This window comes from Cheilinus undulatus, linkage group 19 (assembly GCF_018320785.1).
Source record: "Cheilinus undulatus linkage group 19, ASM1832078v1, whole genome shotgun sequence".
NCBI classification, from domain to species: Eukaryota; Metazoa; Chordata; class Actinopteri; order Labriformes; family Labridae; genus Cheilinus; species Cheilinus undulatus.
In genome coordinates this window covers 5,916,538-6,060,716 of record NC_054883.1, presented here as the reverse complement: position 1 = coordinate 6,060,716, position 144,179 = coordinate 5,916,538, and the positions used below count along the sequence as shown (strand labels likewise).

The following is a 144,179-nucleotide window of genomic DNA, read 5'->3' as shown; positions in this document are numbered from 1 at the left end:
CAGTAGCAGCTTGATCTCTGACACCTGGATTCATTTCATCCAAACTAATTACAATTGATTTTGATTCAGCCATGTGTTTTACAGTTGGACGGATAGAAGCCTGTGGTTGGTTGTTGCACAAACCCTGCAACTCTCAGTGACTTCATGGCTCTCCATTACATTAGGAGCAATGGCCAGAGCGGCTAACAGACTACCCAAACCCACCACTTCAGCCTAAATCACATTTCAAAGCATGCAGGAGTCTATTACAGGAAATTAGAAAGTCCTCAGATCTCAACAAGCTCATCCTTCAATTTTATCGAGTCTTCTCAGTAGCCCTCGGTGGATTGTGTATACCTGTCAATAGCGATTCGTCTACATGTGTTGTGTTGACAAACGGCTACGGGCCGTGCATGTGCAGCTCAAAAACATGAGCGTGTGTGTTAATGTGGATGTGCACTGGTGAGATGTGTCTGCCTGATCGTACCCTGGGGAACAGTTGCAGACAAACGTACAGTATGAAGGTTTAAGTCTGTGCTGTTTAGAGGAAAATTCACTTTGAATGGTTTTTACACTTCAACTCTATGTATTCTGAAGTCATCATTCAAAATGTGGTTTAAAAATATAAAATAAAGAGTGAAGTTAAGCCAGGAAAGCTGGCTGGTAAAAGCATGGGGGTTTTAAAGATGTTCTGGTTAAATTTATCTTGACTGATTACACTCAAGTCAGCAGGATTGGAAGTGTTGTCTAGGGCAGGGGTTCCCAACCTTTTCAGCCCGCGATCCCCAAAATAAAGGTGCCAGAGACCGGGGACCCCCACTGTGCCTGAAGGTAACCTTGCAAAGTAGATGGATACGCCCATTTCCTTGTTTCTCACTGGCGAATCCATCTTACAAAGCTCCCATCTGAATTGTTTGAGCCCGGTTAGAAAGTGACAGGACCAATCAGCGACGAGGGGCAGTACTTTCAGACACAGCAGAGTCGTGACGTTAAGCAGCAGCAAGAGCTGGTGCAGTTATGGAGGAGGAGATTAGCATGGATGCTGCTAAAGCACCAGTTTTATCAGAACTTGATGACATTTTTTCGTTAAAAGAAGAACAAAGAACAGCAGTGAGTTGTTTTCTTTTCAAAAATGACAAAAGTTGAGTACTTACATGTCTATAGTCGCCATGTTTCGCGTTATTCCTCAGTAGCTGCGCAGCAGTTTTTTTTACAAAGTTTTTTCAAATCCTCTGTCTTTTCTCAAACATTTCCTATTGAAGCTTTCCCAGATGGATGTGTGAAACCAATCCATTTGGCGTGTCAGGTTAACCTGACGGTGGTTGAAAACAGCCATGCACATTCAGGAATAGTCATGTGCAGACAAGGCTGTCCATAAGGGGGGATAAAGGGGGAAGTTTCTGGGACCCAGCCAAACTGGGGGCCCATGAAGGTCAGCAACCTGAATAATAACCACTCTTATCAACAAACATTTATCTTTATTCATTTAGGCTTCTTTAAATGCAATAATTTTTGTTAAAAACATATTTAAAATGGGTTAAAAATTCCTAAAATTGGTTAGTAATTGCAAAAATGGTGGAAGAGGTGGTGAAACTGGATTTTTAAAGAAATTAAATTGGTTAAAAGTGGCAAAAATTAGATAAAAGTGGCAAAAATTAGATAAAAGTGGCAAAAACAGGCACAAAAAGTGATAAAAGGGGATTACAAAAGGGCTGAAATGGTGTTAAAGTGTAAAACAATGGTTGAATTAGGTGGAATGATATGGAAATTTGATATAAACCGGCAAAAAAAAGGGTTAACTGTGGTTAAAATGGGCAAAAAGTGGTGTAAAAGTGGTTGACAGAGGCAATAATGGGTCAACAGAGGCATCAATATACAGAAAGTGGCAAGAATTATTTGGGGGGGGGGGGGGGGGGGTGGTGGAAAGGGTTTGAATGGACAAAAAAAGGTTTTAAGAGACAAAATATGTGCTAAAATTCCCAAAAGTGGTCTTAAAAAGCGATGAAAAATTGTTAACATTTGGTAAAATTGGTGTAAAGGGGCAACAGTGTTATTTAAAAAATATTTCTAATTTTTTTTAAGGTATCTGGTGACCCCCTCTCAGTGTCTCGCGACCCCCAAGGTTGAGAACCACTGGTCTAGGGTTGTGGGCAGCAAAGTAACTCATGATTCATGATAAATTCACATACAGCAATCCTAAACTAAATTATATATTACAAGTAAGGCTGTCAGCATTAATGCATTAATCATGATGTGATCAGGGTCTGTAATTAGTGCATAAATGATTTAACCACAGTGAGCCTGGTTTATGCTTCTGCATCGAGTCAACACTGTAGCTACACCGTCCTTCATTGCTGTTGTGCCAGTTCCTGATGCTGCCAGCACACTTCCTGGTTGTTTGTATTCAGGAAGCTGACTATATCAGGAAGCTGTAGCTGATAATTACTGAGCAGCAGCTGATTCTACTACAGTTATAAAGAAGTAAAAGGAGCATGACTGTGAATCAGCTGAGACTCTTTGAGAGGAATGTTTCTTACTTATTCGGCCAATTAGAGAGACATGGATGAGAAAATGCATGTCTGATACTCTGCAGCCGTAACACACAACATGCCTGAAATCACAGAGCCAGCAGTCACTCTGTGGTAACCCAGCAGACCAATCACAGGGCTTGTGGTCTGCATTGTTTTGAAGCATAGTTACGTTTTAAGGAGGCCTCTGCATACGGTTCAGGGTCATGTGCAGAGATGGGCAAGATCCAATGGGCAACCAGAGCAGTTGGCAACAAGAAAGACGCACTCTGAAGCTATATCTTGGACTTGTAGAGTTATGTCACAATGAAGTTGACAACATATGTTGAAACCTGTGAAAACAAAGAAGATGGATGGTCGAGGACACCTTTGAGAGAAAGAATGGGAAATTTCCATCAAGAAAAACCCCAAAAAAGGTGTAAGAAGACCTCAGTCTCAACTATAACTCCTGGCTAGCTTAAAAGCTAACAACAACTGCCAGTAACTGCCACAGGAGACTACTGAATGCTGCCTATTGAGATAGCGTGCGCAGCGCGTACGAACACAGTGGCCCAGTGCTCCATCACTGGCAGCAAAACAAAACCCTACACTCATACCAGAACTGACAGCGTGCTCACGGAGTTTACATCTTTCCTGATGGAGATTATCCAGGGGACGGGGCGCTCGGAGACTGAAAGGAGGAGGATGTGGAGCAGCAAAACACTTACAGCCAGTGGGGAGGAGACAGTGGGGGAGCTGTGGTTAAACTTACAAATAACAACACCACAAACAATAAGAATATTAATTATGACTTTTAGAAAAATACCTGATTTTATATCGGGTATTGCTACTGATGTATCAGAATCAGGACTGAAGAAAAAAGTAGAATGCCCATCTCTAGTTACAAAACCCTACAGTCGAGGCTACAGCAAGGTTTCAATGCAGAAACATAACCTGGCTCTGATCACATACTTTATTTTCCCTTTCAGTGCACTTCTGTTAAAAGCCACTGCAGCAACTCCCTGCAGCCACAGTGAGGTAAAATAAGGCTTTCAGTTAGAAAAACACACAATTCTAGCTCACTGGACACGTCTAAAGTAATCTGTACATCATCATATCAAATATGTATCGTTTTTTACCGTTCACTTATTTCCTTTATCGACCCGTAACAAGTTTCCCTTTCTGTTGTGAAGTTCATGTAACTTTTGATCTAGCAGAAGTTCCTTCTTTTATTTCAAAATATAAGCATTAAAAAAAAACACCAAAATGGTTTAAGAGAGCTGCTTCATGTATGTATGGATGTCAAAAACAGGCTCTTATGTCCCGAGGAAACACCAAGAAACAAAAATGAGGAGAGGTCAGACTTACGGTAAATTCAAATTCAACAACTTTAATAATCCATAGGGGTGTGTGTTGACAAGAATCTGGCGATACGATACATATCGCGAAACAGGGGTGCCAATATATTGCAATACTATGAGCAAGACGATATATTGTAATATTTTTGTAATTTTTAAATGTGTGTATATATATATATATATATGTATATATGTGTCTGTGTGTGTGTATGTATATATAAATGTGTATGTAAATGTGGGTGTGTACATATATATGTTTATCTATAGAAATAAATGACTATATAATGTTAAGTTAATACGGAATATAACAGAACAAAATTAAGCTATTAATAAAAATTTATTAAAATTATATGTATAGTATGTAAATTAAAAATTATATGGTGTATTATAAAATATCTGGTCCTGCATCATCTGGAGTTTTTACCCTTTTGTTCAATTTCAAGATGAGGATTTTTGCCATTTGTTGTCATGAATTAAAATGCTGTCAGGATTTCTAAAAGAAAAGTGGAAAAATAAATGAGTACAGAGTGAATGTACTAAAATCTTTTATATTTCATGGTACATCAGCTTGTATGTCTTAATGTAAAGACAAGGTTCTTGAGGAGGAGGACTGATCCTCAGCTTTAAGGACTGATGGACTGTGTCGTGAGGAGGGCATGACGTGACGGGCCAGTGTTTTTTCATCGTATCACGGAAGCTGTCATTTTTAACAACACTACGACGGCACAGGTCCTACCAAAAAAACAAAGTATTTACACCATTATTTGCACTAATTGTCGCCTATGTATATAGTTCTCTTTTGCACTGTGTTTTGCACACACAGAGTCCTAGGCTCAAAAAATGACTGGTGATTGTTCTAAACATGTATAGGTTCACATTTCAAATGTCAAATCAAAACTTCATGAGCAATAACAACATTTCTTCTCATAAGAGCCATGAAAAACAAATCAGTTTTGTGTTTTTCTTCTTTTAAATTGCTGACAATTCCATATAATGTGCAATAATCATTAATCAGATGTTGAAAAGTCAAGTTCAAGTACTCCTGGGAAAAGGGACCAAAGCTCTCAGACTTAGGGCATTTCCTGACTATTTTACAGCCAGAATAACAAAATATGTTCAAATCCCCATTTTTAGACTCAGTAGGTAAAGGGTTAAAAAAAAAAAAAAAAACATAAGACCCAAAGGAGCATATAATAATCAGATTGCACACTGAATAAATGGTTTTAAATGGCAGTTAGTTTTACCAACAGGTAAAACATAACGACATGCTGACGGTAATAGAGGAAATTCACAAAGAAGTACATGATCAGGAGAAACCAGAATACGAAGGATCTGTTCCTTACAAAAGGAATTTAAATCTCTCTGTTTAACAGCAATAATTTTATAACAGACTTCAACAATATTGCTCAGACTGTTTCTGTAAAAAGTCACAACCAGGAAAAAATAAAGGCACACTGTTTTGCAAAAATTAGAAAGCCTTTAATAGTTGGGCTAGAGTGTTCAAACTTACAAAGTCTTCATCAGGGCGCTTAGAAACAAGTTCTAGACCGAGTCAAAGGCTCATCTCAGGTGCAGACAGAAAGAAACACAATCAGCAGTATCAGAACATTTTTAACCATCACCATAAGGAAAATGACAAAAAACTACAACAATAATGAAAAAGGTAAAAAAAAAAAAAAATCATTTAAAACATTTTTTTTCCAGAGAGCTACGAATGCTTTACTAAAAGCTGGTGTTTCTCAAAGAGGAGGTACTTCGCCCTTAGCTAATGACAGAACAAAAACGCACAATTAAGGTACAACATAAACAGTTTTTTCAAATACAGAACAAAAAAAAATCTGAGATTAGTCATGATTAAGAAAACTATTCGTTTGACAGTCTTAATTTAGACAATACAAAGGTGAATGATTTAATGCATCTATGAACTACAACTGGTGTCAGTATCACCTCTAACACACTTCATCCTCAAACATTTTTCACAACATTATCCTGTTGTTACCCTCATTCATTGGGTACAACCATGAGACGTTACATGGTGGTGACACTGAGCCAAATTACCACAGAAATCTGTTTACATTTGGAACCAGAGATCTGATGATTCTACGGCATGAATCAGAGAAGAAAACACTGCAGTTGTCCCACCTATATAGGTAAATCTTTGCTGGAGATGTTATTATTTATCTTTACTTTTAAGCTGGGTAGATATGCAACAACAACAGCATCAATAAAGCGGCTTATGTGCAAAAGTTGGTCTGGAGATTTATCCGAAGGTTTCATTTGCCTTTAAAAGCTGAGATTGTGCTGCAAAATTTTTTTATTTCTCATTATTTGTTCATTTCCAACCAAATATTCAGCAAACAAAAACTCTTGCACTGTTTTTCTGAGGATATCCAGACAAAGATATCTCCCTCCACTTATTCTCTCTGTTCCTATTCCAGTGTATCAGCTTCAGAGCTGCTCAGACATCCATCCTTCCCTCATCCACACTCCGGCTGTCTGCAGCGAGCTTCTGCTCACAATCTGTGTGCATCGTGTCAGATAATTTTGTGGTGGCAAATCAATAATGCAACCTCAAATTTCATTTAAATAAACATTAGTGGCCTACTTAATTAATGAAAGCTCATCTGTAATTTGTCAGTGTCAGGAGTGCTCAGCCCTTTGATGTTGGTATGAATATTCCTTTTCAGAAAATGAGGCGCTTGCTCGATTAGTGCTTATTGTGGCGTTAGCCTCTTCCTGCCTCCTGCGCTGCTGCCTGAATCTGTGCAGAGCTTATCAAGAGTCCACAGCAGCAGCAGATTAAAATCATTTACTTTGCAGGGAGGACAATGAGAGGCCGTTAAAATGAATGCCGGGAAACATCATGAAAAATAGCAGGGGGGAATATCTAATGGATCTAATCTACATACAAGCAACCTGATCAAATGCTTGAGCAATTTCAGAGGCCATATATCAAACAGTACATGACATTAACATCGAATCAATATCTGGGAGGTCCACACCCATAAGCAATAACGCTGAGTGTTAATAACTGGCCAGGATATGAGCGATAAATAATCAGGAAATATAAAACAACACACTATCATGTGGTGAGATGAGCAGCTGACCTGTCCTTGTCAGCGTACGGAGAACAGCTGCTCATGACCCACTTTTACACGGATACATAATTCAGAGGAGCGCTGTACGACTTCACACCACTGTAAAAATATTCATCAAAACGACGAAGAGCCTATCGGCTTACGCTCGCTTACAATCCAACATTACAACCGCTTCATTAGGTGGGAGAACACTCTTAAAGGCGTCGCTGACCTCAATAAGTCAAGCTGATCAACATGTTGCCCAAGCTGATAAGTTTTAAAAGATTCAAGACTTGACTCATTAACTAGGAAACTTAAATCAGACTGACAGCCCTTCAGCTGATAAAGAAAATATTAACCCAGAAGACTCATGACACTTTAAATGTGTGAGGAAGGGACTTTCACTTTCAACAAATCAACCCAAAAATCAGCGGATAGAAAAAAATAAATAAATAAATGTGATCTCCTTCAGCAAGTAAAGCAGAGGCTGATGGAAAAATCTTCTATTTAAATCACTTTTTTCCTTTTAATTTTAAACTAAATTCAGACTGCGCTGAAGTTGCATTTCTTGTGTTGCACTCATTAAGTGTGGAAATGGAATGGTAGCTCATGAAACAATGTGATACATGGCCCACAAAGCAAAACACAGCAAGTCTGCAATAAAAGGTCTATTTCAAGACACCCATAGTGATGCCAGCCTCCCCTCTAATCAAGTTTCTTCTCTTTTCTCAGCTTTCTGACATAATGCTGAGGTTTTTATCCTCTTCTTGAGGAATCATGATGCAGCAGTGACAAAGTGAGTCAATTTAGCAGTGAAATCTTTTAAGTTTGCCTTTTAAACATTACATTTTTTGATTTTAATCCACCAGTATGACAGAGGTATCACCCATCACCAATCATATGTGCAGGGCTGCTCAAAAGGGGGACAAGGGGAGAGATTTTGGGACCCAGCCCAGAGATAAGCCATGATGTGCACAAATTTCAGGATGCCAGAAAATAAAGAAGAAGAAACTAAGACAACATAAATGAGAAAATGTTAAATAATTGCAATAAAAAGGCAAAAACAGGCAGAAAAGCAGCAAAATGAGGCAAAAAATGGGATACAACTTGCAAAAATGGCACAAATTGGTCAAAAGAAGCAAAAATGGACATACAAATGGGTGAAATGGAGTCAGAAGTAGCAAAAACAGGCAGCTAAAGTGAATACATGGTTTAAAAAATAGCCAACATTGGTCAGAGGAGGCCAAAATGGTTGAACTCACTGGTAAAAAGGAGTTAAAAATTGCAAAAACGGGGAGGAAAAGTGATCAAGTAGGTATAAAAATTTGTTTACAAGAGGATGGATTTTCAAGAAAGTGGCAAAAATGGGATACAAGATGCACAAATGGGATTTTTAAAAAGTGGGACAAATTGGTTGAAAGAGGCAAAACTGACCATACAAATAGGTGAAAATGAGGGAAAAGTGGCAAAAATGGCCAGAAAAAGTAAAAAAAAAAAAAAAAAAGGATTTTAAAAGGGGCAAGAATGGGCCAAAAAGGCAAAAGGGGATACAAGATGCAAAAATGTGCAAAAAGTGGTAAATATTGGTCAAAAGGGGCAAAAACTGGTGTACAAATTGGTGAAAAGGAATTTAAAAAATGGCAAAAACGAGGGAGAAAAAGTCATAAAATAGGTATAAAAATTGGTTTACAAGTGGATAGATTTTCAAGAAAGTGGCAAATATTGGTCAAAAGAGGCAAAATGGGTGTAAAAATGGGTGTAAAGGAGTTAAAAATGGCAAAAACAAGGGAGAGTCAGTGATAAAAAAAGGTATAAAATTTGTTTACAAGTGGATGGTTTTTCAAGAAAGTGGCAAAAATGGGATACAAGGTGCACAAATAGGATTTTTAAAAAGTGGCACAAATTGGTCAAAAGAGGCAAAACTGGCAAAACAAATTGGTAAAAAGGAGTTAAAAGTGGCAAAAACAGGCAGAAAAGGTACAAATATGGTTTACAGGTGGAAAAAATGGGGATATAAGGTGGTGACACAGCAAATATAGAATACAAGATGCAAAAATGGCCAAAAAGTGGCAATAAAGTGGTGAAAGGAGGCAAAAATTGATTCACAAAGTGGTGAAATGGAGTTAAAATTGTCAAAAATGGCCAGAAAAAGCAGGAAAAAAACTGTTTTAAAATGTGTCAAAAACTGTGTAGAACTGGAAAAATGGGGAGAAAAGATGGTGAAATGGGATTTTTAAAAATTGGCAATAAATGGGCCAAAGATGGCCAACGTTGTTTTAGAGTTCCAAAAAATGGGCGGGGAAAAATGTGATGAAAAGGGATTAAAATGTGGTAAAAACTGGTGAAAAGAGACAGAAATGGACAAGAAGCACCAAAACTGGGTTTAAAAAAACAGTAAATAATAGCGGCCAAAAACTGGAGGAAACGGGTTAAAAAGAGGCACAAATAATAATTCCAACATCAGAACCCAATAAAATCTCGACACAATTTTCACCAATGCTACTGGTCCTACACACATGCATTCAAATCATCAATAAACTACACCTGGGGACGGCCCATTCACTGGGCTAGTCAGGGGCCCTGCCAAATCTGTGTGTGTGCCTGCACGTGTATGTTTTACATGTCAGTACTGACGTAACAAGGTTTGGTCCTAAAAAAGTCAAATAAACTGCAATGAAATATTAAAGCAACAGGACAGAAACCGGTGGTAGATTGTTTGAAGGGTCATCAGGCTGAAAAGGACAAATGGACTTTTCTGTAAACATTTAAAGAACTTAACTCAATGTTTTGGGAATTCTTTCATTTTGTCATTAACAGCTTGCACAGAAAGTTGTCACAATATCCAAACTTAGACTAGTAGACTAGTAGACATCAAACAATTTCAATGCCTGTTTCAGTTCTTTGGTAACAATAACAGAAGTCCTCGGCCCCAGTGCTGGGTAAATTATAGTTTATAGTTTTAAATGAAAGGTAAACTCCTGCCACAAATCTAATTGCACAAATACATCAGTAATGTTTTGTAGAGTCTAGACCAGTGGCCTACGGGCCAAATCAGACCCCCAAAGCTCCCCATCTAGCTCCCAAAAGATGATTAGAGAAAAAGATGTAGTTTTAGGGTATCTTTTGTCTTTAAATGCTTGCAGTTATCAAATCAACCTCAAAACGATCAAGGTTGCTACAGTTACATCAGGAATGACTTCATGTTGATTCATTTTTTTACAGAAATTCAGCAGTCAGCTATTCTAAGTAAATATGACTCATGATGACCATGTACTTATCAGTTCAGTCCTGATCAAATCTGCAGTTTTCGGTCAATTTTTCACGTCATGCTCTGGGAGAGTGTGATTCTCCTGCCTGAAAATCAAAATAAAAGAACTGTTTCCTCTATTTATTTTCCACCAATCAGGACACAGCATATTAGCATCAAATGTATTAAAGGACAGCACTGCAGTCCTAGAAATATGTTGCTGAAATATTTTGATTCCCTATTTGAGGCGATAGGGATTGTTAAAGCTTGAAAATTACTTACATTTTGAAAAAATACTAAAACGATAATATGTTATATGGACCAAAGCATTTATTTTATTTTAGTTAATTTGAAAGTCTGGACCCCAAAGCTGTCGAGAAAAAATCTGGCCCTTGAACAAATGTAGCAGATGACCTCGGGGCTAGACAGTACTACTTTTGGCAAATTCAGACAAAATCTGATTGAAGATGTGTCGTTTTTTCAAATCTTTGCTACCTCTCTAAACTGCTGACCATAGAAATAATCGAGATTGTATTATTTTAAAACTCAAGGTTATGAAAAGTATCACAGCTCAAAGGTTTGGCCGACCGTAGCAGCACGATATTCATGTGCTCTCAATCACAACAAAGAAGTTTGCAGGCAATCATACAAACACAATACATCTGCTCCTCAGAAGCAGCCGAACCCAGTTCATTCATTTTTCAGCAAAAACCAGGCTACAGTCCTGAGCCAAAAACTGATTAAAGCTTAAGGTAAGAAGGAGGTGGAAGATGGAGAGCGGAATCTCCCCCATCCCTTATTTGGGACACCTGAAATAGGCCAGAGGCTGTTTTCCTCCTATCAGAGGAGCCCTGGGAAGCCTGAGAGACTGGAGGGAGAAGAAGAGAGGGAGGAGGGGGAGGAGGAGGGGGGATTCAGCAGGGCCTTAAGTGTGCTATCATAGGCGTCTCTTGTGCCTGCCTGCTTTATTTGCAGTAGTCAGGTTAATGAGTCCACCAGCCCACTTGATGTTGAGAGGCCTGCCACAAAGAGTTGCCTCATTAGAGCTAGCCTGGCACACTGCTCTGAGACAAAGGGACATTCACGCCACTGAATGCCTTTACGCTCCTCAATGCTGCCAGCCTGCGAGGGCCAACGCCATGGCAGAGCCCCCTGCACACGTCCTGGCGCTTGGCCAGACACACGGCGACCCTCAGCCAGAGCTGGGTGGACTGGCAAGCTACTGCAGTGTTTTAGGGAGAGTGTTTGTTTTAAGGAGGGCGGGGAGTGTGCAGGAGGCCAGCTGAGGAGCTACATTACCAATAGCTGGGATTGGTTCTCAGGATGTGCGTGACTGAGCTCTTCCGTTTCTTTTCTTTAGAATTAAAGCACATATTCTGCTCTGACCGCAATAATCAAATTAGTATGACGCAGAGTGTGAGGTGCAACAATGCGAGGTGGATTCCTGTCTGAGATGCACGTCGCTTTATCATCAGAGGTGCAGGTCTGACCTATTTAAGAGCCCCAGTAAGGTATCCAAATATCACTGCTCTGTTATTTTTATGCTCCACAACTAGAGGCTACAGTGTGTGTTCCTGCAAGAAAACAAGATTGTCACCATGAAGAAAATCATTCCAAGCTTCCTTGACAAAAAAGTCACTGTGGACAGTCTTTAATGCATATTTCAATGCTGCAAAACTTCTTAAAAACCTGCACAGTGAAAACAGCGGCACCTAAAATCTTCAGTTTTTATACACCTCATGTTCAGCCCAGTTACAGCTAAAAAAAGTCAATGCATTGTTAATATAAATGCATCCTTCACGGTTCCCATCCCTCTGTTTCAAAGCTTAGTCACTGCTCATAAATTCAGCACAGAGCATGAGATAATACATCACACTTTTACAAAATACTGTGCAGCCACTTAGGATTTCAACCATAAGGCGAGCATGAACAAACACCCATATTTCATGATTGATGCACTGGCAAAGATCCAGTTCACCACTTCTGTGTGAGAGGAAAAAAAATCTATTTCTCTCAAGGCTCGGGGTCAGGAGTTAAATATTTTCTGCATAGGCAAGCCGCTCTTTCCGCCACACTATTTATAGCGCAGGCAGAAACAGCTGAGCTGACTGCAGTGATGTCACTCGCGCTGATGGAATGCTTTGTTCCACGGCGTGTGCGCATGCCACCTGGGTCTGCGCGAGCTACGGGGGGAAAGCTCGATGCAGGAGCCAAGATGGCTGACAGTTGCCCCATTTTTCAGGAGTATAGGGAGAAAAAGCATCATTATCTCGTTGGAGCAGGCTGTCCACGGCTCCAAACACAGAGCATAACCTCATAGAGGCATTCATCCCCCCGTCACGCCGCTGTGTGTTAATGTCATGAGAGGTATCAGTGTTTGTGGCGGCTGTTTGGAGCACTGTGCTCGGGCTAAAGTAGGGTAACATCAGGGAAACACACACTGCAGCCTGAGAAGGAGAAGCTAACACGCACAGTCTTAATGCATTTAACTGTTTGTCACTGTGTGCATACGGCGCATACGGCTGAGGCGTGGAAGAAGTACTATATCCATATATATTTTTAGTAAGCCTTTGGGCTTCTTTCAGTGTCCCTAAAAGAGCATGGTTGCCTGGCAACCGTTATTGTTGCCATGGAGATTCATGTGTTGGCAGCTGCTGCAATCAGCATTAACTCAAGGCACATATCCTCATTCCGACAGTCGGGCGATGGGAAGGCAACTAGGACACACAGTCAGAGAGGGATAGTAATCAGTGTGAAACATATGCTCATCCATTACTCGCTGCATTAATACAATTATATCAAAGGAAATTTATGGCCCTGCTTTGGTGCAATGATCACATTGCAGGCAGAGGCATAAAATTCCACCTCATAACATATCCCACTTTCATTTAATAAATGGCAGCAGGGCTGGAGCACAATGGAAAACAATGCCTCTGACAGAAAGCTATCAGTTTGAAATGCCTCTATTTAGTGTCACATTAGAGTCATACATTGTTTCCCATTTTCTTTGAAAGCATCAAGGTAAATGTGCTTTGGGAAATGTTAATAATAAGACAATAAGACTTCCCCTGCTTTTATAATGGCCTTTTTTTATAATATTGTTCCCACATTTCAGGAGGAGCCTCACTGCACAGTGAACTGTACCCACTCTGACAGACAGCGAGGGCTGTGCTTACTGATAAATTTCAGCCTTAACTCAATATTTTCAGCAGCTCCGTGTTTCCTTCCAGCCTGTTGTTGGATAAGTGATATCCACCTCTCTCCCTTCTTCATAAGGGTACGCGCTCGTGCCCACTGGAACAATTGCAGCCCTGTTGAGAGTCAACACACACAGATCGTAATAGCAGTTATTTCCTCTCTGGGTTTCTTTTTTTCTCTCTCTGTCACTTCACTGTTGACATCACAGAGCTATGTGGGGATAAAGAGGCAGAGAAAAAACAATAACAGACCCATTGACCCCCATTTCACAAACCTTGGGGGTATGGGAGAAATCCACTTACAAGCAGGGAACAGTGCAGCTGATTGGGCCTCAACAGGCTTTCTATTAGAGAAGAGAGGAAGGTCCTGACTGCTGCCATCTCTTCTCCTCTGACTGATAGTGCAGATTTACATCTCCCCTCTCACGCACCTGGGTGGAGACGCCAACGCCGGACTCTATCTCCAATCAAAGGGACAATTGGATAAGAGTGCAACACAGTTATTCAGCTTCATATTAATCTGAAATGTGCCTTGTAAAATCAGCGATCTGATCATATCTCTCCAGCTGCATCTATTTTAATAAAACATAACTGTGGACGAGCAGTGTGAGGCTGCCGCCACGCTGGAATACAAACTATTAGAGCAAAATGATTTCCAGAAGCACCTGTGGTCAGAATGTATTAGTTTAATTCAGCATTTTTTCAGAGTATGTTTCAAGAGATTAAGAGCTTTAAATATGTAACAAATCATCTTAAATTGATATTAAAGCCAGGGGTTTTCCACCTCCCTCACTAAAAAGAAAACCTCACGTCCCTGATTCTGTAAATTCCACCTTCTCGTACGGCTTTAATTGCCTGACAAAAGAGAAACATGGCTCTGGGAGTCAGCAGTGATCATCTCCTGGCGTAAGCATCAGAATGGAGGCTCACCTCGCTTTCTGTGGATGTTGCTGGTTGACATTTAACATCACAGAGAGAGGGGAGGTGCAGAGCCAGGTGCCCTACATGCACATCTGACCCCCCCTGCTAATGTCAGAGGGGGGAAGGTCCCACGCACTCGGCCTCGCTTCAGACACACTACAAGGCTGCACAGTGCCAAGTATCAGTCCCAGTGATTACAGATTACTGTTTCCTACCTGCATCTAAAAGGAGGAGCAGGAGGAGGTTAGAGCACATCCATCCTTTTCTTGGACTAGAATTAAAGCCAACGTAAAAAATCATCTCATATGATAGTAGGAAGCATAAGGCTGCAGGTATGTTTTAAATCACAAGCGCCCTGCAAAAAATTTCATCCCAGGCAGCTAGACTCTTGCATAACACTTCCTTTACATAGAAGCAGGTTTAGCTGAATTTAAAGGCGATTAAGAAAAACAACATGAATGAATGTCTGTACGCAAACAGACACACTTTGGAGAAGACTAGAGAAGCAGCCAGCAGGCCTGTAACCCAGTGCAGATGACCTGGTTCTGCTTGCACGCAACCATGAAATAACAACTGCTGTTTGGTGTTTGATGTTAGCTCGGGGAGCGTGCTGTCTCCGCTCGGGCGAGGCAGGCGCAAGGTACAGTCAAGATTTGTTTGGGGTGAAAAGAAAAAGAAAGAGGGGAAATGGAATCAGGTCAGGAGCTGAAACAAAGAGGGATCCTCTGGATTTTTGACAATATGTTTGGTGGCGTATATTTACTGTCAGGAGCGACAGAACAAATGTTAAACCATTTTAACAGATGTTGATATAACAGAAGAAGTCCTATAATAATTATTATCGGTAATGTTTGTCTTTAAACCTTCTTATGCATTTGTTGTGAAAAAGGCAAAATGCTCATCTATATGTGTTAATGCTACTGGAGTAAAATACAGTCTTCATACTTCTGAACGCCATCGTTTTAATCGATTCATCACTGTATTGGTTGATGAAACTGTGTATTGGTGCCATTTTTGGTCAGGTCTCCCTTAAAAAGAGATCTCTGATGTCAGTGGGGCTAAAGATTAAATAAAGGTAAAGTAAAAAATTACCATATACTTTGTTACATGTGAAACCGTATACTTCTACAAGAAGAAACCCATTATACTGAGCTTTAATGTAGATATTTCTTTTACACAGCTCTTTTACTTTACTGGTGGCAAAACTCAAATACAATTTAAATGCCTGCATCATGATTACGAATCAATTTAATTACATTTACTAAATATGATTACAAGCTTTTGGTTCATACATGGAAACAGTCCTCAAAAATCTGATTTTTCTGCATCCTACTTAACGGGAAAAAAATCACAACATTTGAGCAATGTCTCTCCAAATCTTCCACTTTTAAACGTTTTATTATTCCCACTAAAATATACGGCATGCCCCCTCTTTCTTGTGTGGTACTGCAGCTATGTTTACTTGTCCATTTTCCTTATGTAACATTAAAAATGTAAAGTACATTTTTCTGCTTTTGCAGCATGAATAGTCACAAAATGACTTCCTGCTTTGCATGTAAATAACTGAGTGTAGCTGAAGAGAAGTTAAAAGAAAATGCATTAGAATTTGTGAGAAACTTAAAGATTTGCATCAACCAGAAAGCAAGTGTACTCCTTCGAATTAGATGTTTGTGTGTCTTCATTTAAATGAAATTATAGTTAAAAGAAAAATATGTATATATGGTAAAAATATAAGCAGTCAAATAATGATGGTACAAATTCAAACCAGTATTTTGCAAGCAAGAATTCTGTGTAATTTCTACTTTGTAAAAAGAAAAAATAAGGAGGAATTTCTCCAGCTATAGCAGCCTTTCTGTACATTTCAGGGAGAACATAACAGCACAAAGAGCAGCCTCGTTAGGCTCAGTGTTTGGGTGGGGGAGGCCTGATGTATGATGCAAAAAATAAGGGGGGCTGACAGAAAGAAAGGCTGCGGTTATTAAAGCATCTCGCTGCTAAAACTGATGCAACTACAGCGTTGACTGCTGCAGAGCCCTGAGCCTGCAGCATGCTCCCTCTCTCTTATGGACACGTATACATTTTCATTCGTTACACTGCTGCACGAAAAGACCAACGCCGAGGCTTTCATGCTCACTGTTACGTCCAGATGGACGTTCAAACGCAGCGTGCGTGCAGTTATTTCAACGTCTGTACAATTAAGTTTCTATTTTTGTTCCTCAAATTCTACAAGTGTGAGGCCTGCTTTAGGATCGTATGCCATCAACAAATAGGTGAATGTCTTAGCTTTAAAATGCACGTGGAAACAAACAGTATTTCACTTTAGTTCACGTGGACACCGTGAGAAGAAATGAGTGCACGTGAAGGGCGTTCCGATCCTGCAGCCTCGGTGTGTTTTGGTGCAAACTAACGCTGCTGACTGTGATAAGGCGCTGCCACTCACTGCATTATTTTATGCTATTTCGTCACATCGCTTCCGCTCCGTGCAGACTTAGACCCTCTTTTGTCCTTTGAGTCCTCAGGTGTGGAAAACAACGTGTCACCGCGCGACAGAAATCCCATCCCAGAGATGTGGAAGGCAAATCCAGCAGCCGAGAGAAACAGAAGGATGAGGTGCAGTTTGATAATAAAAAAAAGTCCAAATCCAGTTTGTGGTGTGTATCCATGAGCTCCAACTTCAACTTTTCAAACTTCCACCTCTGTCCAAATGATGGAATTTGCATCTGCAGCCACCAGTTAATACTTTCTTTCCCCCTCACTTCTTCTTTTCTCCCCCTCTCACTCCCCCGTTTTTCTAAAAGCAGGGGGCCCAGAGGCTGCCTCTTGATTTATAAATGTTTATGTGTTTTGAAGTGCGGGACAAAAGGAGGGTGGCCCTGTGACCCCTAGGAGCCCCGACCTTGTGCAGGTTCATTGTGAGGCTCTGGGAAAGGGGGCTTTAGGGGACGGAGACCCCGGGCCACTGACCCACACATCTCAGTGCCTTGCCATTCATGTGCGCACCGCTGCATGTCGCCCCGCAGCTTCCATTGTTTCAGAGGGAACAATAGCTTCACCCCCCCCTCCTCCTCCTCCTCCTCCTCCAGCTCTCTGCAGCTTTCAAACTTCCCTCCACATGAAGCCTGATGCAAGCCCCCGCAGACTTTCCCCTCTAACCCTTTAATAAAGAATCAAACATGTTGACAAAACGTTAAAGCTGTAAATGGTATCTTCACCCGGGTTGCATCACGCGCAAATGTTGCATCATTGCGCAGAGTGGGATCTTGCAGCCGTCAAAAAGGCCAACACTGTAACAGAGTGAAACAATAAAGCAGCTAAAAGAGAGAAAGTGTGAAAGGAGAGGATGACAGGAGGAGAACAACACCTACAGGGTATTTGTGATGCAGGAATCAGGCTTGTATTAATAGGTTGGAGGTATAAGGAGGCATTAGCAGGCCTGTGTGTTCCAGGGTGAGCGAGGTTACTCAAGTGACATCATGCATGGGGCCCTGCTTTCGATTGGATCTTTGCCTGGGAGTCAATCACGACAGGAAGTGAAGGGGATACAAACGAGCAGTGCAGGACTGCCACTTGCTTTAATCAATTACCACCTCTGTGCAGCCAAGACTTCCTCTCCCTCTCTGAGTTTGGATCTGTGGACTAGAATGACTCTTAAACATTCTCCTGCCTGTACAAAACACTAAACAGTCATTTTCAATTCTTGCTGCTGAATTCCCTGAGTTTGTCTTGTCAGGCACAATGTCAAATTGGACTACTACAGCGTATAGATATTGCGTTTCAGTCCAGAGGCCTGGTGCGTAAAACTGCAACGCACTAATGGACCTTTCAAGACAAACGGCATTAAAGGTGATTAATTGCACACCCTCCTACAGTGGAGCCTCAATGGAAGGTTGCTGAAACTGCAGCGAGCCTATAGAGAAGTGCTGCAAAAGATCACATGCATTTAAATAAAACAGTTAAATATGGGAAAGCAGGGAATATAGGATTGGATACATGTGCGTGTCAGTGTGAGCGCGCGCATTCGTATGCATAAAGCGTGTGCATGTGAGGAGAGAGAGAGAGAGAGAGAGAGAGAGAGGGAAGAGAGAGAGAGATTTTATTGTAATGCACAGAACGACCTGCCCTCTTTTGAAAAAAAGGCGAGAAAGCGCAGCCATGCTTTGCGGAGGGCTCCAGCATCGCTCTCATTGGTAGCAGCAGCTTCTCTCCGGACGGACTCTAGCGCTTCACACCGACAGGAAAAAACCGGGAATACAAGGCAGCCGTGATGTAAAGCTCTGCAGAGAGGTGATAAGGCTTACATGGAGAGATGAAAACAGCAGAGAGAGGATAAATGTTAGCAGAGTGCTGGGATCCACCATATGGCGTGGAGCTGATCCTGGTGAGTATCTGCGGCTTACGTTTGCTCTCCTGCTCGATTCTTTACTGATTATTGATCAGATTCAATCAAAGCCAACTCGAAACGTGAACGCAGCGTGATTTTAACAGATTTGATGTGAATGTTGATCATTTTGAGAGATGTTGGTCCGCGTCTCACACGCTGCACTTGCCATTGTTATTGCGGGCTTTACAGCATTTAAAGAGGAGCTGGAATTAAACAGCACTGAAAAATATCACGCTATGTGCACGCGGAGCGTTTATGTCGACGGTTGCATAATCAATAAGAGGCAGAGAGGGGACGGTGCATGTCCGAGCCTCTTCGTTTGTTCGTTGCGCGGTGCTTGAGGACAATAGGGGTCGTGTTCCGGTCCGTGCTACAACACAGAGCAGAAATCTGAAGATGAGGGGATGATGAAGCTCCAAAATACACACGATAGGAGAGAGTCGAGCGGTTTTCCTGGAGGATGGGGGCGATCCGTGTAAAATAAAATGGCGATCCCCCCTTTGTTTCTGCATCCCTCTCCTCTGTAAGTGTGTGGGGAATGCTGATATCCACGAGCCTGCGCCTCTTTCTCTCACAGCTTTATGCTGAATGGCAGTGGAGTCAGAGATTTGATGGTAAAAGACGAGCTGTCAGACCGGATGGAGAGGCGGTGTGCTGTAAGGGGGGCTCAGAGGGTCTGTCAGGACCAGACCTGAGACCAGGTGAGCTGCCTTCCATTGGATTTCAGCAGGTTTATCCCACATTAGTCTGAGGGTGTGTGTGTGTGTGTGTGTGTGTGTGTGTAGCTGCTGCTGCATTGATGTCTCTGTGCCATGTCTCACCAGTGTAAAAGAAACACATTTTCATCTTACTTCAGTGACAGCTGAGTTTTTAGAGCAACCATCCACATCAAACAGCGTCTCTCCATCATCCTTGTGTATGTGAAAGAGTGCATGTGCGCATGCCCAAGACTAAGAGTGTGAGCGTGAGAGTGTGCGAGTGTACACGTGTGTTCTCTCTTTTTTTTTTTTTTTTGACTAGTGCAATGTTGCATAACCGTTCACAGCCATTGCCAGATTTAGGGATTCACAATTTTGCGGGGCCATTGTTGGCATTTCCTCTGCACGCACACTCGCGCGCCAAAACTAGAACTGTTAGCACACGGCGTCGATAAACGTTAATAATACTCCGAATGGGAAGTCGTCAATTCCCCTCCTAGTTTTCAAGGACACAGGGCAGTCATGAGGAGGACGCTGGGTAATATAGAGGAACATCTGTTTGCCCGGTGACGTCAGCACCCCCCCCTCTCTCCACCCCCCCTCATCCCAATCCTCTTGTGCTGAAGGCAGATGCCTCATTTGTTTGGCTGGAGCTCCATTAATCCCAAAGTCAGAGGAAAAGACCGGACGGAGAGAGATCAGTCCCATTTAGGCGGTGTCGGTGCTGCGCTCGCGCTGCTGCTGCAGCTCGGGCTCGTGGTGTTCCGGTAGGAGCGCGTGCAGGGACGCGTTAACGCTGTGTTTAGGACAACCCGCAGTTACCAAGGCTCTTGCCCCGTCTGTGTTTGCGGCAGTTTTTTTTTTTTCCAGTGTGACCCGCAAGTATAGAGAGGCTGCAGGCTCGAGAGAGAGAAAAGAGCGTGACAAGGAAAAATCAATAACTCGGACATGGACTTCTTTTTCCTTTTTTTTTAAAGGATATTTTTTAATCCAAGCAGGTCACTGAGGAATATGAAATTCTGACTTATGCCTTTCTGTTTATGACGCATTTTGTCTTCTCTGTGTTTGTTTTAGGAGCATTCTGGGATATTAAGAGGACTTTGTGCAGTTTTGGACGGAGCTGTCATTGATGAACATCACACGGAGTCCTTTTTTTTCCACTGGGACGTATAACCATTTAAACTAGCCTACATTCTGCTCAGTCTGCGTAAAACATAGTGTAGCACCGTCCTCTCCATGTTCAGTGTGTTTCTGTACATTAAAGCTAGGCCTGCACACCAACCGGGACAGGATTTGGTCTCTTTGGACACGAGCGGGAATCTTGGGATTCTTTTGTATTTATTATTTTCATTGCCATTATTGACATCTTTAAATTTTTTCAGTTTAAGGCCTTAAATCTGAGATAAAGTCAGACTGCAGTAAAAGGTATGATGTGTGTGTCTGTTTCCCACAGTATGAGTGGGTTGTGTCTCTCCGTGTTCACAGCGGACCTTGATTTAATGTCTTACAATTAAGGCACGCGGTGAATGCCAAGAGATGATCCTCCTTACCTCGGATGTCTTCAGCAGTCTTTGCTCAGTCTCATTCTGCAGGTTTCTTCTGTCTTTTCAAACTGTAACGCATTTTTTTCATCTCCTTCAACAATAAAAGAAATACACACAACCACTTACAGCTCTCTTCTCTCTGTTCACACTCCTGGGATGGTGACGGTGTGTGTTTGGTAAAGTGTGTGTCAGTGGGAGCTGTCCATCCACTCACACACTCTCACAGAGGCTTGTCGCTGTCCACCTTCTGTGGTGCTGAAATCTGCGCAGCACCGAGCTGCCTTTTGTTTCTCTCTGCTGCCGCTGAGTGAACGGAAACGGCCTCTGCTGGGCTACAGGAGTGCAGGAATGTATCCACAGAATATACGCAGAAAAAACGAGGATATTCACAAATAGAAAACGTCATTATTTCTGTTTTAATTACGTACATACATAACAGTGGAATGGAAATAGAGCAGGGCGTATCGGTGGTGTAAAAGTCCCCTGCAGTACTGTGTGTTAAACCTGAAACGTGCTGTCACACTCGTGAAACCTTCACCAAATTTCCTGCCGTGTATTTCGGTAAAGTGTGAGCTCAAACCTGCACGTGAACATCTTGTTCCAGCCGCATATTTTCTCCCTCGCGCTCTGAGGAGCATTACTTGTAAAAACGGTCATTTTCGCGGTAAAGCAGGTCCATTTTCTCCATCCTGTAATAACCTAACAGGCCTCGCATGGCAGGGACGTTAACCCGTGATTTATTTGATGTGCATATTAATTTTCATCGGCACGGCGTTAGCGTGAATGTAAATGAGGAGGTGGGCTCAGCAGCTCTGCAGTTACCAACTAAAATGTCCGATTAAATCGCCATAAAGAGGTTTGGAAACAAAACATCTGACACACCGAATGAATAAAAAGTCCAGCAGCAGAGACTCTTGTGGTGTTTGCCGGATCAACGTTCTCATGTGTTAGTCTGCCATCTAGTGGCGGTCAGAGAAACTGCAGCTCCTGTGATACTGGAGAGTCAGGTCTGCCAGAGATTCTGAAGATGGAAACCAGAAATGGTGATGAGATGTGAGCAAATAAACCACACACCATGGGTCATCAAGTACATCTGCACCAGGGCCAGATTTAGTCTCGACAGAAACTCTGAGGGCCGGACTTTCAAGTACACAAAAATTTAATAAACATTTTGGTCTGATTGAAATATTATTGTAGTAGTATTTTTATTTTCTTTCAAAATGAGGACATTTTTAGTCATTACCAGTGAGATCTATCCTTATTATCTATAATGCAGCAGACAGGCCTGACAACAGAATCGACCGGGCCCCTGAAAATCCAAGAGAATGGGCCCTCCACAAATGTGATTTAGTACTTGTATTTACTATTTTTTTTTTTTACACTTTTAACCCCCCCTTTGTGCCTCTTTAGCCCAGTTTTGCAAGATTTTAACCCCCTTTGAACCACTTTTCCTGCATGTTTTATCCTCTTTGAGCCACTCTTTTATCTATTTTTGCCACTTTTTAACCCCTTTTCATTACTTTTTTGCACCCTTTTTTGTCATTTGTAACCTATTTTTGATAGTTTTTGCCCTTTTTGCCAGATTTTAACCTCTTTTCACAACTTTTCTGCCAATTTTTGTCCCTTTTTGCCACTCCACAACCCATTTCACCACTTAACACCCATTTTTGCTACTCTCTAACCCCTTTCACCACTTTATCTGATCATTTTTGCAGCACTTCTGCCAACCTTAACCCTTTATTAAACTCTACTAATTATGACTAAGTTTCTGTAAAAACAGATCAAATACAAAGTCATTATAAAACTATTTTGATATCGATTTTTTTTCTGTGGGATGGATTTATCAGCTGCACACATTTAAAGCCAAAGGATACTCTTAAACCACAACATCTTCTTTTCCTCCTTTTCTGAATTTAATGATCTGTCGGGGCCAGACAGGAAGCTTTGGGGGACCTGATATGGCCCCAGCGGCCAGTTGATGATCAGTGCTATGCACTATGTATACCAGTACTGGGTACCAATCTTTTCCTACTACAGATCTCCTATGATGGTAACAGAGGAACAAGAGCTACCCACCTAAAAATTACAGGGAAAATTAACTTGTTTTATTCTTGTCAAGTGCTTTTTATTCTTTTCTTCTTCTTCTTTTTTTTTTTTTTAAATTTTAAACACATTTAATCTGACAGATTTATACAGTCTTTGGTCTATCAAAGTGGAAAAAAGTGTAAGGAATAAAACATATAGGATTTAAATCCTTTGAATCCTACTCTTATCAAAAGTTTGAATCTACATTTTGGTGCAAACTGAAGTTCTGAATGTAATTAATGAACTGACTTTACTTTTTAGATGTTAAGAGCAAAATTTGAATTTAAAACTTATATAGCCTAATTCAAACAAAATTTATGAAAATATCTGACTCAGTGTTAATTTCGTCAACTTAACCTATGACTAAAAATGTTTGTTGACAGCCTTTTTTTCAATGACAAAAACTAGAATAAGACTAATAAAAATAGATCTGTGATGACTAAAACTGACAAAAACTACATTTAGTTTTTGTCAAAATGACTAAAACTAGACTAAATGTAATGTAGTTTTCGTCAGACATTCAAAATTGGTGATATTTCTCCACTGTGGGTAAATCTGACAAAAAACAATGCAGCTGTATCTACTCTGCCTCTCAGCTGTAGAAAGCAGGGACCCCAGGTTTACCAGGGTGTAGAGAACACACTACCATGATCTGGTACCAGGATTAGGCAAGAGAATAAATGCTTGGACTAAAAGTAAAGACTAAAATAAGGGACTAAAACTAGACTAAAATGTTTTGCGTCTTTGTTGATTAAAACCAGACTAAAACTAAAAACGATAGAAATGACTAAAGTGTGACTAAAACTTAAGTGCATTTCATTGAAAGACTAAAACTAAGACTAAAATTAAAAACAGCTGCCAAAATCAACACTGATCTGACTTTTTTAGGGAATTAAACACCATCAGAAGACAGCATGAAAAGCAGACCTACTGCATGTATGAAGTGTAAAAGATCTACTTGAAATGTCTCAAAGATTTACCAGTGGATCGTGATCTACAGGTTGGTGACCCCGATCTGTGCCATTGGTTCCTAACCTGAGGTCTGGGCCCCTTGACGGGTCGCCACACAAGATCTTGGGTGGGGGGTAAGAACTGCACTAGTTAACTTGTAACAACACCCACTCGCTTATTCACTGAAGGTTTTTGTCATTATTCTTTACATAAATTTATCTTAAAATACGGCTTGTGCTGCATTTTTATGGGCAACTAGAAAAGAAAATGCCAATTCCATTTTCCAAATTTAGTAGGACATAATCAGATCTTTATTTATGACACTCGATGAGTGCTTGTGTATGGGGGTACCTTATTCCTTTAACTACTCCTCCTCCATTTCCTTAGGTAACCTGAAGAAGAATTACATTTTTACCTGACCTAATTATCACTACAGCTCAGTCAGGCTGAGGAAAATGCATGAATTCAGATATAATGTAGAAGAACAATGTAGTGTTTGTTAAATCCCTAAAAGGAGGGAATAAAGTCAAGAACAAGCCCTGGGTCACAATCACCTTCTACAGCAGCTGTAAAGAGAGAATCAAAGAGGAAGGGCTGACACAAATTAAAACAGCACCTTGGTTTCCTATTAAATAAACTGCGCTGCCTACATGCCGTGTCATGAATACGGCACTTTGGTGGGTTGGATGTCGAGCAACACATGACAGAATTTAATTTTCATATCAGCTCTGTACAGCCTGAGAGTCTGGCCTCTGCTGATAACCAAAAATCTTCAAAGTTGAATGAAATCCACCGGGACACCGTAAAGCATGTTCATCATGCTCCTGTTTCCTATCAGCACCTTTGGCAGGAAGTGGCTCTGCCATTATAAGGCACTGACTGCCCTCTAGTGGGAGAAAAGTGAATAACCATTAACTAGAAAAAGTTGATCTCACTGTCTAAACTTCCTGTGAGGATGTTTGTACTGTGTCAGTATGTTCCACAGCCCATGAATGGAGGCTGTTTTCCTCTGCGCTGGAAGCCAGGGTTTCAAATCACCCTCACTCCCCAGATTTCTGGTGATTTCTGGGGCAATAAATGTATTAAAGCTTAAAGTAAATCTTGAAAAGAAGTCATGTTTCGCTGGTGGTCTGGCTTGCAGTGTTTGAAAAAAAAAAAAACAGAGAGATCGGTGTTAATTTTAGCGCACATCTGTCTCATAATCAAAAAGAGCTGTGGCGCAGGTGGCCGAGTGGTTAAGGCACACCCCACGAATGCAGACGGCCCGGGTTCGAATCCGGCCTGAGGCCCTTCACCACATGTCTCTCCCCCGCTCTCATCCCTGTTTCCAACTCTGTCCACTATCCTCTTCTATCAAATAAAGGTACAAAATAAAACTTAAAAAAAGAAAAAAAAAGAGTTATAATATCCAGAATCTACTGTCCAACTTTAGATATTTGTTTTGATTTAGATATCTGACACATCTTATACATCACTAGATAAATATTTAATCAGAAACATTCTTCTTAACTCTCAGGAGGGGTAAGCAAAGAACAGAACTCCCCGCATAAGAAGTGAATCAGATTTCTGATGTTTTTTGTCGTCGAGGATTAATCAGTATGAAAATACTTGAGCTCAGAGAAAGAGGACACATAAATGAGTCTGATATATGGTTGAGTATGTTCAGAACACCGTCTATGTCTAAACTTGTCTTTTGTTGCAGTCTAAATGGACGCCTGCTCTCTTTTCATACAGTTTAGCCTTCAGTGGCCTCTTCATTACCAAAGTGCTGACAGACTGTGCCTGTAATGGCCGTGGCAGCGTCCTGGCCCATCTTGTCTCATTAGCTGGACCTGATTGGCCATGAAGGTGTTCTCTTGCTGTCTCAGGATAAAGCGACTGTCTCTGCCACCCGTTAGATCATAACTCCTTAACTGCTGTGCCCCCGATGGCCTCTCATGGAGCCTGAACTGGGAGAGCAAACGGAGGCTAATTGAAATACGCTGGAAAAAGGGAAAAAACCCTGACCTTGGGTGTGCTGACCTAATGTGTTTGTGAAGCAGCAGCAAAAGTCTGCAATTATACCAACAGTCACAATGAGTTAAAATATATTTGTTACTTAGCCAGAAAAAATCTGTATTTAGAAACTGCAAATGAAGTAAAAAACAGCCCCACTATTCTGCATTTTAGTCCCCTTTAGTGCTTTTATGGCAATAACAATAAAGGTGAGCTTTGAGTCACATGCTAAGCATTTTTATATAACTTTTTGTTTTACTTAAAGGAGTTTAATTATCAAAGTTTTATACACTGTGTGCTTTATAAAGGTAGTATCAATTAATGTAACTAGACCTACTGTCTGGAAGTTATACTTTACTGTGTAGTTTAAAGAAGGGCTGAGGGGATTATTGTGATGGATTTATAGACATCTTAAAGGCAGGGGATGAACATAATGCTCAATGACTTGAGCCCTAGACCAGCAACATCTTATAAACATATCCTTAATTCAGAGTAGACATAAGTGCAAATTTAGAGAAAATCCCACATGGAATATTTGAGATATCACTCTCACAAGCAAGGGGTAAACAACAGGCTGACGACCTCCAAAGCCTGATCAGTCACCCTTGACTCAGAGTGGACTTTTGTGCAAATTTAGAGGAAGAATACCTCAAGGCAACCTTGAGATACTGCATTCGCAACCTTAAGCCCAGTATCAGTTTATCCTTGAGTCAGGGTGGACATTTTTGCAAAGTTTGAAGAAAATTCTCCAATGCATTCTTCAGATACTGCATTCAAGGGATGAACATGAAGCTCAGTGACCTCTGATCTTAGGTCTACAAAGTTCAGCCCTGAGTCAGAGTCAGAAAATCCCTTTAGAGCGTTTTGAGGGATCACATGACCCCAAAACATGATGCCTTCGACCTTGGCTGTCATCAGCATGGAGGTATAAAAAAGCACCTCATGTGATCAAGAATTGAATCATTTCATTGCTAGAAACACGCCTATCTAAGAGCTGGGAGTTCCATTCAAAAATGAATATAATATAATATTATATATATATATATATATATATATATATATATATTATATATATATATATATATATTATATATATATAATATATATAATATTTCTAATATTTTACTGATATTTCGATTAGCAGCCAGTATGTAAGCATCACTGCATAACAAGCCCTTCTCTAATCAACCAGATCTTTGTTCAAATTCTTATTATACTGTACAGGAAAACAGGCCATGATCAAATACAGAAACCCCACCAGAGGGATGCAGGTGGCTGCCCTGATAGGTGACATTTCTGAGCTTCTTTGTGAGGTTTGTGATGATGGTCTCTCTGATGAGAGCTGTGTCTGCAGCAAACATTTGTTATATAAAACAGTGGTCTGATATTCAGACACAGCTGACCAGCTATGCTATACTGCTGTAGTAGAATCAAGAATTCAGGACGGCTGCAGGGATGGTGATTCAAAGGCAGTTCCACCTTTTTCAAAGTTTAAAAATGAATCATGTTTGAGCTTTTTGAAACTGCTATTGTCTTGTGGGTCCCATAAGTCATGTCATGTTTTTTAATTTAAATCACTGGTGCACTCCCATCTTAGTAGAGAGCTTTATTTGTAAGGGAACATCACATTTTTAGGTGAGCAAAAGTACAGAACAGAAAGACTTAAAACAGACTAACATGAATAAGAATTAATATTTAGTTGCAAATCCTTTTCTTGCAGTAGCTGCATCAAGTCTGTGACCCACTGACATCACCAAAGTTTTAGGTTCTTCTTCTGTGACGCTTTTCCAGACTTTCACTGCAGCCTTTCAGTTGTTGTTTGTTTTGAGGGTTTCTCCCTTCAGGCTCCTCTTTAGCAGGTAAAATGCTCTGTGGGGTTTAGGTCTGGAGATGGACTTGGCCAGTCTAAAACCTTCCACTTCCTGCCCCTGATGAACTCCTTTGTTGTGTTGGCAGTGTGTTTTGGGTCATTATCTTGCTGCATGATGAAGGATCTCCCGATCAGTTTGGTTGCATCTTTCCTTAAATTAGCAGACAAAATGTTTCTGTAGACTTCTGAGTTCATTTCTGCTGCCATCATGTGTTACATCATCAGTGAAGATTAATGAGCCTGTACAAGAAGAAGCCATGCTAGCCCAAGCCGTGACATTACCTCCACTGTGTTTCACAGATGAGCTTGTATGTTTGAGATCATGAGCAGATCCTTTCTATCTCTAAACTTTAGCCTTTCCACCATTTTAGTAAAGGTTCATCTTTATTTCATCAGTCCATTAAACCTTTTTAGGCTCGTCTCTGTATTTTTTGGTAACTTCCCGCCTGGCCTTCCTGTTCTTCTTGCTAACAAGTGGTTTGCATCTTCTGGTGTAGCCTCTGTACTTTTGTTCATGAAGTCTTCTGTGAACAGTAGATGGTGATACCTTCACTCCTGTCCTCTGGAGGTTGTTGCTGATATCACTAACAGTTGTTTTGGGTCTTTCTTTACAGCTCTCACAATGTTTGTCGTCAACTGCTGCTATTTTCCTTTATCTACCTGTTCTACATCTGTTACTGAGTACACCAGTGGTTTCTTTCTTCTTTAGTACATTCCTAATGGTTGAGCAGGCTATGGCCAATGTTTGTGCAGTGGCTTTGATTGATTTTCCATCTTCTCTCAGCGTCACAGTTGCTTGTTTTTCACCCACAGACAGCCCTCTGGTTTTCATGTTGGTTACAGCTTTAACTATAAATGCAGTCTCCAAAGGTAAAACCCAAATCTGAAACTGAGCATAGACATTCAGTGCTATTTACTGTGCGAATAATCAATGTACCAGGACACACCTGGGCAACAAAAACACACCTGTCAGCCACCTGTTCCAATACTGTTGCTCACATAAAAAATGGGTGGGTTCAAACAAAAGGTGCTATCTTCTAAGTTGTGTATCGGATCCAGATGTAAACACCTGGAAATAAAGCTGAAACGTTAATCTTGTTTCTCAAATGTTTACAGTTTACAGCAAAAATAAAGGAATTGGCCTCACTGTTTCAATACTTTTGGATGAGAGTGTGCATTTCAGCCACCAAGCACATCAGGACTGTGCATAATAAAAAAAAAATGCAGCACCTTCAACTGTGTTTGGGTTGGAAGGACTAGACTCCAGCTGCTGCCGCTACAAGTAGCATGCAGAGACATAATACTGTTGCAGTATGGGAAAGTTTAAATTTGATATGCAATTATTTCTGAAGTTCCTCATCTTGTGTTACTTCCAACAGATAACTTGTTGTGCTGATCTTGACTCGTACTGAAAATTAGATATGAATTCTTGTATTGAAGGGAGGGGTTATTTTTATATCATTTTCATATTCAACAAGAAAAATCTACAAAAATTAAGCAAGTATGATTTTTTTGCAGACCAGTCTAAAAAAATGTCACTTGAATGATTGCATGATATGTAATGTTCAACATCTCAGCTCCAAAAAAAAAAAGAGTTGTAAACTGGTATTTTGGCACAAATTTCAGGTTAAAGAGATACTGCACCCTCTGCAATTTGAAAATTGCAGCAGATCATATTGCGATTTAATCTAACTTGCGATTAATTGCCCAGCCCTTAAAAAAATGACACTTGGATGTTTTTATGACATTTAAAGTACAACATTTTTGCTGCAAAAAAGTATTACACAGTTGAAAATTGCAGCAAGACTTGCTGCGATTTAATTTAACTTTCATTTAATTGTCCAGCTCAATATGATTCATGAATTATCATCACCTATACTCAAATTAAGAGAAAGAAAGCCTTTGCACGGTGCCAGATCCACCTAGCTTCTTCCATGGCCACGTCTGGCTGCATGTTCTTTACAGTTGTTTTAAAATTACACACATATACACAGAACAAACCGAGTCGGAGGTTGGGGGTGGAATCATTGTTCATAGGGCTGAACGATTAGGGAAAATAATCTAAAAGCGATTATTTTTCCAAACATTGCAACTGATATTTGATATGCGATTATTTCTGAAGTCCCTTATTTATTTTCCAACACACACAAGCAATAAATCATTCTACATTATAATCAACACAATATTAGATAAAACAAGGGCTAAACCATTTTGAATAAATATCTAGCTATGATGATTTTTTAATTCCTGTATTGAAGGGAGTGATAATTTTGATGCCATTCTCATATTCAATAAGAAAAACCTACAAAACTGAAGAAAGCAGGATTTTTTCGGAGACTGTTCCTAAAAATGGCATTTAAATGATTGCACGATATGTAATGCATAACATCTCTGCTGCAAAAAAAGGTTTTAAACTGGTATTTTGGCGCAAATTTCAGGTCAAAGAAATATTGCATCTTCTGCGATTTAAAAATTGCAGTGGCCCATATTGAGATTTAATCTAATTTGCAACTAATTGCCCAGCCTACTTGTTTATTAATCTTAATCGAGGTAAAAAGTTCAATTAATCTTGATTTTTGCCATAATCACCCAGCCCTACTTTTAAGTGTTGTCAAAGCAGCAAAAAGCTGTCTAATCCTGAGCAGACATTCTGGTTATAACCTGCAAAAACCTCCTAATATTATCACAAAGTTTTTTGTGTTTCATTTGCTGCAATAAACAAAGAAAACACACCAGGTAATTTCTGTGTATTTTGTGCTCTGTTATCGTTAAGGGTGTAGTCTTTTTGCATAGCAGAGCTGCAAAAATCTCTAACATTCATCTGGTGTAAGTGCAGATTGATTCTTTTATCCTGATGGTTCTCTTCCTATCCTCTTAATTCACACCTTTTTTTGACCATGTGACGTTTTCACCTGTGATCAAGTAAAAGCAATGTCAAATAGATCGATCTTCTTTCACGCAAAGCCGCTGTAGTAATTCACCCAAACTTTATTGTAAATCTCACTGGTAACAAAAAAAGTTAATCTAATATTAAAATCCATTTGAAACTGGCAGGATTAGCTAGTTAGCTCACTAAACAAGATAGTGTAAAATTTCAATATGATGTGTTCAAGGCTGGGCCAGTAAAAGGACAATCAAGCAAAGGTTAAAAAAATGTCATTAAGATGTGTTCAAATGTAACGCCTTTCTATTTTCTTTACAAGAAACCTGAACTATACATTTGTTGTCATCATTTCACCTGCAATATAAAAAAAAGATGTGGGTGATATAAAACACTGTTGCCTTGTCTTTCAACCAGCTCACAGAAAAGCATGATTGGTTGTAACAATAAAGACCCAGATGGGGTCTTGATATAAATATCAGCTAACATTAACATACTTCATACTTAGACAGTAAAAAGTTTATTTTTATAATCACTAAAAGAAAAGCTTCCTAGACAAAGATAAAGCTGAGAAACTTTAAATATCACACTTCTCCGTTTTATTCTCTTTATCTTTGGCTTATCTAATTATGCACATGGCTTCTTTAACTCTTCTTCTCTTTTCCTTGGCAAACATTATTGTCCTCAGTGTGTGACATACTGGAGGAGGCAGAGCAGACTTCTCTTTACAGCTCTGATCTAACAACACAATATGTAGCTGCCAGGGTGAAAAAAAAATCACACTGTGGGTTTTAAGATACGGGGGGTCATTGGTAATCACAGCTAAAGGTAGCTTTAATGTGGGCAGCACACATGCCATGGTAACTAGCCATGGAAACTTGGAGGAAGGAGGTTGTTTTGTCCTTAATGCTTTGAAACTCATATCTACAAATGGCTTCTAGGGGGACAGTCATTACTGAAAATACCTTTGCTTGAGTCTGAGGGGAAGAAGAATGTTTCCCCTGTGCAAGAGTGAATCATTTTTACCTTTAGGTTCCCTTGGCTACAGTGAAGACAGCTGTGAAGTTTAGAAGTGACCTGCTTGGAATGGAAAAGGGCAAACAAGTAACAGACACAGACACCCTGAGGTAGCAGCTAACACATTCTTTGATTCCTCTAAAGCATTGGTTGCCAACCCAGGGTCCGGGACCCCCAGGGGGGACGCTAAATGTCTCAGGGGGGCACGAGGCTTTGTCTGTTCTGAGGCTGCCAAAATTAGATTTGCAAAAATGAACTAAAACCATAAAATATCAGTTATTAAGTAGTTTATACAAACGCCATTAGATAAGAAAAGCATGTATAGATGTATAGACCTTTTTAGGGTTTTATCCATGAAACTATTAAAATCTTTGTTGTTTTTTGTTGGCAGTGTGTCCCTTTTTCTCTCTCTTTGGTCCTGAGGGGCTCCGCTTTTCTTAGGTACATGTTGGGGGGGGGGGATCTATGAATCTGATTTCACATTCTGCTTTCTGAACATAGAGGGTCTGCAAATAATTATTTTCAAAACAGGTGTGAAGAAATAAAAATATTATTATTATATAACCGAAGAATTTTCAGCAATAAAAAAAGCTACATTTATTAAACTAAGTTTCAAATTCAGGAATATTGAAGCAGAAATCTGTGATCTGGGATGCTGTGAGTGTTAACACTTAAAGTGCTGAAATTACTGCCACGTAATCAACCAACTGTCTGTTTCGATCACTATTTTATCTTTCCACAAGCATGGGAACATGATTATTATGAAAATATTACTACACCACATGTTTTTTTCACCAAAGCGTTCATCAAGTGTTTGTGTGATGTTTTGGCCATGAAAGTAAATCTTTTTGTTTGTTCATTTTTATTGTAAATAATCATTTTAGATATGTTTTCCACTCATTTATGTTCATTATTTGCTCTTTTTTTAAGTGATGAGTGCTCTAAGAGTGTAATGAATGCATGTAATGTAGCTGTTGTAAAATCAATGCATAGTTACGTTTATTAATTATAATCTCAATATCTATCAAAAATATTCTGATTATGATTTCTGCCATAATCGAGCAGCCCTAGCTGAAACCAAACCCTCGCTAAAATGTCAGAAACATCCAGCAAATTCTGGCCTCAAGGAAGGAAGAAAGTTAAAGCAGCCCTTTCTTCTGAGTTAAAGCACTTTCTATCAGCCAAATTGTGGCATAGTTGTCAGTTTTTCCACATATTTACCTCTACAACATTTATATATTGTGTCAAAAGACAGATTTCTTAAGTTTGTTTAAAGCTGGCTGTAATGCAACCCAATAATGAATATGACGTTTTAAACTTTGTCTAGCATAAAGTTTTAACAATGTTTGAATTTCCCTTTGATAAAAGCTTGCTGATGTTACATGTGATATCACTGATTATCAGAGTAAAAGAGCAGAAGTTGAGCAGTAAATGGCATGACTTTGTTATCAATTCAGAACATTATCTGTATGCATATTTATTCAAAGTTTCTCATTGTTTGTTCATGTGGTTTGACTATTTCCCGCTTATATATCAAACTGTTACTTTGTTCGGAGAAACTTAATAAAGTTTGGTATTGCTAAGATATTTGTTTAGAGTGAGAACTGACTGATGCTTTTATTTTGAGGGACTCAGTAGTTTAGGCACCAGGTGAGGTCTATTTTATGGACAGGTAAGACAGGATGGGCAGGCATCAGGTAAGGTGAATATTTTTTTAACCAGGAAGGCATGAGCCAGAAGAAATTTAAATAATTGTGAGAATCTTTAGTGAATAAACTCTAAAGAAACTAAACTTCCGTTTACATGGACACTGACATGTGTCCACCCTGTGTAAGATCCACTATCTCCGTGCCACGAACCAGAGGTTGGTTTGATTTTAGGTTTGGAGTGTGATTGTTGACAAGAACAAATCGGCGCTACACTTCCTGTGTCCTTTAACAGTGTTTATGCAGCGTGCTGCTAATCGCCTGATTGATACCTATCCAACCACAGAAGTCTAGACAAATAAAAAATAATCAGTCTTTGCTTTGATGGTCTTGTTAACTTCCGTAACTCACTTCAGTCTGTTTTTAAAGGAAACTTAATACTTACCTTTACAGACTAACTTTAAACTACATTTACAGCATCATCTCTGTCTTTTTATACATTTGTGTTTATCTAAAATTTCAGGATTATATAAGAAGATTATTCTCTTATTCTTTCATATTTTACTGAGTTCTCTTCATGCGTTTTATTTTCTTTACTGAGTTATCTGTTGGCCTCTTTAGCTGAGGACCTCCAGCATCTCCTGTTGTGCAGTGAGTCTTTGCACCAAGTGAAGGAGTTAAAGTTTCTGGTGTTTAACAGACTGGAGCAGCATCACCAGTATTACAGATGTTGTCTGGGACTGTTGTGATAAAGAGGGAGCGCAGCCAGAAGGCAAAGCTCTCAATTTACTGCTCAATCTTCGTTCCAACCCTCAACCATGGTCATCAGCTTGGGTATTGACGGACAGAATGAGACAGCAATGTGAAAGCAGTTGAAATTGAGTTTCCTCAAGAGGGTGGCTGGCCTCAGCTGTGGAGGGTGAGGAGCTCAAAGTAAAGCCACTGCTCTTTCAACTCTGAGCAGGTTGAGGTGGTTCTGATTAGGATGCCCCCGATCTCATTCTAGCACTTCAAACAGAGCCATCTTTTTTATTATGTTTTTTTTAGGGCTGTTAACATTACCGCATTAACACTTGTGATTAATCTTGAAACCTTAATGGGTTATAAAAATAATAACAGTTTAATAGTATGACTAAGTTTAACCACACCTTGCTCCCGTAGTCCTTCAGCGTGGATGTTTACGTGCCTGGGGGTGAAGGGGTGAGAGGGTCAGACACAGCCAGCAGTGATGAGTGTGGAGACGGACCCAGGGCTGCTTAACGGCAGTTTTCTTTTTCAAAAGCTGGAGAATGTTAGTTCAGATAAAACCAAAACTGTGGGTACATGCTGCAGTGATAAACTGTGTTTACACGAAGCACTACGAGTCTTAAGTTACACCTTCAGGCAAAGCACATCTTTGCTAATGTTAGCAAAGGCGCTAACAACAAGACAGGATCAAGCCATGGTCATACCACTCTGTTCAGCTGCTACAGGACAGTTTTCTTCTTCAGCTGCTCAGATAACTAAAGGTGTGCCCCAAGGTTCCATTGTGGCTCCTATCTTATTCTCTATTTTTATAAATGATGTAGGTAAAGACATTCAAGCTAAACTGCATTTATATGTCAATGATACAATCGTCTATACATCTGCTCCCTCTGCAGCACAGCCGATTGAACAACTACAGACTGCATTTCAGCTATTACAAAGCACTTTGGAGGGTCTAAAATTGGCTTTAAATGGATACTTCAACATTTTGGCAAATTTGCCCATTGCCATAATTCCTATAGTCTTAGTAATAGGTTCATTTTCTTTAGTTGTTGGTGCAAGCTGTTTTTAGATCTTGGGGGACTGATATACCAGCTGCACAGCCACGCTATGGAAGCAGACGGTATTTTTTGCCTTTTCTCATCATCCAACAACTCCAAAACACTCACGTGGACAAGTTGTGACCTGCACATTCACCACATTATGAAATAATCATGGAACATTAAAAAGGCAGAGATGTTTAAAGTTAAATGCAAAGCCGGAACTACACTCCAGACACGGTTGCTGCACTGTGTCACTCCACCCAGTGATTTACTCAAGAAATAGTTCAGAGTATTTGCTTCATGTGTCGTAATGTTACATAATTATACTTGAGTAACAGCACTATTTTTTTTTAATCTTATTTTGATCATACTTTATGGTATTTTAACACTTTAACCTCCTCTGTTTCCTCATTATGAACTCAAAATATTGATTCTTCAGTTCATTATGTAGGGTGGGGCTGAGGGATGCTGCAGGGTGAGGTCATGTTTTCCTTTGTTTTTCTACATTTTCTTGAATGAAAAGTCCTACATGAATAAAGTTTGTTGATTGATCATCAGCTTAAACCCCTAACAGGAGCTTTAATACAAGAAAAATGTACATGTCCTCTTTTCTGTGGCACTAATGAAACTATTCTAAGTAAATAATCACTAGAATAAAAAACATTTTATTTATCAAACATGACCAAAAGTGTCCATGTGATTAAAGCGAGCAGCTGTGTTGATTTTGGCAACTATTTTTAATTATAGTCTTAGTTTTAGTCTTTAAATGAAATGTGTTTTAGTTTTAGTCACATTTAGTCATTTCTATCCTTTTTAGTTTCAGCCCATAAAAAGTCCTCACATTTTAGTCTTTACTTTTAGTCCAAGCATTTATTCTCTGGCCTAAATCTGGTACCAAATCATGGTAGTGTGTTCTCTGCACCCTGGTAAACCTGGGGTCCCTGCTTTCTACAGCTGAGAGACAGAATAGATACAGATGCATTGTTTTTTTTGACAGATTTACCCACAGTGAAGAGATATCACGGGTTTTGAATGTCAGATGAAACCTACATCACATTTTAGTCTAGTTTTAGTCCTCTTGATGAAAAATAAACTTAATTTTAGTCATTACAGGTCTGTTTTTGTAAGTTTTAGTCTAGTTTTTGTCATGGAAAAAAAGGCTGTTGACGCACATTTTTAGTCATAGTTAGTTGATGAAATTAACGCTGGTGAACTGGACACATCTTTGTTTCTGATCCTGATGACAGCCATTAGGGTGTGCTACCCTACACAGCCCAGTAGATGGCAGTGTGAGCACAAGGAAATGTTTGAAGGGGTCCTCTGTGAGAGGAAACCTGATGTTCAGCTCGAATCAGAGCAATCAAATTAAAAATTTAAGTTCAAGTTTAAGGGCATTTAATCCAGAACTTTAAAGTAAACGTGTGTTTAAATGTAGGGGAGAATAAAGGAAAGGTGTTTTTCTGGTTGAGGTTTGAAAAAAAAACTCAAGTCTGTGGTGTCTTTTGTCAAGTTTTTAGGATTTTCCTTTTGAAATCAAAGATGAACTGGCCTCAGACTGAAGAAGCAAACAGACAAGAAAAGGTTATCAGACAGAGAAACCCCATTAAACACATGAAACCTCCATGACTGTTAAAGGCTGACAAAAATCACATCTACAGACGCTGAATGAGAGGATCTGATGGAAACCACCACCTGTGTTTGTAGTTTCCCCCTCAGAACTAACACGTGAATGTCACGCAGGGAAATCTCTGCGTTTCTCTCAATGCTGTGATAAAGAGGCTTTCACACACACTCAGAGGGAGAGACAGCGCGCACGCGGTACTGTTTGTCATCGTTTAAGTGCCATTAATTAAAACGTTAACCTGATTGGGTGGAGAGTGAGGGGGGGGAGAGGGTGTCTCCATCCCAATAGGCGAATCCCTTTTAATAACCCGCCTCGAGATAATGATGTAAAAAGACTCGGGCGTCTCGTGCGTAACGAGGATGATCGTGGAGATCCGGTGAAGGTGAATCAGAGACACTGAAAGAAAGAAAGAGAGAGAGAGGGAGGGAGAGAGAGAGGCAGGAGAGAGCAGCACTTATTACACGAGTCTCCTCCTCGTCTCCACACCTCAGCTGACAAGTCAGGCCAGCCTGCAACTTCAGACTGACACACAACTCCACTCCACGGATAAACACGGGGAGAGAAGTCCCAGAGACGTGTCAAGAGTTTCCAGGAGCGGAATCCACGCGGTTATGGACAGAAGGATGAACTTGAACGGCGGCGCGGCGGACATTTTTCACAAAACTCTGAGCGCGGTGTCAACTAAAAAGATGGACCCTTTCAGGTCGTCGGCCGGACTCGAACTCCCATCCAGAGACCGCCAGTCGCCCATCAGCTGCTTTGACCAGACTGATCCGGACCCGATCCAGCCGGGAGGACTGGCAGGAGGTAGAGGGGGGCCGCTGGGTCTGCCAACCGGATCTTTGTGCGTCAAGTACGGCGAGAGCGCCAACAGGACCTCGGTGGCGGAGAGCAGCGGAGGGGAGCAGAGTCCTGATGATGACAGTGACGGCAGGTGCGACATGGTGCTTCTGGCCGATGGACGGACGGTGCCGGCGGGAAAAGGCGAAGGAGGTAAGAAAACCAAAGAGCAGAAATTACTGAGGCTAAACATCAATGCCAGAGAGAGACGGCGGATGCACGATCTGAACGACGCGCTGGATGAACTCAGAGCCGTCATCCCTTACGCGCACAGCCCCTCGGTGCGGAAACTCTCCAAAATCGCCACGTTGCTGCTCGCGAAAAACTACATCCTGATGCAGGCGCAGGCGCTGGAAGAAATGAGGAGGCTGGTGGCGTACCTGAACCAGGGCCAGGCCATCTCTGCTGCCTCCATACCCGCCACCACTGCGCTCGCAGCTCCCGGCTTGGGCGCGTACGAACAGCCGCCCGGATATCCCCCCTTCCCCACCGGGGTGTCCGCGTCCTCCTGTCCCGATAAATGTGCCCTGTTCAACAACGCCACGTCCAGCCTCTGCAAACAGTGCACCGACAAGCCTTAACTGCGGCTCACACGGACTCACAGAAGCGCAGGAGGGAGAGACGCCACTTTTAAGGACACTTTTTGGAGAGGAGGCTGCTGTTGTCCCAGTCAGTAGGCTAGAGACGAAGTCATGCCGATGAATACTTTTATAATATTTACTAAATGCATTCTAAACGCGCTTTTCTGTTCAGACAATACTTGATTGTGTACATAAATCATCCTTCAAGTGCTGGTATGAGTGACAGAAGACCAAACACAAGTAGGCCAATGAGTGAGAGTGAGCTGTTGATCACTTGCTCTGTTTTGGACCCTTTGGAAGATTTTGGAGACCTGACAACCTGCGGCTGTCCCACCTTCCACTCTGCTGCTTCCTTTTCTTTGATTTTGTTGCGCTTTCTGTTGGTTTTCCTCCCATGAGAGACATTCTGCTCTGCTTACTGGTTGAAGGCCTGTTCACTGAACTTTCCTCCTGAGCACGTGGAATGTCAGGACAGAGAAAAAGGCGTTAATCCACTCAGACGTGTGTGCGCAAAACAGACACTTCTCCAGAATTACGCACGACAATTTAAATTCCTTTGGAGGCACTGTGATATAAAAATGCAGACAGTTTTAAAGATCATAAAGCAGTGCTTATCAGCTGTTTGGGTGTGATTTTGTAACTCAATTATTTGAATATTTATATAAGATATTTGGCTTTCATTGCACATTTTTCGTTGCGTTTTTTTTTCCATGATCGAGGTGTTCATCGCGCTGTCAGGTCAAACTGTGGGTTATCTGTAGATACTTTAGTTATTATATGAGCAAAGAGGGCCATTTGTATGTATTTCAGTGTTGAAAAAGCTTTATTAAAATATTTTGAACAACAGTAAACCGGGTTTGGGTTTTATATCTGCTGTGACGTGAAGTGGAATCAAAGTAAAGTGCCTTATAATTTCATTTTAATGGAGTTTGTTTTATTTTGCTTTAACTCTAAAATGATTCGGTCTTTGTTTTCTGCTTTCTGGAGGATTTATCTCGGATTCGTCACAACCGGTAACTTTTCTCTCCTGGAGGCGCAGACTGGATGTTTGTGAAAAGACAAACTGTGAGCTCCATTATTTTGATTATTAAAACAATAAGCATGCCTCGGTGTAATAATATGTTAATTCAAAAACAAGTGTGCATGAAAAGTGTCCACTGTAATACCTGGCTCCACCTAATGAAACACATCGTTAAGGCAATTAGAGCTCCAGAATGTGATTAAGGAATGTAATTACGACGCTCATCATTGCCGTAATTTGGTGTCTTTAATCACAACGCAGTCATCAGCTATCCACGCGCTCTTTGTCCTCCTGTCCACGTCTAAACACTCAGCAAGAGAAAAGAGCAACAGTCTGAAATACAAGGCAACATTTCAAAATAAAAGCACAAACTCACCCTTTAAGAAATGAGACATTTAAGCCGAGACGGAAGCTCTAAAAGGCCAAACTAGTTGAACAAACAGAGCTGCCCTTATCCATGATGTGAACGCTTTTATTTGACACCTAAATCAGGATTAACATTGGAGAGGAAGCTGGAAAAACTGCCTCAGAAAGAAGTGAAGACGAGGACTTCAGCACCATGGACAGAGCCAGAGGATTTTTAAAACGTGAACAGGTGCCAAAAATGAAGTTAACTCATTTTCTAATTTATATAATCTAACATGAAAGTATTTCCTCCAACAGTTAAAGCTCTCATAATAAATTTGAAGTTTTGTGGCTAAAAAATAAATCTCTATTCAGCACAGTCAGGATTATTCTAAGCATGCAAAAGGCCAATAAAGTCTATGTAGGAAACACATGAAACATTAATTTCACAACAACTTACAGTTCAAATTTTAAAAAGTTTGAGCCAATAATAAGTGGATCAGTACGATTTTTTAAAATTTACCCAAATCATTGTTAATTTTGGCAGCTATTTTTAATTTTAGTTTTAGTCTTTAAATTAAATGCATTTTAGTTTTCGTCACATTTTAGTCATTTCTCTCCTTTTTAGCTTTAGTCCATAAAAAGTCCTCACATTTAAGTCTTTACTTCTGGTCCAAGCATTTGTTTTTTTTGCCTAAATCTGGTACCAGATCATGGTAGTGTGTTCTCTGCATCCTGGTAAACCTGGGGTCCCTGCTTTCTACAGCTGAGAGGCAGAAGAGAAACAGATGCGTTGTTTTTTGACAGATTTGCCCACAGTGGAGAAATGTCACAGATTTTGAATGTCCGACGAAAACTACGTTACATTTTAGTTCAGTTTTAGTCATCTTGACAAAACTAAACTTAGTTTTTGTCTTTTTTAGTCATCACAGATCTATTTTTGTTAGTCTTAGTCTAGTTTTTGTCATGGAAAAAAGGCTGTCGATGAGCATTTTTAGTCATAGTTTTAGTTGATGAAATTAACACTGATTTAAATAAATTCAACTCTTAACATGTAAAAAAAAATCTTTAAAAACAGAGATGAACATCTGATTTTTCCATTTCCTCACAAACACAAAGAGCAGCATTGTTCTCAGCAGAGCACTTTTATGCTTTTTGCTCTGTCTGTATGATGAGCCTTTTCGACAACAGGGTCATTACAGTGTCCTCTTTAATCCCATCACGCTCCTGAATGCCTCGAATATTCACAGAACAGCTCCTGATCAAGATCTGAAATAATCAGAGACATCAGAGCAGCTCTGCCATGAAAACCTTCTCAGCAGTTCCTCGTATGGTTTATCCTAAGCTTTACCAGTTCCCTTTTCACCTATGTTTGGTAACCAAGTCTTTACAATAAGCATTAATTATGCAATATGCATTAATGCATAAACGACTGGAGCATTTAACCCATACTAATATTCACATTAGCCCAGAAGAGGAGATTCCCCAGGGGAGAGGCAGAGCCATATGCGTGTGGAAAACAGAACACAGCATCCAAGGAAGCAGGGGAAAATCTGTTTAAAGGCAAAGACATATTTACATCCAGTAAGAGGATGAGTAGCTGAAGCAACAAAGGCGTCACAAGCAGGAGTCCCTAAAACGTTTTGTAGGAGGGTCAGACTGGACTGGAGAGTTTCCCTTAGTGTCCACCAAACACAGGCAGCAGTCATACCAGACACAAGGCTCTTATTCATGAGTCTAATAAAGCTGAATCTGTCTTAAAGGCGTTTACAGCCACACTCAGGGCTCATGAATAAAAGTGGAAGATAAAAAACAGCCCCTTTTCATAAACCATAAAATGTCCAATTTACCATATCAAGGGCCGGCAGGGCGTCTATTCATAACACGGATGTGATGTATGCTAAGGATGATAAACATGAAAGTCAAAATATACATAAGAGCGCTGAATTGAAATGCCCTCTTCATATCAGTAAGAGGCCAAACTGTGGCGATGGATCCCTGCGTGCTGTGTCACACACTGAGGGTGGAGATATATGTGCTGCACCGGCTGAGGCTCCAAATCAACTGCTGGCTGGTAATTCACTTTTGTCATTGGACTGATAGCAGTGCATAATGTTGTCTCTGGTGTGCACACAAAACGCAGCCTAATAAAGCTGTAAATACAGGACTCAATCTGGTTTAGTATATTCACAGCACTTACAAAGACTCTTATCAGAAGTTACAGAGTGGGAGTGTTTAAAGATGGAATTTGAGCAACAACTTCTGCAATAGTAAATTAAAGTATGGGGTTGTTTTGCAGAACAAGCAAAGGTCCTCTACTGTATTTAGGACCAACTGTCCTTCAAGTCGTATTCCTCATTTATTTTTGAACAGATTTAAGGAAAACAGAAGCCAAAGCAGCTTCTGGTTGTACTGGAGAGTCAGACTGTTTAAAAATTTAATTCTTTATAGTGACATTTCTAAGTGTCTTGACTATCAAAGTGCAGATTGGTCCACACTGATTTCGCCTTGACTTTTAAGTTTCAGACATTTTTAAAGGTCTGAAGTTGTTTTAGTCAGAGATTCAAGCAGACTCTTAACTGAGGCAAAAGAATCTGCCAACTTTGTACCTCTTCTTGGTTCATTTTGATGCACTGGAGAAAAGCACAACCCCCAAGAGAGAAAAAAGCTTTCAACTAAAAAAGCTGGGGCTCAGACTGCCAAACTTTTTTGAAATGACTGAATGTAATATTTACTTTAGATAAATCTGTATTAATTCAATTTTAAAAATCTCAGTCGAATCAGCTCAAGGCCAACTGGGATGTCAATCAGAGAGCTCTAGCTGTGAGGGACATTTGTAACCACCACTCATATCACTACTATTATACATTAAATATACAGGTATGTAAGGTGACTCATTAATTTTACCCTTATCATTTTTTTTATGAAAAACTTCTCATTAGCGGAGATGTCAAACAGAAAAGGATTTATCACCACTTCTAGACAAACTGAACATCAGTAATTAATAAAGTTGGCCAAACCAACATTTTTTTACAGTGTATAATAAAGCAAAGTGGCACAGCAATTAGTAAAATAGAAATCAAGAAAAAAATGCTCCTTTTTAACTAAAGCATATACTTTTTTATTCTAAGGTAATCTTTAAATCCTGATCTTTAAATCGTGAAACTGATTTTTAAAGGGACAAGCCCATCACACCTCATATATTTGCTTTTGTTGCTCCTGCTTGTTTTGTAACGTCTGTTTAAAATCTAAAAACTCTTCAGCTTTAAGTGCTTTTTTTTCCAAGTTTCGGAGACGTAGCATATAAAAATCTGACATTATGACCTGAACGGTCACAGTCAATTTTTTCAAGTTTATAGCCTTCATTTTCACAATTCAATAAGAAAACAACTTAATACTGTCCATTTTTAACTGCACGTTTCTCTGCTTGCCTAATGAGCTCCTAATTCATTATAGTGGATTGTTTTGTTGTTTTTTTTTTTCCTGAGGCAGCCTGGAGGTCAGGTAAACATATGGTGGCATGTTTAGCTCTGAAAGCTCTAACAGGGTACAATAAATGACGTAGTTACGTGTGATTATTCTCTCATCTGGAATACAATTGTTGGGTAACATCTCTAATATTCCAACTGCCTCCATATTAATCAGATTACAGTCCCAATCCCCTAATCCCTGTTTACCGATGGCTCCATCTTTGGGGCCGTAATCTGATGTTCTTTTATTCTTCTGGGATTGAAACGTGTCGTGGCAGAGCGCAGTAATTTGTCATGTTGTTTTGGACGGAGTTGACTGTCGCTGTACAGCTTTTTTTCATTGGTTTGGAGCAAACAAACACAGGTGCACGGGAGTAAAGTGATTTCAACGTGCAAATATTTAAACAGAATACAGCACATTTTGAACGCTGAAGGAAGAATGATCATTTCATCACCTGATGTTTCATGGCGTTGCTTTAAAAAGCTTCAACAATAAATGCATTTAAACTGAACTTTAGCACTTCAGGCTAAAATGTCACTCAGTCTGATGGCAGTAGATAAAATAACAATGGGGGAAAATCAAGCAGAAAATCTTAATTTAAGCAACACAAAAATAACTTTCAAGTCTTTTTCCAGACTGCTTTTCACTTTCCTTTCCTGTGACTTTTTCTTTTAAATGAAGCAGCACTGTTTGACTGGAGAGCTGTCAGTGAAAAAGCAGCACTAACAGATTCTGAACTTCACTCACACTGAACTTAAAGAGAGAAACATGTGAATTTGGATATTCAACACCAGGCTTGATGGATCTGTGTATACAGTGTAGGTCTGCATTAGGGATCACAAGTCCTGATCAACATGCAGATCCCGACTCTCTCAAGGTTCATTAAAGCCAAAGTGTGCCGGATTTCATCTGCACTCTCTGAAATTCATTAACTCTGCCTTCCAGATTGAAATAAAGACATGAGATGACACAATAACAGCATGAATCACTCACTGCTCACTTCATAGACCCACACAATCTCTCTTTGTTTCCCTCAGAGATCCCAAAGACAAATAAAAGACCGGACCAAGAGAGAGAGCTGTTGTTAAAGCCATAAAGAGTGACTGTCTGATGCAGTTTGAATTGTGCGTCACTGTTATCGACTGCTACTTGTTTACATGTTTATCAAACAACTATTCATTACCTGATTGCTGGAAAAATGTCTGATTAGACTCTAATCTGAAGATTAGGATGCACCACATACAAGGTTAACTACATAGTAAACAAAGGCTCAAAAACAATGAAAACACTGGCTGCTTTCCAGTTCATTCACAGAACAGCGTACTATCTAGGAATAAGGATTATAAAAGTGGATTTTGATATACAATGAGGAGAGAAAAAACAGGCGATGTGCTCCCCTCTGTTGAAAATCTGTCATGTTAGTAGAGCATGAAAGCGCGGCCGTTACTCTAACACTTGCTTGGCTGATCTTCCTGATGTGCTGAGTGCTACTCCAGGCTTCAGTGTATCTGTCTGAGCAGAGGTCTTTAACAGCCATGAATGCCAAGCATGGGGGAGGCAGGCCAGGCCAAGCGTAACCACGGCAGCCCAATGTCCTTGGCTCCACGGCGGCCTTCACCTCACACTCCCTGCACAGTGAATTTTATGGCTAATTTCCGGCAATTTATCCTGGCACTTTCAGAAGAGACATTCCTGCGGGAATAATGTGCATAATTTGCATAAATCATCCTGATAGAATGCATATCAGTATGTAACCCCCTCCCCTCCACCCTGTCTGATGCTACAGCGTTTACTTTGTAATCAAAACTGACTCTTTTCCACCAGCGGATGCACAACAGCCATGAGAAGGGAGTCTGAGTTTAGGCGAGTAATTACACAGGAATGAAACCCACACAGGCTCATGGACATAAACAACAAAAATGGCACAATTTTTAAAATAAACAAAATCAGAGCTGTATGGATTGTCCTGATGCATCAGCAGAAACATTTTAAAGAATAAGGAATAAATCTTTATTTTTAATAGTAATGTAAAAGGACCGCTTCTAAATGCTGCTTTTTTTGTACAAAGTAAAAACAATGTAAATAATTTTCACTTAAACTCACAGCCATTTAATACAAGCCTTCTTTGTCCTGTTTGTAGTGAGCCAATGGCCACAGTTTGGTCCACAGGCCTGTTTTCAAAAGCACCGGCTGTCTGAGGAGAAGAGACGGGGGTCAGCATGCGGCACACCCCCCCTCCCCTTGCTGTGATCTAATTTGACGTACAGTGAGAACATGCATATTCTCTTGGACTGCCTTCGTTACTATAATCAGCCGTGGTCAGATCGACTGTTGGCCAAAGGAGTGTGAGATGAAAGAGGGGAAACAAGAGGACTGTAGTAAGATGAGATTTGGGATTTCAATGCATTTGGAGACGTGCGGCCTGATGGAAATACTCTACAACACGCAGGCTGCAGAAGAGCTAGTGGCTTAACTAATCCGAGCGGACACACAGACAAAACATGGCTGCACTGGGAAAGAGCTGTGCACTCGTTACATGCATTAGATTTTGTGACTGACGGGAAAGAAGCTGAAGCGTGTTTGCGTGCGCATTTAGGAGAAGCTCATCAGAGTGAGCAGTTTTGTGTTGCTTCACTACCAGGTTCTTCCACTGCTGGCCTTCATCCCGGAGTCTCCAGATCAGATGGTATCACTGGTGACAACAGGACAGTCGTCCGCCGGGTGGACGTTAATCACAATAATACAGGGCAGGCTAATCACGACTCACTGATCAAGCGCTAAATGACATGCCTGCCGTACCCACTGTAACCAGCCCGCTGCAGAGGGACTCATACACCGAGACTGGCCCTATTTCAGGGGGGAGGCTGGAGGAGGCGGACAGTGGTTAAGAGGCTGGTGCACAGCCATCCAGACAATAATTACTCGATGACTGTGGTCACATTAGGGATCAGTCAAAGCAGATTAATTTCGACTGATAGCATGGGTCCCTCCTAAATGCAGATTTTCTTAATAAGAGTGAAATTGTGTTGCTGAGAGGGTTGGGGACTGCTGTATGGGGTCCTCAAATTATGTGGGGAGACAATGTCTTCTTATTTACATGAATCAAACTGTACTTCTGAATGTCAGTGCAAAAATTAGCACGCAAATGTGTTTTTCAAGTGGCCCGGTCTGATGTGTAGACCGTATGCTCTGACATAAATGGGCCTGTGTGTGTTTGTGTGTGAGCGTGTGGTGCGGTAGGCCTTTCACTAAATACCCAGAGACCCTGAGAATTACCCAGAGCAGAGAGGACAGCATCTGTTTGTGTGCTTGTGCCGAGCAAACAAGGCAATTTAGAGAACACCAAGGGAGCAGCTAATAAACACAACCTTATTCCCCCTTCCTCCTACACCTGGCTCTGAATAATGCAGCGCTACAGTAAGAAAGTCATCTGTTTTTGCTGTGATTGTGTTTGTATTCCTACTTCAAAATCTGTTGACCTAACCAGGAGGGTTTCCTGTAAGTTAGCGTGCCTATGAAGACTGTGCATCTGTGTCATATTAGAGCAGGAGCAAATGTGTGTCATAAGCATGTGAGCATTCATCATCGTACAGTGAGGGGCATGCCAGTGCTGCTGGGAAATGGCAGGTCTGTGTCCCATCACACCCTGGTGTCTTAGTCAGTCCTGCCAAAGCTGAACCAAAATGTCTGCCCTGGATACCTGGCATGGAAAAAGCGCTTCACTGTACACAAAAGGTGTATGAATACCAGGCTGGCAGGGACTGCTTTCTCTGTCACTGATGCTGGTCACATGGGCCTGAAAAGATGTTCCCTTTCACATCATAACAGGCAGGAAAAAATAAGCTTCCAAGATATTTCACGTCACAGGAGCACTTTGATTTAACAATATAAAAATAGTCTGCTCAACTGTTGCCATAAACATGCTTTAATGAGACCTGCAGCTTCGCTCGCCGCCACCACCGTGGACTCTGATATGTAGCCAAAGTGACACCCAGTGAAACCGTGCATCAGACCAGACACAAAATGGCCGTCCAGTGCCAAACCCCGCCTTGGCTTTCACTTCATATCACACCACAAGGCCTGGCTGAGGACTGAAGGCTTCACAAAGCATTCAGAGGATAAACTCAGCCCTCTGTCTGTGCTTGTCACTAACAGGTATATGAAGCTCTTCATGTTCTTTCATAGCACTACTTCCTTTTAAGTGTACACATGCTGAAAAGAACGGCTATTTCATCACTCTGTGTTTTTAGATATTTGATCACAGACTGCTCTATGATCCTGTCTGCCCTTCAACTATGAGCACTTCAAGGTCCCCTCACCTCTGAAGTCGCATACCTGGCAGCCTCGGAGCACAGGCCACGTTCCATCAGCCTCTGAGCCTCGGAGCCAAGAACATCCTGGAATAAAAAGAGTGGGAGAAAATAAGTGCAAAAGGGGAGATTATTCTGAGTTATTACAATGATTAGATTTCCAGGATGCTAATTAAAAGATGTTAGGACATGGGCCCAGCCAAGGATCAGTGGGCGCTAATGAGGACCAATAGGCCCTCTGTAATCTGTGCTGTAATGAGAGCGGTTTAAATGTTAAGTTTGCAGGGAGGAGAGCAGGGAGGTGGATAGACGGATGGAGCGGCAATCCAGAAAAACCAATCCCAGACTATCATTATGAGCGGTAATGGTGATGTTTCACAGCCTCAGCAAAAAAAAAGACAGAAATAAAAAGGAGATGAGTAAAATTCAATTATACTAAAGGGTTTTAGAACAATAAAAACATTTTATTATTAGACGATTAACACAACGGTTTAATGGCTGAAGGTCACATACCCCCTTGTCTTGTATTACGATGAGTTCTTTTTAAAGTTACAGGGCAGTATCTTTTAATGGGGAGTCAGTTACCCCACCCTGCTCCTGGCTCTTCTTTCTTACTTAATTTCAACACTTCCCATGTTCTGCACAAAAATCTTTGGTGTACAGTTTGTTGTTTATATGGACATTTTTCTGCCTTTACAGACCAATCATTTAAGGCTCACTAAAAACATCTGAAGAGACAACCTAAGCATTAAAAATATGTAACTTCTGACACTGATCAGGCTGCAACTAGAGCTTTTTATTGTCAATTCATCAAACAATCTAGAACAGTGGTTCTCAACTGGTCCAGCCTCAGGACCCACTGATCTCACAATAGATCGTGACCCAGATTCCAAAAAATTTCAACAACACATGTTTAGTTAATTTTATATGTTGCAGTTTGGAGCATGATTGAACCAAAACACCTGATATAAAAAAAAAGAAAAGGGACAAAACTAACAAATTTATTCCCTCTTTCCCATCATTAAGTGTCAATTTTTCAAGAGAACTTGTGAAATTACTTCATTATGATGGGAAAAGTAGCCGTTTAATGCAAGAGGAGATAAATTAGTTGAAATATTGATCAAACATTAATTAAACAGTAAAACAGGGTTAAAAAAGGTGCTAATGCATGTCCAATAAGGACTTCAGGACTTATGCCACCATTTATTTTTTATAGTTGTGACCCACTGAAAACTTCTCCGCAACCCACTTTTGAGTCCCGACCCACCAGTTGAGATCCACTGATCCAGAAAATGTAGGGAAAAGCAAAAATCTGATAAAAAGTAAAAATCAGTTAAAGGTTCCTTAAGCCTAACATACATCCTGGCCCCCAGTCCAGAAATACTGAATTAATCTCCTTTAATGGAAAAAACCTTTGCATCTCAGTCAAGAAAAGTTTGGCCTGCCAATGGCAAAAAGTATGATAAAAGTTGCTGATTAATTTTGAAAATTCTGTTAAACAGCAAACTAAAACCAGAAAAAGAGACAAAAACAACAGGAGAATCAATCTGAAGCTGAAAGAAATGGCAGACTCATGCAAGACAGACGGTAAAGAAGTCAACTGGAATTAGAAAGGTCGTTACTTATTCAGCGGATAGTCGTTATCAGTGAATGAGTCTTAATGACAGGTGCACCCCGCTCATTTACAAATTAGAGCATATCGCTATAATCAGCTGCCTTATTTATCACAAATAATGAGCTGGTTGAAAACAAGCTGGTAAATATTCAGCCTAATGGGTCTCACCGTTTATGGCTTCTGATGTGAATGCAGAATGAGTTCAAAACAACTCTGACTTAGTTTAGTTTACATCACACAGTTGTGGATGGATTCGTTGACATTAGAACCTGTTACCTAGAACCTGTACCTGCAGTATACACAGCATGAATGGCTTAGATCAATGCTTAATACTCACAGATAACATCGCTAACAAGCTAATATTAGCAGCTGAAAAATTAAGTTTATGTATCTGGATGTTAGTGCAAACTACCAGGTGCCCGCTTCTGTTAAAGACCGTCTAAAACAGGGGCATCCAAACTATGGCCCAGGGGCCAAATGTGGCCCATGGTCCAGTTTGGATTGGCCTGCAGCCAATTCAAAAAATAAAATGAAATATGGCCCACATTTGAACATGAAGCTGATTGTATTATACTTCATAGTAGGGAGTGCTACCATGATATATGTGACCAAAGTTGGTAAAAACTCCGGCAAGTCGTCCAAGGTCATTTTTGAGTTTTTTACACATTGTGAAAGCTTTCTAATGGTGTATCATACACCTTAATCTGAGCATATTTTACAAAGATATGCTCATTTGAATGTTAACTTCTAGTTCCTGCTTCTTCTGAGAAAACCAGGCTCAAAGTTTAAGGACTTTTCCTACCTTCGGGCAGGCAGGGTGATGGGCGTTAACAACAGGGACGAATTTACATAAAGTCCACCCAAACCAAGCTTCTGAATCGGACTGGTGACACTCATCAGAATATTCCCATAGGAAATCCGCCTTCATCAAACTTCCACTGTTGAGTGATCTTGAAGTTGTCCGAAGTCTGTTGATGATTCTTGCTGCTTCTTCATGTCTCTTCTACTTTTCTTCGCTGCAGGGGGCATCTTGAGGCTTGTTGTTAAAGGTGATAACTAGAAACAGCTGTATACGTGCCGATGGGGGTGGCGTTTGAGCCATGCGGTGTTTTTTATTGTCCATCTCAATGGGTGAAACTGGGAACAATGGCAGACTGAGTGGCCAATTATCACCCCGCAGTTTCGCTTTTCCCTCCCCTCAATATCCTTGCAGCAACTGCAAGAATAGGGCATTTTTAAACACAAAATTAGCTCTTTTAAATATCACATTTGTGTTACTTTTTTCATCAAATGAGTAGTTTAAATGTCAGACTTGCATAAAATGAGAAAAAACGAAAAATGATCATTTTGAAGAAAACGACTTTGTATCCATTTTTCTCAACCACCGGAATGCCGACTTGCAGGAACTTTATCTGGCTTCGGTCACAATTCTGTAAACAAACATGTTGAGAAGAATTTACTGATGTGCTTTTTGTCACTAAATTGAGACAACACTGTGCATCCTAAACATATTGGCAACCAAAATAATAAAATATCTTGTTTTCTAACTCCCTGATGGGTTACGACAGCAGATGGCAGAACCAACAATATTCCAGGGGTCGAGCTAGTGGTAGCTAGGGCCAGAATTTGAATCAGCTGATCTCACACAAGCACCCATCAGCTGATGGCCAGCTTATTTGCTCTAAGCACACCACTGGCTTTCATGCTGCCTTACATGCCTGGCCACGCTCTGCTGCTCTCTCTCTCTTGCAACCCTCCTCCACCCCAGCTCCTCCTTCATTCTGCTTCTGACCTACTTACTGGCATTCAGTCGTCATCGATGCCTGTGCCACTGATGCTGCTTCTCTCCTGCCTTATGCATTCCTTCTTGTCATAAGAATATGACCTTTACCCATGTTATATTGGTTTTTACAAACGTTCCCATACCTCAGCTTGTGGATATTAAAGCAGCTCCAACACCCTTATATTATTCTGTAAGTGGCCCTCAGTGGAAAAGGTTCGGACACCGCTGGTCTAAAACATGAACGTAGTGTTGTTACCCATGGGTGTTCTGAGGAGGCACCATGACACCAAATGATGGTACTCAACATACTGGAAATGCTGACCCGCTAGCTTTCAATCAATCTAGGAATAGGGGAATATGTGGAGTTGGGGTAAAGATGAGCCGTCTGACAAGCAGCTTCAGCCCATCCACCTTTTAGCCCAGCAGTCACAGTCCTAATTATGGGAATTAGTGCACAACTGTTGTAGTAAACTTCAGTAGATAAATGTTTTTATGTAGCACTTTTCACAGACAACGGTCACAAAGTGCTTTACATCAACAAAGCACGACAACAACACCGGTTAAGCTGATTCCTGATTTTTCAGCATATTTATCACACTTTAATGTTTCGAATCATCAAACCAATTTTAATACCTCACAAAGACAACCCAAGTAAATAAAAAATGCAGTTTCTAAATGATGATTTTATTTATCAAGGGGGGAAAAACCCAAACCTATCTGCCCCCCTTGTTAAATCAGGAGTTAACTGTGATTAATCACAGTTCGTGGAAAGCTGAAATCAATTTCTCTGGCCAAACCCAGGCCTGATTACCTCCAGATTTGTTGAATGAAGAAATCACTTAAATAGAAGCTGTCAGACAAAGTGAAGTAGGCTACAAGATCTTAGAAAGAAACGCATCATGCCACGATCCAAAGAAATTCAAGAACACATGGGAAACAGAGTGATTGAAATCTATCAGTCTAGAAAAGGTTACAAAGCCATTTCAAGGCTTTGGTACTCCAGTGAACCACAGTCAGAGCCATTATCCACAAATGGAGAAAACTGGGAACCGTGGTGAACCTTCCCAGGAGTGGTCAGCCAACCAAAATGACTTCAAGAGTGCAATGATAACTCATCCAGGAGGTCACAAAGAACCCAGAACCACATCCAAGGAACTGCAGGCCTCACTGGCCTCAGTTAAGGGCAAAGCTCATGACTCAACCATCAGAAAGACACTGGGCAAAAATGGCATCATGGGAGAGTTCCAAGGCCAAAACCACTGCTGACAAAAAAGAACACAAAGGCTCGTCTCACATTTGCCAACAAATATCTTGATGATCCCCAAGACTTTTGGAAAAATATCCTGTGGACTGATGAGACAAAAGTTGAACTTTCTGGAAGGTGTGTGGCCCATTACATCAGGAGTAAAAATAACAGCATTTGATAAAAAGAACATCATGCCAACAGTCAAACATGGTGGTGGCAGTGTGATGGTCTGGGGCTGCTTTGCTGCTTCAGGACCTGGACCACTTGCTGTGATTGATGGAACCATGAATTCTGCTGTCTACCAGAAAATCCTGAAGACCAACGTCCGGCAAGCAGTTCATGCACTCAAGCTCAAGTGCTCTTGGGTTATGCAGCAGGACAACGACCCGAAACATACCAGATCCACCTCTGAATGGCTGAAAAAAATACAAAATTAAGGTTTTGGAGTGGCTACGTCAAAGTCCGGACTTAAATCCAATTGAGATGCTGTGGTGTGACCTTAAACGGACAATTCATGCTGGAAAACCCTCCAATATGGCTGAGTTAAAACAATTCTGCGAAAATTCCTCCACAGCAATGAAAGACACTCATCACCAGTTATCACAAACGCTTGATTTCAGTTACTGCTGCCAAGAGTGGCACAACCAGATATTAGATTCAGGGGGCAATTATTTTTCACACAGGGCCAGATAGGTTTCGATTTTTTTCCCCTGATAAATAAAATCATCATTCAGAAACTGCATTTTGTGTTAACTTGGGTTGTCTTTGTGAGATAATAATAGACTGAAGTTTTGCATCACGATCCACCTGATGGCAGACTTGGAATCTGGCTATTCCATTGGCTTTGCAAGGTTAGTTGTATCTGTGCATTGCTTGATGGCTTGTTCGGTGTTTGTGAATCCTCAAATTATTTGCAGGAATCATGTGATGAAGGTTATATATTTATTTACCTTTCTCTACAAGAGAAGAATGCAGAACTTAGTGATCAAAACACTAGCTCTTTATGTATCCAGTTTGTTTGGGTCTCTTCCTTTGGAAAATATGGTAACTTTCAATTTTGATCAAAAACTTGGCATTTACTTAAGTATGCATGGCAAAGAAAAATGTCCTTGTGACAGGCAGAAACCTCAAGCAGAACCAGACTTAAACTGAACAGCCATCTGCTGGACTGTGTGTGCAGATAAAGCTGTGCTAGCCATGAACATTTACCATAAAACTTTTCTGAGTTTGCCAAATTCAGCTCATTCCTCTTGCTCAAATAGATGCCAGGATGGAAGCTGAACAGTAGCTCCAAAACTGCTGGCTTACATATGGGTATGTTTACTTCATGTAAACAGTCTTTGTGTTTTAAGTAAGTGAAGTTTAGCATGTTAGCATTATCTTTGATTATCTAACCTTAATATATGTGGGGCTAATAAAAATGATAAAGTTGTTGCAATGAACGTGTTGAAACATATCCAAAACTCAAGGCATCCAAGTTTTCAGTAGATATGATAATCTAGCTAACAGGTTTGTTAAATCGGAGTCTGGTGTAATGGACTCTATAGAGCCTTCTAGTTGTCTGCAGTGCTTCAATCATCGTGCCATCTTCTTTCTCTGGTGATGACACATGGCATCTTGAGGTACCGGGTATGAGATAGTCGTGTGTTTAACCGAGCTTAGGGCCTAACATCCAACCCGCCTTATGGTGCAGAGAAAATAGAGGCTGAAATTACAGCGGGGGTATGACAATACTGATGGGCTATAAAACCATGTCATTTAATGCCCCCTCTCACCCCCTCTGCTTTACACTCTGATCTGCTCACCATTAACCCAATTCATCACCTCCTCAAAGACGGCCATGAGACAGATCCAGTCGATCAGTCACTCTCGTTAGGATGTGGTTACTAATCTGATCATCAAGGACCTCAGCCATATTAAACAGTGAAATGAGCAGTAACCCTCAATCTAAACAATGACTTTAGAAAGCTGCTTGAAACAAAACAGTTCTCTCTTCAAGATGAGAGTTTGAAAAGCTCTGGTATAACACCACAAATTAAAATATGAAAATACTGATGTAGCAGTGATGTTGGATTATGTCTACCACTTGAAGCCAGTTGTTTGATATGTCACTTTTCTAATGACCTCCTGAGAGAGGACCCAATTTGCATTTCTGGTCCCTGCTCCTGTAATGGAAAAAGGTACAGGGGAGCATATTTCACCAGGCCTGTCAAAGCCACTCACGCCCCTCTGCAAAGCACTCAGGAACTTCATTCCATCGCCGCCCATCCTCACGGCCGCACTATTAAATTGACTATGACAAAATTAGCAAACCTAGACTGTTTGGACACATTCTCAATATAGTAGGTTTCTCTTTTTTTCAAAATGTAATCAAGCCCTGGGACATCAAACAAGAAGTCTCCTTGAAAGTTGTTCAGTCTCTTCGGTGCAATATCCACAGCGGCCGTAGATTTATGTAATCGGGAGCTTGTTAGAAAGATTTCTCAGGCCTATTGACAGTGACGTGCACTCCGAGTTGGCTGAGGTGACATCTGGGTAGCACAACTCTGCTGCACCACCACGTAAAAGCAATTAAAGATCTATATTCCCAGACAGGTCCGGACTTCCCTCGATGGTGGAGGGATACATGCAGCTTAATGTCTTTATTAACATGACATGCGTGTCCCTTGCGCCATCTTCGGATGACAATCACAGGGTCATCATGAAAAGGGGGGCAGCAATCAGTTAAATCATGCTCGTGGGACTAGACTGTGCTGACACATCTGCACATGAAGAAGAACAAGGGAGACGTAGCAAACACCAGATAGGAGTTTTCTAACATATAACGGCACGCTTACAGATCCTGTGAGTCAGCCGAGCATGATGGGTAATTAAAAACGGTTCAGTTTCAGTTGGACAAGCCCTGCTCAAACACACACCACTTACTCTTCAGCCTTAAATGAATCTCAACAGGCTTAAGTAATTAATTCAGACTATTAATTACTATGATCACCCATTATCATGTTGGTCCTCATTTTAACATGTTCCATGGATGTAACGAGCCTGTAGGAGAGACATTAAAGGGATTTTCTGAGTGCTAATTACTATGTGTAATAAGGGTTAGCCTTGGATTGCCCTGTTTATTTTACCGTAAACAAATCCCATAATAAAGCCAGAGAAAACAATGTGCTTAAACCAACTGATGCGTCTTCAATAATTCTAAAATGTCCTGTGCTGCCTGTGACAGTCTGATATTGTTCAAATGGTTTTAATAATGTTACTTCATTTGGTAGAAAAACAGAAAAAAAGCTAAAGACTGGGATTTCTTTGAGTAAACATTAAACAGTAACATTTGTTGGGATTATTTTCAGCTGTAGATTAATAAATACACTTTGGCTGCACTTGTATTCAAAGTGCCAGGGATCTCTTCAAAAATAAACTATAATGCTCAAAAAACAGGCCAAGCAGGGTGCTCAAACAGAGGAATGAGCAATAAAGCAGGTTTTAATGTACACAGAAGTGTTTTAAGTAAAACTGCATCCCTGGTTTCAGTCTTAAATCGGCTTAGCATAAACAAACGAATTATAAATCCATGACAGTTGTCCTCAAAGCAATTCTTAAAATAAACGTGCACCCAAGGGCCACATTAGTTGTCTAAACTAGGGCTGGGAAATTAATCGAAAATTGGATTAAATTGCAGAATGGCTTGCCTCAATTTTCAATCGCAGAAGGTGCAAAATTAATTTGACCTTAAATTTGTGTCAAAATAGCAGTTTTAAATTATTTTTTTTTGCAGCAGAGATGCTACGTTCCTACCTTTACTTTTGTACTGTTTTCTTATTAAATATGAGAATGACAAAACCCCTTCAACGTATCAATTATATCCATTTTGCAATACGAGTCCATATCATCAAAATTAGATATTTTTAAAGAATTTTTCAGCCCTTGTTTAGGAATAAAAGAGAGTTAAGTATTTATCGCATATTAAATCACAATCGCAATATTGGAGAAAACAATTGCATTCCGATTATTTTCCAAAATCGTTCAGCCCTAGTGTAAACATAGGAAAAAAAGAGGCAAAAATCTATCCTATATAAGGGTCACACTTGCAGGGTGACAGCCCACAATCCCCATTATATCATAAAACAGAAATTGCAGATTAACTTCATAATGATAAATTATAATATCTGATAAAATGAAGGTTTAAAATCACCTATAAAAGGTAGAGTTCTTTTTAAAATTTTATCGCAATTACTTTTAAATGTAGATTTTTTTCACCACTAATTGATGATGATGATGATGATAAATTGCTGTTCTGATATTTTGTCTCACGCATGCAGTACTATGGAAGCCATGTCCATAGTACTGAGTTTCATAGGAGCCCATAATGTAAGTCCTCTGTGAGCTGCGACGAAATAAGGATGGGGTCTGAGATGGAGGTAGAGCGCGGTAAACAAGGCGGCTCGGCTCCCCAGCTGTGAAGGTGACACAGGGACGCTACACGCAGAACAAGCCCTTTTGATTAATCACAGGATATTTACTAGCTCAGATCTAATCAAGGCCTGCAGGATCACAGGCTACATCATACACGGCCCAGGAATTTACACAGCAGAGTTAACCTGTCACCTGCCACCGTCCTCCTCCTTACATCTATAAACAGTGTGTACAGTTTGTCCAACAGTTACACACCACAGGCGGGCGCGCTGATACAGCTGCAGAAGTGATTGTTTTATTTCCGCTGAAACAATATAACCTGCAGTCAGATACTCAACACATGTCGTTAGATATAAAACCTTATGGCAGAGGGGAGAAAGAGCCATTTATCTCAAGGTGGTCGAGGTAATGGGAGACAAGAACGTGAGCAGTTTTCTCACAAAGTAAACTAAAGAGGTGTGTGTGAGAAGCCATCCTGTCAGCCTGCAGCAGTGGGATAGTTATTTCTTAAAGAGGACATGCAAACCAAGGACTCATGGAGGATTATGAGAAGGAAGAGTTTATAGTATTGTTACCTCTGATGGACTGTAATATGACTTTTATCATCATTTCAGCACTCAGGATTTTTTTTCATTTTCAGGGGGAACAGCTGGTAACAGTAACATTCAAGAGGATTTTACAACTTAATCTTTTTAAAAACATCTCTGTGCAGAGTTTAAAGGTTCATTTAACAATCAGATCAGAAGTTAAGCTCTGTACATGGCTGTCTGGGGATCAGTTACAACTCTGCTCAATGCCACAGAAACATATGGAAGTTTTATGCATTGTTCAGCACATATATAAAATTCAGGTATCAGATTTTTACAAATTCTAATAGTTACAGATGAGGATGAAATTATCACCCACCTATGTAAATATTATTTTTTGAACATATTTCCCCCAGAGTGGCTATTTTTTCACATATCTTGTCCAAACATCCTAGTTTTATTTTAGAGGCTAACATTATTTTACTTTGATAACAGATCTTTTTTTTCTACAAAAAACAAAAACTACAAAGGTCTAAACTATAAGTCCCCTTTAGAAGTGACCTCTCAGTCGAGCCATAGCAGAAACCACTGTTGTGCAATGATCTGCTTTATCTTTAAGTCTCAAAGCTTGTAAAATCTAGTTAAAACTGAGGGTTATCAGGGGGTGCGCCAGCAGTCGAGTGGTTAAGGCGCGCTCCATGTACGTGGGCAGCCCGGGTTCGAATCTGGCCTGAGGCCCTTTGCTGCATGTCTCTCCCCCACTCTCGTCCCTGTTTCTGAATCTATCTGCTGCCCTCCTACATCCAATAAAAAAGACATGAAAAGGCCCAAAATTAAATCTAAAAAAAAAAAAAAAAACTGAGGGTTATCTTCTAATTTACTCATGGTATAAAGACTTCACAAAGGGTTTGAGTGGTCACTTTAGAAAGCATCAAGGCAAAAACCAGAGAAACCAGTTTAGACTTGACAAAAAGAATTGTTGATGCTCACAAAGCAGGAGAAGGATCTCCAAAGTTATCACAGTGTTTCCAAGAGTCAAGAACTGGAGTTTGAAGTAAAATCAAGAAATTCAAAGAGAGCCACACAGTCCAGAACAAGCCTGGCAGAGGTAGGAAGAGAAAGATTTCAAAGACTCTGGAAAGAAAACTAGCGAGAGATGTGTCTAAAGACCCCAGAACAACTGCCAAGCAACTAGTGAAGGACTTAGCCAAGTCAGGAATTGTAGTCTCAAAGAAGACCATCACTAGAGCCCTGCACAGGAATGGAGACCAAGAAAAACTTCTGCAGAAGAGAAACCTTCAAGCCAGACTGAAGTCTGCTAAGGACAACCTGGAGAAGGATCATGGATATTGGAAACGTGTCCTTTGGTCGGATGAGACCAAACTAGAGCTTTTTGACCATAGAGATGTTGCTTATGTTTGGAAAAAGCAAGAAACTCACCCAAAGAACACCGTCCCCACAGTGAAACATGTTAATTATGTTGACTAAAACTATGATTAAAAATGCTGGCTGACAGCCTTTTTTTCTAAACTAAGACTAACCAAAGATAGATCTTTGATGACTAAAACTGACAAAAAGTATGTTTACTTTTCGTCACACATTAAAACTCCGTGATATTTCTCCACTGTGGGTAAATCTGTCAAAAACAATGCATCTGTTCAATCAGCTATTCTGTCTCTGTAGAAAGCAGGGACCCCAGGTTTGGCAGGGTGCAGAGAACACACTACCATGATTTGGTACCAGATTTAGGCAAGAAAATAAATGCTTGGACTAACAGTAAGACTAAAATGTGAGGACTTTTTATGGACTAAAACTAGACTAAAACTAAAAAGGGTTAACCTTGCAAAGCAGATGGAGTTGCCCGTTTCTATGTTTCTCACGGGCAAATCCATCTTCCAAAGCCCCCATCTGAACAGACTGGGCCCTGTAAGAAAGTGACAGGACCAATCAGGAGTAAAAGGCAGTACTTTCGGCTGTGGCGGAGTCGTGACGTAAGTAAGCAGCGACAAGAGGCCAGTGCAATAATGGCAGAAGACATTAGCGCGGATGCTGCTATAGCATCAGTTTTATCAGAACCTGACGACATTTCTTTGTTAAAAGAAGAACAAAGAACAGCAGTGAGTTGTTTTCTTTTCAAAATGATAAAAGTCGTGTACTGACATGCCTTCGGTCGCAATGGTTCGTGTTATGCAGTTCTCTATGGAGTTTACACCTCGGTAGCAGCTATGACGTCACATGCTTTGTTGCTCTGATTGGACAGTAAAGATATGACTGACAGAACGTTTTCCAATCACCCTCTGATTATTTTTCAAAGCCTCTGCCCTTTCCCAAACACAGTCTATGGGAGGTTTTCCAGATGGATGTATGAAATACATCCATCTGGCCTGTCAGGTTAAAAAAGGGTAGAAATTACTAAAAAGTGACTAAAACTAAAGACATGTAATATAATGAATAAAATTAAAATAGCTGTCAAAATTAACACTGCTGTGTCATCACTTTGAAATAATTTTGTTTCCGTGTACAAATTAAAATAATGTAAGCATCCAAACTATAACTAGGATGTTTGGAACAGCTGTGTTAAAAATGTCCTGCTCTGGGTAATGGCACTTGGGAAATAAGTTTGAAAAAAGCAATTTTCACAGGGAGGCTAATAATTTGGTCCTCATCTGTAGCTGATGAGTTTGTTGAAATCAGCATCATAGAGTAATGAAAAGGTGTTGGAAAAGATTACTAAAATGGACTAAAAGCAGCACAAGTATTACCAAATGTTTGTTAGGAAAACAAACTAAAAGTGTTGGAAATCTTTTTGATAAACATGACTTTAGATTTTAGAAGCTTTACATTAAGCTTAATAGGATGTGATAGCCCTAGAATAAATGAATTAATTCTGGATTAAATGAGAAATACAAAACAGCATGCTGAGGCGTAATCTGTCAGAAAAAAAAACTAAATTCCTTAGAACCTACGTGTGTCTTTAAAAGTAGCTTACAGAGTGAATTCCTCTTGTTTCAATAGTTGTAGTTATTAGTACAAAATTTTTACATGTTCATTTGTAACTATCATGTATCCAAAACTGCATGAAATTGATACAGACATAACCTTTAAAGTGACCTGTGAGCTGTCTTCTGTTGTTAGCACATGTACAGGAAGAGACAGGATCTGCTGCCTCTGTGTTTGTGAACAGATAGAAAGTCCAGTCTGCACTCTTGTGTTGCCTGGAAAATGTCACTCCACGGGGGGTTTAGTCTCTTTTCAAACAGGTTCAAAGAGAACACTGACACATTACAGGAAACTCAGTGTTAAAAGGACAAAACAGAAGGCCTGATGAGACACTGAGAATGCAAGAAGAATGTGATGTGTCTATACTTTATGCCTCTCTGATTGTTTTAAATTGCTTTTGTCCTCCATCCATACAAATGTGATGAAGCTCTCAGTGTTGATTTGAGATAAAACCCTTTTGTTTGTGTTGAATAACAAGTGACCTGTGGTGTTTAAGCGATAGATCACTTAGCGCTATTGAGCCAGATCTCTGCCGCATGAATCCCGGACAAATAGTTAGTCCATTAGATGAGAGCGTTTTTGTCAGTCCCCCCGTCTCAGAGATATTTCCTTGGAGTGACGAGTCACATTAGATGCCAGGAGGAAGAGTAATTTCTGTGTCACATCCCTTTAGCCCGACCTCGCTGACAATCACCAAGAAGAGGGCGTTCTCACTAAAAATTAATCACATTTGCCTTTTTAATGGCGTCCCTCGACCCTCTGCCAAGAATTCACAATCATCTTCCAGCCTCGTGTTTCTCCGGCAGCTTGGTATCTCGGGCGGTGACAAAGTGATTTCAAGGAGTGTATCAATACTTACATCACCCCTCTGGCCCTCACTCTTCACTGTTGACACTGCAGCACTCGAAGCCAGGCCGAACTGGCAGAAGGCCATCCACTTCAGAGATAAACAAGAAGAGATATGCAGCTCTGGGTTTAAGGCTCAAATACATCATGTTTTCAGATAATAAATTATTGAAAGGAGCGCTCGCACTGAGAAAAATCTCAAAGTTATTCAGCGGGGATGTAAACACCGGAGAAAACCATAACTGTAGGTCCCAAAATCTATGAAAAAAGCAATATCATTATTTATTACACAAGTAAATAAAAATGTGGACTGTGATATTTGCACACTGACCTACACAGTCATTGAGGGAAATATTGAAATCTTGCGCCTCCACCGTTTCATGATTTTATGTTTATAAATAAATAAGTGCGATTGGTCACCATTTACATATGTCAGTGGGTTTAAACAAATTTTAAAGCAATAAAAAGTGTCAAAAAGATGCTTACTATGACGATTCAGGGTTAAACTAATTGAAAAATACAGTTTTTTTCTCATTCCTTAAAAAGTGGTGATTTTGGAGTTAACAGGTTTTGGCCTGATGTTTTTCCTCTGAACAATGAAACAATGTTTCAGATACTTAATTCTTCATGTATATCTTTTTCATCTGGTTACTTTATTCACAGCATTTATTTTTTAAATGTTTATTTTTAGGGCTTACATTTGATTGAATTAAGGCCCATAATTAGTGCATTGTTTTGCACTGTTTTGTATTCCATGAATTAATGAAATAATTCATTAACTGTGTGATTTATTTTCCTTTCCTGCATACTTTAAGCCCCTGCAGAGTCTCCCTGCAGCCACAGTGATGTAAACTAAGTCCACTACTGCTCCTCAACATCTCATTTCACTTTAAATACTTATAGTGGACAAGTCAGAAGTCATCACCTTGTGTTCCCAAACATTTACCTTTACTGTTCCCTTATTTGCTTTTCAGTCCATAACAAGCTCCTATTCTCTGGTTAAGTTCATGTTATAATTATCTAATCCACCCACAGATTAGGGCTGGGTGATTATGGCAAAATTAAAATCATGATTCATTTAAATTCTTTACCTCATTTATGATTATTCCACCCCCAACCTCCAACTCTGTCTGTTCTGTAAATGTTTCTATAATTTTAAAACAAATAACTGAAAGGAACATACAAACATTAATGATTTATGGTTATGTATTCAAACAACTGACATCAAAACACACATCAGTTGAAATCAAACTGATGTTCATGGTCCAGACATGGCCGTCGAATAGACTGGGTGGATCTGGCACCATGTAGTTCCTAGAGCAGTTTCAGCAGCTGTTGTATAAAAAGTAGAAAATAAATGTGCTGCTCACTGTGCACAGCTGGCTGAGTTTTGGCGGACTGGATGGGATGATCAGGTCTTCTGATCAGGGTTTTCTTGTCATCCCTCGACTGCATTTAAAAACTAAAGGTTATCGTGCTTTTGAATATGTGGCGTCTACTCTTTGGGACTCTCCTCCACTCCAGTTGCTTTCAGCTGCTTTGGCAGACGCTTTCAAAAAGGAGCTTAAGACACATCTTTTCAGTCTGGCTTTTGAACATCTAAAACATATATTTTTATGCTTTGCTGTTTTTTTTTTTTTTTTGTTGTGTTTTCATTTTGACTGTTGTGAAGCACTTTGTGATGTTGTTCTGTGAAAGGTGATATAAATAAAATTGACTTACTTATGTCACATGACTAGTAGCCTACTTCTTCTTCTCTTTGGATTTCCAGCAGGCTACATGCCTTGCGACACCTGGCTGACTATCACCGTGACTACATAGCTGGTGGTTTGTTTTTTAGGCGGTGGTGAAGTAGTAGAGAGAGATATTACAAGGGAAAAAACTGAAATAATTGACACGGCAGGTTTTCATTGGTTAGTGGCTCAGTTTTGATTATTTTCCGATTAATTGCCCAGCTCAACCACAAACCTTATTTTCTCTTGCAGTAAAAGCAGGTCTGTATCCAAACGGGAAGTCAACTACCCTTAGTTTAAGACACATAAAAAAATCCAAAATCAAACAAAAACAGTCATGAATGCAAAACAGTGGAATATAAAATGCAACAAAAGTTTTCATATCGATTCACTACAGAAATTCTGAGATAAACTGCAGTTAAAAATGCTTAAGGTTTTCATGATCAAACTAAAAACTACAAATATCAACATGATGGGTCCAGATTTTGTGATAATACTCATCTTACTTATCATATTTTGGGTGGAAAAATTAAAGTAACCTAAAACATTATGATACAATGAAATGACAATGCTCCAAATAAACTGACTGAATTTTTATTCTGTTTTTATTCAACATTACTCTGCAGTTAGATGTGAATGTGAACAATAACATGTGAATTTGATTTCTGCAAAACCTGTACATTAAATTGAATCAGTGATAATTATCAGTAGCATACAGATACATTTTTTACTTGTTTAATTTTTTTAACAGAACTGAGGGGGTAAGAAATAGCATGGTTTGTGTGCACAGAAGTCCTTAAACTGTGTCATTCTCTCAGAAAAGACAGGAACAGTTTCTCCTGCCATCAAATATTCACACAGACTTGTAATTCTTGTGAGTGAGGAGCCCTGTAAAAATGACTGGGAAACAAAACACTTGTGGTAAAACAATGTTCTGAGGACATTCTGTCAGATTCCTCTCTTTTTTACAGATTTCATCACTGAGCTGCTGTGGCGTAAATGCTTTAAAACACTTTGACATAACATGCTGCGTCCAGAGACCCTCTGCTCCTGAATAATGAATCTGCAGTATGTTCTGAACAGCTGTCTTCTTGCAAGAAGTTTTTTTTAAAGGTTTTTGGTCACATTTCCCAGGTCTTCTCTAGGAAACTGCTATCATTTGAGATAATTCACCTTTTTTTCTTCATCACAACAAGAACACCTGACCAATCAGTGATGCCCTAACCCACAATAAACCTCTCTGATTGGCCAGAAATCAGAGGAGTCACCTGCATGCTCCATTCTTGCTGCCCCCACTCTTCATATTTAATTCAGAGGTTGTGTATTTCTTTATGATTGCAACATCTGTTTGCTCCCAGTGCCAGCTCCCTCTGTCAGCCACCCTCTGTTCAATAATTCCTGTCCTGACCCCTAAGAGTCCCTGACATCACAGCACCGGCTGCTGTTCAAACTTCGCTGGGACCAGACACAAAGGGACAGGTGCCTGCTACCAAATCAGCTGCTTTATAAACCTGCATCATCTAAATCACCAGGTCTGCTGGTGTTGTATTCAGTCAGGTGAACCCGCTCTATTTTAATAAAAATGGACAGGAAACACATAATACACACATTTTGAAGATATTTTATCATCAGTCTGAGGCGTCATTTAAAATATGACTTGCTTCTGTGTAGTTTTAGATTTACAGTAACAAAAACAAACAACAAATGACCATTAAAAATCTGCAGCATGTTTGCATGTCATCAGATTTACTATTGTTATTAACACATGGAAATAAGACTTAAACTGAGAGAGATTTTGAAATAAAAACAACATGGTGGCAAAATAAAAAAAAGGTCTATATCTAGGACAAGCAACATCCTGAGGCTTTGGAAAGTTGACGCCATTATGAAGTGTACAAAAACTGCAGCTCCTCTAGTTTCTATTTGAGGCTTGCTGCAAAAAGTAAAAAAGGTTCCATATCAAAAGAGCATATTTAAAGTCTAGTAAACAAAAAAGCGGTTGTTTTTTCAGTAACTCATCTATTTTGATTACCAAGGCTGTAACCCAGGAAGCTAGGCTTCACACTGGATAAATTCCCACAGCAGCCTTAAATGCACAGTATGCAAAATTCTGCCGCCAGGGGAGTCCCAACCAAAACAATAACATAATATGACAAGTACAGACCAGCGCTGCTCAGCTCTGCTGTTTGCTCTGTTCAATAAAAATACCACCTCGTGTATTTACTTAACAGAAAACTGGAGTTTTGTTTTCATTAAGAAATTTGTCCACAGCATCCATTTGGGTGAAGGCAGCGCTAGAGTGCGTGCACTTCCTGATTCCACTTTCAGCCGGAACCCAGAAGTGCCTTGTTAGTGCATTTCTCTGTCATCCTGACAAACTCCTGAGTGAAAACAAAATGTTCTTTTCTGTTTAGTAAATACGCCTAATGAGGGGGTGTTTTTATTGAACAGTCCTCAGTTCAAGTCAAGAGGTAGTACGTATGTAGAAGAAGGCAGCCGAGTTGGGCAGAGCTAAGCAGTGCTGGTCTCAACTCGCCGGAAATGCTGAGTGTGGGGGGTTCTATGTTACAGCGGTGAGTTCGGACAGTTGAACTTTCAACCACGAAAAAAAGACAAGTTCTGCTATAATTTTAAAAATAAAGAATTTCTCTGTCTTTCAAAATTTTAGGAAATATCTAAGATACTGTAAGAACTCAATTTCAAACAACATAAAACACAAGAATGGTCACTTTTTAATTATATGAATTATTATATGAATTTCAGCGCAGACATTCTACATACTGCATCTTAAAGCTGTCAGCTTTGTTTTATTTGTTTATATCATTTAAAATAGGCCAGCTACATCACAAACTAGTTAAGTTATACGAGTTTCTTTCAGCTGTAAAGAACTGAGGGGATAAGAAATAACCACAAGTCAGTGTTGGTTAAAGACCAACGCCATTGCCGTCACTGGGCTTCATATTGCCTTTACAGAAAACAGTCAGTGATGTCACTTAAAGTATGTCCTGTGTTATATATAGTTAAAAAGGAAACCAAGTCACTTAATCAAGACATTTAAATCAAGTAATATGAGCCACCTTTGGAGCAATAAATACTTTTGGTATTTGGTTGCTCTCTGTTGAGAAAGTATTAATAATTTGACCTTTTTTTTTTGTAAAACAGTTTGGCTCTATTTTTCAGAAATGTCTTCAATAGGAACAAAAGATGTTGTGCTGCAAACTTCAAGATTTGGTGTACTGGTGAGTATTGACAGACATAAGACTGTGCTTTAAGTTGAGGCAAAATAAACTAAATAGTTTAATGTGTATTATAATGAAGGGACATTTATTACAGTGCACAAGTGGGGCTCATGAATGTGTTTTAATGAATTTTTCGCAACAATGGAGCTCCATGCCAACGGAGATAATCTAGATTTAGGTACACAAATGACACTGGATAGTGGCCTATATCAGCGGTCTGCTCTGACATTGTCAAAATCAGATATACCTATACATCATTGTAAAAACATTATTTGAAACATAATGTATTAGAGCCACCTAAAAGGTCACATATTTAGCCCTTTTCAGACAAGTTTATATTGGTTTTAGAGGTCCCCAAAACATGCCTGTGAAGTTTGTTGCTGAAAAAAACACTCCAGTATTGGATTTTTGCATGTCTAAAAACCCCTCTGTTTCAGCCCTGCTTAGAACGAGCTGTTTCTGTGGCTTTAAATGTTGATGAGCTGTCTGACTCCGCCCCTGATCACACCCCTCTCAGGAAATGGATGTGGTACTACCGATGTTACAACGCTACAGACACTTTGATCCCAAGTTAAGGACCTGACAAGGGTTCGAACCATCAATCACCCAAACCAAAGTCAGCAGGGTAACCCACTGAGCAAACCAGCATCTCAGCTGGCATCTGAGAGGAGGATCAGGAGAGGAGGGTGTAACTTTCCTCCAAGCAGGGAGGGCTAAGAATAAAGGTTAAGAACTACTGGCCTTTATGTAAATACTTTAAAGAGTTCATCATTTTTATGATTAACTAGTTGTAATAAAGAAACTGCCTCTAAAAGCACATGTCTTCTTTTCCTGGAAGGTGTTTTAATCTTAAATTTTGACCATGTTTTGTAATTATTATTTGTGAATAAACACTGGCTTTATACCCTAAGTAGAGGCATTGCATTGACTGTGACAGCTTAACCTACATCTGATTTACAGCTTGTCAACACTTGTGACTGATCAAAGCATTTTGTCTGCTTTCTCAGTGTGATTCTAGTTGTCACAGACACTGAAGGTGGTGGGGTCCATAAACAGATGCTACCCACTGACCTTAGAAAACATGGCGGAGGGGCCAGATGTTCGGATGACCTCACAACCTTGGGACCAGCTGATGTGGCAGTGATGGAGATGAGTACTGGCAGAGGAAACTGATCTGGTGGCATCAGAGGTTCTCATTTTTCCCACTTTTTCTATGTTGGTCTTAACCCCCAAACTGGGCAATCCTGGAAGGCAGGGAAAGATGGAGGACAGAAGAGAAAAATGTAAACACAGTGGAGAAAGAGAGACAGCGAGAGGGAGGGAGGGGGGACTGGTCAGTGGTGCTGACGGTTGTCAGAGATGTTGAGTTCAGCACAAACCTTTGCCAGAAGCCATCATGTCAAGGCTAAGTTAGCTGAATGAACAAGAACAACTCCAGGCCCTGCCACTTTAAATCTCGCTCAAAATTCAACAGCTGTTTCTTGAACGAATGCAGATGCAAAATAATGATAATAACGCCTACTTACAGCTCCTGCTTAGAAGTAAACAATGCGTCTTGACCACACCCTGTGCACATGGTGTCTCATTAGCTCTGCACTGCTGTAGCTCTGTTGGTGATTTAAATTTAGAGCCAGTGAGAGGTTTTAGTAGGGTTTGATAGAGGGAAAAAGGAGCATGAAGAAGGTGTTTAAACCTATACAGTATCACTGAAGAACTAAAAAGCTTCTATTATCTTTAAATATGATACATATTTCCAGTTTAATTTCTATTAGAAAACCAACTAGCAAGTGGACATGGTTGTCAGGAACAAGCATCACATCCTCCGTAATAAATATCTACAGTTGCTTCAACATCGTTTCTCCTCAAATCATCGCCTGGGCTTGTCTATTCTGGCATCTGAAATTCTTAACATTTTGACTGGGCGCATCTTGGCTCCAAGCATCTTCACTCAGCTCAGAGAATGTCTTTGTGCCAAGGCCACAGCCTGTGGCAGTTTTCCTAGTGACAGATGAGCATGTCAACATGTTTGTGTGAGTGCTTGTGTGAGGTGAAACAATAGGCCTCATAAGCTGTGAACAGTGCTGTTAGGGAAGAATCTGGCATTTTATGCAGTGACCAATAAACAAATGTATTGATCGGCTATTGTTGCAAGTATACATCTGCATACATCTTAATGCCACACTGCAGAAAATGTGCAGAATGATGAATATAAATAGTGACTTGACAAACATCTCTTTTTTTTAACTGGCTTTGGTACACAGAGTTTGGCCTCACACAGATGGACTGATAGCATGCACTTGTTGTAATTACTTGCCGAAAAACAGAGTTATATAAACATGTACTAAGTCTGTAATTCCAAAAAGGCATTTATGAGCAAACAAAAGTGAGAATTTGGTATTCTATGCTATCAAGATCTCCTTAACCTATAACTGCATAAAGCGTGAATAGAATAAGTGTTGAGCTGCAGCAAAAGAGAACTGCGACATGTGGATCTAAATCCGTCTGTCCTGTCTCCAGGCCTGTTGGCAAAGGGCAGCTCAGCTGTAGCAGGCAGATTGTGTGAACAGCGGACTACGAACATCTCTCCACAGGCCATACCAAGGTGTCTAATCCAGGAAACACTGTGAACATACACCCTGTGGGCTCCCACAGTGAATTGCAGAGCCCACATCACAGAAAAAACTGCACCAAATACTCCATCTTAAAAATATCTAGACAATACACCAATATAGCCACATAGTCGTTCGTAGTTTCCTTTACTTTTTTAGTTGTTTTGAAGACTTTAATGCAGTAAATGATAAAAGCCAGTTCAACAAAATAGCTAGAGTGAATCTCTGCATAAGTAAAGTGAGTTACTTAAGCACAAGGCAATCAACAAAAACACTGAAGAATCGGATGAAAACAAGTGATTGTTCAAAGTGTTTCTGAGCATCCAAGCAGAAATGTTTCTCTGTGATATTCATGCAGGAAACAAAAACCCACTGTGATAAAATTATAGATAATATATTTAAACATTTCAGCACTTTACCTGAAGAAATATAGCCAGCTTGTCTAGGAGTGTCTCTGCTGTCCAGCACCTGTCATATCGGCTGAGTGTCACCCACGTCACAGGGTGTCGCGCAATGACAGCTCCCAATGTCTGCAAAGATGAAGCCTGAGGAGGAAAAAAAAACAGGACAGATCGAAATTTCATCCTCAGAAGTATATCAAAGTGACTCCTGTCAGCATTGCATCAAAGTGGAGAAACAGGAACTGTTCATTTCTACAGCAGAGAGTGGGACTGTGTGGAGGGGGTTTCTGGGGGAACCGGGTGGGAAGGTGAGGCTGTAAATTATGTCGGGTGACTTAGAGGAAAAATGATGACAATGAAAAGCACCCTGTCAAACTCAGCCTTTTTTGGATTTATGACAGCTGAGTCAAATACGTCTCTGACAGAGCGGCAAAGTTGACTGTTGAGACAAACGAGTGATTTTAAGGAATCTGGTTCTCTGGTGTCAAAAGCAACAATTAGCATGTGAACCTGATGTGACCCTGAAAGTCTACTGTTCGCAGTGGATTTTTTATTTTTTTTATGTTTTTTTTTCTTTTCTTTGTTTTATTTTCTTTTTTTGTCTTTGTTTTGTTTCAATGTTTATTTTTTTTTTTCTTTTTGTTTTGATATTTCTTGTTTCCTTTTTATTGTTGTTGGGTTTTTTTTGCTTTCTTCTGTTTTTGTTTTTGTTTGTGTTTGTTTCTGTCTTTTTTCCTTTTTCTTGTTTTAAACTTGTTTTTTAGTTTTAAGTTTTCTTTTTGATTTTACTTGATTTTGTTTTGCTTTTTAATTTGGTTTCTTGTTTTCTTTCTGGTGTTTTTTGTTTTGTTCATTTTTGTTTTTCTTTCTTCTGCTTTGGTTTTGTTGTCTTGTTAAAACTTACTTTAGTTTTCAGTTTGTTTTCTTTTCCTTTTTGTTTTTAATTATTTTTTTTTAGTTTTCATTTTGTTTTCCCTTAGTTTAGCTTTGTGATTTGATTTCTTGTTTTCTTTCTTTCTTTCTTTCTTGTGTTTTGGTGTTTTTTTATTTGTATGACTTCTGCTTTTGTTTTGCTTTGGTTCGGTTTTCTTTTTGTTTTAACTTGTTTTTTGGTTAAACAAGTTTGATTTGATTCTTGTTTCTTTTTTTATTCAATTTTTTGTTGTTTTCTTTTCTTTTTTTTTTAGCTTTTTTCTTTATTTCATTTTTTTGTCATTGTTTGTTTACTTCTTGTTTTGTTTGGGTCTTTTGGTGAGTAGTCTTATCATTAACTTGCAGTTTTTGCTCCATGTAACTGAAATGACAAGAGTGGTAAATCTGAATAACTCCATTCGAGTTTCTAGGTGAATAAAATGTCATAAAAATGTAAACTGCTGCAGAAATAAAAAAAAGAAATACACATCAATGGTATCACAGTTTAAAGGTACAGTGTTTAATATTAAGTCTAGCAGCATTAAGCGTAAGAAATTTGGTATAAATGAAATATAGTATTTCTAAGTGGGTAAGTATTAAACCACCTGAATATATAAAGCAATTTTACTTTTTATTAACTTAGAATAAAGCTTTAGATACATGCATATACTGTAGAAGGTCCCCTCCATGAAGTCCATCTTGGATTTTGCATCTTGCATGTTTCCACAGTACCACAGAAGGCTCCAAATAACAGAAACTACCACTGGTAAACACAGGTACCATCAGAAGTAAGCATTGCAATGTAAAAACAGACTGTCTGATGTTGCTGATATTTCCAGTTTCACATACTGCACCTTTAAACAGAGTGCTAATTTTTGTGGTCAAGAAAACAAGTGCAGAAAGCACCAACATGATCTCCACATAACACAAAACAACATAGACAGTTACCATGGGGCAAGCCTTTTTACCTAAGCAGCCTGGATAAAAAAAGTGCCTCTGTTCATAGAGGCCTGTAGTGCTAAGAGACACAGAGATATGACTTGTGCAGTGATGATAAATATTAGCAGGCTGGAGGCTAAAAGAATCCAAGGCAACCAAAAATCTGTTTCTGTCCCAGGGCCAAACTCGGCACTGCACTGTGGGCCACTTCTGATTTCAGCACTAGCTGGTGTAACGCAACCAGCCATGCATTAGCATTGGCCCTCCAGTTAGAGCTGGCTCTTAGGATCCTGTCACCCGAACTTATCATACATTCTCACACACACAGACGCACGGCCAAACACACACATGCAAACATGCAGCTCGTTTGCTTCAGCAATAATGCAGACACTAATCGGATACACACCAGTCTCTTTCTATCTCCGTTTTTCATCCTTACCGAGGCACATAAATTAGAGATGTTTTGATACTTTTTTTACACAACAGTGAACACACATGAATCTGAGAATCAGCAGATACTGAGTACAGATCCAGTACCAGCACTAGACTTAAGAAATGACAGCTGTTTACGGCTAACCCTGTATTTATGTGGTTTGATTGCTTTTGTTTTTGTGCTGGCTGGCTCACAGAATGTATGAGAACTCATTTATTTGGTGTTTGGCAGTCAGTCATAACTGAGGAAGATATGTAAGCAAACATATCTAGCAGACAATGAAATGGTAAGGAGAACATGTGTTTGATGCCTCTCCTAGCTGTTTTTGCCTGAGAATGTGGGAGACGCTGATTTTTAACTTGGGAAACTCCTTTATTCAGCCGTTTCACCGTTGTTAGTACATGTGTCTTTAACATTTAATGCTGGATTTTTAAAATAACAGACCAGAAATGCTCGCCTAAAAATTAGCCACAGTTAGCATCAAGTTTAGCTACTGCAGAAACAGCTTGGCTTGCCTATTGATTTAATTCTCTGTTTAAGTATCTGAGGAGCAGACCGATACTGCTTTATTCAGTGTAGTTGTTACTAATGATGCATGCACTGTTAGGGATGCTGTGCCTTTGTTTGCCAAGGAAACATCATAAAATGACAGTCTTTGCTGCTCTAAGACAGACTTACAAGTGAAAGTTATGATACCCAAATGAAAGCAGCTTGATATGTGAGCTTCCATTCTTAAATGCACAGTAGGTAAATACTGCTGCCAGAAGTTTCTAAATCAAAACAATTATGTCTTCAATTATGACATAAAGCCCACACAAACCCTACGTTGAAACTACTTAAGTTGTAACTTCAACATTGTCATCCTTCAGTTGCACAACCGAGACACAAGGTTCACTGTAACTACCCAAACATTCAGACTAATCTCATAAATCCCTCATAAATCAGAGACATCTGACCCTCTGGAAAGGTAGGAGCCACGACAGGTGAGCACTTTCAGCACCACAGATAGTACGTGTGTGGATCTGCACTTGTATGTGTCAAAGGGGCAGAAGGGCAGAGTGAACAGAGTGTGTGTTCAGTAATTTATCTTGATTACATTATTTCTCCAAAAGTAAACCAATAACTATAAATCCATGTAAAGTATATGCGTTGGAATCAGTTGATGTCCATTACCTTTGCAATATTTCTAGTACAGACAGCAGCCTGATGAGAGGATGAAAAAATCCTTGAATGATTGTGAAGCTCTTTCAGGTGTGCCTGTGGTTTTTTAACCCATTTCTGTGGCTATGGCAGCACATTTAACAACACAAAACTCAATACTTTGTAGCGAGAACACAAAGCGACCTCAGTCCATCTTAACTCAGACCAGGGAGCAAATGGAGGAAAAGGCCGACCTTTTCAAGTGGTCTCAGTCCTGTAATTTGATCTGCACCAGAGTTAGGTGTTCAACTTTCATACCAGCACAAACGAACTGAACTGAATCTTGATTCAACTGAAACAATCTCCAGTTTGTTTGCAAACATGTTAGATGTGAAAGCACCCTCAAACTAAGCTGGGTCTAAACTTACACATAGCTGTTGCAACCAATAGCAGCACAGCTCACTTTGACCCATCTCCGCTGTTCACGTCTTGCTTTTAATTTAGGACTCTGTTCATTACAGTCGGCAATCCATACGGTGTTTTTACTAAACCATGACACTGCATTTTGTTTCCACATAATAAGGGACGAAAGCTGATATAGTGGCCTTCTATGCTGGGAGCTTTTCAAAAGCATTTTGGGATCACTCGCAATGCAAATCAGGCAATCCACTTTTAACCGCTTCTCTCCCTCATTCTGCATTACTGGGGTGAGTTTGGGTGACTGAACTTGTCATCAATTACAGACACGATTCGTCACTGTTGTCCACAATAATTGTCGTCGTTTGTTCCGTCCGCACATCTTTTTCCATGCAGCGTGTTGCCATTATGTTTGCAAAACGTTTTCTCAAGCTGAGATGATTGGGAGTGAGCCATCTGTCATTCACACTATCTCTGTCGAGGGTTGCGCATGCTCAACCGTGATTCTCAGGAAAAGAAAAAGAAGAAATGGCGGCGCCTGATGCAACATCTGCACGTCCTAAAACTTCGAAAGCCAGGGAATATTTCACTCTGGATGGTTCAAAAAGAAAGACTGCTTATAACATATGTAAAGCAGATCTTACATATCACGGGAGCACATCGGTAATGCACGAGCATTTGAAGAGACTCATGAGTGATGCAGCAGCTCAGCTAGGTAATGTCTTTACTTTTTATGCTAGCGAACGTTGGTCATCAACTGGTGATGTCGTCCTGGCTTTGAACATTAATGTAGCACTGCAGTGCTGCAGACAGAACCCCACACCTTTCCCTTTTTACTTCTAACTCAATAGTATAACGTTATGGTGATGTTTTCTTCCTCATCCCATTTTCTATCTCTGATGTTAACACGCTACATAGGGAGTGATGCATGTCACCTCTTTCATAGGGCCCTAAGATTTCTGGGTTAACGAAATCGCGGGATTGGGCAATAAAAACAGAATTTACAATTTAACGCGGAAAACCGTGGAAATTGAATGAATTTGACTGAAATGCTGTGTGTTTTTAGAAAGAGAAACGTATACCCGTGAATATGTTCCAGGAGAACACTAAAGCAGGGCACAACTTGTGCCTCTCTTAACAAACACTCATCCCGCCCCCTTCTAAACAATAACAGCATGTCAAAGCAGCTGCACAAAACACCAGCAAACATCACGTAGCTCAAGACAGAACAGTACCGTGCAACTTAATGCTGCACTTTCAAGAAAACTCATCCGTGCCTCAAGTTATTTTCTCTTACCACACCGGAGAGTGACAGAGAGAGAGAGAGAGAGAGAGAGAGAGAGAGAGAGAGAGAGAGAGAGAGAGAGAGAGAGAGAGAGAGAGAGAGAGAGAGAGAGAGAGAGAGAGAGAGAGACAGAGAGAGAGAGAGAGAGAGAGAGAGAGAGAGAGAGAGAGACAGAGAGAGAGAGAGAGAGAGAGAGACAGAGAGAGAGAGAGAGAGAGAGAGAGAGACAGACAGAGAGAGAGACAGACAGAGAGAGAGACAGAGAGAGAGAGAGAGAGAGAGGTGTGTGTCAGTGCAGAGGCACACAGCTGAAGTCAGAACTTGAGGACCTGCTCACCCCTCAGAGGCTTCAAACTCGAGTTGGACGGACTCGAGATTTTATAACGTCCCGTAGTCTAAATGATGTTACATTTGTGTAACAGTTAGCTTAATTATTCCTCCTGTAGATATTGTAGCTCCCTTTTGTTGCTTAACGAGCAAACACACGTCTGCATTAACGTTCCGGTTCGATATGAGGCAGACGGACAGCGAGGATGGAGAGAGACGAGGAGAGAACGGTTACAGCAGGAGTAGAACAATACAACATCAAACTGCATGCACTGTTACAGACTGAGAGAGTAAAGAAAAGTTCAGGTAACAGGTTTTCTTTTAATCATTTAACTTTAAAATGACTTTCTTATTAAGTTACTATCACTCTGTGTTTTAGAGAACAGAAGGATTTCTTCATTTACATTATAAACATCAGTTAGGATGTGATTAAACATGTGGATGTGTCTTGGAAATATCTGACTGTTACACTGGTTATATTTATTTTATATCAGGGTTATCCAAACTGTGGCTCCTGGGTCAACTGTGGCCCTTTATCATTAAATTTAAGGTTATTTCTATTTAATTAGTGAACATTTAAAATATTTACATAAACAAGACACTTTTTTATGGTAAAATTAGTGAAAACGTTAAAAAACAGAATTCCCAAAAATTAAAACAGAAAAAAACAGAATTTGAAAAAAAATAAATAAAATGGATTTCATAGGGTCCAACTTTCACTACTTTTCATCACTGAAACAGTGGAGCAAAAGCAAAGAAACAAACATTAATTAGGCTTTACATCTGTAAAAGAAAATCATTCAACCTTACTTCAACACTAATTATGTTAAAAGCTAAGACAAAAATGTTGCTTGAATTGAAAGTTTAATAGTATGAGAAAATAAAGTGTTATTAAATACTTTTTTGAATGATGAACTCTAGTTTTATCGTTCCAGTAATCAGTGACGAGTCGACTATAGGAATAGTTGTTAGTTGCATCCCTAATATCAATGACAAAAAATAACTGTGGTCCATTACAACAAGGCAAAACACAAACACAAAACATGAATGAGATGCAGCAACAGAAAAGAAGCTTCCAGCAGCATTTCCCACTACATTATGTAGCAATCTTTTACGCAACATCCAGTGTTTCTATGGCAACAATAAACAAGTTGTGACTCTTATGGTGTCTCTGTCATGGCAGGCACAATGACATGTCACATCAACACTCATCCCAATACAAGGGATGTGCATGAATTTTCATGGTGTGAGCATTAGAAGAATACAACAATACACTCAACTCACTGTACATACCTATCACGACACACTACACCATTTACAAAGACATCAGCTCAAAGTCAATTAATAAATATATTCCTCTTTTTTAATAAATTCTAAATAAAAAACATCGCCTTTACAATTTTCTATTTATGAATATATAATACTTGAATATTTAGGCAGCCATTATAAAAAGCTAAACTGATAAGTGTTACTGCTCCAGCTACTGACAAACAAGAGAAGCCAAAAAGCAGATATTTCTCTGTGTAGGTCAAATAAAAAAGTATGAAATATACTTTTTAATTGCATTGCAAGGTGTTATTAAATCCCTAGCTCTAACATCAATAAAATAATTCTACCACTTAAATGAGGACTAAAATCCCTCATATTTCAGACGACAAATCTCTTCATAATCTCTGCCGGACAAATACACAGCAGCTCTCAACACAAGCAGCACAGACTTCACTCTACACGACATAAAAGCCTGAATCTCCCTGTTTAAGCAGCCGGTCCATCTCTCAGCACTTAGAGGGGGGCCCGAGCTAGCATACAAAGTTCAACAACTGTGAAGAAGGAACTATTAAAGAGGACACACAAAGCAGTGACCTTGACTGACAAGTGCTCTTCATTGTGGCCATAAACAGCAGTGGGGCCTGATAAGTGTTCATCGGTGCGGGGAGTAATGACCTATCCGTCAGCAGCGGTTGGGCTGTGTGAGGTAGTATAAATGGAACATACATAATGTACAGCAATAATACCAGCACGCTCACAGCCTAATGTATTATCATTATTCTTGGGGACCAGGATTTTTTTCCCCTCCCCTAACCCTGCGTACTGTGCCTCAGCGCGGCGCGTAAATGCCTCCCGGCCACAATAATTTCATTCTAATCTTTGTTCCATATTATAATTTTCATGATCAGAAATACAGCAGGAAGTAACGCCACGTTTCTATCAAGGGCTAAACAGAACACAGGCCATAACCAGAGGTTTTATGTGAGTGTATAACCTCCGTTCTTAGAGCACCACTCAATTTATGATAAGAATGGAGAGAGCTGTAAATTTATGTGTGATGGACCATCTTATACAACATCATTACAGGCTGAACCAGCCTTTGATAGGGCGGTTGTATCCATATTAGACACTCTGAACATGTTTTGAGAGGATATTGGAAAAATTCAATCTTCAAAGCATTACAACATCAAACTTTACTTTAAAGAACAACAAAGTCTGAGGACACTGGTTCCCAGTGCCATGAAAAGGCCTTAAAGCTGGCCCCATGGTTAAAATAACCATATCTACTGACTCTTTCTGTGCTTACTGTTAGCAGCTCCAAAGAGGGAATAACGTAAACCTGATGTTCTGTCTTAAAAGTGTATAGTCATGCATTCTTGTACCTCTCTTTCAATTGTAGACTGCAGAAATGAGCAAGTTAGCTTCGCTTAAAGCAATTACTGCACCAGCTCCAAAAGCATCTGCATTTAGGGACATCATGACTAAAGGCAGTTTCACCTGTCAGAGCCCCGTCTTTCCCCAAATTTTTACTTAAATTAATCTCCCACAAATAAGTTGGTTCATTGCAAAGCTTTACTGTGGCAGGAAATATTTCAATAAAAGCATTTTGTACAAACAAGCGGCGTTTCTCCACAGAAATGGCAAAAAGGGAAGAGTAAATTTGCTGTCTTATCTTGGCTGTGACGTATTCGAATGATATGGACATTCATGTCTGCTAAAACAAGGTAAATATGGCCCTCTATATAGTCTATTTGGACCAAGAGACATGTGTGTCTCACAGTAAAAACAGGCGAGCCTTGTATCCTCTAGATTCCCAGAACATGAGGCAGTGTATCAGACATGTGAGATACAGCACTCTGGCTCTGACTTGGTAACATGCATGCTGAAATGAAAATTAAGCTGTAGTGCTGCTGTTGTACGGCAGCATGCACCCAGTCTGACTCAGCCTTAAGCATCACAGGGTACATACAAGCCTGGTGTGAAAGCTACAAATACAGTGAAACACCTGCAAGACTGCACAACAAGACTTTTTCTCATTAACAGTCATTAAGAATAAAAAAATATTGGCTGAGAAAAGTCAACCAAATATTTTGTGTATCCACAGATAAAGCGCCTCGGTGGTGGACATGTGACGTTTTCAGGACTTAGGGACAAAAAGTGTCAGTTCTTCAGAGAAGCAAAGCAAGGGTCGATGGCAACTACAGTTTCCATCGGCCCTTGTGTACTCATCATCCTTTATGCTCCATTCGCTGGCTTTATCTGCCTGACATTTGCACCAAACTGATAAAAATTGGCATTTTATGGCTTTTAATTCACCCAAATAGACATCTGCTTTGAAAAATCTTTTTTGAAAAAAAAAAAAAAAAAAAAAGGCTTATGTGACGTAGTATCCTCCCATCGGTACGTTTCTACGTCATAAACTCTATATAAAGGTAAAATTTTACCGCCTATAACCACCTTTACCATTTAGAGACCACTTCCGTCCTCTCCTTGGCTCTGAGAGTTCTGGCTTTTGTAAACCCAGTGCCGGACCCAACAGTCCAAACAGGTAGTGCCCAGGACCACCACGCTCCACCACTGCCCCACTACAGCCTGCTTCAGGGGACTCTGGAGGGGAAAAATCCTCCACCTCAAAAGATCTCTATGAGGCAGCAGTGCTGCAGGACTCTGTGTCACTTTCTGGCAAGGGAACGTCACTGTCACTACCGCCTAATCTGGAAAACCCCATCCTTTTTGCCTCACTCCTCTCAACACCAAACAGCTCATTTTTTGTGCATTTTCAAATTTCTGAAGTGGGCATAGTGAGCTCTGAGCTAGGGGTTAACTTACACTTTAATTATTTTTTTCCTCATTATGTTGTACTAAAATAACTGACTGAGGAGACAGTGAGCACCTGCCTATAGACTAGGGGTGGGAGAAAAAATTGACACAGCATAGTATCGTGATTTTGTCTGGTGATATATCGTATTGTATCATCCACCAAGTATCAATTTTTCAAATTAATTGCTTATATGAACTGAAGTGTATGCAGTCTCATGCATCCCTAATAGCAAGTGTTTCCAGTGGACACAGTCTTTGTTATTTGAATGGCTAACGTTTTTGAAACTACCTCAGTACTAAAAAAAAAATATATAGTTTATAAGACAGGTGCTTCAGAAACGAGTGAATGCATTCAAATTTGTAGGTTGACCTGTGCACAGCGTCTAAACTGCACAAATACATCTGCAAATTCAATCCCAAACCATTTCCTACATACAGTATATGTGCAGTTTAGACAGTGTGGAGATGTTTGCCTACAAATTTAGGCCTTTAAAAACAAGAAATTGCCTAATATTGTAAGCTTAGGGCTTTTATTTTAGTTGCTGTGCTTTCAAACTAGAAGTCTAGCAGTCTTTTAGCCTTACAGCAAATTAGTTTACCATACATAGTTTGGATCTCATCGAGATCAGTTCGATTAGGCTATACTGTTTGTTGAAGCTACCATCATATTTAAAAGCTGAGAAAACTGTGGCCTGCTATGGCTGCATTAATGTTATTGGTTTTTTAGAAACACTGTAATTACATTATGATATTGAAAAGGAAACTGTGTCCAAGAGGAGTGTGACAAAACAATAAAACCTACAGGATCAAATCTAAATACTTTCTGGGCTTCTGATGTAAATTTTTCTATTCTTATTTATGGGTGTAATTTCCAAAATAAATGCCATAAACATAAACTTTCCTCACATTTCACTGACAGACAACTGCACTAAAATGTTAAAGGTGTATTTCCAAAAATCGTCATCTCCCAAAATACTACCTAGAGAAGTGTCATTCAGTCTGGAGCCTATACTGGTTGTGCTGAGAGTCATCATGTAACAGCATTAATTAACAGGCATTTTGAGGCCTCCCACACACATACTGCATCAAAGTCACAGCCAATGTCCTGATCCAAAACTCCTCTCTGCTCTACAGAAACAAGGATCTGCAGTGCTACTACACAACCCAGCATTCCTGCAACACATTCTGTGTGTTGTAAGAGAGTATTCTTGGAGAAAGCGCCGAAACCCATTAGGAATACAGGAATAGCTGCACTGAATTTCCTGGAGAAAATCTGACGGTTTTTACACAGTAGCAGGTACTTACGAGATTTTTCCCCCAGATTAATTCATGTTAAAGGGAATTATGACCTACTATCTGACTGTTGTGGCTATTGCGTGCATGCCACTCTTGTCTGGTCCAGGTATCCCTACAGTGCAGGAGAAAAATGAAGGATGCCTCCAAACCTTGCAGACAGTAATCTCCCCTGTGGAGGTCAAATCTAACATGGCAGGTTAGTGTCTGTGGAGATTGACAGCCTGGAGAAATACTGCTGCCAGGCGCCCACAACGCACAGTGACAGTAAACACCTCCCAGGAAAAAGGCTGGTTACCAAGCCTTATAGAGCGACTGTCAGAGGGCGCCAGGCGTCAGAGCTGCTGCCGACTCTGCACTGACACACTCTGTCAACCTCTCTCTATCATATCCAAGCCGTCTCAATAATGTGAACATCAAACTCACCCAGGAAGTGCACAAATCCAACCTGTACACATCTTTATCACAGACATTTGAAGGCTATCATTATTCTTCCAGACAACAATAGACTTTGATTTCTAAAGATCTATAAAGAAGCTTTTTCTCCTGCAACGGTCTTCACAACTTATCAAAATATTCAAATTTTTCTGTATTATCATTTTAATAAACATGACTGACTTTTTAAGCATCAGTCTGACAAAAAGTGAGATGTCACCATGTTCTCTATGAAGAAGAAGGATGCATTAATTTATATTCTGTCTCCACTATTGTGTAAAGGTATTGGCTAAACTGAGAATTTGAGAGAACCAGTAATGACAGTAGTGGGGCCATTGTTAAAAAAATGCATTAATAATGAAATCATACTATAAATGATGACTCTATCGTGAATGTGCAATATTTCCTTAAACTCTATGAGGCATTTGTGTCAAAGAAAACAGAACAAAATAACTCTCTTTAAGAGTTAGCGCCACATAAATAAATTAATAAATGCTTATAACTAGAAAAATACATCAACACTTCGATGATGTTGTTTACCAGGCTTGGACAAGAATTTTAAAGTAGTACAGCAGAGCACTAATTGCATGAAATATGTTATCTTACAGGCTTGTGCTGTTTGCCTTTCATAAACAAAGGCTGACAGATCATGCCCTCAACCAGTGACCCTGCTGTGAGCATATGCACTAATGCAAGGTCACACTGGAGACTGGCCACATGAGGAGAAAACACACATACAATTTGCCTTATGAGCCCGACAGACACACACTACTGATGTAGTCATCATGCCCTACAATAAAATGTCAGTGTGTTAAACGGGGCCCTCTTTTCATTAGCAGCTCTAATAAATGGCGCTTCTGTAAAATAGAGGAATCCCTTTTATGTCTGTGTGAGGAGAAAATGATAAAAGAGATATCACTGCCAGAAAATCTGCTGCACGCTCAATGTCAAGGAGGCTTCGCCAGCTCCCACAGTGCTCAGCTGTGTGCTAAAGCATAACAGCTCCTGATTTTCATAATGGCAGGTGGCCATCTTTAAATCAGAGATCTACATACAGTACTGACCATATAACAGCAGCTAACAAGACAGTAAATCAGCCTTAAAACAAAGCATGCTACCTTACGGGCCAAATGTTGATAAATGTTATTTAACAGTAAAAAAGAAAAAGTGAATATAATTTAAGGCAAAAAGTCATGATAAGGGGCTCTGATTGGTTTGAGTGTTTATGAGAAAGTACTAGAAGGTTTATGTAGTTTATAAAGGGGTTGTGGGTAAAGAAGGCAGAATAGACGAGCAGAAAGACCTCTTTCCTGATGCCGTTCCCCCTCATCCTCTGCTTGCCCTTTGTCATGCACCCTCCTCACCTCCAGAGCTGTCACTGGCTTGTCAGAACCAATCACAGGATGCCATGCTGTCTGCCAGCCATGTACCAGTTTGGACAGGATGACATCAAATTTCTGGTGCTACGTGTCAAGGACCATATGAAAACAGATGTCCTCATTACCGGGTTGCCTATGCTTTAGAAATAAAACGTTCATCTCTTCTGGGGTTAGAAACATTATCAGATTAATTGTTTGATTTGAACATTATTCCCAAATGTAGCTTTGTAATCCAACAATGCCTAAAAATAATCACTGATACAGGAATAAAAATGACTTAAAACTGTAAAATATATTTTCTGAGTAATGCTTTATACATTAACTTATTTACAATCTTAAAAATCTATGAAAAAAACGAAGCCATGACAGTGTGACAAAAGAATGACATGTCCAAGCCTGGTGTTATGCATATATGAGGCCCTCTGAGATCCAGCATGACAAAAGTAACTTTATTGAATGGGACAGATCGCTGCTTGTCTGACTGACTTAATCTGTTTGATTGAGCAACGGGACGCCTTCGGCTTCACAAGTCCTTCAAAGGCCGCAGATTCTGCAAGTGTGAAAAAAAGAGGGAGGAAAAAGGAAAAGAGAAAAAAAATCCCCCCACACCCCTCTTCTACTGCAACACACACGCACAGAAATGCCCACTGACACTATAAGAGCTTCTGGAGGGTTTATTTATTAGCTTTAAACATCTTATTCATTGCCCTACCACCCCAGCTCTTTCAGGTCATCAGCCTCCAACAAAGACCACAAGCCTGGAAAATCTGTCAACTGTCAGCATCATTGATCAGGAGCAGAACTCTGGGCAGATGATGAGGCTTCATTCAATCTAGCCGTTGAGGAGTTTCCCCCTTACAATAACACTGCTGCTGCAATCTTACTCAAGACTCAAAAGCAAGCCAAATTACAAACGCATGCATTCATTTGCTCATGCTTCACGATCTTATTATAGGATCTAACTTTCCACTCCTCCCCTTTTTTTCATCTAACACAAAGCGGACCTCAGCTATCATTGTGCTTGATCTGAATTTTATTTAGAGCTCCATATGCTTCTCCAGCCCCCTCTCAAAGCCTGGTGTTGACGCTTGGCCTCTCTTTGCCCGTTAACCATTAAAAAGAGGGGTCCATTCTGTCGCCATGCAGCCTATTGTGGGCTGCAGAGGTTAAGAGACAAAAGTGTGAGATCATGAATGAGTGCTTGGCAGTCTATTGGAGGTTTCCATACACACAATAGAAGTGAGACTCTGCACCTGATGCAATTCAAGCATCTATTTTGAAAGGGGAAAGAGGGGTTATTTTGTTTGATCGGAGTGGCCCCATTTAAAAAACATCTCAGCATAGCACCCATCCTGGTGGTGCCATGAGCATGTGGCATTTACATATGGTTTCTCTCTTTCTGTCTCATAGAAAATGCAGCTAACTACCTAACCAGAGCTGCTGGCTGCTACAAGCACCAGACACACAGTTATCCACACATGAGCCCACAGAGGAGCTGGATGGAGCCCCACAGATACTCCACACCTCACAGCACGTAGCAGACTGCAGAGATCCCCCCTCCAACTGTCTCTGGGGGCCTCCTCTGAACACGCATTTCCCCTACACTCTCTCCCCTCCAAGTAGCCAAAGCTGTGTCTCTCAGTCTCCAGGTCCCCCCTTAGTGACAATTTGTCCACATCAGAGAGCCGTCATCCCTAACCAGATCTGACTCGTGACACACAGATGGGGAGGGGCCCGGGCATGGCCAGTGCTAACGCTGGGTGCTTGGCTGCCCCAAGGCTACAGAAAAACACTGTGCTCAGACTGCTGTGTGAGAGAACACAACTGCTTTCTGCTAAGCTCTGCTTTACCACCATAAGCTCTACCAGCCCACAGCCCACATCGCCAGGCCTTCGCGAGAAAAGGGGAGGCAATAGAAGTTATTTATATCAGCACCCACACAAACTAAAAAATTTAGTATACAGCAATAAAGTGCAGGACTTTCAATGCTTTGGGATTTCATTAAATCATATCAGCATACTGTTCGCCTTCATTTAAAGCCCATAAAACTCAGTATTATTTTCCCCACATCCAAAAACTTCCTTACCATCTGCTGTTACTGATCTTTCTACATATGCTAATAAACTGCACAGGATAATGCATGCCACTTTATAAAACCATTCACAGCAAGAAGCCATTCTGAGCACTGGGACACAATAAGTCTGTGACTAAACAGCAAATCAGGTGAAATAAGCTTTGCTTTGTTACACAAAAACACACTTTCAGCTCTTTTCCTTTTAAAACTAAAACCAAACAAAAGAAGACTCAACAAAAACTTCTCTGGTGCATATATCTATAACTCAGGGTTAGAAATTATACAAGCATCAGATCTTTAACTTTATTTCTTAAGGCGTAATGGTTGTGATCGTATCTTCTACTCCTCCACAAAAAAGACCCTTATGTTAATTAGATTATAGAGCAGACATATGCTGGCTTAGTGTCAGGGGATATAAGACACACATACTGCACACCCTCTAACCCCCCCTGCATGGGTTGACCCTGTATCCTAAAATCAGCCTCTCTGTTACGGTCAAGTGCATCAGCCAAGCAAATGTATGCAATTAGGTCATGTTGACCAGAGTTACCCACATAAGGGGGCAACAGTCACTGTTAAAAAAGTAAGACTGTGGAGGCACAGGGAGTAAATTGTCTGAATCACCTTAATAGATATGACAACAGATGCATGCTAGGAATCAAATTATCCTCCAATATGCTCATGCTGGCTTCAGTGTGGACATTTCAAAGACATGCTGTGGCCAGCAATGGGCACTTGGTGAAAGTCCCTTTTCACCAAGACTGACAAAAATGTTCCTTATTGACGCTGTTCTACAATATAATTGCCAGTACTTTAAGATTTTATTTTTGGCGTTTCACGCCTTTATTAGAGAGGACAGTGAAAAGAGTCAGAAATAGGGATAAGGGTGTGGGGTATAACATGTAGGAAAGGAGCCACAGGCTGGACTTAGACAAAGGTCACATATGTATGTGGGGCTTGACTTGATCACTAGGCCATCTGAGCCCCATAATGTCTTTTTCTCTTTATTTGTATCTATTTTGGGGCATTTTATGCCTTTCTTGATAAAAATAGGACAGAGCATAGAGAGGGAGATGGGGAATGGCACGTAGGAGAGGAACCACAGGCTGGACCTGAACCAGGGCTGCAACCTAAACATCTACACCCCATAATTTTCATTATTTTAATGACACAATCTCAGAAGTACCCTTGTTTAATAAAAGTAAAGATCCCTCCACTCCTGTGCTGACTTTCGTCAGCAAATAAGTTGAGTTTGACAGTGTGAAGTAGGGCTGGACAATTAATCGCAAATTAGATTAAATCACAGTATGGTCTGCTGCCATTTTCAAATCGCAGAGGGTGCAATATTTCTTTAACCTGAAATTTGTTCAAAAATACTAGTTTACAGCTCTTTTTTTGCAGCTGAAATGTTGTGCTTTACATATCATGCAATCATTCAAGCAGCATTTTTTATTATAGTCTGCGAAAAATCCTACTTCCTTCATTTTTATACATTTTTCTTATTCAACAACAGAATGACATAAAAATAACCACTATCTCAATACAAAAATTCATATCCAATTTGCAGTACGAGTCAAGATCAGCACAATAACTTATCTGTTGGAAGTAAAACAAGATGAGGAACTTTAGAAATAACTGCATATCAAAACAAACTGTTGACAAAACAACTGTCTTTTTTTTAACAGCTTTCTCAGTTTAGTTTCTTATCCGGGACACTAAACTAACTCACAACGCCAAAAACACCAGACTAAGCAGCGTTGCCATGAAGCCTAAATGAATCTACATTCTTCTGCTGGTTCCTCTCTCTGCTCATTCTTTTTTCATGCTTCCACTCTCCTCAGCCCTGCTGGCTGCTCTCACCTTTCTCTCCTGGCCCTCTGGCCCTCATCCTTGGCTCTGGCTCCTGACAACCTCACCCACTGAGCTACAGATTGGCCGGCACACAATGCCCCAGATCCTCATTCAGCAACACAATGCTCTCACCAGCTATACACCTTCTCTTCTCTTTAACTCTCTCCCCACATCCCTTCTGTCCATCTCCTCATTTTCTCTCCCTCTCATCCATTCTCTCTGTTCATTTAATTTTCTCCAGCTCTCTCCAAGTCCATCTCCCGCTTCTCTGACTTGGTCTTTTTCTGGCAACTTGGTAGCGACTGGTGGGCCGACAACAGAAACCATGCGCGTTATTCCGGCACGGGGCGGCGTGCGCGGGACGAGCCAGGGCTCACAAAGCCACCGCCGAGTGAAACAAAGGTTGTGTGCTCCATCATTCAAACCGGGGCCACTCCGACAGCTGCCTCCGCCACGCTCACACTGACAAACGGCCAGAAAAACAGATGGTTTGTGCATTCATGACCAGTTTAGTGGAAGCCCAGGAGTCACCCCCATTCAAGGGGAGGGTTTTTGTCAGCTATTCCATAATAAAGCTTTTCAGTCTGGTAGAAAATTAGAATGCATTTTAAAATTGTCACTTAATTATTGAGGTCATGCCGGCCCCATGGAGGAGAGGGGAAAGAGCTGAGGCTCTGGCTTTGTGACACATGACTGATCTGAAAAGATGGGCTGCCTCATTTCACTTTTTAAAGCCTGCCAACACATTAACATATATTTGTCACTTTGCGTCTGAAAAGCAGATGCATTGAATTTTGGAAGCCAACTATCCTCCAAGGAGAGAAAGTTCATCATCCCAACATCTGATCGATATTGGCATTGAGACTGTATCTCTCACAGAAAAGTCACAAGTATCCATTATATTGAGTCTATGCCTGTAAGAGATGTATAAGTTCACATACTGCAACTGGAACACATCTGCAATCATACAGAAGCATCTATGTGTTGTTCTGCTGTTGGGTCGCTCACACGCAGGCACATCTGCACCATAATCGATAGCAGATGAGCACTTCCAACCCTCTGAATCTTTTATCACCTCTGTTCTCTTAGACCCAAAGGGTTAAACTATGACTCAGAGAAAGACTGCATGGGGTAATACTGGTATTCTCACAACTGCAGTCTTTCTTTTGTGTATAAGTAAGAGAAAAGTAATTAACTAAGGCACATACATGTATATGAGACTAAGTCAAGCACAATAACTGTGTATGTCATATCATTAAAAAGAGCTTAGCGGTTTGTTTGAAGCACTGAGGCGTGAACCATACTGGGCTTCTGAGCATCATCATCAAGCTCTTGGCAACACACCCCAAAAAGTCGTTTCCAATTGAAAGAGGAAGCATTCAGCATGTTGTACTATATCATACACAACACTGCTAACACAAATTAGCTGCAGTGCCAGCCAAAGTGACACTGACTAAACTTAGTTTGTTTGTTCTCCCATATTAAATTAGTTGAGCGTCTCCCAGCGCCCAGAGATGGGGCCTAACAATGCCGGGAGAGAGTGGCTGAGCAGATATGAATTAAAGATAATGCCGAGCCACCGCACGTCTGTCTCTGCTTGGAAACCATCTGGACGTTCAATATTACATCCTTGTCTACACTTTTCACGCTGATCAGGATCAAAGTTTTCTGACAGGTCTTCATGATGCATCACACCCAGATGTGGTCGCTGGCTAAACGCATTTGTTGAGGTCTCACTCTCGCTCTGAGCAGTCATGCAATGGCCTTGGAAACACGTCTCTGAGAGGAGTCACAGCTGGGACAGAGAAGATAAAAGCTTCTTTCTTCTCACCTTAAATATGACACATCATGTCAAACTCTAAATTTAACACGAGAAAAAGTTTGACTGCACATAGAAAAACAGAAGTTGCAGCCACAGTTTTAAGAATTATATGTGAGTTTTGTAAACTGCAGCATTAAATATTCGGCTGTGTTTTAGACATTTGCATCAATATTAACAAAACAAATGATTATTTCTGATTTTAGTGTGCAGCCTCTCGACACACAGAATTCATACACAGACCACAAACATATCTTAACTATTACGTGATGTAACATGTTGTAATTCTATAAATAATCATGGAGGCTTAGCATCATTGCACTGGACTGGTAAAGTCAAATTAACATAATCACTATCATCATTAGCATAATTTTTGAGCTACTCTGTCTCTGTTAGTTAACATAATGTAGAGCACAAAAGAGACACCCAACAGCATGTTACACACTCAAGACAACAGCAGACCACACACTTTGTTTGCCCTGCGAGGTCAGCTCACAGAATATGAACCTGGACATGAACACCTTTGTTGACTCGCACAAACTCTATATGGAGCTGGACAGCTTCTGGTCTGTTTCCACTTAAGCACTGCCCTCCTCTGACCATCCAGGGAAGTGCACACTGCCAATAAAACTTCTTCTCAGCACAGCACAAAGTTAAAACACATATCTGATTCTAAGACTGGTTTTGTAATAGTGAATACGCAGTCGGTGGATGTAAGACCCCTCCCCATGCCGCTTCAGGCCCCCCATTTAGTGCCATTTGTTGTTGGACTGCACCCGTTTGGCAGCAGAGAGGAATCACTTTCTCAGAACATGATGTGGGAGGTGTTCAAAGATAGACACTGACAGAAATCTGCCGCCGTTGCCAAAAGCGCTGGCATTTCTACGACACAAGCAGTGACTCTGAGACGGACGTGATTTCATCAAATAAATGTGACAAATGTGTGAAGTTGGACGAAAAATAGCAGTCGGATTAAATAAATACAAGCTAGAGGTGGGTATAAACAACTTGGAAAATTAATCACAGTATGTTGCTAACAAAATTATCTTTCAACTGTAAAAATATACCCCTGATGCCAGCACAGCCTTTTGGTTCCAGTTTTATTGGTGTTGTTATACTTTTAAGCTCAACCAGCTGGTGGCTAGATGATGCTCAAAAAATGTTTGTAAGCCAAATAGAAACATTTTCCATCTTTTCAAAGTCTGTACAAACTGCTCCTCCAAGATTCAAACCACAAACAGAGACGGCACCTTCGCAGAAAGTAATTAAACCCTCAGTCAACTCTACATCAGCATTCATGAATGGCATCAGCTCAGAGTATGATATACAGTAGAGGCCCAGTCAAGGTGATTTCTCACTGCTCACCAGCTCCTCCAACAGCTCTCACCATGGCCATCACACACGCAGCTGCTGTGTGCTGGTCCCTCCCAAATTAATACCCACAAGTGAAACCGTGACCTGCAGAAGGCAGCCCCGACCCGCTGTCCCAGAGCTTCTCAGTGGATCCACCCCCCGAGCTTGTGGCTCTGTCTGCCTCCCTCCTCCTCCTCCTCCTCCTCCTCCTCCTCCTCTCCTCTGCTCCCCCCAAAGACTGAACAAGGACAAGAGCTTGCATGGGGGCGAATAAGATAATCACAGGCACAATATGTTGAAGTGTCAGTGTGTGTGAAAACATCAGTGTTTTGTTTGCTTTAGTTGAAAAAAAAAAACACATTGTCACATCTAACAGATATACATTCGATAAAAGCAAAGAAAAATATAATCAGTAGCTGTGAATATTAATTGAATAACGTCTGCAACACCTTCAAATGAATAAATCAACATTTTCATCTTTTATCCTACATTATATCTGCTAAAACTGACCTTGTGTTAACTGCCACTTCTGCTCGTTAAAATGAAGTCATGGTTGGAGTCTTGAAGGATTCGTCTGGACTTCAAGGAAAAGCAGGAACTGAAGGGCCAGAGAGACAATAATGGACCTTGTCTGTACAGTCACCAAATGGCTACTGCTTGGTTAGCTGTAAGCCCCATTTTGGGACCTTTGGTTCCCATATTTAATTAAAAATCCATTATCACCTCTCAGCATAGTGAGCAGCACTTCAGTATCCCATAGTATCCAGACCTGCACTCTTAATTGGTCTTAAATGGCCATTTTTCCCCAGCAATCAGTCGTCCAGTTCTCTGAAAGGAGAAGTTAAGAAAAAAATTCTTAGTAGATTACGTCTTCAACTCATCTACAAAAATAGACACTTGATACGACAAAGTGATTCTCAGATATCTGAGACCTTGTGGCAGACCTTGTTGTTTAGGTGGTGCATTAATATTCAAAAGGTGACGCTGCCAAAGCACCTTGAGCAGATGCACATGGGCACACACTGATGGCCTGAGTGAGGAGCTGCAGAGGAGGCAGTGCAAAAGACTGAGGGTTACATAAAACAAAATAATAGTGGGAAAAAATTTAATCATTTAAAGAAAGAAAAAAGCATGATTGGTACAGGTGAAGTAGGTAATGGAATGATAGAAAAAAGAGGGACGAGCTCTTCTTAACATCCCAGTGCCGCTCTCCTTTATTGTTACCTCGCTGAGTGCGGCCAGGCCCCAGCTCCCCTGGCAGAAACTAAGTGGCTTGCTGGCATATGGTGCAACCTCCATTTGAGTGCTAAAAGCTGGATATTGTTTTTGTGGAGCAGATGTTGGCGGGCATGGCAAAAGGCACAGCTGACTGGGCTGCACAGCTGGGAACGGTGTCTGTGACCCACATACAGGGGGAGCAGTAGTCAACCGAGAGCCACAACCTTAATGGAGAATGGAGAGACACGATATGAAGTTTGTCCCTCTATTGTCTTTACACGCCTAGAGGTGAGAATAAAGTCTGCTTAGCTCTTATTGTATTGTTTTTACAACAGTTACGCCGGTTTTATGAAAGAAGGATATTTTCCAGAAGGTTCTTTGACGGTTTTACTGGTGTTATGAGCCAAAGAAGCCTCCGCCAGGATAGATGACCCTGAATTATTAAGTCCAATCAGACTCTCAGGTTTTTTTCTGTGAATGTTTGATTTTGTGGAGTTTTTAAGGCTCATAACAGTAGGATGGCAAACAATCTGAGCCCACTGTGTGTCTGTGTGACAAACAGAGAACCATCATGTTTTAAATTGGGATTAAATGAGCTTTCACGCCTAGATTTGAGCTAATGAAAACGAAACGAGGACACTTAAAGAGTCCTGACCGATTTCCCAAACCCAGAAGTGTCCCGGTGCCAAAAGTGGACAAATGAAGATTATGCTGAGATTATAATAAGGATGCCAAAGCCATTATCCAGTCTACTTTGACAAATGTTGTGCCTTTCTGTGAGCAGATGGGACCTAGAGTTTGGGTGGGGAAACAGGCAGAGTATCCTTCACCCAGTTGGCTAGAAAAGAGCAGGATAAACGGCAAGCAGGGACGCTGTCGAGACTCCCCGATACTGCATGTAATTATTGTCTGAGCGCTTATCTCAGTCGAACACTTTAATTTTACCGAATGAAAATACGAACTTATTAATACAACCAGAAATATGATTTTATTGCGAGTTCTTCCTATTTAATACTAATACCCAACTGTTTCAGGTCTGCTCAAGGCTTTTATTACATTTCTTGTGTGTAAAATGTCAGCAGGACTTGAATTGCCTCTCTGCTCATCTGTCACTCAGCACCAGCCGATGGCCTCAGATTGGGCAGAGCACTTTGGCTTCGGCTACTTAATTATGAGAGTGTTAAATGCCGTATGTTGTGGGCTGGGGGAAAACAAACTGACCAGAGGCTGCAATAAAGGCTGTTTCCCCTTGTGAAAAGGGATTAGAATGGCCTGTCACTCAGCAGGGTCGTGCAGAGCACAGGCACTACTTAAAAAGTCATTTGGAGAATTAAGATGCCCCCAGTTGGTCCTTCGATGAGAGAAAGAAAACAAGCTAAATAAAACAGTGAATAAATACCCAGCACAGCCTTGAGGCGAGTACTATTTTTGTTTCCGACTTCTGAATGTGCATGGCAGTGGCGAGTTGCATACGGATCTCTCGTGGAGGTCTCATTAATTAAAGAGTTCTCCTGACTGAACACTGATTAAATCCAGCCCCCAGAGGGAAAGGTAAAATGTGGGCATCACCTTCATGTGCACCCTATGGGTGTGAACCAACTACTTTATTGCAAGATTTAGCTAAATACACTGAAGGGCAGTTACTGACACCAAAAATGCACAATTGCTAACAAAGACAAACACATTTTTACTCTGCAGATGTCCTGTTCAAAGTCTTCTTTACAAAGAGGAACTGAAAAATCACCTGCAGACGTGACAGAGACAACATGAAAACAAGTCTCTCACAAACTGATCCAGACAGTGTGCCGATCACACAATTACCTTTGATTACTTCTGTGTTTTAGTACTGCATATATTATCACATACATCAAAAAATATTATTAACACATTATCTTCATGTCACACATTGATTTCTATATCAGGGCGAACAGCTCTATCTTTCAGTATTTCATTTTTCAAAAGATTCAGACCATCAGAGTTGGAGGTTAGAGCAAAGACTCAGATATTTCAGGTTTCTTGGCCATGTTAAGGTCAGGCATCAGAATCTAAATGTTGCACTTCTGTATTTGACCATGAAGCATCATAAACAGAGCAGGTTACAGAGATTATATCCCTCCCTGTATGACTGTCCCTCCTCAGAAGCTCAGAGCACAGGCTGAATGCTTTGACAGAAGTTATGAATACAGATCGGACCTCATAACTGACAGGCCTCAGTGATGGATGCTCCAGGGGACTTCTGGGACTGAGCAGATGATCTGACAGGGAGATCTAGAAACCTGCAACAGAAGAATAGGTGGGCAGCACACAGGTGAGCATGAGCTGGTGTGTGCATGTGTGTTGATTTAAGCAAGGAAAAAATATTTGTACAGTGGCTTTTGTGAGAAATTATCTATAGAAAACACATTAATTTAATTATAAGCTAAAGCTACGTTCACAGTATGATTCATGCAGTCTTCTAAAACTTTCCTTTTTGAAGTGTTTCTTTATCTAGCAGAGTAAAAGACATTGAGAAAAGATATTAAAGCTACTGAGAGGAAATTTTGGTTTTGTTGATTTAGGCGCCCCCTGAGGACAAAGTGGTGAATTTATTTCTTTGCAGTTTTGTCTTGCACATGTCTGTTTTTTTGTTGTTTGGTTTAAACTTAAAGGGGACATATTTTACCCTTTTTAGACAAGTCTGTATTGGTCTCAGAGGTCCCCAAAACATGCCTGCTAAAAAGCACTACTGGATTTTTGCATGTCTATAAACCCCCGCTGTTTCAGCCCCGCTCAGAACGAGCCGTTTTTGTGTCTGTGGCTTTAAATGTTAATAAGCTGTCTGACTCCACCCCTGACCACACCCCTCTCAGGAAATGGATGTGGCACTCCTGATGTTACAATGCTACAGACACTTTTATCCAGTATTAATTTTGGCGGCTATTTTTAATTTTAGTCTCAGTCTTAGTCTTTAGATGAAATGTTTAGTTTTATTCACATTTTAGTCATTTCTACCCTTTCTTGTTCTAGTCTAGTTTTAGTTTTAGAACTCAAAACATTTTAGTCTAGTTTCAGTCCATAAAAAGTCCTCACATTTTAGTCTTTACTTTCAGTCCAAGCATTTGTTTTCTTGCTTAAATCTGGGACCAAGTCATGGTAGTGTGTTCTCTGCACTCTGGTAAACCTAGGGGTCCCTGCTTTCTACAGCTGAGAGGCAAAATAGGTACAGATGCATTGTTTTTGACAGATTCACCCACAGTGGAGAAATACCACGGATTTCAAATGTCTGATGAAAACTACATTACATTTAGTCTAGTTGTAATCATCTTGACGAAGACCAAATGTACTTTTTGTCAGTTCTAGTCATCACAGATCCATTTTTGTTAGTTTTAGTCTAGTTTTTGTCATGGAAAAAAAGGCTGTTGATGAACATTTTTAGTCATAGTTTAAGTTGGCAAAATTAACACTGCTTTTACCAAAGTTAAGGACCTGACTGGGATTCAAACCATCAGTCTCCCAGATCAAAGTCAGCAGGGTAACCCACTGAGCTATCCAGGATCTCAGCTGGCAGCTGAGAGGAAGATCAGGAGAGGAGGGTAGAACTTTCTTCAAAGCAGGGAGGGCCAACCAAACCTGGGGGCGGGTGCTTACTCCCCATGTGACATCATTAAAGTAAAATCTGAGAACGGCTTGGTTTTGCACACATTTTGTGAAAGGTGGAGAAGGAGGGGATTGTTTTGGTATTTAAGGGGATTGTGGACAGGCCAGGGGCACATATTTGTGTAAGAAAAGCCTGAAAAAGGGATTTTTGCATAATATTTCCCCTTTAAAACTTATTTTGGTGCTTTTTATTGGAAAGACAGAAAAGTAGTCAAAATATAAATTGGAGAGGGAGGGAGAGAGAGAGAGAGAGAAGAACGACATGCAGGAAAGAGGCCATATGGTGTAACCCAAAAGGTAAGCCATCAGTGCCACGTCTAAGTAGTGGTTTTTATTTTATAAATCACCTGTTGGAACAATGGTAAAAATAACCATCACTGCATTATGTTAACTGTCAAAATAATCATGCAGTAAGAGTCTCTGTGGTGGAAAATGGAAAAAAAAGGCTGTTTTTTGTTTTCAAACATATAAATTGCTGTATTCATCACCTACCCTGCAGCAGCTGATTTAGGCATTAAAAATTATTATAGAAACAATAAATCTTGTACAGGATGGTTTTGGTGCTTTTGTAGGTCAGGTATAAAAGCATGAGAATTCAATTTACTCCACTTCATAATCAAATAAAAATTCCTTGATGAATAAAGGAGCCATCTATGTTCTTTAAGGTGCTATATGATTGGGCGGTAAACCATTTTCTAATACTGTTAAAAGGGATACTTCAGCTGAGGATACGGTATAACCATATTACCACTACATCCTAAATGTCACACTCATTCATTTTCTTCCAATGTTAGAATTACCTGTAGTCAGGCTGTTGTGTAAACTGAAGTATGCTATGGTACCTGAAAAAGCCTCATTAGTTGGATCATATTAAATAGTGGTGTTTCCAGCTTTGTCAGTTTGATCCAATCAGTGCTTTCTCTTCTGTCTGTGTAGAGCAAAGAGAAAACCCAGATAAAACTTGCTTCACTTTGGGCATGATTGTTTCAAACTGCACTGCAGCACTACTGGACAATTGGATTTTGGGCAACGCTAAGATATTTTCTGATATCAAAAAATCGGCCACGATATGATTTTGACTGGATTGGATTCAGGAGCCTACAATATCACGTGATTCAATGCACACATTTCACACAGTTGCAGAAAAAAGGCAGTTTCTGCAATTGAATTTATTTATACACATGTGGACTTCACCAGATATATCCACCCTATACCAGTCTTTCATACTTAGCATAAGGGCCTATCAATGTGGCGTATAGTTCATTCGTAGTTTATTGTAAATTACATTTGAAATGAGGTTAAATCTGTGAAAGATGATGTTATAGTGATGACATTTTTTTTTACTGCAATTGATACCAAGATAATGGGGAGGTCAGACTTACAGAAACATTTTAATTTAATTTTAATTATCAACTTCAACTTTAACTTTATTGTCCCCTAAGGGAAATTTGCTTTGCAGGCTGGTAAAAGCATAAAACACAGGAAACACAATCACATGAAATTAGAAACAACACTGAGATGGATAAGTACACAAATACCCCGAAGGACAACTGAGGACAGAACCATCATTACATTGTGGTGGAAATTGAGTGTATCATAGCTGTTCACTGTTAAAATTTAAATTCAGTTATGTGATGGCTTGAGTTATGAATGGATTTTTCATCCTGTTAGATTTAGCCTTAGGTAATCTGGATCTCCTGCCAGAGGGTAGGAGCTCAAACTCAGCATGTAGAAGATGATCAGGACACTGTCTGATGTCCTGAGCCTTAGAGTTTACCCTCCTATAAAAGATAGTTGACAGGTCAGGTGATGTAACGCCAATGATTTTGCTGGCAACCTTAACAACATGCTCTAGCCTCTTTTAATCTCCTAAAGAGAAGCTGCCAAACCAGGAGATAAGGGCGAATGTCAGGACAGATTCAACCACTGAATGATAAAAAATTGCCATTAATTTGTTGCACACACCAAACCGGTTGAGCATCTGGAGGAAGTGCAATTGCTGCTGTGATTTCCTGTAAACAATGTCTGTGTTTTTGTTAAAAGACAGCTTACTGTCAACGACCACATCAAGGTATTTAAAACTGGAGACGCGCTCCACAGTCTCCCCCTTAATCACAGTTAAAAATGGTGGGTTTGAGTTCCTTCTAAAATCTATACACGTGTCCTTGGTTGTTGTCACATTTAGGTTTAAAAAGGAATCATCACACCAGCGAATAAAATCAACCACCACTGGCCCACATCTAACATGAGACAACAATATAAAATCAGTGTATCAGAGGAAACATGCAGCAGTGGACTTTTCCTTCTCTGTTTATCCATAGAGTATCTCTGAGGCTGCTTCCGCCATAAATAGATGTGTTCTTTTTTCCATGAACGATCTCATATAGTGAATGTATGCTTTTGAATGTAGATATAGTCATGAGAGGCCAGGCCTGGCGTAGCTTCTGTCTGAAATATGTTCCTGAAGACCTGAGAGGAGAGGAGATTCTCTTTCACTCATCTGCAAACTTTAAGTACCTGCCGCTATACCACTAGCTTGTTGAGGACATTTCAACAAGCGTGGAGGGGGATTTCAAAATAAAAGTGTTGTTTGAAGCATGGATGTATACTGATGCTTTGAATTTCTATGGATCTGATCGGATTATTTATCAACCAATCGATGATCGATGGATCATTACACCCCTACTGCATTTGTACTCAGCCCGATACAGCAGGTGATGGTTTATAGCTGGTGCCAGTTTGCATTCCCACTGACCAAAAGAATCAAACTTAGAGCTCAAGAGCACTCAGATCTGAAAACGGGCCTCTAGTGTGAAAGCAAGCAAAGCTAAGAACTATTTTTAATGGACATCTTGTGAAAAATCTTGTGTTCCACACCTAAACTGTGGCACTATTGTTCCTCTTGTACGCCAATATTTTTCTTGCTCATCACTTGCATATTGTATCTGAATGTGATACAGAAGTTTCTCCATAGACTCAGTGTGTGTTGATGCACTGTGACAGTGTGCTGTGCTGGGAGTGACATGCTGATTCCTGATCTTCTGTATGAGTCAGTACCACCCTTCCATCTCTGGAGCAGGCCTCAGCCCTCACCCCTCATATCAGCCTGACTTTGATGGACACATGCTTCCTCTGTGCCTGGCAGGACGGTCTTTTGAAGCAACTCAACTAAAATGGCAACAGCGATTGGGTCGACACATACAGCCACCCCCCAGACGCCAACACCCAAAAATCACAGACAGCACTTTTCTGGTAAAATACAGACAAGCACATACCTTCGTTTCACTGGTAGATTTTTTTTATATTTTTCAGATAGGCTACAGAGAGATCTATACCCTGCACAGTGTTCCTGTTGAGAATGTGTGACTTACCAGTTCATTAATCTGACAAGACAAAAGAAAGAGAGTCAGTGCTGTAAGTTTGTAGAACGGTTGTTTGATGCAGCATGTCATGCAACAGCGATACTTCACTAAAGACTTTGCTGTCAATGAGGAAAAAAAGGTAAAGAATGCCACTTTCCAAATGAAGATAAATACCCTCTGTTGCCGTTTACAACATCAGCCAAACAGAGCAATAGCTTAAACCAGGGGTTCTCAACCTTTTCAGCTCGTGACCCCCAAAATAAAGTTGCCAGAGACCGGGGATCCCCACTGCACCTGAAGGTGGTTGAACACAGCCATGCACATTCAAGAATAGTCATGTGCAGACAAGGCCACACATAAGGGGGATAAATGGGAGCAATTTCTGGGGTCCAGCCAAACAGGGAGCCAGCAAAATCATGGTCCATTGTAAAGTTAAGCTGTGGTATTTTATATTTAACCTGAATAATAACTACTCTTAACAAAGAAACACATTTCAATTCATTTGTGTATTAAGTAGCCCTCGTAAAAATGTTAATCTTTTTGTTGAAAACAGAACTAAAATATGTTAAAAATAACTAAAATTGGTTAATAATAATAAAAAATGTTGGGAATGTTGGTGAAATTAGATTTTAAAAGTAGCAGAATTGGGTTAAAAGTGGCAAAAACTCAGATAAAAGTGGCAAAAAAATAACAAAAATTGGTTAAAGTGGCAAAAATGGGCATATCAAGTGGTAAGATGGGATTAAAAAGTGGCTGAATAGCATTTAAGTGGCAAAAATAGGTGTAAATTTGGTGAAATGGGATGAAAAATTATATAAACTGGCAAAAAAGGCTTTGCTGAGGCAGAAAAAGTCAGAAACTGGCAAAAATGGGCATATCAAATTGTGAAATGTGGCTTGTAAGTGGTTAAAAGGTGTTAATAGTGGCAATAATGTTTCAACAGAGTCAACAATAGACAGGGAGTTGCAAGATTTGGTTTAGAAGTAGCAAAAACAGGCAGAGAAAAAGTGGTGAGAAGGGTTTAAAATGGACAAAAAATGGGTTTCAAGTGGCAAAAATGTGTTAAAATGGTGGGAAAAGCGTCAAAATTTGGCAAAATTTGCGTTAAATGGCAACAGTGTAATTTCAAAAATGTTCTTGGTTTTGTAAGTCATCTGGAGACCCCCTCTCAGCGTCTCATGACCCCCAATGGGGTCCCAGCCCCAACGTTGAGAACCCCTGGCTTAAACAACAAGGAAATGAGTCTAGTGATGTGCATAAAAACGTGCAGGTAAAATGAGATGTTTGGTGCCTTTGCAGAAAAGTTGCTGTGATTGAAAAGAATAGAGTTCATACAGAATGCACATGAAATGTTTTGATTTGTGTTAGATGCTGAGATTGTAACATCTCATCCTCCTGGAGGGTCTGACGTCTGTGACTGACAGACACTCGACTTCTTCCGACTGATAATAACTTGGATCGATTGTGCTTTGAGGCCATGAAAGCCAGAACACCCACAGTGTTAAAACTCTTTACACTCTTGATTCAACGTGGTGGTGCACTTGACTGAAGCAAGGCCTCCTCCTCTTCAGCCTACAGACAAAGGGAGTCCTGCACTACGTCCGTGTCAGTCTGCTCATCCCATTATATCCACTCTGCTGCTCCCAGTCATCAGCTATGACGAGCCTTCACCTGAGATGACAGGTGACTGTCCTGAGGCAGCACAGCGCCCAACAGGGGAGCCTTAACCTGCCAACTATCTGTCAGTCCCCCAAAACCAGCTCTGTCATGTCATCTCCTCCATGCCAATCACAGTGACACATCAAGTTTGTGTCAGGAAACAGTGTTGGAGATTACAATCTAATACAACATAGCCCTGAGCCAATGGGAAGAACCAGGCAATTATTATGAGACACAGACGAGAATGTAAATGTTGGCAGGACACATGCAAATAATTATAAATATAATATCCTTTCCTAAAGCTTCAACTTTAAGTTTAATTGCTTGTACAGCATAATGGAGAGGTGAAGACCCAGGAGGAAACATTTCTGAGGACATGACAGAGTCGAGAATCAGGCCAAAAGATTTCATTATTAAAGTATCATGTAAGATTGTCCATTAGTGCCCTCAGTGAGGGGAGAACACAGAGAGGATGTTAGGCTAATTCTAACCAAAAATAATTCATACAAGGTCGTAGTATTTGTCTGATTGAATTTACCATCACAAGATAGTTTTTACCAGTTAGATTCTGGATGCCTGCATATGGTTGGTTACAATAATAACAATCAACTAGGGCTGAATGGTTTGCAAAAAATAACCTAATTGCAATTTTTTTTCCCGATATTGCGATAGCAATTTAATATGCTTTTATTATTAGATGACTCAACTTTTGCATTTTTCAAAAAATTCAAGCAATAATCAATATTATAACCTACATTCAGTCAGGAACACTCATCAGACATTTTACCGTTTCATTGCTAAATGGATATATCCTACAGCTTTACTTGGCAGAGACGGCTCTGCTCTAAAGATGCTACCTGGGTTAGTCAAGCAGCATGCTCTGACTTTCCAGGGAGTGCATGACTAGAAACCCCCATAAGGATGGACACATAAATGTGTATTGAAAAAACTGAATTATTTCAGAAGCAATTAATCCACAGTAGCATGAATCTGAATATGAGGATGCAACAAGCTTTAAGCTATAAAGGAGGCGGCTGGGGTGGAGGAGGTGAAGCTTGTGAAGGTGCTGCAAAAAAATGAATGTATTAAACTGCTATTCTGAAATATTTCAAGTTTAAGAAATATTGCAACTTCAGCTATTTGTAAATTGCAGCAGGCCATATTGCAATTTAATCTAATTTGTGACTAATTTCCCAACCCTACAATCAACATTTATATAAAATATTCCAGAGCCCTGGAATCCTCAGTAAGCAATATTTTGAAGCATTATGGCTAAAATAAGAACGTGTTTCTATTGTTTACAGAGATTAGCCAAAGAGGATAAGAAAGCCTCTTTTCTTTCCTTTCCCAGAGCAGACTTTTATAGTTTGGTTCCACTGTTTTCAAAGACTTTAGGGACACATAATATTGGATTTATGCCAATACCTGGTACGCAGAATTTTTTAAAATTAACTTTAGCTGATATCAGTATCAGTATAGATATATAAATGTAGTTTAGACCTCAAACTTGACTACTTAAAACATAGTTTTGAGTTTAAGGAATGAGAACAAACAAAGAAGACTCTAGCTGACGTAGGTCTACTGGTCCTGCCATAAAACTCCAGAAACATATTCAAACATACCACTGACATCTACAGCTGATATACCAAATGTAAATATTGGCAGAAATGTTCACATCTGCCAGGGAAGAAGCTAAAAAGCATAGAGTAGCTAACAACCAAAGGTGTTCCTCTGCAGTTTGGCATCTATATAGGTAAACATGAATGCTTGCTGCTCCTTCAACTAACAATTCAGCAAAACGAGGTGCTATTAAGTTCCTTTTAAGCTCCCTGGGAAAGGTGACAATCACAGATAGTTTCAACTCATCCCACAGAAATCTCTTTTTTGCTTGACAAGGGGACTGCAAAATGACATTTGACCTGTGGTTTGTTAAACCGCTCAAAGCTTACACCTGGAAACAGTAAGGTTTTATGATCTTTATAAGGTAATAAAGAAGCAATAAATCTAGTTTAATGTTCATATTACAACTGTGATTTCCAATATTACTTGACACTTAGAATTTTATATGTTATCAGAGCACACCAAAATGGTAAATGGTACATTTTAGGGCTGAACAATTTTGGAAAATAATCTAATTGCAATTTTTTTCTTTAATATTGCAATTGCAATTTGATATGCAATTCTTCCTTAACTCTCTTTGATTCCTAAGAAAGGACTGAAAAATTATTTGAAAACATCTACTTCTGCTGGTTTAGACTCGTATTGCAAATTGGATATGAATTGCTGCATTGAAGGGGTTTTGTCATTCTTATATTTAATAAGAAAAAAGTACAAAAATGAAGGTAGGATTTTTTATAGACTATTCTAAAAAAATGGTACTTGAATGATTTCATGATATGCAAGAAGCATATAAGGCGCAACCATGTACTCGGTTGGCCTGGGTTTGAATCCAGCCTGTGGCCCTTTTCCGAATATCTCTCCCCATTCTCGTCCCATTTCCGACTCTATCCACTGTCCTCCTCTGTCAAATAAGCATAAATAAGCATGAAAAGCTCAAAAATAAATCTTAAAAAATGCTATTTCAGGTCAAACAAATATTGCACCTTCTGCAATTTGAAAATTGCAGCAGGCCATATTGCAATTTAATCTAATTTTTGATTAATCGCCCAGCCGTAGTACATTTACGCAGAAACTTCTTATCCATATTCTGATGAAAACATCCTCAAACACTCTACTAAAAGGACTCTGTCTTGAGAAAGCTCTGTCAACTAATATTCCCATTTTGAGTTGAAATCTTGTGTCTGGATATTAAAGGACTAATCGATGTTTTTAAATTTCATTTATTCTGAGTCACAGAAGTGTCAGCTCTACTGTAGCTTTGAGAAACAAGAATGAACTCTGTTGTCCTCCTCTGATTAGACTGTGATTCATTCTGCAATGGTAAAGGTTGCTCTGACCTAGCCCTGTAATCGCACATTTTTGAATGTGAGGAGGGGGAAGCAGCCTGTGCCATATGGCTAACGATCACAATAATAAATCAATTTTAGGCACCCCATCGTAATTTATTTGAGAGATTATGAATTTTTACATCCGGTTGTTTCCAGTTTGTTGTCAAGGCGTTCCAGGACACCATTTAAAAAGTGGCACTGAGGAGAGCGGGCAGAGTTTTAACCAACTGCTGGGATTTTACATGGGACTAATCATGATGTACTGATTGATTGAAGCCCTGTTATCAGTGGACACTCTCTCCACCCATATGTAAATGAGTAACCTTTAGGAGGGCTCCGAGTGGCAGCAGTGGCAGATGGGCAGTAACTGTAATGGGGTGGAGGTTGGCTTGAATAAATATCCCATGGTCTGGAACTTACCTAGTCTCTACAGCATCAGACCAGGCTGAATGACACAATCCACAACAATCTGAGACACAATACTACAGCAATCAAACTCATGCAGCCTGCTACTAGGAATCTGATACTTAGCAGTTAAATAGTGCACAACTATTTGTATTGTTCATCATAGTCTCTATATAATAAAAGAATAATAATAATAATAATAAACTTTATTTGTATTGCACCTTTAAAAACAGAGGTTTACAAAGTGCTTTGACAATAAGCAGAATCATAATTATGACAAAGCATCAAACACAAACATTTAAAATATTAGGAAGAGAGAAAAAAATATAAATTGAAACAGCAAAAAGCAGGATAAAAACAACTAAAATTTGTACAGATTAATAAGTCAAAATACAAAAATTGAAATTCTAGACAGTGAAGGATATTAATCATAGTCATAATAATTATAATAGTCAGGTAAAACCGATATAGCAGCAAAAAAGGACATAATAAATGAAGGGAGCAGCTCTAAAAACCAAATAGGAGAAGTGGAGATATCGCATTAAAAATCAATAAGCATAAAATACAAAGCCGAGAAGAGCAGACATAGAGGTTTTAAGGACAAATTTGACAGAGAAGTAGAAGATCTAAGAGAGAAAAATGATAAAAAAAAGAAGACATTAAAAGACTGAAGACAACATCACATAAAAGCAAGTCTATAAAAATAAGTTTTAAGAAGTGATTTGAAAGATGTCACTGATTCTGCATGCCTCATCGCCTCAGGTAGGTTGTTCCAAAGTCAAGGCGCCCTGACAGAGAAGGCCCTGTCACCTTTAGTCTTAAGCCTCGACTTTGGAAGGACCAGGAGGTCCCCTGCCTGGGAACTTTTACTTTGAAAAGCGCAAACCAGATGTGCTTTCATACGGTTTTCCTTTACCTGAACATGTGGAAAAGGAAAGCCTCATAAAGAGTCGAAGTTTGGGGAAACAGATACATTTTAGCTTGTGGCCTTCATCTGGTTGATCAAGAAACGGATTTCAAAAATATTCTGCAGATGTGGACATAAATATTTGCTACAACAAGGTAAATATGGCTCTGTATTTATCATTTTTCTGTCTAGGTTGACAGATAACTGCTCATGGTGCAAATAATAAATAGAAGACACCCAGTCTGAAACAGCCGTTACTGCACAGGAACGGCGAGGAGCGCTGCAGAACTGTGACATCACAGCGCCAGCACGGACCAAGCCATGGCAGCATCCTGGTGAGTTTATAAACTCAAATTACTCAAAACGCAGATATCTAGTGAGTTTTTCAGTTCAATATACATATGAGAGATACAAATATCTATCCAACAAGATGAACTTGTCTGATCATGCAGGGTTCCTGTTAAAACCCACTGTAAAGGATGTATGCCAACAAAGCCATCTGTAGGGTATCGCTGTATGCTTGAGAGAGAGTGAAGATGGAGAGGAGGAAAGAACTGAATGGGAAAGATAATTCAGAATCAGTGTGGAGAGAAAATGATGTAGGAAAAGAGACAAACAAGAGGCTAAGGTCCCTCTGCTCTGGTTTTGGCTACACTGCAGCACACAGAGCAAATGAAAGAGCACAGACTCAGAGCCCACTGTGAGGCAGAGGTGGAAATGTCCATTTTCCCCTCAGCCTTAAATTAACATGACAGCCAGTAGCTTCTTGGTAGTGCAAAAGTGAGTGATTAGTATTATCGTTTAAATTGTAATTTGGCAGTTAATTAAAGTGACCTTGGTTTCTATTGCTGCATCTGTAAACGGGTAACTAGAGTGCCGTTTCGTCTCTCAGCCGTCTGTGAGGCCGCTGTCACTGGGGCCCGTTACAGGATTAAGTCACCCCGGTGACAAAACCAAATTAAGCAGCTGTCACCACCTACCTTCAGCTCAGAGCTTAAGATGATCAACTTATGACCGGTCAGGGAGCAGAGCCTTTTCTCCCTCCTCCCATTATCATTTTATAATTTCCTGATTACTTTTAATGTTTCTTTTTTTCCACAGTGTCATTAAAAGCTAAATGCTAAGAGCAAACTGCGTGAAATCATCAGAATCAGGTGTTAATGTTTGATTGAAAGTCTGTGACAACAGCTTTAAAAACCCAGTGGGGTGTGTTTAACAATTAAATGTGTAATTTTGAGTGTGGAAAGTTGTTCTTTGCCTTCTCTGAATCAGATTACAGCGTGCAGAATGAATAATGTAACACAAATGCAAATGTTTGAGTTTGAGATGTTTAACATTCTCCAAACATTCAAACCCTGAGGGAGAGATCGGCTATGACGGAGGTAAACTAAGGTAGCATTCCCATACACCAGAAGGGGACTCTGCTCAGTAAACATGAAGATGTTGTGATGCATTTTTTATACTGTAAAGTAAAAATAACACAACCAGGATATGAATTATATACACATGCATGCCCATCATCCTTAGGGAAACATTTTCTAACAATATTTTAATTGCTGTAATCCTGCATATGACTAACTTTAAAGGACATACAGCATTTAAATATTTCATGATCTTACAGTCCTCATCAGCTGCCTTTATGACCTCAGTTTATCATCTTAAATCAGTGAAAAATACAGTGGATACAAAGAATAGAATGAGCACTTATTATCAATTTTAGAGGTTTTATATGATGTCTAGAAATTTTATCTACAGAATTTTTAATCTCAGCCTCTTAATTCATCAGCAACCGTCTATGTTGACAACCGATCCTTTTTTAAGTACAGCATTTATTAACCTATCTATCCTCAAATTTACTGGCAAATTGATAAAACTGAAATATTTGGGGTAAAAAAATATTCTAGAGATTATTACTAAACTAGTGAGAGGACAATCTATTAAGAATGTACTGAAAGGGTAAAATGTAGAGTGGCTTCGAAATAATAAAACACCTACACATGAGGACAAAATCATTAGCCCCCCCAATTAAAATGTAAGTTTTTCTCAAGTATTTCCCAAGTGCCGCTAAACAGAGTGGAGGGTTTTTAACACAGTTTTTCCAAACATTCTAGAGTTATTTTGGATGCTTACATTGTTTTACTTTGCACACAGAAACATCATTTCACTAAAACCAAAAACTACCACAGTCAATATTATTAGCCCCCTTCAGAACTTACCTTTTAGTAGAGCCATAGCAAAAAAAAACACTGTTAGTCAATGATGCGTCTTAACTTTGCAATGCTCAAAGCTTGCAAAATCAAGTTAAACAAGGGTTATTTCCAAGTTCACACAGAGTATAAAAGCCACAGAAAGGGGTTGAGCTGTCACTTGAGAAGGCACCATGCCAAAACCAAAAGAAATCAGTTTAGACTTGTTGATGCTCACAAAGCAGGAGAAGGATCTACAAAGTTATCACAGCGTTTCCAAGAGTCAAGAACTGGAGTTAGAAGTAAAATCAAGAAATTCAATGAGAGCCACACAGTCCAGAACAAGCCTGGCAGAGGTAGGAAGAGAAAGATTTCAAAGACTCTGGAAAGAAAACTAGTGAGAGATGTGTCTAAAGACCCCAGAACAACTGAACTTATAATTTGACCCTGGTAGTTTGTTTTTTGTGGAATATTTTCATCTCTGTGTGCAAAGTAAAATTATTTCAGCATCCAAAATAAAACTAGGATGTTTGAAAAAGCTGTGTTTAAATTCTTTGCTTTGTTCAACAGCACTTGAGAAATACATTTATATCAATGACATTTTCATAGGACGGCTAATAATTTTGTCCTCATGTTTAAATATAAAATTTCTGAACCTTTGCATTGTTTTTAAAGCACCTGTTAACTTTTTCTCTTTGTCACAAATCACAACAGTACATGATGTAAGGAGGTTTTGACAATGGCATCACATATGACTCAAAACTCTAAAGAAAATCCTTGTAATGAGGTTCTTGAACTCTTTTCATAATGCAGCTGAGGTTTTAACAGGTGGCTGACGCTGTGTAGGGAGGGGAGGGAGTGTGTGCCAGGCTTCAGTGGTGATTGTGATGGGAGGGGGCTCACAAAAAGACCTCATGATAAAACAGGCCCATGCAGACTGACAGCAGGTAAATTATATGTCAGAAAGGTCTGCATTTCAATTCTTGCATATTTTCAATGGGCAGCCATGAAAAGCTTCCCTGCATCTCTGCCTGCAAACACACTGATTCAGCGCTAACTGTTTTTGATTAAAACGTCACTAAGGCTGTGGGCTCCTTTCATCTCTTGGGGCCCAAGCTGTCTGTCTCCTGAACCCCATCCACCCCCACACGAGTGGGGTCCGGCTTGTGACATGGACCACCATTTATCTACTCAGAGGATCCTGTCATATAATAAGCCTCGTCTCCAGAGAGCATTTAGCCTGATAGGAAAAGCTGATTGGGACAAAAGGCCCAGAATCTCATTCAGACTCCTGCAGTAGCAGGTGACTGCGGAGGTAAACACATTTCTCTGGGGAAACGGAGGAAGGCACAGGAGGAGTGAATATAAGAAAGACCATGGAGGGAAACAAGGGTTTAATCATTGGCATGGCAGCTACTGCTAAAGTTTAACTCCAATGGATGGGGAACAAATTCCCATGAGTGCTATTTGTCACCATCATTACCTGAAGATAAACTGACACATTATTGAGTTGTTACAGTGTTCCTCAAATAAAAACAAACTCATAAAAAGGAAGTAAGCGTATCAGGTAGATGGATGTGGCTCTCTGCAAAAAGAGAGGCATGAACCGGTGTCACAAACGACTGGGTGTGTAGATTATAACACTTACCCACAGCAGGCACATGAGGCGGCTGTCTTGTTTGGCTTTGTTTGTTTGTTTGAGCCTGAGAAAAACAGAGAGGAGAAGGCAGGATGGTCAGAGCGAGCAGCAGCTGTATCCACAGATGCTCATGTAAAAACATCCTTATTCACATGTTCCCCTCCACTTGTTTGTTTCCTGGTAATTTAGCCCTTCAGCAGATGAAAAAAACGCTGCTTTGTTTTCATACTAACAAGCCAATTAGCAATCATTACACATTTCTACTCGGGGTGGCCTACAGGTGTAAATTGGTAATGATTTAACAAACTAATTGCTAATCTCCAGTTCCTCTGTATGCATGTGCATGTGAGAGAACATCTGTATGTTAGTTAAAGAAGAGTGACAATTTCACCGAAGGTTAAAATCCTGGGCTTCAAATGTACTCATCTTCCAACATTCACTTTGGTCTGTTTCCTCTGTGTAATGATATGAATGTCCTGAGTGGGGAGAAGCGCAGGGAGAGAGTAGGAAGTACAGTTGGGAGGTGGGAATTAGAGCAGACAGGAGGCATTGACACCAAAAGAGCTGTAAACGGTGCTCCTCGCTCCCCAAGGACAGTCTGTCAGGTTGTGATCACCGGTAACGCAGCCATCAGAGCAAGACTAGTGGCAGGGGGGAGCAGGAGGAAGAGAGGGGGAGACAGTCCATGAAAAAGATAACACAAGTACCCCTTAAAACACCTAGGAAGTGACACCCAAGGGGCAGGCATAGCATGGGCACAGAATTTAAACGCATTAATAAGAAAACTTGATGGTTTATAGATTCAGGGAACACAAAAGCATGTAGTCAGAATTGATGTTAAAATATGAATAATGATGCCATAACAATTCTTGTAAAATCGTCTATAAGGTTAGAAGATAAGAACTTAAACACTGGTACATTAAAAGTAAATATAAGCGTAAATATTGATAGCTTGATAGAAGTTATGAATGCCTCCTCTTGATCAAATTGCTGTTTGTTATAACACATCTTGTACTTTCAGTTTAGTGCTGAAAAATCTCAATTACAAATTCAGGCTCTGCAATTACCAAGCTACTTATAATTAGCTTAAAAGGCTGCAGTAATTTTTGTACTGAGTATTACTTGAAAGTTTTTTTGAAGGCCTTTAGGTTTAAAATAGTGCAGCTACTGAACTTCGCACAAGAACCTTTATTTTCAAAAACGAAAAAACTTTGACTTTTGGAGAAATATTACATTATTTTGAAATCAGTACTTAAAAAAAAAACCTTACAGTTTCGTATTTTTATGCTACTTCAATTTGTATGTTTTGAGCTGACAAATACACACTAAAGTGAAACCATTTCTAAATTATATGGTAATCACAATATGGTCCAGTTTAATCGCAATCACACATTGATACCAAATTGTGCACTAGTTTAGTTTATTTAGTTTCATTTTTTGGTGTTTTTTTTACCTAAAAGTGTTAACCCTTTTAAACCTACAGGATCACCGGCGCTGATCTCTATTTTTAACCATGGGTAAAATTTTACCAAAATGAGATAGAGCAATAATTCTTTTTGCATATAAAACCGGAGTAACACTAACATTATCACACATTCAGTGTTTTCCAGAGAACTGTTTCCTTCTAGAAACATCCTTCCTTTTTTCCAGAAATGTTTTACAAAGCACACACATCAAAAAACAAAACAATAATATAATCTGTGCTATAATTGTGTTGTTTTCTTGCTGGTCACGAGTCGCTCTTATTATTGTTTCAGCATGGTTTTCTGCAAACACATGTACACTCAAAAGTATCTGGCACACTTTTACTTTGTAAATACTTTATTTTTTTAAAAAGATGCTGTCTTTTTGCAAATTGAGCACAACTTCATTTTATTTTCTTTTTTGCCACAGTTCATAAAGATGAGTGTATTTCAAAAATGAAGTTCTGACCATACTCAAAATATTTTTTTCAGTTTATTTATTTATTTATTTATTTATTTTGCACTTTTGAGCAAATCAATTTGTTACTATGGACTTATCACATACATATCATTAAATCCTGGGTTCTAAGGGTCATACTGATGTAGAGCCAATTCAAATACTCCAAAAAATGGCACTACAACATATAATAAAAACGTAAAGATATGCTCTGGTGGACTCGTTGTATAGCAGGTCATAAAGGGTTAAACTTGCCAACTACAGCACTGCCATGCTTCAGGTTTTTTTTTCTACATTTTTACCTTTGTCAAAAACCTTTGCAACTGGATTTTGATACACTAAGAACTGTTTACAACAGAATTATAAACCTAAAAGCTATGCTTCCTACAAAATCTGTTACAAGGTCCTGTGAGCCAAATTTTCATCAACATTTATCAATATAATATTTTGAGATTGTCTCCAAACTAACAGATGAACAAACCTGGTTGATCGTGTATGAGCTATAAGTAATTTTTTTTTGGTTTGTTTGCTTATAGTGAGTAAAATCAAGCAATACTGAATAATAAAAGAATTAATTTTTCATTTTAAGTACATTTCTGGACAGGCACATTTAAAGTAGGGCTGGGAAATTAATTGCAAATTAGATAATTAAATTAGATTTTCTAATCGCAGATGGTGCAATATTTCTTTAGCTTGAAATGTGTGAAAATACTGGTTTAATACAAACTTTTGCAACAGAGATTTTACTCTCTACACATAATGCAAACATTCAAGTTTCTTTTTGTAGCATGCTTACAAAAATCCAACTTTTCTAGTTCATGTTTATGTTTTTCTTGATCAAAATGACATTAATATAAAAATGATCATCCCTTTTATGTGGCAATTAAAATCAAATTTGATACATGAGCCAAAACCACAATTTAGTTGTCTTTGAAAATCCTTCACCCCTAGTTTAATTTATCTAGGATGTGCTGGTTATAATATAGAATGATTTATTGCTTGTGTTTATTGAACAATATATAAGATGAAGAACTTAGGAATAATCACATATTAAATAGCAATCACAATATTGGGGGAAGAAATCGCAGTTAGGTTATTTTCACAAATCTTTTAGCCCTAATTTAAAGTGTGGAAAAGAATGTATACTAATATATATAAATTGTTAACAACTGTATTTTTGTCTTTATTGTTTACCTCAAGCACATGATGTTGCATGAGGTAGGCTGTAAATATAAACTCACGTGAAAAGGTGCAGTGAGTATTTGCCTTCTAAGGACCACATTAAGGATGTATGTCCTCCTCTCTGCACCATGTTCATGGTCTCCCTCCGTGCACTGTGTCCTCATTTCATATGCAGGTTCATCTGGCTCAGGACAGCGCGGCCCTCACTGTTGAGTGGCCCAGCAGAGTCCCCAGGGCCCGGCCCTGTGTTTGAGGTCCTCAGGGGCCAGCCCCCTACCCTTTTTTACCTGCTTCAGTTCATATGTGCAGCTATGGCCGCCATATGTGAAGCTGTAGGAAAGCAGATGCTGTTTTTCCATTTGTGAAATCAAGTTTTTGGAAAGCAGTCAGCACGTTGATGGCCAGAGTGGAGTCAGTGAGTGTGATGAGGTGAGGGCAGAGAGGAGGCAGCAGGCTCAGTCCTACTCAGCTGAATGCTAACACTGCAACGTCTCATTACCAAAGAGAGGATATGCTGATCTTGCAAAACTGTGACTTGGCATGATCTTGTGTGTTAGCACTTGGATAAGCCATTTGAGTACATACAGTACAGAGATACACAGGGAGTGTTGATGTGGACCTGTCTGTATCTGAGCAGTGCCTTTGTCAGTCATCTGCTGATGCTGATAGACAATACGGGGGTGAGGATGCATGTCAGAAAAGAGAAAAGCCTGAATGAAATGACAGACTCTCTTCCTCCGCCTCCATCTCTCCCTGTCCTCACACATCTCACCCACAGCATCCTGGGAAGCCATGACAAGCCTGACACCTGTCAGTCACGCACTCACAGACAGGATGGAGAGGACAGCAGCATACACAGCTCCACATGTTACAGCAGCACAGCACTGAAACACACTTTACGATTCATCCTCACACACAGCAGGCACAGCAGTGTGGCTGCAAGTTCGTAAATGAAAAGCAAATTGTTTTCATTCAGGCTTGTTACAGACACAGAGAACAACATATTACCGATAAATGAATGACAGTAGCTCAATCTCATTATGTGTATTGGTTTATCAACAGCCTGAAAGCAATAATCCATAAAGAAGCACAACTTATTATGTTTTAAGTAGTGCTGACTTGAAGTTTGAAAGGTTAGACTTCACACAGTTAGATGTCACAGCACTGAAACATCAGAGACACCGACTCCCTCCTGGCGACAAAATTCATTAACAAACCTGATGTATACAGCACACACAGCCACAGTTCAAATGGAGGACATAAATTTCAGCCCGTGGGGTATGGCGGTCACATTACAACTAATCAGCCGCTCTCCTCATACCCTTCTGAAAAAAATCTTCCTCTGTCAAGATGGGTGGGGGCAGATAAAGGAAAATATGATGCTTTATTTCTAATCAGCATAAATTACCAGCATCCATCAGGTGAGGCTCAAATTAAAATCCTCATCTGACAAAGCAATGGGAAGTGTGTGAGCTCACTCATGAATCAGGGTGATTTAATCCAATCATAGAAAGACCCCAAAGCCAAAATTTCTTCTCTGGATCAACCCGATTGCCCTTCGTCTCATTTTCATCATTAGGGCTAAGAAGGTAACATTTGGATCTGAGATTCAACCAGGATGAAACGTTACATTTTTGTCTTGTCAAAGAAGTGTGACCCACCAGTTTTTATCAAATTTTTCAAAGCCAAAGTATCAAGTGTGACCAAGTATTTTATTCCTACAAAATCACTGTACATTATGACTGCAAAGATCCCTCAACAAAATATCTATAGAGATGCATTGTATTGGATTTTTGCCCATATAGCCTACTGCTATTTACAAAATCATTCTAGTTGATACCACTATATCTAAATGTAGTTTAGACTTGAAACTTCAATCATTTAAAAACAGTTTAAAGTTTGAGGATGAAAAAGTTAACAAATTTCAGCCCTTAAAACACACTGTAACCTCCAAGTACATACAGTGAACACGCTGCAAACCGCCAGCGAATCATACTGCGGAGCAAATCACTCCCTCTCTAGTCAATGAGAGCATTTCCACAGCCGGCGCTCCAGTCCGGCAGCGGCACCTGCCTGGACCAACACTTTGCTCCGCTTGGTTTGAGATACACTGCAGGTCTATTTTCAGCGCCGGCCGCTGCCAAACCACATCAATACCCGTCGATCAGAAAGCTCCAGAAGAGGAAGTCAAAAGCGTAGAGTATCTGGTTCTTTCAAAATACAACACAATGCACAGACTCCTTGTCATAAATCATCATTATATCAACATTACATCACATCCTGCAGCAAGAGCAAAGAGTCACCAAGAGGTCAGTAGGTCACAGAGCTACAACGACGCCATTGACGAGGAAAAGTTAACTTTTATGGATATTTAGCAAAAAGATTTTACATAAAAACACAGATCCTTTAAGCAAACATTAACCTTTGAACTTCCTAATCTACTCAACCAATGGCGGAAGCAATAACATCGTGGACTTATACCTGAAAGGATGATAAACTAAGCCCCAAAGGTAAAATAGTCTGTGTTGACATACTATTCCTGCGTGAACTCACAGTTCTCCCGTGATCTCTTCCTGCTGATCAGGGCTGCGTGCCACGGCGCAGCGCTCTAGACCCGCTTCCAGTGGGCGAGGTTGCTCACCTTCGGTTGGACCAAACCCGCGGCGCTTCGGTTGCACGGCACAGTCATCCTATGTTGAAATTGCGGATAAGTGTGAAGAATTAGGGGTTTGACAATCCAACCATGTTTATTGATACATCTACTGGTTTATTAATTTTCCAATCAGATCTACAGAAAGTCAAAACATTGATCTACACCAGGGGTCATCAACTCCATTCACACAAGGGCCAGCTTTTTCTTGACAGACACTGTAGGGGTCAGACATTGAAATAAACTGAAATCAATATTTTGGTCAAATTAACATTCTTGAAAAAAATTTCTTTTAAAAATGAATGGAAGCTTTTCACAGTATTCTTATCACCTCTTATATTCTAATCACCTTTTCTGAAGCCAGCCACAAGGGGGCGATTGAGATATTTTAGCTACATATTTCTGGAGCCTTCTTGATGTCTGTCACTGACTTTGATGCTAATAAGCTGTGCCATGATTGGTCAAATACACATGCATGAAACAGATATTTTGTGTAGATTCTCAGAAAGGAAAACTGCATTCTCAAAGAGCCTTAAAAATGCAGATTCAATCAACACAGGAATGACAAGTAACCTATTGTTTCCAATGCCAAATTACAGATATACAATACCTATTTTCTCTTTGTTTTAAAAGTAGCTAAGTTGAAGATTTTCAATTGTGTTTCTCAACGATATCTACTCCTCTCTTGTCTTTCTGGATATATTTCAAACAGAGACTATGGCAGGGTGGGCCTCTCGCCTTACTTTTCCCACTCTGTCTGCAATTCTTATCCATACACAACGCTTTATGAGGTTTTTTACAGACATAAACCACATTTATCTTGTCATGGCTGAAGTAGCCCAAGTGTTGACTGATACAGGCTCTGCGGATAAGCAGATATTTAAGTTTTATGCCTCCATCCTGTAAGGCCATTCATAACAAGGAAGCATCCGTTAGAATAAGACTTTGTCCTAACCTCTTCATTTACCAAAATCACGACTGTAATAAATCAAAAAATAATTTTAAATTCATCCCTGTAACATCATTAGCCACAGATTTAGTCTCATTTAAATCTCATAATGCCTTACAAAACTACAAATGAACTACTTGCAAAAATGAAATGCTTGTATGTCAATGAAGAAAGGCTAAAATAGAACAGAAATAACAGTTCAAGTCCATGTGTGTGTAAATGAGTACAAGAAAAAAAGAAAAACAGAGGCCAAACATATTGATCATGATTATTAAAGGCTGCAGGAAAAAGCACATATTGGCGCTGCAGAGGTCAGAGCACAAGAGTAAATAAAATGTTGATATCTAAAATGTTAGCCATTATAAAATTAGCTTATTTAACCACAAATGCCGCTGTTTGAAACTTGAATATTTCATTGTATATATCGAATCATATCGAGATTGTATTGTATTGTACGTCCAGCCTCAAAATCCACTAACTTATTTGTTTGTACATCCACATTTACAGCTGATATAGGCGGTTTTTATAGTCATTCTCTGCTGGTACCCATACTATTCTTTATGTTAATTTCTGCCAATAACCCTAAATAATCTTACAGATTTTGTTCCAATATGCCAAGAAAGTATACTTAGAAGGCTTCACATTAATCAAACACCTTCATAACTGACGTGTAACCCTCATACATCAACTAGATTTCTATTATGGACCACAGCCTATTAAACTGTGGTACTTTGTTAAATATGAAGCTTGACTTTCCTAAAAGCATCATTAACTATAGAATTAGATTCAAAGCACTTAACTCTGCTTTTTGTGTAGATTATAACAAGTTTTCATCTGTGAGCAGATTTGAAGATGTTTCTTTAGTTATAATATCGAGATATACTCATTAGTTAACCCCTACTGAAACAAAAACATTGGTGCATCCCCTGAATTTGACCTTTAAGTCAGAAGCTAGCTTAACAGGTTTTAGCAGCTGTGCTACGCACTTAAGCTAACCTACTAAATAACTGCTAACTTAAGATCTTAAGCCCTGAAATTTCGTCTTTACAAATTACGGATGATTCGTTTTACATGTTTCATGCTCTATAAAGGGTGAAGAATGAGAGGTTGTTAGCTGAAGGCTTACCTTACTGCGCTCTTCTCATGAGGAGTTCTGCGTCATTTTGAAGTATGCGCCATCATGATGGAATTAGTAGCGTGACAACAAGCCCAGCAGCTTCAAACCGGTATCACGGGAGTTTAACAAGCTCTATCCAGACAGCGGAGGAAAAAGTCCGCCTGCACCGCCAGGAGTTCGCACACCTGTGGGATAATTGGCTAGCCATGCCCACATCCGGGAACCGTGGCTGTTAGCGATGGGAATTCGGGCTCCCTTTTACTCCACTTCTGCCTGGTTTATTAATAAATGAAAATACCATGTAATATATATAGAGAGAGACAATTTTTTTTTCCAAATATACTGTCTCCTGAAAATACATAGTGGGTCAGATGAAGTCTGTTCACTGGCTGGGCTGTTCAAAACACCTGATATAAATCAATGTTACAGCATCAAGTGCTCTATCACCAGTGGTAGAGCAGCCTATATCGGAAAAATATGCCACAAAAACTGGTATAATTGAATTAAAACTGATATAACAGGGATTATCTAACCTATATTAATTTATACCTGCATAGATTGAACTCTACTGCATAATCCTAGAGAAGTCAGACAGGTTGTAGGCAAATAATGAGGTTAATTATTTCATGAGTCAAGCTGCCCATAAAGGGGTAAACAGAGTAAAGCTTACTGGGGCCCAGAGTCATGGAGGAGCCCATGGCAGTGAGTAAAAACATGTCCCATCTTAAATCTAAGCAATTATTTTCTTTTATTTTAAACATTAGTACCCATCATTGCTTATGGAGGCAGAAAAAAAAAAATAATAATTTTGTTGGTTGCCCGTATCAAAATGTAAACTCCCTATTCTTAAAATAGCTGAGCTTTAATTTCTGCTGTTGGGTGTATTCAGCCAGGATGGTAATGTCAGAGTGTATAGCCAATGACAAGACCTGCTGCTATTTTATTTATTTTCTTAGTCCACTCCAAATCTGACCAGTCAAAATTAGTTTTGTACTAAAATCAGGATAAAAACATTTTAATTTGTTTATACAAAAGTCTTTTGGTTAACTATAGCATTTGTAGACCCTTTTCCTTTGGATTTTACCAATAAAACAGTTAAAGACTGGGTTGTTTTTTTGTCTTCAATTTATCTTTTTTTTTTTCTTTTGAGAGAGTAAAAGGGGCCTCAGCTGTTTTAGATATCAGTCAAAGAAAGAGGAGCGATTTGGAACCACTGGATCAGAGTGCTGGTGTTGAAAGGGTCCAGTCCTGGGCCTTTAGGTGGCCCTGTCATTTCTACTGGCAGGCCTGAGTTTAGTAAGTGTAAACTAACTTGTTGTCTGTGGTCATTGCTGCTGTTTGGGGTTGGGGATGATTCTAGGCCTTTTCAAAATAAGATATGTAGTATGTTGTTTACAAGCAAATACATTTTGAGCCCATGTAGATGTAGCTATATGAGCATTTTTATGCTGCCTAGTATTGAATTGCTGCTAAACAGAATTTGGCATGCAGTAAAAATAAAGAGTCAGAGTTTCAGTGTTAACTCTAACCAAACACTTTTTCTGTGCACTTCATAAAAGGGATTTACAAGGGAGCCAATCAATACTTAAACTGGGTGAACATTTCAGTTTCTATTATAATATCTCTATTTAAAAAATCAAGTCCCAAAGGAAATGTTCATGGCCTTAAAGTTCATATATTTCTTGGCAAAATCAAACCAATTCAATTTAGGTTCGTTTTTAGTGTTATTATATTAACCTTAAGTAATATGACCAAAGCACCCATGTCTCTGTAGTACATTTCTGCAGCCACCGGTGCCAGATTTAAGACTGGAGTCACAGAGACAGGACACTATGTGGGTGTGAAACCTAAGAGCTCTTTTACTGCTTTTAATTCAACTTACAGTGCTAATTAGTGTAATTGATCTAATTATTAGTTAAAGTGCACATATTTAACATTTGTAAAAATGTTTAAAAGTGGATGATTAAGAGCACTCCAGGACACCTCTATAAAACAGAGAGACTACAATGGAACTTGTCCAATTAATCAAATACGCGCAGCAATTAACTAAGTGAGTGTTTAAGAGCTGCAGCGTAAGAGAGGAGAATCGATTTTCTTTAGAGGTACTCAGGTCCTCTCATTTCATTAGAGCTAAAGAGAGGATGGTGGAGAGTCTGAATGCAGATATAACATGTACAGTTAAAGTGCATGGAAATGGACAGTTATGTGCTGCCTTTAAGTGGAACTTGTGAAGTCAGAAGGTAGTTTCATGAAGTCGTGCACCTGAAGCTTACGGAAAACTTTGACTTACCATGTGATGATGATCCCACAGAAGGCACTTAAAGCACCTGTGAATAACAGTCAGTCTGTGTTGATTTAGTCGCCCCCCCCCCCCAAGGGACAAAGTAGTACCTTTACATTTTTTGCTGCCATCGTCCTGTTCTGTATACATGTGCTTTTCTTGTTTGTTTTTCCAAAGTAATCTCATCCTGCTTTCTTAACTAGCAAGTGTATGACTCGTATAAATTTGATCAACTTTCTTCTCTTGACACCTACCCTACAGCAGCTTTAGACATTAAAATGAACTACAACCACAATTCCAAGAAATTTGGGGCACTGTGTTTAAAATGTAAAGACAAATAAATGCAATGATTTGCAAATCTTATAAACCTGCTATATTTATTAATAATAATGAACACTGGTCTTTTTTATAATAGGGTGAGTCTTTATTATAACATTCATGATTAACACTGGTCTACTATAATAGGCCACAACAGAGAGGAAAGTGTCTTGAGATAACTTTGGTCCTGAATTGGCACTAAACAAACAATGATTGATTGACTGATTGATTGATTGATTGTGCCTTTCCAGATGTGTTAGGTGCCCACGCCACAGGCACTAATGTAACCCTGTACCATCAGAGATGTAGGCTGGTCTGCAGGACACAGCATCTGTGGTTTCCAAAACAAAAAAAAATCTCAAATTTTGATTAATCTGACCACAGAACAGTTTTCCATGTTGCCTCAGTCCATTTTAAATGGCCCAGAGAAGACGGCAGCATTTCTGGATCATGTTCAAATACAGTACAGCTTCTTCTTTACCTGATACAGCTGGCATCTGCATTTAGTGAACGGTGCTGACATCTAGTTACAGTGCAATGAGTTCCATTACAGAATCATGCCTGTTTTTAATAAAGTGCCATCCGAGGGTGCAAAAATCACCAGAATCCAATGATGACCTTTGGCCTTGTCATTTGTGCACAGAGGTTTCTTCAGATCCTTTGCACCTTTTCATATTTTGTACTGCAAATGGTTGACGATTCAAAGACGATTCGCATTGAGAAAAGTTTTCTGATATGTTCCACAGTTTTAAGATGCAGTTTTTCACAGGTTGGTGAACCTCTGCTCATCTTTACATCTGAAGGACTCTGCCTCTCTCTCTTAACTAATCACTTGCAAAACACTTGTCTACTTGTCTTTTATTAGTACCACTTAATTTTCCAGCCTTTTGTCGTCTCGTCTGTTTTTTTGACTCGATGAGTTGCTGCCATCAAATTCTAAATGAGCTCATGTTTTCCATGAAATGGTAAAATGTCTCAGTTTTAACATCTGGTATGCTGTTTATGAACTACACAGCATAATTGCATTCTGTTTTTTATTATTTACTCAGCATCTCAACTTTTTTGGAGTTGAAGTTGTATAAAGACATGACCATCTTTGTCGCTGATGGTCATGTTTGCTTTTGGCACTCATATGGAGGCACTTATATTAATTTTGTTGTGTTAAATAACCAGCTAAAAACTTCCTACAGGAGCTTTAAAAAGCAAATCTACATAACAGATAATGACGACTTGTGGAGAGATGTAAAACCGCACTCCTCCTCTTCTGCAAAAGACAATATCCTGGGTTTATTCTGAACCTTGTGGCAGGAAGTTCAAAGAAAAGAAACACATCCAATCAGGACAGCCTTGGAAGCAGCTCTCCATGCCTAGATTAGTTTTATTGAACAGATGGCGTTTCAATTTTGAACTTTTGCACTGGTGCAAAAAAAAGCTTGGAGAGTCAGGCTGTTTTTCTCACATCACTGACAGAAGCTGCGCATCAGATGAAGGGGATGTGTGAAATAGCATTCCCAAGCATTTGTGTCTCCATGCTCAGGACACAGACACACAGAGACACAGACACGGTGCGGAGGATGGACCATGCTGCTCCATCAGATGTTAAAACAAAAAAATATCAAAGGAGAGCGGTTCAGTATGAGCCCTGCACTGAATATACAGCTATTTTATGGTCATGAGTGTATTATACTCTGTGTTATCCTGTTGGTTTGGTGTAATTCATGTGTAAATGTGTAATTAAATGAACAAAGAGAGGCAAATCATGGGGGTCCTGTCAAATCAAAAATAGAGTACCAGTCAGTTATTTAATGTCTCCCTGCCACCATCCGCTCCTATTGCCCCACATTAGCAGCATCATGTTCTCAATTTTCCCCCAGTAGCATTGCTCGTCCTGGCAGCCAGCTCGCCCACGCCGGCACAAGTCGAGAGGACAACTGGAGAAAGATCACAGTTCAGGCTCAGTCAGACGGAAAATATGGAAATCAGGCGGTGGACGGACGGACCGCTGTGTGTTCCCCCTGTTTCAGCAAGCTGCCACAGTTTGACTGACAAACTGACTTTTTGAGGGGCCCGTGCCCATTCCAGTCAGAGTTTATTGAAGGTGATTTTGATCTCCTCCATGAGGCCGCAGCAGTGGTGCTGCCATCTGTCACCTTGATTGCATGGCGGCCTCTCTAGGGGGAGCGCCATGGCTCCTGATCGTTTACAGATTGCGCTGCTTTCGCCTCCATAAGGGCCACATGCACAGGGCCAGATGGTGAGCATACACGCTTATTATGAGTCTTTATCTCTGTGCAGGAAGGAGTGGAACCATTAGGCCTCCCTCAGGATCTCCACTCCTCTCTGCAGCCATGCTGTTCCTCCACAAATACAGTCCTCTTCTTCAGCTGTCACTGGCCTACTACAACACAAAAAAACAAACACAGATCTACTCAGGGCATGTGATGGTTGTGTTAATACATCTGCACACATACACACATAGACTCACACTAACACCTGTTTGTAATCCTGAATAATAGGAAAATATGGCATGTGGCAAAATGTTGGGTGGGGATGGTTTTACTGACAAGCATTGTCTTGGTAACACGCTTACATGTAATAGACATGTTTGCATTAACGTTACACCTTTACACCTTATGTCGACAGTTTCCTGCAGCATCAGGGCAAAGGCCGCGTGGCACCACACAGGCAGCGATCGACACCGATAAGTGCTTCCAAAGAGGCTTCATTGAGTGTGCCTGGAAAATGTCATAATGAAATAATCAGAGCTGTGCAACAGAGTCTGTGTGCACAAATGTGCATTCATGCATGAGTGTGATTCAAACAGATCAAGCCTGGTATGAGACATTGGCAGGAGGCTGTTGTCCCTATCCCTGACATATGTACTGCATGACCAGGAGGGTGAAGAGTATGTTCAGGATTAAAAACTGACATGTGTAACGTCACCACACATTTGTCATGCTCCTTTAGAGTCCTAAAGTTCAGTCACTCTAACGCTGCTCACTGTTTGGTAAACTGTGAGGTTTTATGGGGAGGCAAAATGGAATTCATAATTATTCAGGCATTTACGGTGTAATGCTTTAATGAGCGTTCACTAAGCTCTTCATGAGAGGTAATATCCCACTTGATCAGAGATTAACAAAGAGCATTTCAGTGCACGCTTTAATGCAAAAGGCTTAACTGCCTAGTGCATGGCTTCATTTCTCTCAATTACATCTAATCTAATGTTTGGATTCCCTCAGCAAAGATGCACTATTCAAGCATATAGCTGACCTAATGAGAGAAGTAATGCTCCCTTGCATAAACAACCCTGACTGCAGCAGATCTAGTTAAAAAAAACACACAATTCCTTTGTGCGGGCACAATAAACGCCCTGAATTGATGTTTGTTTGTGAAAGGAGGAAGAATCAGTAGATCATACAGCATGCTCTCTCCATTGTCCTTTGCTGTCCCTGATTTTCTGTCCTGGGGCGATGCGGCAATGTGCTGCACTTTTAGGACAACAGCCGGTTATCTGCGAGGGTAAGCCCCCTCGTCAGTCTCCAGCACGGTGCACAAACTGACATACTCTATGCCAGCCTGTGGTCACATTTCAGCTCAGGGCAAAGCGGAAACGCTGCGTGGACACAGTCTGCGGCATCAATTTGGCAGAAAAAAAGGCAAAGCAACCAGAAATAAGCACTGTTAATAGATCCTTACATTATTTTTTTTTTCAATCTCAGTCATTTTTAGCTACCGGTACACTTAAAATATCATTACACCTCAGCAGCTCTATGTAATCTGTTGCTCTACTGTTTGAGATAGCATTAACCCTCAGAACTAGAAATGATCCCCAGTGATCTGTTGGTGTTTTTACTTATTGATACACATTTAGAGCCCCTGTGATGGAATTTTTAGTTGGTCACAATTAGGTCTGTACCTAAAAAACAACACTGTCACATACTCATTGCTGATATGTCAGTGCAGATGTTACAGAATCAGTATGGCATGCTGTGATGCTAATTTTGTTAACATCCCCTAGCCTCAGGACCCACCAATATCTCTGATGACAAGTCACAGCCCACATTTCCAACATTTTCCACAATGCAGATTTAAGAAAATAAAAATGTTAGTCTAAACTTCTTGAATGGAACAGAGTTTAAAACTGGACAAATCGACATGTTTACATCCCCCTTTCCCCATGATAACATGTAAATTTTAGACAACTTTCCAGAGATCTTGAGAAATTATTTCATTAAAATGGTAAAAGCGGCTTTTTTATTGCAAGAAAAGGAGAAAAATAAGTTGAAGTATTGATAAAACATTTAAATTGACTCATTATCACAATAAAAAAAGAGTAAAATAAATGGTAAGGTTGCGTGTTCTTCATAGACTTATGCCACAAGACACACTGGCGACCCTCTGACAACTGCTCCACGACCCACTTTTGGGTTGTGATCCACCAGAGTAGTGATACTCAACGTGTGGCTCTGGAGCCATGTGGCTCTTTTGTTATGATTTGTGGCTTTTTTATGTCTTAATTTGAAATGTTTAAACCTTTAAAAAGGGAAACTTTGACCTCAGAAATTTTCCACTGTAAGTAGCATTAATCAGTTTGTTTCCCACACTTAAACAGCGGGCTTCAAATGTCAAACTTAATTGTCAACCTTTATTTTTGTCTATGTCTCAATTGCCCTGCACTAGAGTACAGTTAACAAAAAACCAATAGGCAGCTGTAGACTCTAATACCCGCCTTACACCAGAGGACTTTGCTAAAACTCTTAAAAGACTCTAAAAAGACTGACATCTGAGACCCTCTCACATCTAAAGACAATCTGTCTGCAAGCCGTTGAGTTTTTAGTCTCAGACTGAGATTCTGCAAAGAATCTCTGCAAAGACTAGATTATGATTCCTTTTGAGATTATTCCCCATCATGCATCTGGTGGAAATTCACAACACAGAGAAAAAGATGTAGAAGGAGATGGAGATCACATTTGAGTTAATATCTCCAATGTTGTTAAATCATTTATATCAAGTAGAATGAAAAGGAAAGTTAAACACCCAACACCAACTTATGCAACAACCGCAGAACTATCCCGGAAACGCTTCAGAATAAAAGCACCATATGAAAACGTGAGTCTCCTCACCACGGAAACAAACTGATCGGGCTTTTACTTTGAAAATCCCAGGGGCGGTGTCCTGTACATGTCATGTCAGCCTGAATGAATTGACAGACAAGGCACACAAACACACGGGTGAGCGGACATTCAGCAGCTCTAGACTGATCTACACTCAGGTTCATCTTTTGAAGATTGAAGTGAATTAATGCGCTTACGCGTAACACATTGGTGGTGGACAACAGTTGCGTCACTGAGAAACCCAATTTGCATACAACAGACTTCAGACCGACGACAAACACATTTGATATTACCTTAATGCCAAGTCTGAAGAAAGACTATCTTAAAATGGCTAAAATTCAGTCTTACACCTAACAGCTGAGACAACAGGAGAGAGCTGAAACTTTAGCAAGACTCCTATGATTTTACTCCGACTGTCAAATTTTTTACTGTGACTTTGAAATTGGGGGAAAAGTCTTAAGGTGTAAGGCTGCCTTAACCTGATGCAGATTAAAACAAACTAAAAGTCATACAGACAAAGTCTCTCAGACATTTGGCTTCCAGCAAAAGTGGAAGCAACGATACTGGACTATTCCAGGTTTCTTCACACACAAGAAACTTGGGAGTTGGACATGAGCCGTACAAAATATAAGCTGTACAAAACAAGGTAAAACACTGCAGCAACAACAGCATTCATCTAAGAAAAAACACCATCTAACTTCTGTGTTAACAACAGCTAGGGTTGCTACAACAAGGTCCATGCCATCAAACCTAGCTCTGAATCACACCACAATGCATATTGTTCATCCAACTTCTTCATATTCATTATATTTATCCAGATATTCTGGTGTTTAAAGCATAGTGAGTGAGATTTGAGCTCAGTGCAAAGGCATTTCCAGAGCTTCATGCTAATAGTACAGTGCCTAAGTTACATTTTTTTTATATGGTTGCATCATTTCTTGGTATTTCCAAACTCCATACAGCCTGAATGTTACCCAAGTGATGTCCATACTGCTATTATGTTTTGAGTATTCCATTAAAGTGGATTTATTGGGTTTAAACATTGACCTCATAATGGCACCATAATGTCACCACGCTAAATATGAAAATAATGACTCATGAAAGAAGGTCAACGGGGCCTTCAGGGGGTGTCCTGTGCAGAGCAGCACCTGAACCGGGCCCAAGTACAGATCGGTGGGGTATCATGGAAAATGCCACAAGCGCCCAGCCCTCACAGGCCTGTCACAGACTGAAGGTGTCACCCAGCAAACAGCAGTTAAATTAACCTCGGTGGGCTCCGACCAAACACAGCCTGCAGCATGCCAGCACAGTCCAACTGAGCCCCTTCTTCATTCACTGCCCAGTCCAGTGAAGCTGTGGTGCAGCAATGTGGGGCTGTGGTTTCAAGAGAATGAGGTGAATGTGATGTAAAAATCAAGCTGGATATGTTTTAATTGATCATATTGTTTGTACTGTCCTACTAGTAGTCTTCTTAGGTCACATATAGCAAGGTTAAATACAAAATACATTCAAATGCTTTCTTTATTTGTGACCTTTTCTCCATCTATGGAATCATGTCATCCCTGTGACAGTCTGACTGATCGGCAACCTACCATATACTTTATGCCACAGGATGGGACATGATTATATAGTGATGAGACTTACAGTTGTGAGTCAGAGTGTTATGTGTTATTTAAAAATTGACTGGTTAGTTTGTACATTCTGTTCGGGCCAATCTGCTCTTTGGATGACGTGTTTTGGCAGCAGCCTCCAATGACAAAGGACTGAGTGAATATCCCGATGGACAGCGCGGACTGGTGCTTCCGCCACACACCCGAGCCAGAACACAGCACATGTGGTGCACTAAGTGCATTGTATCACTGCACCTACAGAGTATGTGGAATTTGAGGGTTATAGTTTCCTTGTTCGAGGAAACAATTAAAAATTTCTATTAGAGCTCCTGTGAGGAACTTTTGCATTGATTCTGGCGCCCCCTATGGACAAAACAGTACTGTAATTATTTTGCTGTTACTTATCCTGGATACTGACAGTAGAAAACATTTAAAAAAAGGCAGTTCCTTTAGATTGATATCGAGTCACCTGCCTGACACCTGACCTACCCCACTGCAGCAGTGCCTGACGGATAAGGTAACAATAAACACATAATCAAAACTGTCCCAGATGTTTTTATTTCCTTTTGTAAAGAGAATCTGGACATTACATTCATTAAAAAAATGAAAAATAAAAAAAGGAATCACATTGCAGACATTACAGACCAAGAATAAATATATTGCATAAATATATTGGAGATTAAGGTCAGAGGTTTAACCCAGGATCAAATTATGTATCAACCTGTTTTAGAAACAGTTAGCTAACAGTGGCTCACTTAAGCTAGGACAGCTTTAGCAAAAGCTAACATAGCTCTGCTAGTTACGTAATTAACGTTACTAGCCAATGTAGCTGAGCTAGCTTGATTGCCAAAATTAGCAGAATAAAGTAGCTATGTAGCCGCTACATGAGCCTCGCTTTAGCCACAGCAACAGAGCTGTGTAAGCTACATTTGCTGTGCTAGAATGTTTTCAAGGAGGATGAGCTTTGTTACCATAGGTAGACTGTGACTAAACTTAATTAAAGGGGCAATACGTAAGTTTTCTGCTTTCACACCTTCCATTTTTGAGTATATATTGGTGCGCACTTTATCCCGATGTGAAGAATGAGGCTCTGTATTTCTTCCTTGTTTGCCTGTATGAGCCTGTTGAGTCATTTATCTATAAGGAACTCGGGCCGAATTTTCCGCGATGTGATGTGGGGTGCTACGTAGTACATGCACCCCCCTGCTCTGTTTCTACCTGGCTATGGTTTGTAGAATGGAAAGAAACGGCAATGGAGAAGGCTGCTTCCACGAGTAAATGACCGGCTAGTGCAACCCAAACATCCAAACAAACTCAATGTAAAAAAAAAAAACAATATAATTTTATCTGCTGAAGCCCGTCAAGCTAAACGAGAGCTTGGCCGACGCAGGGGGAAATTGAGGGTAAATGTCAGTGGAGGATTTAAGAAACAGAGGGAGCTTCACCCTGTGCTTAGGATAAATACCGATCCAGAGATGGCCGTCTTTCTTTAGAAAAGGTGGGGCATGATTTTGGACCACGAAATACAATGTAATGTTTTATGTTCGATAAAACATATGCTAAATTATGTTAGCTTGCTTACGAAGATGCTATCCAAACAACACTAACGTCACGTTCCTCATTTAGTGTTTAATTTTGTGACTTCACTTACCTCCTCTGTATACGTGGCGCCAGTAAATCACATTGGTCTGGGTGTGTATCAGCTGATAAACCGGAGGCTCATTCATGCGCAAGGAGTGCACCGTTCTGGACAAGCAACACAATGCTGTTGTAGTTTGACTAATGGCCGGCGGTGTCATTACTCTGATTTTTTTCTAAGAGTTACATAGCCTCTTTAAACATTTTGTAATTAGGATTTGCAGGTTAGCTTTTTTACTGAGGATAATGGGTCACCATAATACTAAACGGAAGTTTAAACCAATCTTATTTTGAAAGGGTTATCTCAAACTAATGATCTGGAGCTGTCAGAGATGTATGGTCTGCAGCCAGCCTCCTCTCAAAAACTGATGATTTAATTGTACAGTTGAGTACAATGACTAAAAAATACTTAAGGTATCAAGTGTTGTACCCAAACCAAAAAATGTGTTTTATTAACCCAGAAAAAAATGAGCCAAAAAAGCTGTTTTGGGTTTTTAAGTTAAATGACTCATTTTCTCTGACATCCTTTAACCGTTTGGTTGTACAGTGAAGGTAAAGCGTGTTAAAATAACTTTTACCACATTTGAATACAGGCTGCTGCAGACCTCAAGGCCCGGCTGAGGTGTAAAATCAGACATAAACTTCCACTAACAGCCAACTTCACATGAGTAAGATCCTGTCAATGTGAAAATGAAGAAAAGTACATTCCTCACAATGCATCAAAAATCTGTTTTTGAGGGGATTTGGTGGCCAAACTTCCCTATAATTGAAGAGGCTATGCTAGACCCCACAGGAGAAATAGCATCGGAGCACAGCAGAGCTGAGTTACTTAGAGGAAGCTTCCTCTTGTTTGCCTTGGAATTAGCTCGGAGATCACATACACACACACACACACATCTCAGCACACACATACACTCACTCTCAGCCTTTTTCACCCTTCTGCATCAATCTGTTCCCAAGCTGTTCCCACATTTTGGTGAATTTCCCAGGCTTATTCCTTGGCACAAGTGGATAGTGGGGCTGATTACTTTAGCATGAACCCATCAAGTCTGTCCGGTGTTTGCATGCTCGAAAACCTACCTTCTTCTTCTTACTCCTCAAAAAAGTCCAAATGCTTTGAGTGCACATTTTCAAGGTTGAATGTTAGCATAAGTTAGGCTAGCATTTAACTCACACGGAGACAGATAGAAGAAATAATCGTCCCTTCCCAGATGCACCAAGACACCGCAGCATCTACATCGATCTTTGATACTAAACAACTGGCCGCAACAAATCCAAACCTCATTAAAGAATATAAATTCAAACTCTATTCTGGCACTCAATCCCATGCAGATTTTCTCCCTCTTTCTGTCTCATAAATTACAGTTCTGGTGCACTGTGCAAATATTACCAAGCTGTAAGACAGCTGTGCCCCATTAAAATGTGTTATGGTTGCTGATTTCCTACAGCACATGGTCATCGTGCCAAATCTACAGCCAGTAATTAGCGGAGATGAAATGTTTAATTGTGCCTTAATTTTGATAAAATTTATCTGTCACCCGTCCTATAATCAGGCATTATGCTCACAAATCAACGTCAGCTGATTTAGGCAGGGAGACATTTGCTAACCTGACAGACATGTGGAGATGTCACTGGCCTGATCTCCTTGGAAACAGGACGATATGTTAATACTGATGAGGCTAAAACACAGTGTGATATTACTATTAGAGAAATGCTTCTGCAGAGACAGAGCTGCATAGTTTGATGCTGATATGTGGAAGAATGTCACCTAACAGTTTATGACATGTGTAAGAGCACAATATCTGTGAGTGCAGTTTGTCTGCATGTGAGGGGACAACAAGAAGGGAGCATGTGGGTGATCTTGTCACAATCGCAGGACAACAGGAAGAAAGCATTCTCCGACAGATGGGTGACAAGAGCGCGGGAGTGGGAGAAGGTCAAGATGGGAGACGAACAGTACCGACTGAGAGAGAGTGTGCGATATCTCAGGGTGCTAAAGCTCGCAGGCCTGCCAAAGCACGGCCCGGGCAGGCTGAGAGGGGCCACTGCACTGGTGGCTTCCTCCAGGGAATACCAAACTGGAGATGAGGCTGTGAAGAGGAGCACTTATTAGCTCTGACAACAAGAGGACCACTGAGGCTGAGAGTGATGGGTAATGGTAAAATTACAGATTCATTAGAGGCTGGATTACTGGGTAAATGTTGAACTGCTCAACCAAGTAGGCCCTTTTATTCCACTTAGTCTTGTGCATTCTTCTGTAAAATCCTCTGATTTCCAGAAATGCAAAATTTGAAACACTAAGGAGTCTTATTTGGGATCAGAATATCTTTTGCATTCTTCCAATGTGATATTTTACAGTGAGTTTTTGACACAACCTTGGTCTGAAACAAAGCGTTTGTGCAGTGAGGACAGCAGCCGTTTTGCATATTTATGACTAATGTTGTCCCTGAGAGAGGCTGCCCCCTCCCTAGGGGCATTATGGGTGATTATTGTCATCTCAGTGCAGCCAGTTATTCACCAACATGCACCGCATAAAACACATCATTACAAAGGGCCGCGACAGGAAATGAGATGTGGGGCAGGGCTCCAGGAGCAGCCCTTTTCTAATCACAATGGCCAACTGTCACCCTCTGCATCCGCTCGTCTGCCACGGCTTTGAGCACTGTGGAAGGATTTCACTGCAAACTTTCGAGTGGATCTGCAGTGGTAGGACATCCTGCATAACATGTGGCACCCATGATAATTACGGCAGAATTAACACAGGCGGGTTTATGGCCCTTCTGCCGCCAGGAGACGGCTGCCAGATAGACACAGGCCTCGTGTTTGATCAGCATACTTGGGTCCAGACGCCCACCCGTCTCTAACACTTCTCACTACAACAACTGTTCTGGAGGAGAGGACCACTTTCTGCAGAGCTGCCTGTCACAAACCCTCTCATCCTCACAGCACAGTCTGAATAAATTGAGGACGGTCCTCGGAAACTGGCAAATTACAAACACAGAATGGCCAAATGAATAATGTTAGTGCTAGACTTATAGGCTACATTTCAACTCAATATTGAACCATAGAAGCAGCGAAGAGGCGCTCTTATTTAGAGTTTCCAGCGCCAAAGCAAATCAAGATGTGATCTTTTTAAAAGCAAGAAAAAAATCATGGAATATTTTACTTGATAATGTCTGAAGGAAACCTGTGCAATGATTTAGACAGCAGCCTTTAATCCTGATTTTTAACATTAATTTCCTGTACATCTTGTGACTGAAGTCTACAACCAGAGCCCATCAAAGATTTTCAGCCCCCTAACATCCTTCTATGAGGCGCCACTACAAGGGAGGGACATCAATAAAGAAAAGCCGGCCACCCTCTCGTCCTTGATTTCCTGGGTTTTTGTTCTCAGATTAAAGTCGAACATTTGCCATTTGCATTTTAAAACAGCATGATCAAAAACAATTACCCTCCTCCGTCTGTATTTTCTCGCAACAAATGAATCCGATCACAGGCCATGGTGAGCGCCGGCTTCTTATGGCCTTGTTGCATTGACAATATTTGAAGTTTCCTGCAGTAACTTCATTAGGCCTATTTTGTCCAGAATTAGCGGAGCGTGCTGAAAATTGCTAATGACAGATGTTTCTCCACACTGTCACACTCCTTGTATCATTTGATTTGGAAAGCAACATACGGTGTTCTGCTCCATCAGTATGTCACAGACTGTCTGCAAACAGCTGGTCATAACTCAGTTCAGTGAAAACCATTACTTTCCAATGAAGCGCTGGACACGTTCCAAATTGGGTTTTGGCATGGCCTCAGCAGCACCCATGATGCAGTGCAGCCCGGTGCTGCAGGTACACACGGAGGAGGAGGAGGGGGGATGGAGGGAGCAGGTGATGAGGATCTCTCAGAGCTCTCTGAATCTGAGGAAAGATACAGAGCATGAAATAAGAGGAGACTAGAACGTAATTATGAGCCTAACACTGTGTGGTTACAACATCCTGCGCTGTCCTCTCCCTAACCTGCATGTAAAGAGTTTGATATCAGTGATTCAAATGGTGAATAAAGCAATAAAAACATTCAGGAGTAGCTGACCAGGTCGGACCCAGCTTCAGCCCCCGTGACCTTAAACAGTAATGCAGGGGCGTAGCACGGGGGGGAAAGGGTACTGATTACCTGGGCCTACAGCAGGGAGGGGCCCTAAAGTGTGTTTTTATTTATTTTTTCTGTAATTTGCATCATGATTGAATCAAAAGCATCTAAATCTGTCATAGTCAACATGTGGCTCTTTTATGTCTTAATTTGAAACGTTATTCCCCCAGAAAACCTTTAAAAAGGGAAACTATGACCTCAGAAATTATCCATTGCAAGTCACATGCATCAGTTTGAATCCGTATTTACAAATTTTTACCAATTTCTTTCATTTTTTGCCACTTTTAATCCATTTTTACTGCTTTTAGCCCACTTTTGCCCATTTTTACTACTTCTATCCCATTTTGGCCTCTTTGATCCTGCTTTTTGCCATTTGCAATTTTTTCCCTTTTTTGCCCATTTAACCCACGTTTTACCATTAAATGCCCATTCTTGCCCATTTAACTCACTTTTACACTCATTTTTTTGCCATGTTTTTTGTTGTTTATAGGCATTTTTTTGCCACCATTTTGGAGTAAATTCTCACCAATTTTGCCACTTTCTGCCTATTTTGCAACTATTTCAGCCTGTTTTCACCCACTTTTTGCAATATTATGCAGACTTTGCCCCTTTTTGCCACGTTTTTGCTGCTGTTTGACTATTATCATTCTAACCACCTTTAACTTGTATTTTTGCCACTTTAATCAGTTTTTGCCACTTTTCACCACTTAGATTGTGACTCTTGAAAAGGCATTTTTCAACAGTTTGGCTCTTTGGTTGAGTAACACTGATCTAAAGTATTAGTCAACAGACTGAAATTTATATCAAATAGACCAGGGGTTTTCAAAGTGTGTGAGAGCGAGCCTCCCCTAAGAAGAAATGATTCATTCAGTGGACCCCAACCACATAAAGGATTCAGATTAAAAAAAAAATTAAACAACAACATTTCAAACATTTATGTCTAATCTTTAAACATTTTTAACATTTATATATTTTGGATATTTTGGTTTGCTAATGTCCTTAAATATCTTCCTTTCCCACTTATTCAGTTATTATGACATTAAATACCCCTATTTCATATTTTTATGGCTATTTTACAACTTCCTTTTGCCTCTTTTCCCCATTTTTCCACTTTTATCCCTATTTTTTGCCCTTTTTCACCTTTTTGCCCATTTAAGCTACGTTTCATCATTAAATATCCCTTTTTTCTAATTTTTTGCTCATTTTTGCTACATCTTTTTGTCACCTTTTCCCAATTGTGCCAGTTTTATCCCATTTTTTACCTTTTTTTTAACAATTTTTGCCACTTTTCGTGCATTTAAGCTAACCATTGCCATTTAATACCACTTGTTTCCTTTTTTCCCCAATTTTTGCCCTTTTTCACATTTTTTTGCAACTTTTTCCTAATTTTGCCACTTTTATCCCATTTTTTGCCCTTTTTTAACCATTTTTGCCATTTTTGTCCATCTAAACTACCCTTTGCCATTACACACCACTTGTTTCCTCTTTTTTTTGACTGTTTTTGCCACTCTTGACTGCTTTTTGCCCATTTAAATCGCTTTCCACTCACTTTATGTCACTTCTCGCCCATTTCTGGCCATTTCTCCACTTTTTCTCCCCATTTTCATCAATTTTTTGCTGCTTTTTGACCATTTTGCCACCTTTAACCTATTTCTATTGCTACTTCAAGCTGTTTTTGTCGCTTTTCACCTCTTAGATTGTGGCTCTAGCAAAGGTATTTTTTAAAAATGTGGTTCTTTGGTTGAGTAACACTGCTCCATAGTCCCTATAGTAACTATAAGTCCATCCCTTTTGTTCTATGCACAGCAGCAGTTCACAAATCAAATCACCTTTTTTCTGGTTTATGGTTCCGCGCCTCCCCTGAAGCTCTGTGGCGCCCTCCAGGAAATCCCGCCTCACGCTTTGAAAACCACTGAAATAAACTGAAATAAAATACTGGGGGGGCCCTGCTCCTCCTTTAAAAATGTCCTCATGGTATAGTCCAGCAACCCTAAATGATGAAAGTACATTCAATTTAACCATAGTAAAAACAAAAATGCTCTTATATTGGGAAATTGTGGTCCAGAAATACATTTCAATGCAGATATTTGTAAAAACAATGCAACATTTTTTACTTGGCTAGCCTGTGTAATATTCTTTCTGGAGGCCCAAAATCCCTAGCTATGCCCCTGGGTAATGTTTAAACCTTTTCAGCCCAGGACCCCCAAAATAAAGGTGCCAGAGATCGGGGACCCCCACTGTACCTGAAGGTGTTGAACACAGCCATGCAAAATCAAGAATGTGAAAGGAAAGGCTGTCCATAAGGAGGGATAAAGGGGAAGGTTTCTGGGATCCAGTCAAACTGGGGGCCCATGGAGGTCAGCAAAACCATGGTCCATTGGGAAATTAAGCTAAAATTAAATAATTTATGTTAAAATGGGTTAAAAAAATTGCTTAAATTAGTTAATAGTGGCAAAAAATGGTGGAAAAGGTGTTGACATTGGATTTTTAAAGAACATAAATGGGTTAAAAGTGGCAACATTTGGATAAAAGTGGCCAAAAAATAACCATAAAAGGATAAAATTGCCAAGAATGGCCACAAAAAAGGTTAAGAGTGGATGAAAAAGTGGCTGAAATGGCTTTAAACTGCAATAAATTAAGGGAATCAGGTGGGCTGGGATGAAAAATTGATATAAACTGGCAAAAATGGGAGAACTGTGTTTAAAATGGGCAAAAAGGGGTGTAAAACATGTTTAATAGTGGCAATAATGAGGCAACAATAGGCAGAAAGTGGCAAGAATTGGTTTAGAAGTGACAAAAACAGGCAGAAAAAAGGGGTGGAAAGGGTATAAAATTGACACAAACGGGTGGCAAGAAGTGGCAAAATATGATAAAATTGGCAAATTTGGCTTTAAAAACTGATGAAAAAGGGTTAAAATTTGGTAAAATTAGTGTAAAATGGCAACAGTGTAATTTAAAAAATATTCTCAGTTTTCTAAGGCATCTGGTGACCCCCTCTCAGTGTCTCGCAACCCCCAATAGGGTCCCTAGCCTGAGGTTGAGAACCACTGTTATAGATAATGGATAGATGGATGGAATTGTTTCCTATCCAATTCACAAACATGATTTTCCTGAAAATAATGATATATTAACTGAAACAACTCTGCAATCAAGAAAAAACTAAATACATCATTAGCTGTTTGATGCTTTACAGCAGATCCACTCAGGGGCGTAGTGATGTCAGCAGAAGTTTGACTGTTTCTTAGATCATTGCATGGGATATATTACACATTTATATAAGAAACCTTGGGACCTTGATTTCCAAATGACATGCAAAATGTACTTTCATCTGAAAAGAGGACTTTGGACCACTGAGCAACAGTCCAGTTGTTACTCTCCACAGTCCAGGTAAGACGCCTCTGACATCGTCTCTGGTTCAGGAGTGGCTTGACACGAGGAACGCCACATTTGTAGACCATGTCTAAGATTGGTCTGTGCATAGTGGCTCTTGATACGCTGACTCTAGCCTCAGTCCACACCTTGTGAAGATCCCTAAAATGGATTTTGCCTGACAGTCCTCTCAAGGCTGCGGTTATCCCTTATCTTATGCTGGGGCACCTTTTCCTACCACACTTTTTCCTTCCACTCAACTCTCTATGAATATGCTTGGATACAGCACTCTGTGAATTGCCAGCTTCTTTAACAATGACCTTTTGTGGCTTACCCTCCTAGTGGAGGGTGTCAATGACTGTCTTCTGGACATCTGTCAAGTCTGCAGTCTTCCCCATGAGTGTGTAGCCTACTGACCCAGACTGAGAGACCATTTAAAGGCTCAGAAAACCTTTGCAGGTGTTTGGAGTTCATTAGCTGATTAGGGTGTGACACCATGACTTTTCAATATTGAACTTTTTCACAATATTCTAATTTTCTGAGACACTGAATTTTGGGTTTTCATTTCTGTAAGCCATAATCATCAACATTTCAAGAAATAAAGGCTTGAAATATTTCACTCTATGTGTAATGAGTCTATGTACTATGTTTACTTTCTAAAATGAGTGACAAAAAACATTGAACTTTTTTATGATATTCTTATTTTTTGAGATGTACATGTAATGTCTGAGACCCTGTTGGTTTTCTTTGATTTTTTTTTTGTTCTTTCTACAAGTTGGAAAATTATAAAGTACTTACAGAAAAGCTCCCAAATAGTAAAAAGTCCATGGAACTGGACATAAAAAGAGAAGATGATCATAACCAAAGGTGAATAAAATCACTATAACCCTAAATTGAAAATCAAATTAGTGAATAAAATAAGACATACAATAAAATGTAACAATGATTGTGATGATGCTAATAATCATGAAATAATAAAATGACACAAAAGTGAATTGATCTATTGATAAATTTAATATTTGGTCAACATCTTCGGATCCAAACTCACTACGTGTGAGTTTATCTCTCAGAGTGTGAGCTCCTGTTTGTCATGTAGCTTTGTTCCTATCTCTGTTTTCAAGGCTAAAATATATGACAACGTCACCCGTAACCAAGCTAATGTGAGCTAAAGGAGCTAACGGCTCTAACGGATAACGGACCCTGGAGGAAAACCTGCCGAGAAAAGTTGTGAAGATGTCGGTAATCCAAACAGTGAGGAGTTTGGTCAAATCCAGTCTAACTGTGCTTAACGAAGACATTTTGGAGGTGTTTGAAAGACAGCTAGCAGACTATGAGGAGGAAATTTCTTGTTTAAAAGCGGAGAACCAGCGACAAAAAAAAAAAAAAAAAACTACTGGACGCTGTTTTTAACCCCGAAGTCCAGTTACACAGAGCAGGTTTGTTCTCTTTATTATTGATTAAATATTATTAATCAGCTGTATCTGTTGTTTGGTATGAGAGTAGTGACTCTGCTAAGCTAACTGGTGTTAGCTAGCTAGCTTTAGCTAGCAACTTTAGTAGCGCCAGTTGTAACCGTGACAGTCAGGACGTCTTCATCAGAACGTCACCGGTAACTCGGTCACTCCTTAAACAGAAACACCAATCATTTAATAGATGTGATGTTTAGTGAAAACATTTATGATGGTGATCACTGAAAGAGATGAAGGGTGTAGACGCGTTTAAAGTGCCAGTTTGATTGTATTTCTCGGTGCGCTGACATTAGACGTTTCCAGAAGGTAGAACATGCTAACCGTTAAAACCGTTGAAAAGACGTTAAAAGTGGTTTAAAATGAGAGTCTTCACAACATCTAGTAAACAGTGAAAACATGTCATGAGTTGGGCATACTGGGTTTGGTTGCAAAGGTGGAAAGTGGACAAGAAAATTGTACTCAGGTAAAAGAGGAGTCACAAAAATTGCCTCAATTAGGAACTTATTTAGTGCTTTATAAATGTGCTCAAGTGAAAAGTAATTTATTAAAGTTTACTAAGTACTGAGTACTTAGTAGGTATTTTTTCTGAGCGGGTTGCAAAGCAAAACATGATTTTTCCTTAATAAGAAAAGCAAGAAAATGTTAGGTTTTGACCATAATGTTCAGTTAACAGGTAAATATTTTGATTCAGTTGCAGTGCAGCTGCATATTCTGGATAGAATGGGGAAACTGGCTCAGTCCAATTTCTAACTTTTACTCCTACCTCACATTTTGAGTGCTCTACCCTCAGGGTTTCTGCAGATCCTGTAAAAGTCTTAAAAATTGCTCATCTGAAATGTAAGGCAACAAAAAGTCAGAGTTTTTACCAGTGAGAACTCTTAAATTTTCAAAGGCACTTTAACTAAGACATGTTCTTATCCAATCTTGCGATTGTAATTATCTTCCACCTCAAATTGTTGCATAAATATTCTCCATAATTCAGGGTATTCTGTGTTGGATGTTCTACATTTCCTGGGTGAGGACCACAGACCCCTCTCTGATTTTATGTGACACCCTGTGAGTAGATAAAGTCTGCACTGTTACAGAAAACTAGTCAAGTTATCTAACATCCTGGCCTTGGTTGCCTACTTAAAAATCCTTGCAGCCCACCCTCATTTGAACAAGTTTTCCCTTACAAGAAAAAAACAAAAAACATTAAGAATTTAACTGTTCTGAATCAGATCAGCACACCTGATAAAATGTCTTATGATAAAAATGAGTGTGTGGCATGTTGATAGAATAGAGGTAGTTTTTGTGCCATAAATCATCAAATTCGTGTATGAATGGACAAAAAAATGTGTTTGTCTGATACCATGTGACATTTCTTAAAATATCTAAAGGCATTTGGGGGTATTTTAAAGAGATTATTTGACTTTCACCCAAAGAAATATTTAATGTTTCAAAAATGCAAAGTAATTTAGGGGATTTTTAATGTTTTAGGAATCTCTAATTATTTTAAAGATAATTTTCCAAGACCTCTTTAACTTGTATTGGAAATTGTGTTCATACCTGGCATTAACAAGTTCTTGTGGTCCATTACAAGAAAAGGGACTAGACTATGTCTCTTCATGACTGACAGCATTTCTTACAGGCTGAATGCCCCCCTACCAACTGGCCAAAACACACTCAAAATGTATAAAAATGTAAATGAAAAGAATAAAGAAATCCATATTTTATGCATTGTACAGTAAGATAGGCCTGTTGTCGTCATATGCAGACACCATTTTGGTGAAAACTACTTCCTGTTCAAAGACAAGGCTTAGGTTTCTGACTTACCAGGTTTTACTGATCCCAAACAAGAGCAAGAAACCTAGAATGTACTCCAAACAAAGGCTCAAGTCTCAGGGGGTTAAGGCTGTTGGTGCATCAGTCATGTGATGTGAATGTGACTGAGGTCAATGATCTCACTGACGCTTCATCATAGGTCTATTCAGAGCCATGTACAGTGTCCAGCCCATATTAATGAAATATGTAATGATGAGAAATGGAAGGTTTGACACCTTAACAGATGTCACCTTTGTCTTGTAATAAAGAAGGAGCTTTTTGTGATGAAGATTTTCTTCATGGCTATAGATGTGTTTCCTATTAACATCAATGAAATATCAAGTAAATGTCTGTGAGTTTTGTAGGAACTCAGAAATGGGTCTGCAAGGAGAGTTTTATATTCCTCACATCCAAGCCCCTGTTCTGATTTCTAAAATGCAAGGAAAAAAAGTTATTACTTTGAAATGACTTCCAAACATCCACTCATTTACAAAATGTACTACACATCTCTACTATGCAGAACGTAGAGCTATTACTGGTTTACTGTTACAGTTACTATATTTAGAAAGCTGTGTGTTGTTTTTTCTCCACAGATGTCCAGCAGCTGATTGTGACAAAAGAAGAGTTTCTCTATAGGCAGCAGAAAAGGAGCTCCAGTCTGAACCAGGAGGAGTCACCAGAACCAGCACACATTAAAGAGGAACAAGAGGAACTGTGGATCAGTCAGGAGAGAGCTCAGCTTGAAGGAGCAGAGGAGCCCGATACCAAACGTGCACATTCAATTCTTTTTCTGTGAAGAGTGAAGAAGAGGATGGAGAGAAACCTCAATCCTCTCAGTTTGATGACCACCAAAGTGAAGAGAAGAGAGACACAGAAGGAGAGGACTATAGAGAATCAGAAGCAGACAGAGACTTTAATCCAGAGTCTCATTTACAGCCAGTTACTCCTGACAAGACCTCACAGCTTTATGGATCTGAGACTGATGACAGTGCTGATTGGGGGGTTAGTGATGGACCTCAGGAAGGTTTAATCCAACTACAAGACAATGACACAGCTGTAAGTGATAACAATTCTAACAGTGGAAGTGCATCAGTTACCTCCTCTAAATGTGCTCATAACTTTGGACAGAAGAAAAAAGGGCAGAAAAACAAAAAAAAATAACACAGGAGAGAAACCATTTAGTTCCTCATTTTGTAAAAGAAAGTGTCTAACAAAACAGCACATCAGAGTCCACGCAGGGGAGAAACCATTTAGCTGTTCAGTTTGTGGTAAAAGATTTTTACGAAAAGGTGATCTAAAGACCCACTCGAATGTCCACACAGGGGAGAAACCATTTAGCTGTTCAGTTTGTGGTAAAAGATTTTTACGAAAAGGTGATCTAAAGACCCACTCGAATGTCCACACGGGGGAGAAACCATTTAGCTGTTCAGTTTGTGGTAAAGGATTTTCTGAACGAAGAAATCTAAAGAGACACTTGAGTGTCCACACAGAGGAGAAATAATTTAGTGGTTCCTTTTAGTTAAAATGTTTGTGATCGAAGTGTCACATATCTACTACATTTCAAAAATCACAAGTGTGTTGCCATGAGCAGTGGAATCCAGAACAAGATGTTGTTATTTTATCTTTGTAGCTGAGAAGAAGCATCTCAGTGATTGAAAATCTGCTTTTATTCCTGTATTTTTATTTTTGTTTCCACTTCTTAGCTCTGTTAAATGTTAAGTGATGAGTTCATTGAGGATTAATGTTGGATCTTGGTCACTATTATAACAAAGACTTCTGCTCTAATGTTTCTTGGAATAATATTTGTTATGAAATGGAGCTGTGCAAAGATATCTTTGTTTGATTAATTTATGCTTGTTTTTTTTGTTCTTTTTTCTTGTTTTCTTTCATTTCCCTGTTTGTATTTGCTTTTTTAAGGTACTGAAATAATCTTTGTTGATAAATATTAAATTAAAGTCCATGTAAAGCAAAGTTAGTATCTCTTCTACTTAAACACTTCATCTGTTGGAATAGAGTTGGAATAAACATGCAACTAGATTTAGAACTGTATGTGACTGCATGATGGACTTAGACCTCTAGAAAGTTCTTTGAACCTTCAGGGCGAGGCTTTATTGGGTGGGGCCAGAGTGGAGACACATTGCTTTTTGACATTAACACACTGTCCTTAAACTTCCCCATAACTGTGCATTAACAATGAGGAAAAATTATGAAATAAGGTATTTGGCTCAAAATTTTCGAATTATTTTAAAATAGTCTCATATTATGTGCTAGCTGAATCCACTGATGTTAAATTTGTCTTCATTCTTGATAAAACATGCTATTTGAAAGGGAAAGGTCAATATGGATTTGTTGAGTCTTGAAGTAAGATAAATCAGAGATCTTCTCAAGAAAAACCTTTAGCATCTTGATTACTTTAATAGTTTTCCCCAGTCTCATGGGTTACACCTAACCAGTCTCTTATGTTCGTGTATTACAGGAGAACTTTGTCAGAATCATCACTTTGTCCTAACTCTAGCACTTAAGCTAGCTTGACAAAGTCACACAAAGACTACTGTAATTTCTTTTAAAACTGAAATTGAAAATATATTCTCTCTTCAACCATACAGTAACTGGTGGAATACAAGAAAAACAGGGGTTTTAAGTTCTATGTAAAGCTAAGTTGAACAACAGCACACAAAAAAATATCGTCAATGCATCATTGCCTAGCTAAGTGGTAGCTTATGTCTGTAGTTTGCACAGAGACTGTTGGGGTAGAAACAACATGAGCCGCACAAAACAAGCAAAAAACTTGCTCGACTTTATGTCTGAATACACTTTAAGAGTTATTTTAAGTTTGTACAATTCTTATAGATGTTAAAAAAAAGCTAAAAGACCTAGCATAAAGATTGGACACATAAAGAATGAGTTAGCTTTGAGCTGTCAATGGAAAAAAAAACAACACAAAATACTTAGGACTCATTAGCTACCTTCATCTATAGTATATATTATTTCTTCGAAAGCAGTAACTGTCTCTTTTTCTTGTAGTATTTAAAGCAGAGGTATCAAACTCAATCACAGCAGGGGCCGGATTCTGAATTTAGGTCTAACCTGAGAGCCTAACAGGGTCAACATTTAACCATAAGCTGTCATTTGCACCAAAAAATGGGAAAAACTAGCTGAGCACTGATGATAAATGTTTTTCAGATTTTAAAAAAATCAAAATTTCAAGTTTGACAGCTCAAAATCTGAAATGTAAGTCAAATTTATTCGTTCAAAAGGTCAAAACAAAAATCAAAGTCAAAATAATGATTTTAAAGGGTTAATATATGAGATAGAATGTCAAAGTTGGGAGTGTCAAGAATAAAAATATTACATAAAATTAAAAATCATGAGTTTAGAGGTTAAAAACATGAGTTAAAACTTTGAATTATGAGTCTAAAAGGTCAAAATGTGGAATTAAAAGTCAAAATTAGGAGTTGAAAAGGTCAAAAGGTGAGATCAAATTTGAAACAGTGAGTTGAAAAGGTCCAGATATGACTTTAAATTTACAACTGTGAATCTAAAAGGTTAAATTTGATGTAAAAAGTCAAAATTGTGAATTCAAAAGGTCAATATCTGAAATTAAAAAGTCAAACATTAAATTTGATTGTGAGATGCAAAATTGAAAATTTTGGAATGAAAACAAATTGATTTCCTTCCCACATTTGTGACTTTTTATCTAAATCTTTTTACTCCTTACTTTTTCACCTTCCAAAGGTTAAGTTTACATTTTTATACTGTAGTAAATCTGCAGACCTCACACCAGCGGGCCAATTACAGTAGGAATATGATATGATCTTGCAGGCCAGGTACAACAGCACCATGGGCCAGATTTGGCCCCCGGGCCTTGAGTTTGACACCCCTGATTTAAAGTGAAGGACACATTTCTCCAGTTGGTTCGCTGCATCTTTTAACAATGTAAAGTTAGCTGTTCCCTTTGCTGAAATAAAGCAATTAATCTAAAATGAGGACAGCTGTCGACATTTTAGCTGTTTATTCCACAGATATTAAATGCTATTTAGCTTATCCCCTCTGTCACTCTGAGGAAGTATATTGTCTTAATATTCCTGAAAAGAACATTAAACTTTTCCCCTTGCATTTGTTAAAGAAACCTAAACAGAGATTCAGTACTCGTAATTGTTCACTCAGAGATAATAAAAGGATTGTCCAGTCTGAATTGGTACTAAATTGAATCATATGTTGGCTCTAAGTCTTCCTGTAATTAAAAGGTAAAGATTCTGGGTGTCTGGCTACAAAGACTGTGCTGTGTGCCAGGACATCTCACAGCTCAGCTGCTGCCTGTATGCAGCAGAAGTGTCATCAACACCTCGATCCATCTCTGAAGATAAGGCAATAATGACGTTCTGTAATCGGAGTCTTGGTGTTAGTCATTATTTGGCCAGAGTGGTAAAGAGCTCAACAGTAAAATAGCATGCTGACAGCATATGTTAAATTAATCTAAAATCATTTATGACTCATCTTCCTGTCTTCTAACTCTGCAGGTTGAGTCTGGAGAGATTTGAAAAGATAGGACCATGTAATTAAAAATAAACCTCAAAGGCTAGGTATTTTGATAATCCACGTACTTTAGAGAGATCAATCAATATGTGACTTATTTAATTAAATGTCACTAACATCACAGTCGTAGTGTTAAAAGGGTCAGAAACACCAGCACCCGAGGGATGTTCTCCGCTGCAACACAAAGCACACTATTTACTGTGTTACTCTGTGACCTCTGGTGATATCTGGTCCCTTTATCTTCCCGCTGACTGTATGACTATGTAACAGTTTGGTTGCAAAACTGACAAAACAGAACAGAATCACATTAATGAAGACAAATGTGTGAACTCAGTTGTATGACTGTGGCCTTTCTAGTCCCTCTGGATGGTATTTGTGCTGCAAAGGCCTGTTCCCTCAATCATTGTAATAAGGCTGATCCCAGTCACAGCTTTGACAGCTCTGAGGCCAGGCTTTGCCCTCGTTCTGCTGTGCTCTGCTCAGTACTAACAAACACAGATTTACTGTTTGAAGTAATGCCCCATAAGTGTAGGCAAAAATTCAAAATTAAATGTAAAAGGTTCTGAGTAGAAAATCATGGAAAGACATACTTTTGGACAAATAAAGCTCAATGTCACAAGGTTTCAAGGATATATTAGTTCACTGATAATGCTCTTAAGGTGGCTTAATATGTGGAACACTTGGGGAGAAGTCATAGTTCCCCAACAGAAAATTAAGATGTGTCTTATCCTGTGGCATGTTGTGTTGTGAAGAGTCCTGCTGTGTCACATTGTGCCGTAACAAACCCTATCATGTTGCGTAACATCACACATACTAAAGTTCTGTGTAACATTACATAACATAACATAAGGTAACGTAAAGTAGAGGAACATGACAAATAGAAATGTTATGTAATGTAAAGCCAGTCGTAACTTAACAGACATAATGTAACAGACAGGATGGAATGTAGCAACATAAGGTAACATAACACACCACAGCATAACATATCGCAGCATAACATACCATAACATGAAATACCGCAACATAACATTCCGTAATGTAACACAATGAAACCTAACATAACGTAACGTAATGTAATTTCATGTAACATATTGTAGCAAAACATAACATAATGTTACATAATGTAATCTAACAAAGCATAACTGACATAAAATAACATAACATGTGACGCAACAGAACTTGACATCGCAACAAAACATATTGTAAAATAACATACCATAATATATCAAAACATTTGGTAACGTAAGATAATTTAACAGAACACAACATAGCATTACATAACACACCGTAACATAGCATATAATAACATAACATAGCATAAAACAAAATAATGTAATGTAACATCAGATAACTTAACTGAACAGAACATAAAAAAGCTTAACATAGCATAACATAACATACTATTACTTAACATACTAAAACATAATATAACATTACAGTACATTACATTACATATTGTAATAAGACATTACATAAAGTAACATAACATAATACAACATAACATAATGCTACATAACAAAACATAATATAATCTAGTGTGTCACAACATAACATAACCTAACCTAACCTAACCTTACCTAACATAACATAACATAACCCAACATAACATAACATAACATAACATAACATGACATAACGTAGCATGACACAACGTAACACGACATAACGTAACATGACATACCATAACATGACATAACGTAACATGACATAACGTAACATGACATAACGTAACATAACATAACGTATACTATAACGTACCATACCATAACATACCATAACATAACTTAACATAACATAATGTAACATAACGTAACATAACATAACATGACATAACATAACATGACATACCACAATGTAACATAACATAACATAAGGTAACATAACATAATGTAACACAGCATAATGTAACACAGCATAACGTAACATATCATTAAATAAAATAATGTAACATAACGTAACATAACATAACATAATATAACTTAATGTAACATAACATAACATGACATAACATAACATGACACAATGTAACATGACATAACATATACTATAACGTAACCCAACCATAACATAACGTAACGTAATGTAATGTAACAAAACACAACATAAAGTAACATAACGTGACATAACATAACGTAACATAACATAATGTAACAAACCATAACATAACATAACATAACATAACATAACGTAATGTAACGTAACGTAACGTAACATAACAGCGTAACATAACATAGCGTAACATAACATAGCGTAACATAACATAGCGTAACATAACATAACGTAACATAACAAAATGTAATAGCATAACATAACATAACATAATGTAACAAAACATAACATAACATAACATAACGTAACATAACGTAACACAACATAATATAACATAACGTAATGTAACATAATGTAACATATAACATAATATAACATAACATAACACAACAACATCATGTAACACAGCATAATGTAACACAGCATTATGTAACATAACATAATGTAGCATAACATAATGGGACACAACGACCACAATCATAACACAACTGAAAAGTTATATACAAGCTCATGTCCATTTTACCATTTATGCCTCGCCTCACATAAAGATTGGAGACAGAGTTGTATAAAGATAATGTCCTTTAAAAATTGCAATGTAATGTAAGGTGACAAAATTGTAAAAATAAGACAACATTTCTTAATGTCATCTGATGTACCGCAGCAGAGCTTAACCATAGATCATAAAATTGTCACAAAATGTTAACAAATCCATGGCATAACAAAATGTAACAAAAATTAACTGAACGTAATGCAACAAAAGTTTATCATATTCTTTGAATAGTATTTGGAATGGTACTGTATTGTATTATATACCAGGGTATTGTATGGAACAGTACGGTATGGCATGGTATGGTTTGGTATAGTATGTTATCCCTTTATATCCCATATCCCATATAATACATTGCATTTTTCTTTTTTGATTAAGAAAATACGCTCAAATTTAGTGTCACCATAAGTAAAGACAAAAAGTGCAGACTTTGTGGCAGCTGTGTAAAGTTTATCATAAATAAAAACAAGAAATGAGAACAGAAAAGGGTGATTACCAACTGAATTTACAGAAATAAATAACTGATGCTACATAGGTATGACTAGTTTGTATTTAGATGTCTACACAGTTTTTTCATTTAGACAAAAGATATTTTATTATTTGCAACCTTTCATGTTTTCCTTGTAAGAGGCACTTCAGTCATATAAGCACAGCAGGAGTTAACACATGGTAAAGATGGTATACTTACTCCTTTAATGCTCATATCTCTCATGGTTTTTAAACCTGTTTTTCTTCTTGCATTAACATTGACTTCTGTCGCGTGTAGCATAATGTGCTGTTGTTGTTTAGCCATGAGGAACTAAAAAAAAGAAACATCATTTGTGTTTTCATGGTTGCATAAGCATCAGGCACACTATCCACAAAGTCTGTTATGTCCCTGCTTTTAATGGGCTGTTGTTTATTTGGAAGGACTCACATCTAATCGAGCTTTATCTTGCAGTATTTGTATGTGTGTAGGGTGCAGAGATACTGTACCTCTCTTGTTTTACAGACGGCCCTAATACTTCTTCTACAACTAATTACCTTAAATAAACAAGAT

General features: G+C 39.6%; 1 protein-coding gene and 1 long non-coding RNA gene across 3 annotated transcripts; one reads left to right on the top strand and one right to left on the bottom strand.

Moving 5' to 3' along the window:
• Positions 1-37,293: 37,293 nt before the first annotated feature.
• Positions 37,294-38,186, top strand: bhlhe22 (basic helix-loop-helix family, member e22). The gene has a single exon (XM_041814394.1). It carries the CDS (start codon positions 37,377-37,379, stop codon positions 38,184-38,186), a length of 810 nt encoding a protein of 269 aa, XP_041670328.1. The 5' UTR covers positions 37,294-37,376.
• Positions 38,187-47,338: 9,152 nt separating this feature from the next.
• On the bottom strand, positions 47,339-114,437 carry LOC121527432. 2 transcript variants are annotated; one of them, XR_005993400.1, is made up of 11 exons: positions 114,279-114,437; positions 112,107-112,243; positions 106,461-106,515; positions 91,903-91,985; positions 89,716-89,933; positions 89,436-89,533; positions 89,215-89,319; positions 89,002-89,089; positions 68,764-68,889; positions 66,807-66,979; positions 47,339-47,420 (listed from the first exon to the last, which is right to left on the bottom strand). It is a non-coding gene; the product is annotated as an uncharacterized LOC121527432 (long non-coding RNA). The 2 variants fall into 2 exon arrangements; XR_005993401.1 differs by lacking the exon at positions 47,339-47,420 and adding an exon at positions 63,298-63,396.
• Positions 114,438-144,179: the final 29,742 nt, after the last annotated feature.

Coding starts and splice junctions, on each gene's coding strand:
- bhlhe22 (XM_041814394.1), top strand. CDS start 37,377: ATGGACAGAAGGATGAACTTGAACGGCGGCGCGGCGGACATTTTTCAC.